The following is a 115,401-nucleotide window of genomic DNA, read 5'->3' as shown; positions in this document are numbered from 1 at the left end:
CTAGAAGTGACTATTTCATTGACTTAGACTTGAACTTATGACACTTCCAGTCAGAAGATCTCTGAGGGAGACAAACACAAATGGGTGTGGTGTAGATTAGGTACTACATGAGCCAAAGTAGTCTGTTTATTGTTCTTGCAACTTTCACACTGTCAGAAGAACATGCTGGAAAGGGTTTCTTTCCCTGCAGGGGTTTGTGTTCATTCTGATCAGGGCTCGACAGAGGTGGTTCAAATAAAATACATGCGTTTTCAGAAAATTCTCATTTTGGCTATACAAGTTGGTCCAATTTTCAGTTTCTTGGCTCTAAATACAAATGAGACTTCATTGCTACTCATTAGAACAGTTGAGGCCTGGTGTGATCCTCTCCAGAGGTCACAAGGCTACATAAATACTAGACCAAAGATCAATAGCTCTAAAAATATAATCTTCAAGAGCAAAATGTAGGTTTAGTCTCAAATGTCTGATCTTCTTTCTCAGCCTCCCAAGGGCTGATACAGAGGCACCAGCAAACAAGCCTGGCTCAAAGCACTTTTTCTCAATCCCAATTTAGACTAGAAATGGCCAGGGCAGTGTTAGTAAACAAACTTTTGTGAATCACTTCCATACTATCCTCAGGGCATAAGCTTTCTCCGTCGTACAAAGTCCAGCCAATAGAAACATCAACATTTTGCATGAAATCGATCTATTATTTTCCTCTCTTGCCCCTCCCCCAAAATTAAGACCCAAATGGAGGTTATCAATATTTTGCAACACTAGCGTGAAAGGAATTAAGCAGGCAAGATCATAATTAGCAACCCTCAAGATCTCCACAGCAGGCACCTGACTCCTTTAGTAGTGTTTTTGCTTTTCTTCCTCCTCTTCCCCCTCCTCCTCATCCTCTCCTCTAACTCCTCCTCCTCCTCTAACTTCTCCTCTTCCTCCTCCTCCTCCTCCTTCTCTTCCTTCTCTTCCTTCTCTTCCTCCTCTTCCTTCTCTTCCTCCTCATTTATAAAGTTGTCTAGGCTGGCTTTGAACTCTCTCTTTTTGTTTTTTGCTTTAAAAGTTACACTTTTCTTCTCTCTTTATCTTTTGTTTTGTTTTTTGAAAAGAACAGTCCCACTTTGTAGCTCTGACTGTCCTAGAACTCACTATGTAGGCCAGGCTGGGATCTGCTACCTCTGCCTCCCAAGAGCTGGGGTTAAAGTTGTATGCCATGGTGATGCCTAGCTTTTAATTCACCCTTTTTCTTGCGTAGGCTTTGAACTTCTGCCTTCTGCCTCGACTTTCAAATAGCTGGGATCTCAGGCCTGTGCTACCAAGCTCTATACTTTAAGGCTATGATAGCTGAAGCCTGTTGCATGTAGCTTTGTGCTACTGCCTTTGCTCTGGGAAGTGGCCACCCTACCAGCTCCTACTTGGCTTCCCTTGAATTCTCGGATAAAAGACACAGTAGTTTCTTTTCAATTTGCCTTCTTGGCACAATTTCAGGGTGCTACTATCTCCCACCTCGTTAAGTATGCCCTTATCAATACTCTTAGCTGTGTGCCTCCCACTTGCCCTGAACTTCAGTGGCTAGTCCCATCTAGCCCCTGCCAAACATCCCTGACCACCGCCTATATTAGTGGCCACAAGCCCAGCTCCTTCCGAGACCTCATATGACTGCTGGATTCTTCTCCCTCCAAAGCATGACAAAAACACCTCTCCTTCCTTGTGTCTCTCTTCTCCAGGGACCCAGAAGTCCCTCCTGTACCTTCCACCTAGCAATAGACCCATGGCTTTCTTTACTGACATCAAGAACCAATAGGGAACAGGACCTTAGCATCAAGAGCCACCCCTACAAAAGTCATTCCTCTTGCTTCTCATAAGAAGACCCTTAAATGTTCAGATGGGAAATAACTCACAAAGTACCAGATACAAACCCAATCTTGCACTCAAGGGCAAGGTACAACTGTATCCTCAAAGCACACAGGTTCATTTTCTCTCCTCATACTGTATGAGGAAACACACACCAAAAGCCCTGGAAGGAAATCATCCTCGAGGATTTTCTTCACCAGCACGGGCTGGTATAGCATGGGCATGCAGCAAGAGTAGGCTGACTTGTTGGGTGACCACCGTTTACAGACATCGTTGGTACAGAAAGTCTCACATCAGACATCAGAAGCCTCTTTCCGACGCTTGAGGAATCTGCCCAGTTTGCATATCGTGGGAGATGCTGTTGTAGTAAGATATAAAAAATTTAGAAAGTATGGTTGTCTTTTATCCCCACTAGGTCCAGCACTGCGGTGTCCCAAGATATCTGCTGGATATCTTAATTCTCAGTCAGCAAAGCCTCTCACCCGCTCTGCTCCATCCCATATCACACTGCCAAAGGCCTCTCTCTGAGCTGTCAGCAATCTCTCTACCCATCTAGTTCTGGCAGGTTTCCATGCCAGAAACACACATCCCAACTCCACAGCAGCCCAGACCAGCCTCCCACACCCCATTACACCTTAAATCTACATGAAAGAACACACAACACAACAACCTTTGATCCAATTGATAAGATATAATAATCGCCCACCTAAACATATAAAGCCCTGTACACATCCATCCCTTAAGAACATTCATAACAACCTGTAAAGGTACAGCGTGGAATCTTAACGTCACCCGCCATATTCTCCTGCCATGGCTTCTCTCCCTCTCCCTCCTATCTCTTCCTCCTTTCCGTTCCAGTCTCCTCCTTTCCTTCAAACTCCTCTCCCGCCCATCCTTCCTTCTCCTCCAATGACAGGCCTCCTTCTATCCTGTACCTGCCCCTCACCTGTATTTTACAAATTCAATGCAGAGAAGGTTCTGATGAAGTCACCTGAGTCCTGAGTACTGACTAGGCAGCTGTCCTTGGGGCAGTAGAATTAGTATCAAAATACAGTAACTTCAGGGCAAACCACAAGATGTCATTTTTTCCAACATCTCTTGCTACTCATATGTGAAATTTTACATGTATAAAGAATGTAAGTCACTAAATTATACATGCGTAAATACATACATGTGTGATCACTGCTCACATGAACACATACTACCCACCCTCTTTCTGTAGCCCAAGCTGATACTTAAAACCGCAAAGAATGCTGAAACACATAGTTGTGGTACTATGTTTTTCTACATGTGTCTGTGATAAAGATTATTTTATAAATTAGACACAATGAGAAATAATAAAACAGAGCACTCAGAGTGTCTACAGTAAAACATATATAGCACATTCATCTAATAACACATGCATATAGTAATACACTGTAATAAAATTGTGTAAATGTTACCTCTTTATTTATCTGCCTCGTGGCAAGCACCATGCAGAGGTTGGACAAACAGATAATTCATTTCCCACATAGTGGGACAACACAAGATGTCATAATGCTAAAACCCATACTGTAGTTTAAAATTTTAAATTTGTTTATTTGAGGATTTTTATTCAATATTGTTAAAGGGTGCTGACTTCAAACAATTGAGAGCTGGGAAAGTAAAATTATAGTGAGAAGATATTGCTGTGTACAAATATCTCCAATACATAAATTTCTTCTTTGCAAAGACATCACAGTTACTATTGCTGCCAATATGTTGTCTTTAGCATTTGACTGCTTGTTTTCAATGTCAGGTCTATAAAATCCACTGACCTTTTGTTACATACCAATAGTTCATCTTTGAGTTAATGAATAAATCTCCTTTGTCTACTTACAATGGAATTCATAAAATGTACAGATGGGAATTTAGTTGTTTCCCATTTGGGAACTATTATAAGTAGATTTGCTTTTCGGTGTGCCTGCTATAGATTTCTGCTTGCTATATAGCAGGGAATAGGTCGTAGGGTTTGAGTCGGTTAGTTTAAGTGAATACCAGCAAATAGTCTTCTAAAGTCATTGTTTCAATTTCAGTTTGCACCAGCAATATCAGAATTTGATTATTCTTCATCTTTGTAGGTATTTAGCATTGTTAACTTTTTTTAAATTTTGGTATTCCTGATAGGAATTCTATATTCTATGCACATGTGTGTATTTGATATATATATATATATATATATATATATATATATATATATATATATATATGTATATATATATATATATTGAAGAGACAGTCAGAAGAAACATGGAATTTGTTCAAAGGGTTATAGAAAAGATATAATAATTATAGCCATTGAGAGAAAGGACATCAATTAAAGTTCAGACTTGATTAAAGTCATCAGGCCAATAAAACCACAACCTATAGGGATATCCTTTCTGAAGGAACGAATGAAAGCATCTGCAGAAAAAAAATCATTTTCCTTGCTTGTTCTAGGAGAAGTTCTGAATGTCATTGAATTTTCTCAGATTTGACATCTATATAGGTGTCATTGACTGAATGTTTAAGACAGACAGGGTCCTTACCTAGTACAAGGTGACCCACAGTCCTGCAGCTGTGTCAGGAGAAAGCTGCATATATAGTGGTTGAAAGAAAAGTGGCTTAATCCAAGTTAGAGCAAACTTGCTTCGCTTCGTGTTAGTACCAAAGCCCTTAGCTCCCTTCCTGGATCAGTTGGCCTAAGGATCCGGTCATAAAGCTCTACATATGACTCTGTGAAGAAAACAAGCCAGGAATACCCAGTGGTGATCACAGCACTTATGACTTATAATGGGTGCCGTTGGGATACACTAAAGCAGACAGATTACAAACAGTAAGATTCTTCATCAAATAAGCAGCCGGAGAGTGCAAGTGAGAGTGATTCACACAACAGGCCAAACCTGTGGCCAATGGTGGCATTTCAAGTGCTTCGTGGTGCAGGATATAGACTGGTGGTTTCCACCCAGGAACCAGGAAAGCCAGTTGGCCCAAGGTGAGCTTCATTTTCCTTTATGTTTAGTCATGGTGCTAAAACCCTAAGCAAGTATTAGCCAATGATTATCAATGATTATCAGCAGCACCCAGGAGATGTAGAAAATAAAACGCTGGAAATGTAAATCCCAGGAATAAAGAGAAATCTTCCACCTTTACTATAATCCTTTGGTCTAACAGCTTTAATTAATTTTGTGAACTGTTTAATGTTTGTCTTACGGGGTTCGTAGCATTCACGAGTTACGATTTTATATCAATTACATTTGAGAGGCTTTTTATTAGATTTTAATAAATGTTAAATGTTTGAAAACATAGATGGATTAAGTTTATAAAAAATTGTTATTACCTGTACCAATATGCAATTATTTAGGGAAATGCTGCCTTTTAAAGAATACCATTTGTTGACCAAACTAAAAATGATTATTAATTGAACAGTAAATCAGTAGTTACCATTAAGAGCATATTTTCTTCATGTACTCAAGCTCCTTAAACATTTTTTTTTAAATCTGTGAACTCGCTGCCCTGGGCTTCATGGCCTTAGCAACACTAAGTTCATTTCCAGTACTGGTGTCCTAATTATGAATCATTAAAGGTATACGGAACACGTCTTGCCCAGTACGTTCAGTTGTTGACACATAGAAACCATACTTGGAACATCTATTCTCTTGGCCAATACCATTCAGCTCTTGGGAAACATTTCTTTCCTATATTATACTACGCGTGGAAATAAAACAGAGTAAAGATGGGAGTGGTGGTTCTGCCAGTAAAGCTTCTGCCACATAATATGGGGACCTCAGTTCAGATCCCCAGCACATAGAGAAGGCCAGCTACAGGAGCAAGTTCAAAGGGAAGCCCTGTCTCAAAAAATAGGATGAAGTGAAAAGCACCGAACAAGGACTCATGGCTTCCACATGTGTATGCAAGTATGCACACACATAGACATAGACATGTGCACACATGCACGTGCACACACACACACACACACACACACACACACACACCACTTACATACATTGTACATCTGTATAGAATTATCATCATAGATTCTGCTACTGAGTTTGCCAGACCCAATAGCTTCATGCTTCCAGGGGGACAGTAAATGTCTTACTCGCTGGTCTATTGCTGCAGAGACACCGTGACCAAGACAACTTATAAAAGAAAACATTTAATTAGGGGCTTGCCTAAGGGTAAGTATTGGAGGGTGAGTCTGTGGCCACCACTGTGGGAGCATGGAAGCAGGCAGACATGATAATGGAGCAGTAGCTGGGAGGTCACCTTTTATCTGCATGTTGGGGGCAGAGGGAGAGCTAATGGGAAAACTTTGAGCTTTGGAAACCTCAAATCCCACTTATGCTATTTTGTTAACTTGGATCTTCTCTCTATGCCTTTTGGTTATCTGGATAAGAGTTTGTCAGACTTTCCTCAAAGAACCAACTCTTTGTCTCTTTCTTTGTATTGTTTCATTTGTTTGTATTTTTACTGACTTCAACCCTGAGTTTGGTTCTTTCTTTGATAGCTTAATTCTTTCTTAGGTGGAATTTCTTCATTTTGCTCTAGAGCTTTCAGACGTACATTGTCACTCACATGAGATTGCTAGAATGTTTTTATGAAGGCACTTAGCGCTATGAACTTGCGTCTTCGAACAGCCTTCGCTGTGTCTCCGTACATTTGGGAGAGGTGCATACTCAATTTCATTCAATTCCAGAAAGTTTTCAGATTCTTAATTTCTGTCTTAATCCTTTTTTTTTTTTTCACTTAGTAGAGAGTTGTTCACTTTCCGTGATTTTGTAAGCTTTCTGTCGTGTCTGCTGGTATTGGTATCCAGCTTTAATCAGTGGTAGTCAGATAGGATGCGGGGTATTATTTCAATTTTCCTTTATCTGTCGAGACTCTATTTGTGTCTGAGTATGTGGTCAGTTTTGGAGGAAGTTCTGTGAGGTTCTGAGAAGAAGGTGTATTCTTTTGTGTTCGGGTGAAATGTTCTGTAAATGCTGTTAGGTCTATTTGGTTTATAATGGTGTCTGTTGGATATTGAAGTCTCTCACTATCAGTGTGTGAGGGTCAATATGTGATTTAAGCTGTGTCCTTTATGAACTTGGGTGACCTTGTTTGGTGGATACATGTCAAGAACAGCAACGTTCCTCTTGTTGGGTTTTTCCTTTGATCAGCATATGGTGTCCTTCCCTATCTCTTATGATTAGTCTTGAGTTTGGTCTATTTTGTCAGATGTTAAAATGGCTACGTTGGCTTGCTCCTTAGGTCCATTTGCTTGAAATATCTTTCCATCCCTTTACCCTTGATGTTAAGGTAGGTTTCATGGATACAGTAGAAAAATGGATCCTGTTTTCACATCCTGTTATTTTCAGCTTTTGTAACAGTTTCACATACTGTTATTATGTGCCTTTTATTGGGTAATTGAGACCACTGTTGCTAGGAGAGATCAATGAGTAGTGCTTGTTGATTCCAGGACTGGGATTATTTATTCCTTACATTTTCAGTGTTGTCTTATAGCACTGGCTGTAAGGCTAGATATGTAGATAAATGCTGCTTAAATTTATTTTTTTCATAGAGTGCCTTATTTTCTCCACATATTGTGATTGAATGTTTTGCTGGGTATAGAAGCCTGCACTAGCATCTGTGGGCTCCTAGAGTCTCTATAAGATCTTTCCATGCCCTTCTGGCTTTTACAGTCTCCATGAGAAGATGAGTGTTCTTTCAGTAGGTCTGCCTTTATATGTTACTTGGTCTTTTTCCATTGCAACTTTTAACATTCTTTCTTGGTTCTGTGTGTTTACTGTTTCAATTATTATTTACCAAGGGGAATTTATCTGGCCCTGTCTCTTATTTTGTATTTGCATGCCACTTTTTCTTCTTCCTCCTCCTCCTCCATCACCACCACCTCTTCTTCCTCTCCCTCTTCTTCCTCTTCTTTCTCTTCTTTCTCTTCATCTTCTTCTTCATCCTTTGGTTTTCCAAGACAGGGATTGTTTCTCTGTGTTGCCTTGGCTGTCCTGGAACTTGCTCTGAAGACCAGGCTGGCCTTTAACTCACAGAGATCTGCCTGCTTCTAAATGCTGGGATTAGAGGTGTGTGCCACCACCACTTGGTTGTATGCTTCTATCTTTTTATTTCCTATTTTTGTATTCTTTGGCAATTGTATGCATGTATACAACGTATGTTGGCCATACCCACAACCCACCTCTCTCCTTCCATCTGTCCCAGCTATCTCCCAACATGTCACCCTCCCACCTTCACATTCCACTGCACCTCATCCCAACCCCCTGCTGACACACTTTTCTTCTGTAACCCCCTAATTCAACCAGTGCTGCCTGCTAAAACTATGACTGGTCTATTTGCATTGAACTTGTGCAGATTTTATGAAAGTAATCACAAGCGTAGTGAGTTCACGAGAAGGAACCTACATTTTAAGGTACATTTGTGAAGCAAATGGGCAACCATAACATCTCCCATCACTTTGTATTCTGGTTAAGTTTCCAGTTAACCACCCACCCCATTCTATAAAAGCCTGTTACAAACACCCTGTTGTTTTGTTTTTGGCTTTTTTTTTTTTACATCCCTAAGGATAATGTCTGCTCTGCTTGCGGCCCTGCTAAGATCCTGCTTCAATGTGAGGAGGATCTTGAGAAAGGCAGGAATGGGAATGGGGCTAAATCAATAATGACTCAGTAGCAGATGTAAGCTGCTCCCTAATGATTCTCACTATTCTTTATTCTTCAACTTCAGTTTAATTGCTTGATAGCGTGATTCTTCCGCTTTCTTCCATTTTTATTGGTTATTTTATTTATGTACGTTTCAAATGTTATTCCCCTTCCCAGTTTCTCCTCCACAAGCCCCCATCCCTTCCTCTCTCCCCTTCTGCCTCTATGAGGGTGCTTCATTCTTTAGCTTAATTCCTTCTTCCTTCTCACCCTTTGGCCTTTTCCCCTCTCATGCCGTTGCCTTCCCCCACCAGAAAGCCTGAACCCACTTTGGTATTTGCTAAAGCTACACCATGAAGGCTTCGATCATTGTTAATAATTATCAAGAATTCTTAGATTTACATAAACTCTGAGTCCCGGATCAACACTCTCGGCACCCGTTTCCTTAGGAACGAACCAAGCACAAAGCAAAAGCGCCTTTCCTCATAGGTTCACACAGTCTGCTCTTTATGGGCAGCTGGCCACACCCCTTCCAGTTTTCTGTACAGCAGACAGCAGTCTTGAGTAACTGCTTCCATGGAAGAATAGGAAAATGACAGACCACTAAAGTTAAAATGATCCCTTATAAAGTTGTGAATTTATGTAAGTTAAACAGTAAAACAGCTCTCTCTAATGTCTTCCCAGGGATTGTTCTCTTCAATTCTTCAATCGGCTAGAAAAACAGAGAACTAACTTTTATATGCTTCCACATCATCTTCTAACTCTCTACTCTTCATTCCTTATCTTAGCAATTCCATAGCCTCATGTGCTCCCCTTCTAATGACCCTAAAGGCCAAGTGGAAGGCCCACTCCTTGTCTTCCTCATTCCTCATTCCTGAAAACCACATCTGTATCATGTGTTATATCATGATTAGCTCTGAGTAGCAGAGAAAGTGTATTCTAAGAAAGGAAGACTGGAAGTAGAGTAGTAAAGACAGCAGATCAACTGGGGGGGCAACAACAACCATCAGCACGCATGGGGGTCATGGGATCAAGGCCTGGTGATACTCTGTTAGGTTGAGGGCCTGTGTCTGTTCTGCCACTTGGAGAGGCAGAATGCCAGGTGGGTAATGGGCCAACACACCACTCCAAAGGTAGGAAAGCGCAGTCTGAGGTGTGGGAAAGCCAGATCTGGTTTGGGGGTCCTGGGGCCAGGGCCATTGGGTTCTCAGGCTCTTGGACATCCAGGCACTGTTGGGAGTCACAGAAGCTCAGAGAATGGAGATAGAAGCCCTTAAGCTGAGAGCAGCATATAGCCCTGGGTTGGGGGAAGAGGGAGTGAACTATGGCTAGTCCCAGCAGAGATGATTGTCCTTAGCTTGATGACCGTTGTCTTGGTGTTGGTTGTGGCTAAGAGCACAGAGAGGCCTTCTACGAGAGATTAAACTATGGTTCTATAGACAAAGGTCCTCATAGCTCCCCAAGGAGGATCTTGGTGAAAGACACAGTCTGTAGTTCCAAACAGTTTGCGGTCATGGCAGAAAATGGATGCATAAAAGTGGGATACATACCCCACTTCACAAGGTGGGTCTGAGATTAAATACATTTCCCAGGGAGGAATGTCTGCGAAGGGAAATTTATTGACTAAGCCCTCCAGGCCTCTAGGTAACTCATTAGCATGGTGAACTCTGCCTCGAGCTTATGTGACCACAGGTCATGTCTCTTTTATGTGAGAAGCATGGCACATGTTCCGAGTCAGGAGTTGCTTCAGGTGTATGGCCACTGAGTCTCCAAGTGTCTGGGTCTCGACCTGCTCTACCTTAACAACCTTCCTGGTGTGGCTTTATATCCCCCAATACTCAGAGCCAGGAACTGTGTCACACCACTGCTCACCCAGCCATGCAAAGCCCAGCATGGCCTACCCAGAATACAGCATGCATTTACGGCTCAAGACGAAGAAGCTCTCCAATCACAGAGCTTCATTTGTGGAGCAGGTAAGTAGACAACTCATTCGTCTCAGCAGAAAGCATTCTTCCCAACATACTGATCTAGCTACTCTTCCTTCTCATCTTCTTCCTCTTCTTCCTCTTCCTCCTCTTATTTCTATCCTGTCCTTTTTCATTGCTAGAAACAAGTGTATTTTTTTAAGCTAAGTTAAATGCCCTCGCTCTTGTGCCTTTCTTGGACTTTTAATCCCTCCACATATGCCCCCAATTCTCTTTTTAATGTGAATTTTGGATGGGGAACCGTGTGGTGTAGGTATAGTAGAAACACTGCCTGACACAGGGTGTGCACACTCAGAAACCTGCTCAGCAGAATGCTTTCTGCTTCTTTCGTTTTGATAGGTATCTCCCTCTATGTGCTAGAGAAGTTTTCTTCTATGGTTTTGATGCAAATATTTTCTGTGCCTTTGACCCAGGCACAGAGAGGAGAAGGCCCCTCCTTCTCCTATTCCTGTTATTCTTATATTTGATCTTTTCCCGGTGTCCCAGATTTCTTTTATATTTGTACCAGGATACCTTTTAAGATTTAACATTTTCTTTGACGGGGGTAGCCATTTCTTTCTATTTGGTACTCAATGCCTAAGATTCTCTCTTCCATCTCTTGTGTGCTATTGATGAAGCTTGCCTCTGAAGCTTCTGCTCAAGATCCTAAATTTTTCATTCTCAAATTTTCCTCCATTTGGGTTTTCTTTATTGACTCTATTTTCACTTTCAGGCCTTGAACTGTTTTATTTATTTCCTTCCATGGTTTGTTTTTATAGATTTCTTTAAGGGATTTATTCATTTCCTCTGGAAGGACCTCTATCATAATTGTAACAGCTATTTTACGGTCTTTTTGTTATGTATCAGTTATTTTGCAATACTCAGGGTCTACTGCAGTAGGGTTGCTGGGCTTAGTGGAGACATATTGGCTGTTATTGATAGTGTTTTTATGCTGGTTTTGAGGCATCTGGAATTTGGAAAATTGTAATTCTAGGCACCAGTACCTTGTCTTGTTTTTGCTAGGTGGCTATTTTGTTCCTTGGTTTTGTTCCTTGGTCCCCTCTTTTGTTCTTAGGAGAGTGTGGACCTGTGGTTTGCTTGGTAGGATATTCTTAGATCCTGATAGGTGTGGCCAGTGGGAATTCCAGGTAAAATGTGTTCTAGGTATTGAGAGTTGACACTTAGGAATAGGGATATTCTAGGGAAGAGTGAAAGGATCCATGGGAGGGAGGGAAGCAGGCTGTTTCTCATAGATCTACTTAGTGTTCTGGGAATTGTGGGCAGTGAGTAAGAAGAAGCCTTAGTAGGTAGTCTATTCCAGAGCCAAGGATGAGACTAGGTTGTTGGTCTTGGAGAATGGAGAGAGAAGTAAAGATCTGCACTTGGCCTGCTTGCCTCTCTGGCTGGAGCAACCTTGGGTTCCCAGGAAGTACTTGCTGGAGTCGGGGGCCAGGGTAAAGCAGTGAGACGGGTGAGTGCAGCAGGTGTCCTGTTGTAGAGCTAGAGGTGAGACAGGGGGTTGGATGCAGAGGGCTTCTCTGGCAAATGATAACCTGCCAACTTTCAAGTCACATAAAAAAAGCGTGGTTTATATTGTTTTAAATTTTGGTCATGAGAATGCATTCGCCAGGGTTGCAGAATAAGACATCTGACTTAATAACGTGTCTGGTTTTCGGCACTCATCCATATGAAGCACGAACCTCGTAAGCCTGTTCCACTTGTATCACTTCTCGTTGACAAGTCAGCTCTTCAGACAAAGAACCACCTCAAGAGATTCTCCATGTCAATGCTCACTCCCCTCCACCCCAACACATGCCCTAGAGGAAGTGAAATGAGACTCCTCTCATCCTCCTACATTGCTCAAGTGCCTTTATAGCATTAAAAAAAAATGAAGCCAGGTTCTGCCAGACATCTCTCTCTACACCTGGCAGCAGGAGAGAGCCAGGCAGGCCTTTGATCCTAACACCTACTCATTCCATTTCTATGAAGGTAAGGAGCTTTTACTGAAAAAATTCACAGGCACTATGGCCCTCCCTCCACCAAGCTAACTGGGGGGAATTCCAATGTGCATGTGGCATAGCAGGACACAGGTGTCCCACTTCCTGCTGGGGTTGGTCCAGCTGCTGGAAGTCATCTGCTTAACACACCCCCACAGAGAAACAGCTGACGAGAGAGCTCTTGGGGGAGCCTAGAATTCTAGATCCATGGAAGAAATTGGCAGCGCTGTCCCTGGATTTGTGAACACGTGTACTCACTCATGTAGACAACTAGCTTCTTTTGAAAAATTAATGAAAACTGAGACTCATCCAAGTGGCCCATCATGGAAGCAAGAAGGGCGTGGAAAAAACTAGGAAACTCCATTTTTCTAAGATTTGGCATGGCAAAGGGAGTGGTGTTCTCATGAGGCCAGTGGTATGATTGGGTTCCAGTTGTCTTGAAGGAAAATAGCATCAGGGCTGATGGAACTAGAGAACTCCAGAGACTGGCACAAGCTTGTGCAAGGTCTCCTGGCCCTCAGTATTGCTTATGTTTGCTTTTGTCTCACCCTGTCCTCCTTCTCAAAACCTCATTGTCCAGGACCCTTATTTCTACAGACTTAGGTCAGCTAGGGATATAACTCAGTTTACCTAACTAGCTTACCTAACATTCATGACTTTCACCTTGTTTCGATTCTTAGCATCCCATGAATCTGCCCGTGTGTATAATTTCGGTGCTTGGAATGTGGAAGCAGTGATCATGAGTTCAAACTCATCTTTGGCCACAGTTTGAAAACAACTTGGGCTACATGAGACCCGTCTCAAGAAAAGGTACCACCATAATAAAGTTTTGCTAATACCTAAGGAATTTCCTGAGCCTGCATAACCAGACACATTTTCTTGGAAAGCCCCTATACATTTCTCCCAAGGCTTTGGTTTTTGGGGTGTCTGGATGTGGAGGGGAAGGGGGAAGAAATGCAGAAGAGGTGAAAAGGACCTGCGTGAGAAACTACATCCTTTTGCATTGGGCTACTATGTTATGTTTCTCAGAATTTAACAAACTTGAAGAAAAAAAAAAAACAGAGGTGCTTTCTCAAGGCAGTGTTAAAAGAAGAAGTAAAAATATTTATAAGGAAAGGTGAAGTTTTTGAACATAGAAAAATTCAAATAAAAACAAGATAGTTTTGTTTTGTTTTGAAAAACTCAGCAAAACCTGAAAGCTTTGCTAATCAGATGTGTTTCCATGTGTGACACTGTAGGAAATCAGGCACACATACCACTGCATAGAATGAGAAATTCGACTGTAGGATATCCCCCCAAAGTCAAGCTAGGTGTAGTCAACAACAAAATCATAGGATATAAAGACTGGAGAGATGGCTCAGTGGTTACCTATGTACTGTTCTTACAGAGAACCTGAGTTTGGTTCCCAGCATCCATGTCAGGTGTCTCCCAACTGGACACCACTGGCCTTTGTAGACGTGTGCACTCATGACTATACTACACACACACACACACACACACACACACACACACACACACACACTCATAAATAAATTACAAGATACACATGTTTGCTAATTATGTGTAAGCTCTATAACATAACATGCAATGCATTATATGTAATGTATATATAATACACATATAAAGGAGGACTTAAAACAGCCATGAATTGGAAGCTACCAAAAAATGTAATAATATAAAGACCTGAGAACCACAGTACAGTGGCTGCCACGTACTGCACAGGAATTAGAATATACTGATGTGAGGTATTATTGATTATTCTCCCCATATGTCAGCTCATCCTTTTCAGGGATGAGGTAGACTGCCTGAGGTACTTTTTAGCCTTCTTTGCAGCTAGGCAAACTTACACACTTCAACTCTCACCGAACAGGAGTGAGTGGAATCGGCCCATCTACCTGCCAGTTCGTCCTCTGAACGAGTTGCTTTTGAATCACTACTGATTTTTTTATTTTCTGTTTCTAAAGCCATGGGGCTGTCTGGTCAAGATGTCTTCACTCATGGGTCCTGAATGATTTCAGGGAATAGGATCCACTGACTAGTTCTGTGCTGGTAAGAAATAAATATCTGTCAAACTTAAGCTAGAGTCCTTCTGTCCCCTCGACAGCTCAGTACTTGCCCTAAGTGAAACAAAAGGGGAGTGTGGCACCAGTGTAACCAAAGCCTCGAGCAATGTCTCCCAGCCTTCCTAATGCTGCGACCCTTTGATACAGTGCCTCACGCTGTGGTGACCCCCAACCATAAAACCATCTTTGTTGCTACTTCATAACCTGTGATTTTGCTACTGTTATAAGTCATAATGTAAATATCTGTGTTTTCCAGTAGTTTTAGGAAAGCCCTGTGGAAGGGTCATGTGACCCCCAAGGGGTCACACCCCACAGGTTGTGAACTGCTGCTCTAGAGTGTGACCTTGGTACAGTGAGGACGATAGAAACAGAATCTTTTTTTTTTCCCATCTTTATTAACTTGGGTATTTCTTACTTACATTTCAATTGTTACTCCCTTTCCCGGTTTCCAGGCCAACATCCCCCTAACCTCTCCCCCTCCCTTTCTGTATGGGTGTTCCCCTCCCCATCCTCCCCGCATTACCGCCCTCCCCCCAAGAATCACGTTCACTGGGGGTTCAGTATTGGCAGAACCAAGGGCTTCCCCTTCCACTGGTGCCCTAACTACGCTATTCATTGCTACCTATGCAGTTGGAGCCAGGGTCAGTCCATGTATAGTCTTTGGGTAGTGGCTTAGTCCCTGGAAGCTCTGGTTGCTTGGCATTGTTGTACATATGGGGTCTCGAGCCCCTTCAAGCTCTTTTAGTCCTTTCTCTGAATCCTTCAACGGGGGTCCCATTCTCAGTTCCGTGGTTTGCTCCTGGCATTCGCCTATGTATTTGCTGTATTCTGGCTGTGTCTCTCAGGAGAGATCTACATCCGGTCCCTGTCGGCCTGCACTTCTTTGCTTCATCCATCTTATCTAATGGGGTGGCTGTATATGTATGGGCCACATGTGGGGCAGGCTCTGAATGGGTGTTCCTTCTGCCTCTGTTCTAAACTTTGCCTCCCTATTCCCTGCCAAGGGTATTCTTGTTCCCCTTTTAAAGAAGGAGTGAAGCATTCGCATTTTGATCATCCATCTTGAGTTTCATGTGTTCTGTGCATCTAAGGTAATTCGAGCATTTGGGCTAATATCCACTTATCAATGAGTGCATACCATGTGTGTTTTTCTGTGATTGGGCTACTTCACTCAGGATGATATTTTCCAGTTCCATCCATTTGGAAGAGAATCTTAATGAAAGACTGTTTCAATCAGGTTGGCCTGTGGACTTTGGAAGAGACAGGGTTCCTTGGTTATGTTCATTGATGTTGAAGGACCTAGGCTAAAATCATGCTGCCATCCCCTGGCTTTAGGTCCTGGGAAGCTTAAAAAGAAGTGAATTGAGTGCAAGCGTGTGAGCATTCATTCTCTCTCCACCCTTGACTGGGTGGACCAGTTGCTTCCAGTTCCTGCTGTCTTGACTCCCTCAAAATGGTGGACAACCTGGACTTGTGTCTGAAATAAGCCTTAACTTTCCTTGTCCCTTAATTTGCTTGTTTTATCACAGTAGTGGGGAATGAAAGAAGGACGATGGGAAATCAATGATGGTGGAGACCCAGGCATTTCACACTAAAGATCCGATGCCCTGCTGTCACATTTGGTCAAAGCATCATCTGCAGTCAGTGAGAACACGTAGGCCCCCTTCCGTTCCTCAGTGGAAGCCATTGGAAGTCAGGAGAAAGTTGAAATGCAACAGCCGTCTTGCTATTTTGTAGAAATGTTTCCTTTAAAGAAGGAAGGCAAGACATGGCAAGCCTGCAAGTGGGGCCGAACAAAACTAGAAACCCAGAAGGATGGGGCAGGCACGGCTTGACAGAATAGCTGATAACACCACCCAAGTGGAGGGAGAGAAAACTGTTGCACACGGGCTCTTCAGGGACCTGTCAAGACTCCTCCACTGTCGTGAGCAACCCTGGGGCAAGGAGACCTGTTTTCCTACGCAATCTTCTATTTTTTCAGGTGATCTTAAGGCAACTGCTGCTCAAAGAAGAAAAGAAATCTGTCGAAAGACAAGCATGCCATGTCCGACTAAAGGTCTGGGTACAGAAAAGAGCTGTGAGGGTCTTCATTGGCACAGAGAGCTGACAGGCAGTATAGCCACACTGACAGGAAACAGGGTTGCTACAAAATGCCTCATCTTCCAAACACTGTTGCTTTCCCAAGATTCAATTAAAACTGTTTAGACTTACCAAAACAGCTCATAAGATGACCTGGGTGGGAGGTAGCTGGGGAGGAGGAGAGGAGAGGATTTTTTTTTTCTTACTTCCTGGGTTTTAGGAATCTGTCTCCATAAACTGCCTGCTATTACACAGGGATTGCTCCTACATACAGAAGTTTAAGGGTGAGACACCAGGCTAACGGTAGACTATAATATGGCGGCAGAATATCTTCTTTCCTTCTCAGAGACAAGGCTGACCACCTGACCAGAGGGTTTCCAATTACACCCGGAAGTGATTTGCTCCCATTTTCCCTTCCCCATAAAGTCTGATAGCAGACATGGCATGTGGAGTAGATCTCTAGGATGCCGACAGGCTGCTTTCTCAGTGGGTCTGAATTAAGTAAAGCTGAAAGATTCAAATCCAGGAAGTCTGCCCATTAGCTTTTGTAGTGACAGGCAGCAAAACTCTGGTGTTCTAGTTACGGGAGCAAGTGGACTTGATTTCAGTAAAGTTTGAGTTCTTTTGTAAGAAACAGTGTTACATGTTGAAACACAAAGGGAGGCAAAGGAAACATTTAAGAAGCCCACAGTCCTGGCCACACAGAAGTATGATAGGCTATGAGAGCCAAACGAAATAGAGATGTGTTCATGCCCCTGGGGGCAAAGCATTGCCTTCCAAAGCATGCCAACATGCCATGTGTTTACTCGTCGCTATGACGGTTGGCTGATGGAATACTAAGACCGCTCAGCCTCCAGGAGAGGAAGTCCAGGTTCCCGAGTCAATGCTGCTGCGATCCTTTCCTCACTTCAGTCCCAGAATGGCTGACGAACAGAACTTCAAGAGGACATGTTGGCTTTCACAACGTGAAGAAGCAGCCCTTCATGGTGGGGCAGTTATAGACGCAGGAGTGGAGACACTGACAATCAGGAGGCAGACAGAGAGATGAATGTGTGTGTCCGGCTTGCTCTCTCCCTTCTAGTCCGTGTCAGGACCTCACCCTCCGTAATGGCATTCTCTCACCTCAGTTAATCCCGTCTGGAAACTCCCTCATGACTTGCCCAGAGCTTCGTCTCTGGGTAACTGAAGATTCTAACAAGCTGACAATATTAACCCTCAGAGCTGCAGGGGACTCAATCCCTACCATAGAGGTACTTGTTCATGAGCACACTGAGGGGAAGGGGATGTGTCTGGGAAAGAGACTGAATGGGGTCACATTTTCAGGATGAATCCCCCTTGCTTATGGATCCCAAATATCGTGCGGTCCATTTGTTCCACAGAATTATCTACTGGGAAAGTACTGGGAAACACTACAAAAGAACTCCTTTGAAAATAGGAATGGCACTTTTGGCACAGAGCCAAGTGCAGGCCCAGGGCATGTTCTGACAAAGGAGAGGGGAGGGGATTCTTGAAGAATCAAGAAGATAGGGAGTGGAAGCCTGAGTCAACGGCCTCATACCTTGGGGTTGGACGGTAGGGGCTGCAGACAGGAAGGCTTCAGGGCGAGGCTGCTCTACGGCACCTGGTAGCACACAGTCTTACAACCACCCAGGTCTGGAAGGATGGAGAATTGCTCAGGCATGCACACTTACCTAGTTTACCTTTTAAAAGGGTGTGTGAGTGTCAAGATGGGGTCCGTTTGGCTTTTCCTGAGGTCCAAAGGACATGGTTGCATGACGTACAATCATGAGATGTTCCTCCTGCTTTATGGCTTGAAAGAACAAACCACATCTACTCATGATGGAGCCCTCACATCCATCGTGTGAGCATACGGAGTCTCACAGGCAGGCTTTCAGCCTCCCGCTGTCTAAGCCAGTTGCGTTTTCCAGACTAGGCTAATTATTTGCTGGCGAGGGTAGGAAAGGGTCTTGGCTACTATCAAAGCATGCCATGGGCTTCCTGTTGGGTGCCAGGCCTGCTGTTGCCTCCTTCCTTCTAGTTTTCATAGACGTCCAGAGTAACCTTTCTAAAACTCAAATTAGAACAGGCTAAAGTCTAATCCTCAATCCATTCGATCAGGATCCTTTAGCCAATAAACACCAAATGTGCCCAGTTTTAAACCACGAAGCACAAGACGGAGAGCAAAGCAGAAAACCATTGTTTATCCCTTGAGTCCCCAGAACAGGTGTGTCCCTGGCAAAGTAACTTAAGGGGCTCTGATTCTTACTGATACTTAAAAACTTGTTATAGGACCGTCACTCTTTGGATGACGTTGTGCAGTTTTCTACCAAACTTGTCTTCACAAAACAGGAGGAGAGTTTTCTTCTAGGATAGATTTCAGCCCCTAGGATAGATTTTCTTCTAGGATAGATTGGATAGGTTGTCCAATACTGTCGATACTCTCTCTATATATATATATATAAATTATTGTGGGCTCCTTGACCCAAAGAAGGTGAAGATATTATATATTTTAAAATTAGATTTGTAAGGAATATGACTTCAAACTTGAGTTTTTGAGTTCAGCTAATGTGGTTTTTTTTTTGTTTTTTTTTTTTTTTTTTTTTCCTTTTCTGACTCTGTTTATGAATCTGGCAGCTTTTAACAGTCACTCCTAAGAAAGCTTCCATAATTTTCTTACTTTAAATATGTGTGTGTGTGTGTGTGTGTGTGTGTGTGTGTGTGTGTGTGTGTGTGTGTGTGAAGGTTTCAGCCTTGTTTTCAGTGTTTCCCCAAAGGACAGAAGAGTTGTCAGGAACTGTAGAAGATGCGATCTTTAATCTACTTAGAAGTGACCAAGCTTGTCAGCACTTAGTAAATGCTGACAGGAGACAGCAGACAGCATCCTGAGTCAGACAAAGGTCTTTTGACAGCATCGGAGAACACCATCATGGAACGGTTCAATGTCTAGTGCATCTAGGTCGGGACCCAACCATCACGTGCTAATTACCTTTACCATGTTATCCTGAGTGACAGCCAGGAGCAAAAGCACAAAGCACCAGGTAGAAATAAGGCCATATTGATCTGAAAAGGAGAAGCTTTGGGTGATGATAACGTATTGATTTTAGGTCATCGTCTACACGGAGCGTACCCTACTAACACCTGATGCTAAAACGCAGGGAACTACGTGTGTGGAACATGTGAGCTCTTGGTTCAACCTTCGCACCGGTCGTTGCCAGTCTTAAACTTTTCCGAGGTTGTTTCTTTGTTTTGAGGAGAGCGCGTTAAATATTTTAAGTGAATGGCGGAGCATATTTTACTTGAGAAAATTGGAGCCAACCAGCCGAAGGTTGGGAAGGCTGAAAAGCAAGAATGGCTGGACTGTCTGCTGACTCCTGCTTTTTTTCCCCACCGGTGGGACAGAAAGATGCGTGATTAAACAGATCTGCCCACCTGTGGCGATTTCAGCCACTTCTTCCGTGGAGATCCTTAGAAGAGTCTTACCCCAAAGGCTTTGAAAATGAACAGCGCCTAACCACCGGAACCAAGCTGACACTGCTTGGGAAGTGAAACATCTCTGCTGTCTGAAGGGAACCAGGTCTTCTGGGTGTCTGGATTCCCCGGGGATTTCTCACCGAGGTGTCATTAATAGCTTGGTTTACCACAGGGCAAGGCTCTCCAGGAGCCTTTTGTTCTGCTAGCAGCCCACCTTGGCAAACATGAACACTTCCCTACAGACAAGAACCTTTAATTTGAGAGGCGTGAGAGGGAGCAGCCACCTTAGTCCTTGACCACCTGACTTCCCACACTGTGCACAGCCAGAGGAGAAGGATCTGGGGGAGAAGTGGTTACAGCACAGGAAGCAGGCCTGCCCGCCAGAGTCCCATTCACTCTGCAATGTATTTCTCACAAGTCCAGAGGCGATGGCGGAGACCCCAGTTGAGCCCGGATTTAAGACCTACTGGCTCAAATGACCACAAGAGCAGCTTTCTGCTTTCATATTTGTTAAATCCACTCGTCTTAAATCCATGCGATGATAAGAATCAGCTAGAAATTTGGCCAACGCCACAGCTCAGCCATCCCCACTTGAGACTCTCAGCCTATGAGCCTTTCGTGAATATCTGTGGTGATTCTTGTCACTTTATGACACTGACGCTCAAGGGAACACGGGTGAGGGTGGACACTGAGAAGTCACCAAGGAGTAATAGTGGGTATTCAAAGACAAGGGTATGAGGATGAGAAGGAACCAACGGGGCCCTGGCTCAGTGCGTGCAAACCATCCAACCGTTTGCCAAAGGCTTTGTTAACCACTACTAACCCCATGGGTGGGGAGCAAAAGAGTCAAGGAAATGCACTCAATCAATGTACTTCCAGATCAAGGGACAATACTGGAAGATCACTGATGGAATTTAAGGCCACTGAGCATATCGGACATTAGTGCCCTCAAACATTCAACATATACATGAAGAAAGCCTTTGCTTCCTGTCTCAGTTGTTTTGTTTCCTCTTGGATATACGGTGATGTTCAAACACAAAGCTGGCATGGTGGGTACCTAGAACACGTTTTTAGCAACTTAATATCAAGAGGAAGCTCTTGGAAGGATAGTAATATTTGTGTGGGATTAGAGCGGGAATACATGGGCCGTAGTCAGCTATGAAAACTGCACAGGTTTGGGTAACGGGAAGCTGTCGAAGGCACTGCGAGGAGTATGTAAGGTATAGTGAGGCAACCAGTCTTGGTACCAGTGTGAACTGGATAGTCTTTTGGCCAATGGCATTGCAGAAGCTCTGTGTGTGTGTGTGTGTGTGTGTGTGTGTGTGTGTGTGTGTGTGTATGTGTCTATGTCTGTGTGTCTATGTCTCTGTCTATCTGTTTTTGTGTATCTATCTCTCTGTGTCTATGTCTCTCTGTGTGCCTGTCTCTCTCTGTGTATATGTCTGTGTGTGTGTTTCTGTCTCTCTTTCAGTGTCTGTCTCTCTGTGTGTCTCTTTCTTTGTGTATATGTCTCTGTGTGTGTATGTTTCTGTGTATCTGTCTCTCTCTGTGTGTATATGTCTGTGTGTGTGTGTATGTGTGTGTGTCTGACTGTCTCTGTGTGTCTGTGTGCCTGCCCCTCTCTCTCAGTGAGTGAATGAGTGTGTGTGTGTGTGTGTGTGTGTGTGCGCGTGTGTGCTGTCTCTGTGTGTCTATGTCTGTGTCTCTGTCTGTCTGTCTCTGTGTATCTGTCTCTCTGTGTGTCTGTCTGTCTCTCTGTGTGTATATGTCTCTGTGTGTATGTCTGTCTGTGTGTGTCTGTCTCTCTTTGTGTGTGTGACTCTGTGCATGTATGTTTCTCTCTGTCTCTCTCTGTGTGTATGTCTGTCTGACTGTCTCTGTCTATCTGTCTGTGTGCCTACCCCCTCTCTCTCAATGAGTGAGTGTGTGTGTGTGTGTGTGTGTGTGTGTCAGATTGTGTTTCTGACTGTGATCTGTAAGTTACTACATTAATGACAGCTCCTGCTTTGTGACTTCCCTGCTTTGCTTATTACTTGTTCTCCATTGTGACAGCTTTTACAGCTTCTAGCTCCTCTGATAGACAGGAATACCAAAGATACAGGTTTTCCCTGAGTAGTTTGCTATTATCCCAGCGGTCTCTACAGCCTTCACTTTCTTCTCTTTCAAAAATATCCTACTGAGAATGCTAATTAAGTCATCTTATTCTAAACCTAATATTCCACATGTTCATAGATATCAAACTGTAGTCACTAATATTTGTCCAATGTCTTGTGTCTTAAGAGGTATTTTTATATGAGTTGGAGATCTTGATCCCACTGTGAAGTTCTAGAAACACAGATTCAGAGAAGCGAAGTAGGATTGTCAACCTCACAAGTTTATTCTGCTGGCAGAATAAATCCTAATGCCTCTTCTATTCTCTAGAACAATGGGCTTCTTCTAAAATGGTGTTACCGGAAGGTAAGATAGTATTTCTCTTTCCATTATTTTACCTACTTTGCCTAGAAGATGCAATTCTACAATTAAGATTTTTAGTCACTTGAATCTTAGAGGTCTGTTGTTTAAATATTCCAAGCCTCTACCAATCACTAGGAGTCAAAAATGAGAGTCAATAGAAGCAAAGTCTATTGCTACCTAACCACATCTCCCTGGTGAGCAGCAGAAAAAAAACATGGGAAAAGAAACAAAGGGCGGTGAGCGAAGACAGGCCTGTCAGAGGGTTGTGTATGCAGTTCTACGCTAATAAGGTTTCTTGTTTACTCTTCTTGTGACAGCGTTACTGGGGGCGGGGGGAAGGAAGTTAGTGAATAGGTTTATTTGGACACAAATCCAAGTGTTCAAATCATCGTCACACAGAAGGCATGAGGTGCTGTCACACGCATCTGAACTCAGGATGGAGAGCTGTAGACGCCGAGCTTCAGCTTGCTTTCTCTTTGTCCATCTGTCTTGGACTCCAGCCCATAGGATAATGGTGGCCGTATTCAGAGCAGGTCTTCCCTCGTCACTTTAATCTTTGTGGCGATGTCCGCACAGGTATAGCTTCCATTAGCGACTCTAACTCCAGCTAGACTGACAGAGATGACTAGCCAACCCAGAAAGCATCGCTGTGCTGAGTCCCCTTCGCCTGTGTAGTCCTCAGTGAGGACCCACTGATCTGAATTCAACAGAAACTGATACTGACTCTCGCTGGAAGCAATCAGAGGTTAGTTTGGCCCGAATCTTCTTTTTATGAATTAAGGAACAAAACGACCCTATCCAGCGATGGCAGCCCAAGATTCTTCATGGGGAAATGTAATTTCAAAATGCCATTATCAAATCAAATCCAAACAAAACAAAACAAAACAAAATGCTGTGTCAAGATAGGACCAAGTATCCAGGATCCCCTGAAGGGGGTCCTCCCTTCTTCCCTGCAGTATCATGGGGCTGCTCCACTCGCTAGAGGCTCAGGAGGAAGGCTGTGAGGGAATTGGAAAGAGAGGCAGCTAGAGAGCAGATGCTCCTGCCTTATAAATTAGAGGAAGATTATGCATGGCCAGCTGTACCATATAAATGCCCAGTTTTTATACCGCACCATGATTCTCTGTGTTTATCATATGGTCCAGCAGCTGGTCAATTCTGCCCCCGGCTCCCATATATCTACTCCAATCAAGCATTGGCTGGGGGCTTATTTGTGTGTGCTTCTCCATCTCAGTCAGGATCCCCTGCCTGCAGGGTTAGCTTGCAACGTGGTAGGGAATTAAGCCAGCAAGCCTTTTGTCTCACAGATAGGATACGGTCACTCACCTGGGTATAATGGTGGCTCTGAGAGAGAGAGAGAGAGAGAGAGAGAGAGAGAGAGAGAGAGAGAGAGAGACAGAGAGACAGAGAGACAGAGAGAGACAGAGAGAGAGACAGAGACAGAGAGAGAGACAGAGAGAGAGACAGAGAGACAGAGACAGAGACAGAGAAAACCAGAGACAGAGAGAGACAGAGACAGAGAGAGCGAAAGAGCGAGAGAGCAAGAGAGAGGAGAGGGGAGGGAGAAGGAGAGGAAGAGAAGAGTTCAACGTTTTTATTATTAACAGAAACACTGACATAAGGTGGAAGCGACGTGTGGTAGTTTGCCTTGTATAACTAAGAAAAAGGACAAGAGACTTCACTGTGTTTAAAAAATGTCGAGTTAAATCTAAGACTGCACATTGCCTGCATGTATCTTCTTTGTACAGTTCATCCGTTGTTCATTTGCTTGGGGGCCTGGGTACATGAACCCATCTCTGTGATTCAGTCAAAGACAATGATATCCCTCTTCTTAAACCATCAAAGAAACTCAAGACTGACCCACCAATCAATGTGAAAAATACTAATGACTTAAACTTAGGAGGAAGTACTTATTTTTCTATTTCTCTGGAATGTAGAGGGATTTTGGAGCATGCATAAAACAAGGGAAGGGATCATGCTAACGAAAATCCAACATTTCATAGCATACATAAGACTTATGGTTCTTAAAATTATCATAAAGTGAATTCAAGGGAGAACAATGAGATGGGGACTCTGTAGCAGGGATCATAAACAAAGAGTTAATATTCTTAATATTTAAAGGCCTACAAATCAATAAAATTACCCGCGCGAAGACACAGACAGTTCTCGGAAAACTGCCACCCATTTTTGTCTTTCAATTCATTAATAATTTTTGAATCTTAATCAAAATGTCACTGTATGTACGAACTAGAAAAATATTAAATTATAATATTCAGTTTGGCAAAGATGGAATGATATCAATAAACTAGGGAAAACAATTTGGAAACCAATTGGCTTTAAAACATTCATATCTTTTGACTGAGTAGTAGTGTTTCTGGGCGTAGTTGTACCAAAGGCAAAAATATTTTTGGTTTGCCCAGATAGAAAAGAAATAAAATATTGCTATCAAACATCAAAACATCAAAATGTTTTTCAATTATAGCAATTTTGGAAAGCATGTCAGTGTGTTCATTAGGTTATTGTATTCTCATTAAAATATTTTTCTTGGAGCTGGAGAGATAGCTCAGAAGGTAAGAGGACTGACTACTTTCTCAAGGGTCCAGTTTCCATCCCCAGCACCCATTGTCTATAACTCTAGTCCCAGAGAATCTACTTCTCTGGCCTCTGCACTATACACATGTGGTACGCAGATATATATGTAGCATAACAACCAAACATAAAACAAAAACCAAGTGAGGACTACAAGAACTTGTAGTGACAGGAGCGAATGAATGCACCTTGTTTAGTCTGATTCGTGGGACAGCTTTTCCACAGACACTCATCGGTGGGGGTGTTATCTCATCGATGCCTGGAATGTGAGGATTCCTTTAGGATCTAAGCTATTACTTTCATTCTGTTGATCCTTGAAATAACTCCCTGAACTTGGCTTACAATTCTGGGCTTCACCAGAGAGTAAGCCCAAACTCCCCGAGTTCAGTTTCCAGAGCACTGATCTGGGCTCTAGTTTAAATGCAGATCACCAAGCTTCACATCCACGCTCTGGCCAATGCACCACACTGTCAAAGGAGGCAAGAGTGGTCGCCACACTTGGCCAACGCCTGTTTAAGGAGCTGTTGCCTAGAGCAAAGACTGAAGGAATGGCCAACCGATAGCTGGCCCAACCTGAAACCCATCCCATGGCCAAGAACCAATCCCTGACATTATTAATGATATTCTGTGAATGCTTGCAAACAGGAGCCTAGCATAAATGTCCTCTGAGAGTCTCTACCCAGCAACTGACTGAAACAGACACAGCAGTTCCCCACAGCCAAACATCGGAAGGAGGGCAGAGACTTTTATGGAACAGTTGTGAAAAGGATTGATGTCCTTGAAGGAGACGGGAACCCTATAAGAAGACCAACAGAGTCAACTAATCTAGACCCCTGGGAGCTCTAAGAGACTGAGCCACCAACCAAAGAACGTACACAGGCTGAAACAAGGACCCAGCATGTATAGAGCAGACGTTAAGCTCTGTCTCCATGGGAGCCCCACAGCAACTGGACAGAGGCTCTCCCTAAAGCTGTAGTCTGACTGTGGTATCGGTTCACCAACAGGGCCCTTGTCTGGCCTCAGTGGGAGAGGATGTGCCTAATTTGGCGGAGACTTGATGCACCAGGGTTGGGGGAGATAGGGGGGAAGGAGCACCCTCTCTGGGGAGAAGGGAAGGGAAATGGGGGAGGGTCTTTGTGAGGGGGAACCAGAAGGGGGCAGCGTTTGGGATGTAAATACAGAGAGAGAGAGAGAGAGAGAGAGAGAGAGAGAGAGAGAGAGAGAGAGAGAGAGAAAACAAAATAAAGAAAGGAAGGAAGGGAGGTAGGGAGGGAGGGAGGGAGGAAGGAAGGAGGGAGGGAAGGAAGGAAGAAGCTGTTGCCATATATTCTAAGCTTTCCCTTTAGTACTTTTATGGGGCTTCTGACCGTGTGAACGAGTGGGGAAAATTCTTATGTTGCAATTCTAACTTTCAAGGTGACAATACTAGGAAGTGGAACTACGTGTTGCTATGGTAATCCTACCTGACAGAGACAGAAGAGGAAAGGCTAATTTGGGTCATGGTTTCAGAAGTTCATAACTTCTAGCCCCCAGGCACTTGAGCAGAAAATTATGCAACGAGATTGGTGAAACGCAACCACCCATATCATGGCTGACCAGGCAGCAGGGAAAAAGTGTGATCGGAACGAGAGATTGGTTATCATCTTCGAAAGGCCCACCTCCAGTGAGTTACTTCTGCCACTCGGGGTCTGCACCCTAAAGGAGTTTTCCATTCTATCAAAATAGAACCACTAGCTGGGAGATAATCAAATCAGAGGACAGTGGCAGGACACTAAAATTCAGACTTAGCCAGGATGTGACAGATACCTTTGGAGATGAGAGAAGGGGCTTCCATAAGTGGAATTAATACTCTTACTAAAGAGGCACAAAAGGGAACCTTTCATCTTTCTACCCTCTGAGAACCACACAGTGAGAAAGTGCTAACCAGGAATCAGGACTCTGGCAGATTCAAAACCTGCCCAGTCCCATGGGGGGAGGGGAGTGTAGTTTAGAAGCCACTAAGCTTGTGGTATCTTATTATGAAGTCTAAGCTAACACAAGTGTTTTTACTAGGACAAACCAGTATCGTCCTGAATATTTCTCTCTCTGTTTCGTAAGGAATTGCAAGCCATTTGCATCTCTCAGATACACTCTAAAAAGTGGTATTCGGAGAGTTTTCACATTAAGGCTTGCATGTCCAATCTAGATAGACCATCACTTCTGTTAGGGGCCACACCATTTATGTAACAGTGTCTTCTTCTAAGAACACTATGTATTCTGACGTGGCGCTTCTCTAAAGCTACTGGAGCACGCGCGGGGAAAATGGCGGTGAACTCTTCCTGGGATATCTGTAGCACGCCTTGCTAAAAGGAAGCCAAACATTTTTTTTTGTGCAGTCTTCAATATACAAAATATTTTAGTTGTTTTCCTTCTCCCTGTTTTCTCCGGCTGAACTCTAGTTCCTTCCAATTTAAATGTGTCTTTGTATCTATCTTCAAGGTAAGGCAAGGTGGAGAGGCAATACTTTTGTATCCAGATGATTAAAGCATTGTATCCTTGGTCAAGGTGTCTTGAGCAACTATTCGTTTCCTAGAGTCTCAGCCACACTTACAAATAAATGTTTTGTGGCGGGTCCAGCTCCTTGGAGCCTCATGGGTTTTGGGGGTTTTTGTTTGGTTGGTTGGTTGGTTTTCCTTTTCTTTTTTTCTTTTTTCTTTTATTGGATATTTTTTATTTACAATTCAAATGTTATTCCCTTTCCTGGTTTCCCGGACATATGCTTCCTATCCCCTCCCCCTCTCCTTCTTCTATAAGGGTGTTCCCCTTCCCATCCCCCCCCAACATTCCCCTACACTGGGGGGTCCAGCCTTGTGGTTTTTAACTTAAGCTGTAGAACAAGGCCGCTCACTATGACTTTGTCAGGAGATGGATATGTTAACATTTTAGTGTTGGTTCTCATTTCTTAAAAGAAAGAACCATCATGCTGACAGCGTCTACTTGCCCGGATGTGTGTGTGTGTGTGTGTGTGTGTGTGTGTGTGTGTGTGTGTGTGTGTGTGTGTGTGTGTGTGTGTGATTTTTCCATATATATGGAAAAATCAGAATCAGGATTTCTTTGCTCTGCTTTTGCTTTTGTTTTTTTCTGCTAAGAAACTTTCTGATATCTGGAGGTAAGTATGCCTATAAACTACAAATCTGGACCCTGAATTTTTACTGAGCCAATGCTGTAAATGCACCCAGCTGTTAACTGTGCAGGGTACAAAGAGAGGGATCTCAAATGGCTCAAGCGACCTATAAATATTAGTCATGCAAGAAGGAGTGACTTTTCTATGACATCATGACGCTAAACCTACTCTCTTTATTAGATTCTAATACCTCACTTCTCTTTATTTAGTTTTTAGCCAGTCACACATCAGGATGGAGGTGTGCATGTTAGTGTTGGTAGATGAAGGCTCACTAATAATAATATTAGGATTTATATAAGACTATAAAGTGAGTTTGAAAATATTTAACTAAAAAACTACTATTACACATCATTTTTACAAGGAAATTGTTTAACTTGTTTAACTGCAAACATCTATAAACAACAACTTGAAATCTTGCTGAATGGAAAACTAGAAACACAACCACAGCTATCCCTACACATTAAGACATAGGTGCCCCCAAATGGCCATCCAAGTGGCTTTAAATAGTGATAACCTGAGGAAAATCACCTTGGTTTAATATAGTTGTGCACATTCGTGATTCTTAAGGCTTTAGATGTTGCTGCTAGTGCAAACTGTCACCAATCTCTTCAGCTCAGACCCGCTTCTCCAACAAAAGCGATTATAAGGATAGTCACATGATTTACAAGGTGTGTTGTCAGACGATGTGAACATCTATTCATAATACAGCGTGGCACTCCCATGTCTAGCCACACTAGGAGACAGTCTCTGCCCAGACCGTCTTGTCTGGGGGAGCAGGCATGCTTGGGAAATGGGTGCTCTCTCCAAGAACACTGCTGGGCTAGTGTTATATCAAGAAGTAAGTCCCTTTGGAGACCCTAGTGGCCGCCAGTTGGAAGCTGGTTGTCGGTTTGCGACAGTAGTTCGTTTTTAGTTGCAGGTTTTCAGCCACAGTGGGCTGTCTGAAAAAAAAATGGATGGCATTTAACTTTAGAAACTGAGCAAATGGTCCTTCTAACATCACCTAATGTCTGCCATCAGAAGCAGTGTCGCCATCATGGAGAAGTGTTTGGCGATTTATGCTCTGAGATCTATGCGTTAGTAAAGAAGTGTCTGTGTATACTCGTGAGTACGCAGTGCGCCCATTGGTCTCATCCCAAGCGATTTCGGAGGTGTTTACATTTTCTGCTGTTTGAGTTTAAGGGATGAAGTCTTTGGTCCATGAGGAAACATCTGCCTTCAAAGGATCAACAACAGCCTTCAAAGCTGGCAGGAAAGGAAGCCAAGCCCTAGTGAATGTTCTATGCAGCTCATAGCCCTGAGCTTCTCAGTTATTCTCAGACACTCTTCTGCTCAACCCCCAGGGCACGATGGTCGAATCCCTGTCCTCCCGGTCTAGGAAATACCAATACCATTGTAGTCATTTTTTTTTTTAATATCCAGTTTCTCTTTTACAGTCATTGTGGTGTTGTGGAATAAAATCCAAGAATCCCTTTTTTTTTGGTTCTTTTTTTTCGGAGCTGGGGACCGAACCCAGGGCCTTGCTCTCCCTAGGCAAGGGCTATACCACTGAGCTAAATCCCCAACCCCCGCTCGAATCCCTTTTAACCAGAAAGTTTCACACTTATATCAAGCTTGAAACACAAGCCTGCAGGAAACAGATCGTTTCCTGGCCATTATTAATAAAATTTAGTTTATGAGAAAGATACGAAATGGTTCTAAGAAGTTTGGGGCAACCCAAGCAGAAACCAAGATAAGCAAAATCCCACAACATCCTGCTGGACTCTGTTGATCCTGGGTCTTGCTGGGAGTCTAACACCTGCAGCAAACGGAAATCTAAATGGCCCCAGGCCTTTGGCATGCACAGTCCGAATGGGACCATCTGTCGGTCGTACACATTGGCTATATGCATTTGCTCTAACAGCCAGGAAAAAAAAAAATAGAAAAAGACATATGTCCCTGACAAACCCTCAGGGAAAAGAGTGCTGTCTTCCCCCACCTTTGGGTTCTACACAAATAAGAAGGATATTGAGTAACCAGAACCACAAATGTTAGGGCTCAATGACGGACACTTGACTACTGTGGTGGTCTGATCAATGGTGGCCCACACAAGCTCATATATTTGAATGCCTGGTCCTTAGAAAACGGTATTCCTTAACAGAGATTAGGAAGCATGGCATCATTGGGGTTGGTGTGGCCATTTTGGAGGAAGTGTGTCAGTAGGGGTGGGGCTTCAGGGCTTCAAATGCTCAAGCCAGGCCCAGTGTCTCTCTCCTTCTTGCTGCCTGTGGATCCAGATGTAGAGCTCGGAGCTACCTGTCCAGCACCGTGTCTGCCTGTGTGCTGCCATGCTGCCTGCCATGCTGGTACTGGATTAAACCTCTGAAACTGTAAGCCAGCCCCAATTGCATACTTTTCTTTATAAGAGTTGCTATGGTGATGGTGTCTCCTCACAGCCACAGAACACTAAGACACCCACATTGCTTGACTTACATGTGACAATAGCTCCCTTAGTTCTCACTTACTCACGACAAGGCTAAAGGCAAGTCAAAGCCACAAGAAAATGAGCAATTACATTCAAGATGGTACAGAGGTCCCATGCTAAACCTCAAATGATCCTCTTACATGCTTTAGTAGATTTCTAGTATTAGCTGGGTCTGGGCATGTTTTCTTTTAAAACTAATGATCTAAAATTGAGGTAGGTACAGGCAGTCTTACCCACAGTCTAGGTTTAATGAAAATGCCCATTTCCTCAAACACACAGCACAGCCTATGAATCTTTATGAAGGTATTACTGGGTGTTCCAGTTTGTAGACCCTCTTCAAACTAAAACACCATTTGTCTAAAGGTTTTAAAGGAATAGTGTACTCTTAGCTCAGAATAGGAAAGTTGTGGCATAATAATGTATTGAAGGGTTCCAGTTTACTTCTTTGTAGAGCACGGCACATGAGTGACCCCCTGTGGCCGTATTTTCTTCTTTTTATTTTACTTTTTATTAATTATTTTATTTGTTGACATTTCAAGTATCTCCCTTCCCAGTCTCCCTTCCAAAAACACCTCAGCCTATCCCCCTCCCCTAAGCTTCTAAGAGGGCGCTCTCCCACCCATCCACCCACTCCAGTCTCACCCCTCTAGCATCCCCCTTCTCTGGGGCATCAAACCTCCACAGGACCAAGCACATCCCCTCCCATTGATGCCAGATGAGGCCATCTCTGCTATATATGTAGCAGGAGCCATGGAATGGCCCATGTATACTCTTTGGTTGGTGGTTTAGTACCTGGGAGCTCTGAGGGATCAGGTTAGTCGATAACAGTTGCTCTTCCTATGGAGTTGCAAACCCCCTCAGCTCCTCCAGTCCTTCCCCTAATTCTTCCATTGGGGTCCCTGGGCTCAGCTGTGAGTATCTGCATCTGTCTTAGGTGCAGGCAGAGCCTCTTAGAGGAAGCCACACCAGGCTCCTGTCTACAAGCACAACATGGCGTCGGCAAAAGTGTCCTGGTTTGGTGCCTGGGGATAGAAGAGATCGCACGGTGGGGCAGTCTCTGGATGGCCTTTCCTTCAGCCTCTGCTCCATTTTTGTCCCTCAATTCCTGTTAGACATGGACAATTCTGGGTTAAAATTTTTGAGATTGGTGGGTGGCCCTATACCTCAGCTGGGGCCATGTCTGCCTACTGGAGGAGGTCTCTTCAGGTTCTGTTTCCCTACTGTTGGGCATTTTGGCTAATGTCATCCCCACTGCTGTGAGCCTCTCGTATCCCTTGTGCTTGGGACTTTCAAGTGTCCCACACACGCACAGTTTACTGTCCCAGTTTACTGTCCCCCCACTGCTATATAATACTATCCATTCTCCTGACTCTCTGGAATCTCTGTCTCTTCCTATACCTGATCCTGCCCCCCTTCCCTCCCCCTCCTCTCTCCCACTCAGGCCCCTCCCTCCCTCTATCTCCCGTGATCATTTTGTCCCCCCTTCTAAGTGGGATTGAAGTATCCACGCTTTACCTCCCATCTTGTTAAGCTTCATATGGTCTGTGAGTTGTATCGTGGGTATTCTGAGCTCTTGGGCTAATATCTTCTTATCAGTGAGTGCATACCATGTGTGTCCTCTTGGATATGGGTTACCTCAGTCAGGATGATATTTTCTAGTTCAATCCACTTGCCTGCAAAATTCATTAAGTCCTCATTTTTAATAGCTGAGTAGTACTCCATTGTGTAGATGTACCACATTTTCTGTATCCATTCCTCTGTTGAAGGGCATCTGGGTTCTTTCCAGCTTCTGGCTATTATAAATAAGGCTGCGATGAACATAGTGGAGCACGTGTCTTTGTTATATGTTGGGGCATCTTGTGGGTATATGCCCAGGAGTGGTATAGCTGGGTCCTCAGGCAGTTCAATGTCCAATTTTCTGAGGAACCTCTAGACTGATTTCTAGAGTGGTTGTACCAGCTTACAATCCCATAGACAATGGAGGAGTGTTTCTATTTCTTCATCTTTGCCAGCATCTGCTGTCAACTGAGTTTTTGATCTTAGCCATTCTGATTGTTGTAAGGTGGAATCTCAGGGTTGTTTTGATTTGCATTTCCCTGATGACTAAGAATATTGAACATTCCTTCCTTCCTTCCTTCCTTCCTTCCTTTCTTTGAACATTTCTTTAGGTACTTCTCAGCCATTCAATATTCCTCAGTTGAAAATTCTTTGTTTAGCTCTGTATACCATTTTTAATAGGGTCATTTTCTTCTCTAGAGTCTATTTTCTTAAGTTCTTTGTATATTTTGGATGTTGGCCCTCTGTTGGTGGGCTAACATTTTTGTCCTATATTTTTGTTTTTTGTGATGAGGTGTGTTTTATTTTCATCGATCATACAAATAAATTTCTATAATATCCCAGGGAAAACCAGTGAAATTTGGCAGTCTGATTAGTCGGGGGATGGGGCTGGGGGCTTCAGAGACCCACGGGCCTGTGGCATCGGCGAGGGGTACCTGGGTTCACAGTGCAGCTTGTGGCTCACATCCATCCTGCAGATGGCTCTTCCTCCACATCACGAGGGGGTCTTGGAGATGATAGGGTGGGGTGGGGAATCTTCCTGGGCTTTTAGGAGATTTCACTCCGCTTTTCCTATTCAATGGTCTCTTTGGTCAGCAGGGTGTTGTTCTCCTGCGTCTCGGTTTCTTCACCTTGGCCCTATCGAAGCTGGAGATTTACTCTGCCATTTTCTTACAACTCGTTGGTTCTCATGCTGAGCTGGCACTCCAGGTGCTCCCACATGCATTGCTGCAGCTCCGTTTTGTCTATTGACATAAGCATTTCGGTTTCATGAGGCCCCGTTCGTCAATTGTTGATCTTAAAGCCTGAGCCATTGGCGTTCTCTTCAGGAAATTTTCTCCTGTGTTCGAGACTCTTCCCCACTTTCTCTTGTATTAGTTTCAGTGTGTCTGGTTGTTTGTTTGTTTGTTTGTTTGTTTGTTTGTTTTGTGGAGGTCCTTGATCCTCTTGGATTGAGCTTTATACAAGGAGATAAAAATGGATCCATTTGCTTTCTTCTACACGCAGACTGCCAGTTAGACCACCAGCATTTGTTGAAAATGCTTCCTTATTTTCCACTGGCTTCTTTGTCAAAGATCAAGTGGCCATAGGTGTGTAGGTTCATTTCTGGGTCTTCAATTCTATTCCACTGATCTACCTGTCTGTCTCTGTACCAATACCACGTGGTTTTTTCGAGATTGTTCTGGGGATGGTGATTTCCCCAGAAGTTCTTTTACTGTACAGAATTGTTTTCACTATTCTAGGGTTTTTGTTATTTCATATGAAGTTGAGAATTGCTCTTCCTATCTCTGTGAAGAATTGAGTTGGAATTTTGATGGGGATTGCATTGAATCTGTAGATTGCTTGAAGCCAGTCTTGATGATAGGCACACGGCATCTACAGTCAAGGTCCTCTTGAAAGCCAGACCTGGATGTGTCATCGTTGGAAAACTAGACAGTGTGCTTGTACATGGAAACACGGAACTAGTAAGCTCAGTTTTGCCTGGATTTTAAAAGTAACAGGATTGGTCTTAATGACTTGCACAAGCCACTGTAAAGAATGCCTAAACGTGGATGTCTCTATACCTATGTATACATTTTATAATATCCATTACTCATCTGTTGGAGCATTTGACAAATACTTCACTTATAGCTCATTTGGTCACCATAACAACTGCATTGTCTTCCTAACTTGATAGGTGAAAAGTGAAAGTTAAAGAAATTCAGATACACCGAAGGAGATTTTGAAAGAAGAATTAAAATCTCTCCTCTGTTGATCTGGTCATTCCTAACATGCCCCATGAAGGCTTCAAACTCCATGTTTATTTTTAGTTTATGTCTGTGTTTATTTCCTATACGTATGTGCACCACGTGTGTGTCTGGTGCTTACAGAGACCAGAAGACGGCATCAGATCTCCTGGAACGGGAGTTACAGATGGTTGTGAGCTACCATATACATATGCATTATGGGGTCAAACCCAGCTCTTCTTCAAGAGAAGCAAGGGCCCTCACCTGCTGACCCATCTCTTCAGCCCACCAGAGCTCCTTTTAACATGGAGAAAACGACCCCTCAAGACTTTAATACATGTATTTCTTTATGTTATTTTATATATATAAAAATAGTGGTTATTGGTCAGGTGGGAGTAGCATCAACATGCAAATATTAAACAAAAAGTCTTTCTGGGGACAGTGTTTGTAGTCACGGTGGGAGAGATGACTTGCAATGCTAGGAATGTCTCAAAATTCACTGCGTGTTCTAATTGGCTGGATCTCGGCCTCATCTCTGGTTAGATTCTTCTGGGTGGTTTGAATATGCTCGGCCCAAGGAGCGGCACTATTAGGAAGCATGGCCTTGTTGGAGGAAGTGTATCATTGCGGGGGTGGACTTTGAGACCCCCCTTCCTAGCTGCCTGGAAGACAGTCTTCTCCTAGCTGCCCTCTGATCAAGATAGAGAACTCAGCTCCTTCTCCTGAACCAAGTCTGCCTGGATGCTGCCATGCTTCCTGCCATGATGATAATGGACTGAACCTCTGCACCTGTAAGCCAGCCCCCAATTAAATGTTTGCTTTTATAAGACTTGCTTTGGTCCTGGTGTCTCTTCACAGCAATGGAAAGCTTAATTAAGTAACTTCCATAGAAGAGAAAACTGAAACACTAAGAAGTTAGATAAATTGCTTCTGTAGATTGAATTATATCTTACCGAAATTTTACAGTGAAGTTCTAAGTCCCCATACAGAGGACATATCTTTTATTTTTCTCTGCTGATTAAAAAGCTACTGGGAATATTATTAAAGAGGAGAATCACACTGGAAATGGATGGGTCTCTAGTCCAACATGGCTGTTGTCCTTGTAAAAGGAATGGTTGGGAGGAGGCAGCTACTCAGGTGAGGAAAATACATTCAAATCTGGGAGTCCTGCTGCCATGTGCCAAGGAATATCGAAGACTGTCAGCAGTTGTCACCAGAAGCTAGGCATGGGACGTAGAGCGGTGTCACTGGCGACTCCGGAAGATCTTATCCATTCCGACACCATGTTCAGACTCCTAGGCTCTAGAACTGGGAGACAGTATGTTTGCTCTGATCTGAGCCACTCTGTTTATGGTACTTTGTCAGAACAGCCCTAGAAAGAAGAAACATGGGAGATGTGGGAGGAAAGAGCAGGGACGGAGGCAGAGGTTCCAGGGACCCAGTGGCAGCCAGCATCTCGAATCAGAAGGAAAAAGACTTCATGTAGGGTCCACACGGTAGATATAGTAACTGTCCCAACCTCTCGCTTTTATTTCCTTTCACGAGAATCTGCAATTCAATACCATAAAAATATAAAAACTTCACTTAACAAGCTACATGAAAAAAAAGCTCTACACATTTTTTGGTGTACAATTTGATGTTATATGCGCATATACCATGGAACTGTTCCCCAACCCCTGCCTTTTCCACATAGATTTGACTTCTGCTTTTTTGCCTTGAAACAACACATCCATCCAGTGTCTAAGGAAACTGAGGAGAAGGAGGACAGATGGTGCAGGTAGTCAGACTACGAGGGACATTCGAAGTCCTTTACTCTCTGCACATTTTCCTGTGACCATCCCTGCCTGCTCTGACATTGTGGAAGCGACGCAGTCCTAAGTGTTGGAGTTCACGGCATATTCTTCTCTTTAAGCTGTCGTAACAAACCATTATAAACTTGGCGGCTTCTAACCAACAGAATTTTATTTCTCACAGCTCTGAAGCTGAGAAACCCAAGGTCAAGGTCTCCACAAAGTCAGTGCCTGACGAGAGCCGGTTTCCTCAGAGTCGATCTTTCTGATGTGTTGTCTCGAGACAGACAGGGAGAGGTGTATCTCTGAGGCATCCTTCACAGGAGCACCAGTCCCATTTGTGAGGGGTCCACTCTCCTATGTCATCACTTCCCACAGGTCCCACCTCCAAACATGATTACTTTAGTCAGTCTGCCGGCCATGTTCAGTCTCCTGATTCCTCTCTCTGCTCTGGACTCTTCCAGAGGCCTCTGATTGTACTCTCCCTCATTCTCCTCAGCCATACCCTGTGGTAAGCCAGCCTACCTCCATCTTGGGCTTGAAAGCCATCTTACGATAAAGTCAAACCAGGTTCATTCCCGTTCATGATTAAACCTCTGTTCCTCAGGAGTTGAGCTATATCTTCCACCTGTATCCTTAACTACAAATGGTTCTTGTGCTGATCAGATTCCATGGACTGTTAGCAAATGTTACCTAAAAACAAAACACAACCCCGAACCCATAATCAAATGAATTTCTCTATTACCAGACCATTCAGAAAATTTAAAATTCAGCCCAGTGTGAATCACCAAGACAAGAGCCACGAAGCAGTTTACTTAATTTTATTTAAGGATGAATCTCCTTTTTAAACGGAATTGCACAGGACTAGTATTCCTTGGAAAGAGGTTTTGGGAAACGCAGACTTCTTGCTAATCATTCATTCTCTTGTATAACAACGGAGGGCGGTAAAACGCTCCTTAACATGGAGCTCGGCAGAGACAATTGACATCCGGGATTAAGGTGCTACCATAGGTCACAAATGGGTAAACTGACAAAGTCATTGAGGGTCATCGATTACTACGATCACTACGGTTTTACAACAGCATGTGAGGATGACCCCCTATGAATGTCTCTAGCCCAGGCTGGCTTCAAAATCACTATGTAGGCAAGAATGGCCTTAGACCCCCCACCTCTCTAGCACTAGGATTGCAGGCACAGCCACCATGGCCAGATCAGACGGAGGGCTTGCTGCATGCTAAGTAAACACACAACTAACCATCCCCAGTGCCCTGGTGAGATGTGGCAACAGAAATTCATTAGCGGGGTTTTTGTTTTTTTGTTTGTTTGTTTGTTTGTTTGTTTGGATCGATTATGTGAGGAAAGAACTGTGTGAATTTCATTTTTTTCAATGCTCCAAAGTTGCTGTGAAACGTTCTCTTGTTTCTCGTTTGCTTTGACTCTCACAAGTGTGTAGACCTCCCCGTCTTCCTTTGCAGGGATGGGCATCCTGGGGAAGATGTGGCTTCTCTAGAGACGAATCAAAGGAGGCTGCGACAGAATGCCGTGTGACTTCACAGCTCTGTAAAAACACGTGGAGTGGACTGGATTGACCCACAGAGATTCCTTTCCGTCCATTTTAAGGCCACTTTCCTAATGGCCTGGCTGCTTTGCCCAGTGGATTTTATAAGGTCTTGGCAGGGGCTAGCACACTCGAATTCCTTGCCTACTTCTTCACCGTATTTGTGATAGATGTTACAGGCATAGGCAGCTGCACTGCTCTTTCTTACAATGCTATCTGACGGGTTTTATTTACTACTTCCTTTTCTGGAACTAGGTTCGTAAATCCGCTTTCATTATCATCCTTGTTGGCTGAACAGTAATCAGCAGCAACAAAACAATTTTAGGAGATGGATTTCAAATTGATAGATTTTAAGTTAAGGGGGGTAGGGACCAAATTCATGTCCTAGAGGGAAGAGGAATGACTTCTGAGACTTTAGAGTTAAGAGGAATAGGTTTTAACTGGAACGTTAGAGTTAAAATTAAAACAAAAATCATTTTTAAACGTTTTTTACTATTTTTTATGTTGTCTGTCTGCCTTTGTATCACTTGTCTGCCTCTGTCTCTCTGTCTGACTCTGCCTGTCTCTGTCTGTCTATCTGTGTGTGTGTGTGTGTGTGCTCGTGTGCACGTGCGTGAGTGCACATGCTTGTGCAATATCTATGTGTCTGTGTCCTAGAGGTCAGAAGGTATTAGGTCCTTTGTAGCTGGACTTACACGCAATTGTGGTCTACTCTATTGGGTGCTGAGAATCAAACTTGGGTCCTCTGGAAGAGCAGCACATACATTTGACCACGGAGCAATCTCTCCTGCCCCATAAAACCGTCTTCAAATGCTCTCAAATTGAAAAGTTACAGTTATCATATTGTTTATCAGAAACATAAATCCATTTGTTTCTAAGTTCATTTCTTTTTTGGGTGACCTCTCCTGATGCCTCCCCCACAACAGGTAAACTGGGAGAATCGTTCGCACCACAGGGTTTAATGAATCATTTATTGGGCCTCTACCTTTTGTAATTAATCTTTGTGAGTGCTCTCAAACCCTTGGCCATAAAGCACACAGATTAATAAATGATTACATGGCATTTGTAAATAGCTAAGCCCTGTCTAAACATCAAATAATAATGAGAGGGAAGTGGGTGTAGCCATCCCAGATGGTCTTTAATCCCTTTCATTCTCAGGTTGATCAGTTCTGAAGGGGGAATCTCTTCCTTTTCCTTTTTTATAAAAAATATATTTATTGAAACAGGAGAGTTGGCTCAGCAGCTAAGAGCACTTACTGCTCTTGCAGAGGACGTGGCTTCTGTCCCCAACTCCCCCATGGGGTTCCCAACTAGTCACCTAAGACTGTACCTCAGGTTCCAGGATCTCCAACACATTCTTCTGGCCGCTGAGGGCACCAGGCACACATGTGTCACACATACATAGACACAGCAAACACTCACATACATAAGATGTAAAATACATTCTGAAAACTTTTTAAAAAACAAGTATTTATCAATAGGATATAGTTCTGATTATAATTTGTTGAAATTTGACGTGTAAAGGAAGCCATCTATCCGTTCAACTGCATAGATTGATGGATGCTGCATACAGGAAGTGTCCTTTCATTTGTAACCAGTCCACTGAGCCACAAAGACAGCTTTCTGCATGCGTAGGATACAGGCTGGACATGGTGGCACATATGCCTTTAATACTGCTTAGGAATTCGAAGCAGGAGAATCTCACTGAGTTCAAGGTCAGCCTGGTCTGTGTAGTGAGTTCCAGGGAAGCCAGGTGTATGTAGAACGATCCTGTCTCAAACAGCAGCAACAGCACATCTGGAATCAGGTGGTTGAATGGTTGAAAGGACTTCATGTTTCGCAGAAGGCAAGGGCTCAGATAATTAGATATAATGACTCATTTGGTTAGTATAGATCGTACTTACTCTGTGCCAGGGGATACACCTTCAGAGTCAGAGACTGGAACTAATAGAGCTGAATTTGAGATATTCACCAATACTAGAACGCCCAGAAGTTCCCTCAGTAGCAGCTTAGAATAGTTAAGGGATCATGGTGGTTTGAATGAGAATGGTCCCCCTCTGTTCATGTATTAGAATACTTGGTCCCCAGATGGTAGAATATTTGAAAAGGATTAGGTGTGGGCTTGTTGGAGGAAGTGTGTCACTGGAGGCAGACTCTTTTCCTGCATGATTCCCAGAGTGTGTGTGTGTGTGTGTGTGTGTGTGTGTACATGTGTGTGTTGTGTGTGCATGTGTGTTGTGTGTGTGCATGTGTGTTGTATGTGTGCATGTGTATGTATGTGTATGTTGTGTGTATATGTTGTGTGCTGTGTGTGTGTGTGTTGTGTGTTGTGTGTGTGTTGTGTGTGGTGTGCGTGTTGTGTGTGTGCATGTGTGTGCATTGTGTGTCGTGTGTGTGTGTGCACTGTGTGTTGTATGTGCATGTGTGTGCATGTGTGTGCATGTGTGTTGTGTGTATGTGCATGTGTGTGCATGTGTGTGTATATGTGTGTATGTGCATGTGTTTTGTTTATGTGTGTGTGCATGTGTTTTATGTGTGTGTGCATGTGTTTTGTTTGTGTGTGTGCATGTGGTATGTGTGTGTGTGTGTGTGTGTGTGTGTGTATGCACGCACAGGCATGTGGTGGTTGTGGAACAAGATGTGAGCTCCCAGATGTTCCGTCACTCTGCCATTATGAGTGCTGACTCTGAAATCATAAGCTACATTAAACATTTTCTGTTATAAGCAGCCTTGGTCATGAGGTTTTTATCACAGTAATAGAAAAAGAATGAAAACATGGAACTTATAGTCATAACTGAGCCTACTCTGGTCCTCTTCTGCTATGGGACACCTGCATATTTAAAGATACGGTATTTTTGGGTTTGGGAAGAAGTTTTATTGAAAGTGATTGGAGTTGCAATAGTTCATGGGCAACTCTGAATAATGCTAAGAAAGGAGATTCATTGATTACTGCAACAGAGTTTACAAGTGGCTTTCATAGGGGTCACTGTAGCCCCACATCATTGAAAAAAGAACTAGAAAACCACGACCAGCCCATAGCAATCATAAACAAGTGCAGTGCCTTAATCTCCTTCAATATAACCCTGGCATCTTACAAGTAAGCATATTAAGACACGGGATGTTCTAAAGAGAGAGGAAATGGTCCTTCTAAGGGAAGAGAAAATATTCTCTCTTGTAGGTCAGCTCTTTCATGCCCAGGAAGTAAACAATTTAGTTGCTTCAGGAAGTTCCAGAAACTGATCAGATTTACCAGGCTCCTCCTGGCCCAAGCATATTTAAGCAGTAAGTACTGCTGAGAGCAACTCTCAGCCAAGACAAGCTGCTGCAGGGGATACTCCCTACCTGCAGTTGCGGAGTGAGCTCCAGATTTCTTGCTTTCTTGGGTAGTCGCCTACGCTGAGGTGGACTTGGTGATCAAGTTGTCTTTGAGTCACTTCTGCTTTTTAAAAGTAGCTCCTCACCCATACTTTTGTAAGTGGCCCCAATAAATTCATTGCTGTGTCAAGCTGGATTTTGGTGGCATCCTTACTCTGGGCAGTTTTCTGTTTGTCACCCAGGGTTAATAGATGTTCGTTCAAGTCTTTCCAGAAATAGTGTCGCACAAATAAGATTAGCAGTACTTGGCCGCACGGCTGCTCTCACTTCTCTCCCTGATGTGTCTTCTCAAGGATTAGAACGAGGGTAAACAGGTGACAATCTGTGGCTAAATCAAGTTGTTTTTGGAACATCGTATGGCCTGAGAATACATTTTAAAAGATTCATATATTTATTTGTAATTCATGTACGTAATTTCTGTGCCATATTCCTGCAGGTGCTCGTGGTAGCCAGAAGATGGCAGTGTGGCTTCTCTTACTGGCAGTTGCGAGCTACCTGATGTAGGTGCTGGGAACCAAACCTAGGTCCTTTGCAAGAACAATAAGCATTCGTAACTGCTGGGCCATCTCTCCAGCTCCCTAAGAACAATATTTATATATTTTTAAAAAATTACAAAACCAAAGAATAATATTGGTCCAAGAAGCCCCCAAACACTTTCACGTGTGGACATTACAAGAGGCCTAGAAGTTTGTGCCTTCCCATACTCTGGGAGCCATTAGTGTAACTTACTCAGAAAAACACTTGGAAAGATTCACAGTCACTAAAAATCTTTGCAAAACTGCTGTAAAATGTTGTTTGAAAGCAGCAGTTTGGCTCTCCTGATGAACATGAAGAATACCAACTAGACAGGTCGGACATGTTCTGGGCCAGGATACAGATGCTGCCCAGCTCCCAGCTTGGTGATATCAAGATGAGAGCATGGCATAGTGATGGGAACATTTGCAGCATAGAAACTGACAAAAATCTCCAGAGAGGACCTTTCTCCTTCTACCGCTGGGCCTGAGACAACAGTGCACCACTAAATGCCTGACATTGGATGCCTGAGAAGCTGTCATCAGAGCTAAAGTGCTTATGTCCTGGTAAGGAAGAGATTTGGATCTCCTAATTTCACGGAAAACAATTGTCTGAGGGTTTTACTGCTGTGAACAGACACCATGACCAAGGCAAGTCTCATAAGGACATTTAATTGGGGCTGGCTTACAGGTTCAGAGGTTCAGTCCTTTATCATCAAGGTCGGACCAGGCAACATCGAGGCAGGCATGGTGCAGGAGGAGCTAAGAGTTCTACATCTTCATCTGAAGGCTGCTAGCAGAAGACTGGCTTCCAGGCAGCTAGGATGAGGGTCTTAAAGCCCACGCCCACAGTGGCACATCTACTCTCATGCGGCCACACCCATGTGAACAGGGCCACACCTTCTAGTAATGCTGCTCCCTGGGCTGAGCTTAAACAAACCATCACAACTTCTGACATTATACTGATTAATTTTCTTAGAGGATGAAACCCAGGGCACATCTAGACAGATATCATTTAAGAGAGGAGAATAATAAAACATTGCAGGTTGTTGTGAGAATTAAGTGCGTGAGTATGTGCAAATTTCCAGTAAAATTGTATAATTGGAGCAGTTTTATTAGTATCAGGCACATGTTAACTATCCAATTAATATTAATATCTAACATTTATCTAGATGTACAATAGAGCGTATCTAGGCGATCTGAACATCCTGAGGAGATGCTATAAAATGCTTCCTTGAAGTGGCAGGTTGAAAGCAGGACAATAGAGAGGAGGGAAGAAGAGAGGGGGAGGGAGAAAGATTCATCTAATTTATAATGCTATCATTTTTTCTATTTTATTAATCATAATTATTTCTCATCATTTTGTATGCCTAACTTACAACTGTATGTAAGAATAAATAAAATTTATTGTAAAGATGCCTTTAGGGAAAGAGGAACATTTATGCACAGAGTTTAGGACCATTTGTGATCTGAAGATCCATTGAGGGTCTTAGACCGTGTGCCCTCAGCCAAAGGCAAGTCAATCTCGGGATGCCTGACCCTGATCATCAGTAAGGAAAGCTTAATGTCCCTTGCCTTGTCAGCCAGTGGGATGACGAGGCAGGGTAACAAAGGGTAAGGAGCTTCACTGATGGTGGTGGTGCCACGTGGATGGAAGACCTTGTTACCTTCACTCAGTGTCTTGAAGTGTATGCAGGAAGACTTAGGGGGACGCCGTGCTAAATAGGAGAAAAAACGTGTCACATCTTCTCTACCTCTCAACACTTTGTCAGAAGTGAAAACATGGCTGTCCCGTGACTCCCATGAACGCTTGTACCCCAGGTAGAGGTGCTCTGGTGGTCGTGTGTGCTACAGGGAGACAACGGCATGACTGGAGACCATGGTCCTGGACTCTCCTGATGCAGATTGGCCGGATGCTCAAATAGGTCATCACTGCTATAGAAAATATGTGTTTATAAAGGTATTGTTCTTATCCTCTTAAAATGTTAGTGTGCTACATGCTTGAAAAATGGCTGTACATTGACATCATTTTATTGCTATTGCCAACGTGCTTATTATAAGGTATTATCTAAAGTAATTTATAAGACCCAAAATGATTTTAAAAATTAGTAAATTCACTACGAGATGAACGACAAAAACATGAGCTGGAAGACAGAAATACTGCACCTTTCTAGTAATGTTAGCTACTGAGTCTCTTGGTCCTTGTTATTTAAACTTCAACATACATTTGAAAGAGCTCCTCCCCACCTCAACACACACAAGAGGTATCTGGTTAAAACTTGGATTTCACCTCTTTATAGAGGGCCTGGTACTGTGTGTTTCTGTTGGCTTTGGGTAACACAAAGACCCCTCTTTAGCAGATCACAGCCGAAGCAGCAGGAGAACCAGAATTTCCAAGCCTCTGTAAACTCCATCCTGGGGGCCACTTATTGTGGTCCTCAAGAGCTAATGTGCTCTCTGCTTCCACTCTAGCTGGAGTCAGAATGAAGGTAATACTGATGCCAAGGTAACACCCTGGTTACTAGTGCTGTCTAATGTGCAGGACACAGCTTAGCACGAGTTCCAAATGGCCTTGTTCTCTGAGCCATGGCCAGGGCCCATCCTTCTGTAGCAATGCTGGCCTGTGAGACCCCGAGGTGAGAACGTAGAGACTACACTCATTTTCCAGGGCTGGCTCACTTCCAAGATGAAAAGGGCAGAGAGGACTTCCAACACCAGTTCCTTGTCCTAATGTGACAGGGCTAGAGTTAGCATAGGGTTCAGTGCCTCACAGAGGTACACATCTTGAGGAGCCTGAACTGGGTTCCTTTGGACATCCGTGATGGAACGGTCACAGCCTTTACAAAATTAAAGCTTTATGTGATGGTGAGGATAACCTAGGGTTACACACAAGCGCTGGGCAAGAGCTCTGCCTCTTAGCCACACAGCAAGCCTCACCAGCTGTAAGGGAGTGGTTTATGAATTGTTTTCAATCTCTTGCAAATATTGGTTTGTTTTTTTAAATCTCAGAGTACTTTTCGAAAGTTAGAATCGGGCTGGAGAGATAGTTCGGTGGTTCACAGCACTGGCTGCTCTTGCCAAGAACCCGGGTTCGAATCCTAGCACCTACTTCGTGGCTCGCAACCATCTGTAACTAAGGTCCAGCACCCTCCTCTAGTCTCCACGGGCACTGCATGCAAATTATAGACACGCATGCAGAGAATACACTCAACACGCTTAAAATACAAAACGTTAAAATCACGACATAGTTATATGCTTCTATATAGTCCACATGGTGTTGTGTATTGAGAAAGGGTCATAAGTCAGGCTTGGTGTGCGAACTCTGTGGGGCTAAGGAGAGGTTCATAGACGGGATACACACTACCACGTCCCAGGCGGGCAAACTATGTCATACGCTGTGGTCGGTGGCAGCTCCCGTGCCCACACTTTCCGTCCTCAGCCTTGAAGGTGAGACGTTCTAGACCAGTGGTTCTCAACTTTCCCAATGCTGTGCCCTTTTAACACTGCTCCTTGTGTGGTGACCTCCAACCACAGAGTTATCTTGCAGTTACCTCATAACTGTAAATTCGCCTCTGTTGTGAGTCGTAATGTAGATATCTGATGTGCATAACATCTGATACGCCGCCCCTGTGAAAGTGCCGTTAGAGTTCCCTCCCAGAGGGGTGGTTGTAACTCACAGATTGAGAGCCACTGTGTTAGAGGAAGGACTCTTCAGCAAGCCTGGGGGAGGGGCTGGACAGAGAAGAGGCCTACATCCACTTCCAGCAGCATTTACTCGACTGGAGGTTTCTAGTCACTGGATAGAAACTCTTTGAATATTTCCACACCATCCCCAAATACATATGCTCAAACCTCTTGCATATTAAAATATTTAAGGTATATCAAATTACTTTTCAAAAAATTTAAATGGATAGCTGTAATTCAATGACTTACTTCTGTTTACACAATACTCTGTACCAGATCCACTGATCAGTTCACTGCTCCTCCCCAGAACGTTGATGTCTTTCACCTTCCCTATGGCTCAGCTAAAGTTTATCCATCGTGGTGATTGGTTGGTGTTGACTGTCAACCTGACAGGATCCAGCATTACCTAGGAGACATCTCTGTGGGGGATGATAGTTTAGATTATCTGGGTGTGGCTGTGAGGGTTATCTCGATTAGGTTAATGGAGCTGGGGAGACCCGCTGTACTAGTGGACTGTGGTATTCCTTGGGTTGCATAAAACAGGAGAAAGTTAGCCGAGCTTGGGTGTCACCTTCCTCTGCTTCCTGACTACAGATGTGACCAGCTGCCTCGAGTTCTGCCTTTTATCGGGACTCCCTGCCATGGTGGACCAAACCCAGAAGCTGCCAACCAAATGTTCTCCTTTAATCTGCTATTGTCACAGGGGGATGGGGATAAGTGAAACACCCACTAAGACTGGGGTGTTTTAAAAGACTTTTTTTTAAGGTTCTTTAACCCTGGTGAAAACTGGACCTCTAACCTTACAAGTTAGCAAAACTTGAAAAATACACGCACGTAAATAAGACGAAAGTATAAGAGTGGGTCTAAGAAAATAAAATAAAACCACAAAAGATGACTTAAAAAATATTAGCTTGGGGGCTGGAGAGATGGCTCAGCAGTTAAGAGCACTGACTGCTCTTGCAGAGGTCCTGAGTTCAAATCCCAGCAACCACATGGTGGCTCACAACCATCTGTAATGAGACCTGATGCCCTCTTCTGGTGTGTCTAAAGACAGCTACTGTATCTATATACATATATATATATACATATATATACATATTTATATATATATATATGTATATATACATATACATATATATACATATTTATATATGTGTATGTATATATATAAATGAATAAATCTTAAAAAAATATTAGCTTGAGACGTCTATCATGATTTTAGAACTAAATGAAAATATCATAATTATACTGCTATTTCCACATAACATTGTATTTTCTCCTACACCAACAGGCAGTTGTTGAAAATGGCCAGAAGTGGGTAGGAGAGAGAAGAGAAGAGAAGAGAAGAGAAGAGAAGAGGAGGAGAGGAGAGGAGAGGAGAGGAGAGGAGAGGAGAGGAGAAGAGAAGGAGAGGATGGGGAGGGGTAAGGATCAAAGGGAAGAGGTAATGGGGGGGAGAGAAGGGGAAAGAGAAAGTTGATTGCTACAATTTTTTTTTTCTGACAATGGTAAAACTGTGAAAAATATTTCATTTAAGGAATCCTGATGCAAACTGGCTGTCTTCACCCTCTTCCTAATCTCCTGGCACCTGGAAGCCATCAGCTATGGGCTCACCACCGTTGCAATCTCAACTTTCTGAGAGAAAGCCCTGTGTCTGCTCGTTCATCCCTGTGTGTCTGACTGAGACTAGTGCCTGGCCAACACATAACAGATGCCAACAAAATCATGGCAAAGGGAAGAAGGAAGCTTTGGGATCGTGATGCATTCTGCTCTTGCCTTTCAGGGGCTGGTGGCTTACGGTCATAGTCTGAGGCCACAAAACAGGATCAACCCAATAGGCATTAAATTACAATGTTATTTTCACTTTCTCTGTATTCTAATCTCTCTTTGAAATAGGGCTTTCAATTCTTTTTTGAGAGACAGAGACAGACACACACACACACACACACACACACACAGAGAGACAGAGACAGACAGAGAGACTAAAATGTGTGAGTCTTACATTAGATGGAATCCATCTAAACTTCATGCCTGGATAGATCATGAGATCATATGAGACCACCTGGGGAAAAGAATGAGGTGAAAGAATGTTAAGATGTATTCTTTACATCCAACTGAAAGGCTCACATTTGAGCATCAGAGCAGAAGGCCTTGTAATAGAAATTTGATCATTTTGTGTCCCACTGCCTCCTTTTAGACCAATCAAACCATCAGCCAGTACCAGGTGATGTAACAGAGTTGTTACATATACCCCCACCGTGATTTTTCTAAATCTGGCCATGGCAAGCTACAAGGTGGCCAGCACTTGGGCGTTGCTAACCTACTGGCACCCACTTGAGGCCACAGTTACTTTCACAGAGCAAGGGACGAAGGACATCCAATCAGATCTTTTTTTTTTCTTTTTTTTTTTTTTTTTTTTTTTTTTTTTTTTTTCCGAGCTGGGGACCAACCCAGGGCCTTTGATGCTAGGCAAGCGCCTACCACTGAGCTAAACTCCCAACCCCAATCAGATCTTTTTCCAACTCTGGTCAGTAGGAAACCAACAGAGTCACACTGCATTCTTCATTATTATGCTGAGAGAATATAAGAAAGAAAGAAAGAAAGAAAGAAAGAAAGAAAGAAAGAAAGAAAAAAGAAAGAAAGAAAGAAAGAAAAAAGAAAGAAAGAAAGAAAGAAAGAATGAAAGCAAGAAAGAAAGAAAGAAAGAGAAAAAGAAAAGAAGAAAAGGAGGGACGGAGGGGAGGGAGGGAGGGAGGGAGGGAGGGAGGGAGGGAGGGAGGAGGAAGGTAGTACTGCTTCAACAAAATGGAAGGGGATTCGGTACTCTCGTATTTCTTTCCTGAGTCTAGTTTTGAGCAGAGCCAAGTTATGCTTGACTGTAATTCCTCCCCAGAAGCAGATGGGCAGGCAGTGCCCCAGGAATGATAATCATCTACACGGACTGTCCCTAAGACATGAGTTAGTGCCTTCAGACCCATAAAGCTTGGGGTTTTATGAAGATGAACCCTATTATAGGCCCACGTGCAAGCGCATGCTCACCGAATCACCTCGGCCGGATCCACAGCTGAGAGCGTTTGTACGCCTTACCCTTCTGGAGCGGACCCCACTCTCACACCCCTGCTCCTGTCTGAGGGTTCAAACCAGATGTAGAAAACTGTATGCCTAAGCTTCCGGTCCTCGCTGTAAAGCGAGCTAGAGACACAGAACACTGCCCTGCTCTCACCCATCGATTATAAACCGTCATCCTCGCCGCTTGCCTACAGCCTCAGTGACGCTGCCTGGGTGATTCTCAAAGAGAAAGGAAGACCAGACGGACAAATTCACCACAGGAAACTTCTGATCCGCCACAATTAACTGAGAGTCGACTTGGGTACAACGGAAAGCAGGTGGGCCTTAGTATGGCAAGAGCTGGCTGTGAATCGTGGCTCGGGCACTTCCTCCTCATATTGACCATGCAATCGTAACACTCTGTAAATAACAGACGCGGCTGCTTGCGAGCCAAACGGAGATCGAGCGCAGCATCGAGCAGGCCCGCAGTTGCAACATGCATTACAGAAGCAGCCCTTGGAGCTAACGTTCACATCTCAAACCAAGGCACTTACAGGACTGAGAAGCCCTCATTCCACAGTCCCACTTCAAGCCTCCAGGGACCTAAAGGGCTCCCAAGATTCCTAGCAACACCCAGTGAGGCCTTTACAAAGGGCTGCGCCTGCAACACTCATGCAAACTCCAGCAACAGGGAATGGTATCAAGGAGTTCCAACCTTCCAGCCTCCGTCCGAATCCTTACCCTCAAAGAGCAGCCTTCTGCAGCCTAGCTCGGCTGCAGCACCACCCATCAGAAGCATCTGGCGCCACAGAGCCGACAAACACCCTTTAGTCTGCTTGCTTAATACTAATACTTTTGAGGGGAACGTCTTCCTACTTTCAAAGCTCGTTAACATGGAGTTTCTTAAGGGATCTGAGGACAACACGTGAGATGAACATGAGGAAACTTTCACTCCTTAGAAAAGTGAGCTTTTTGCTCTAGACCTGATGATCTCTTCTCTCTGTGGTCCTGTGCCGATTCCTGGAGTCTGTACAGTGGGGCAGCTGGAATCACAGGAGGAGCTAGGTCAAAACAGTGACTAAGTCAAAACATAAGACTCCGAGATCTCAGGGTGGCACCAAGACAGGGATGCCGGATGTTATAGTTACCTAGGTGACCTCATCCTGTGTGTACTGCAGAGCTGAGACCACAGGAAACTATGAGTAAATACCTCACTAAGAGTTACAGGGTACATGGTACAAGGACTAATGGGTTTAGGATAGCCATTACTCAAGTTAAAGAGCATTCTTTTGTACATAATGTATTTTATTTTAAATTTACATGTGTGTGCATATATGTGCATGGGATCCCAAGTGCCCTCAGAGGCCAAGAGAGGGGATAGAATTCTATGGTTGTGACCTGTCGAACGTGGGTGTGGATACCAAACTCAGGCCCTGTGGAAGAGCAGCTAGCACTCCTGACTGTTGATCCACGGGTCAAACCCCTCAAAAACTCATTCTTGTAATTCTCTATAATTTTGCTTGCCTGTCCTTCTGAACTACGTAAATATTTCTAAAATTAAAAAAAAGCGATTCTCATTAGCAAATGTTGTGGGCAGAAACCTGCTGTTGGCAGGTAAACAGGTAGGATTTTTATTTACAGTTCTTTGAAAAGTTATCGTTAAGCCAGGAAATCTACCAGTTAGAAATGTGTCTATCAGTTAGAAATGCTACTTGAAGCTTATAGCAAAGTAATTCACAGTGTGGTTAAGCATCGCTAGGAAAACTTTTATTTTCTTTTTAATCTAGTTATTATTTCCCTCCAAAGGGCATATTTATTCTATTACTTTTGGGAGTCTTTGTTTAAAAAGAAACCATTTTTTTAAAAAATAATATTTATTTTCGATAAATAGGATATCTAATATATATAATACAAATAGAAACATTTACTTAGGAATAAAGAGGTGGGGCAAAGAGATAAATTATGGATTTCAAGACACTTCAGAAGAAATCCAGAATTAAGGACAGTATTTGAGAAGACCTCACGTTCTTGTTTCCCATGGCCAGTTGACTGTTTCTGGGCACGTCCTTCTCAACTTTGCCTTTACCTGAAAGGAACTGCTGTTACCCAAAGCTGAGTCCTCACTGACTGAGGAATGCCAGGTCACTCCCCTCTGTAGCCTCAGGCATCAACTGGGAAAGACCAGTTCTGCCCCCCAGATCCTCCAGCACCTGAATGGGGTTGGCCCCAACTTCTGCAAGGAATCTTTGTGCAGCCTTTCTACTCCGCCATGATGAGTTACTCCCTCATCCCCTTGCTGGCATTGAGCTTCCGAACATTTACCAGTAAATTAAATCACTGCCCATAAGTCTCTGCTTCAGAATTGTTTCAGGAGACCCCAGTTAAAGACACTTGGCTTCAAAAATAATCCTGACAAGTACTTAGTGGCATCTTATAGATAATTTGCTGGCTGGTTGGCAATGAAGACGGCCTCCCTGAGTGAGAACTGGTAGCAGTATGTTGTAGGGGTCAAGGGTCAAACTCCCTTAGCCGTGGAATTGCTACAGAAAGGAACGTGCCCCCTGGAGCATCTGAGAAGTCCCACGGGCACGAGTGTCATAAGGACTGTAGAATGGGGGACAGCTGACTAATGCAAGACTCTGGCTTCACTGGAGAAGTCACCAGAGTTCAAACCGACACTTAAGTGGGCATGTGGCAGAGAGGAAGTGAGAGAACGGTTACAAAAGAACATTTCTGTCAGAGGAAGCATTGATTACCAAAGTCCCGGTGCAGAAGCTGCCTGGCAGTTAGAGGAAGTTCAAACTGGTAATAAAAATATAAGAGGCAGGGAAAAGTGTTACTTAATAGTGCTGTAGAAGCAGGCATCGTCCAAGTCACAACTGTGATAGGATTGGGGGGGGGGGCTGGGGGTGTTACATCGTAAGAGCAAGGGCACACTACTGAAGCCGCGAAGTCAAGAAACTCCAAAGTGAGATTTATCTTTAAAACAAAACTCTCTCTGGCTGTTTTCGAACAACTCTCACATGGTTTCTTCAAGGCTGTTGCCCGGACTTGAGTCAGAGGCAGAAAGATCTCATGAAGCTTCCTCTATAGACAGGGTAGCTGAGTCAGCCCCTCTCCCTATGGGAAAGTCAAGTCCCTCTCCACACACTGACGGTGTCTACAGAGCAATCTGTGCCCTTTGCTTTAAGACCTCAACGCGCAAATACTTCAGTTCTTCAGTACCGGGTCCTGCATGTACTGTGTCCCTCCTCAACCTTACCCCTACCGTTGTCTGGAACGCAGAAAACAGCACCCGATAAATGCACGTTGTCATGTAGAATAACAGAGTAATAACACTCTCGAGGGGGTTCCACACAGGGACTGTAGCAAATCGCTCCAGGCTTGTTAAAACCTTCATGTAAATGGTAAGTTGGTACACTGGCTCAAAGACGATGGGGCAGGTAGTAGATAAAGAGGCCAAAGCAGCTTGTGTCATCATGGTAGGTAGGAAGGGGGAACTCTCCAGCCATGCACATAGGTAGAAACCCTCAAGGAACTGGTGCTAGCGTCGCTCATGGTTCAAGCTGCAACCTTTGCAGTTAAAAAGTAATCCCCCAGGGAAAAAGCTGTCCCAGTTTCACAGTGGCCACTAAGCCCCATTTTGCACTTCCTGTTCTGTTTTGGAATGGAAGAATTTCGGTGTTTTCTTTACATGCGAGCCGTGCCAGCTGTGAAACTAAAATGAGTTGCTCTCCTTGGATCGAGCTGTGACCCTGTAGGTGAGCCTGCCACCTCTTGCCTGACAGATCTGAGCAGCTGTGTGGGAGCGCCACCTAAGTGCCTGAATGCGAAAGCCCAGATCAAGCCCACCCATCTCTTCTCAGTCTATGCAGCCGAGAATCAAAACTCCGTTTCCCTTTGGAACTGCGGGTGATCCCATGCTGAGGGAGCCTGCACAAGTGAGCCCCTGCCCTCTGGCGCGCCTTCCTATGAGGACATTGCATATTCGCGTGTAGAAGCCTGGAAGGACAGCCCGACTTAGGAGCCTGAGCAAAGAGTGACATCCAGTGGCCAGTGGGTCACATTTCTGCCGTGCGAGGCACTCGGTTTCTGAGAATGAAGCTCATTGCCCCAGAAACCGACTTCTGCCGCTGTCCTCGAAAGCCGGTAAAGAGGAGGTCCAGGAAGACCTGATTTCTGATCAGACTCAACAGACGCTCCCTTCCCATATTCCCCAACAGCTTACACTTACGGTATAAGCACTCTGTTCTCTCTAGAGTTATCATGTTTTAAAATGCATCGCAAGTGTAACAAACGGAGGCTAGAAAGATGGTTCGGTGATTAAGAGAGCTTGCTGCTCTCGCAGAGGAGCTAAGCACCCTCATAAAGGCCCACGACCTTTCATTCATAACTGCAGTTCCGGGGGATTCAAAACCCTTTTATGATACCTTCAGGCACAAGGCACACACATGGTACACAGAAGTACATACAACAATCGTGCACATAATTTTTATGGAGCTACGGAGGTGGCTCAGCGGTTAAGAGCACTTTCTGATCTTCCAGAAAGTGGTGCGAGCCTCACTTCACAACTCTAGTTCGAGGAGATCTGGCGCCCTCTTCTGGCCTCTTTGGATACTGTGGACACATGGTAAACGGACATAAATGCAGGGCAAAATAAATACCCATACGCATAAAATAAAAATAAATGACCATTCTGAAATAAATAAAAACTAAATTTCTAAAACTATAGAACCCAAACTTATGTTTCCCTATAGTTTTCCAACTAAGTTCTATCATTCAACAAATGTTTACTGAGCACTTACCAAAAAAAAAAAAAAAAAAAAAAAAAAAGTAGGACTACTTACTGAATTATAGGTTACATTCTTATTAGGAAAGGCAGGGTACAATGTAATCAGACAGCTGCACATACATGCAGGCACGCATGCGCTAACAACCTTCAGCAAGAGCTAAGAAGAAAAGCAGCGTAAGGAAAGGTCACCAAGTCCGCCCAGAGGGCTGGTGCTGTTGAGTGTGTGACGGGGCGAAGAATCAGGTGAAGGTCGGGTGAGGGAAGAACTTCCATTCAGACAATAAAGCGTGGTACAGCATGAGGTTCCCAGAGAAAACTGATTACACCTAATAATAACTGCAATTCTGCCTTCAGTAAAAGAAAAAGTACCGCGGGGGCATGACCAATAAGGATGGTCATCTTTGGATTAGGAGTTCAACTCAAGAGTAACACTGTGTGCTCCAGTAACATAGCAACTTGCTACAATGACCGAAGAGACTATAATCAAACATCAAACGTGCAGACTGAGGCTCCCCTCAGCACCCCACCCCAAGCACATTTCACAGGAGCGAGACAGGCACGGGATTCTGCTTTGTCAGGCAAGGGCACATGCATGTGCACACACATATGTGCACCCCCATGCACATGCACACCCACAAGCACATGCAGGCATGCACACATGCACAGTCCACATCTGTCATACAGTTGTATTTAATTATAGAAGAGGGTAAAATCTTCCTGTTTTCTTTTTTTCGTATTGATGCACATCTTACATATATTAAATTTCACAATTCCACATAACTTAAGGGTCCAGTATGTTCAACCTTTTCAATTGATCAACTATCACCCCTGACCAAGATATAGAACATCTTCTCTTCTCAGAAGTCTCATTCAGGCTGCCTCCTCTCCCTTTTCAGTCATGTATATTACATAGCCTGTACTCTGAACATTATCTCATATCATATATATATACATATATATAATGTATGTCGTGATATATGACTTTTTTTCTTAATATTCCATCTGTGAAATGTACTAACATTGCTATGTGTTGTAATAATTTACTTTTCTCTGCTATTTAATATTCCACAACATTAATATGCCACAATGTGCTTATTTCACAGGCATTGGGGTTATTTCTTATTTGCGATTATGAAAATACGTGAGAAATAAACACCCAATTTTATTGAGTGTACGTTTATGGTTAAAATTACTGATTCATAAACTGAATCAGACACATAATCGTAAGTCCCAATGTAAACTGAAAATCCAAGGGTACTTGTTCAAAAGTAAGGAAAAAGGAATACTAATACTATAAGTAATTCTATATAAGATATAATTAGTAATTATTTCTCCACTGACCAGGAACTCCCTTCCTGTCAGCGCCCATGCTGACACGGTAGAGAGCTGGGTGTAGGCCTGTGAGGTTTAAGAAAAACACACAGACTCAGGTCATTCATGTTAAGAAAAGAGAATGCCAAGTCTTTTACTTGACCGAGAGCCGGGCATAGGCCAGAGAGGTTTAAGAAAAACACACAGTAGCAAGCTCAAGGCCCTGGGTTTGGTCCCCAGCTCCAAAAAAAAAAAAGAAAAGAAAAGAAAAAAGAAAAAAAAAAGAAAGAAAGAAACACACAGACTCAGGTCATTTATGTTAAGAAAAGAGAATGCCAAGTCTTTTACTTGATTCACCGAATATATACCCCAAGTTCGATGTGTGGAAAATTCCAGGAAGCACAGTGGAAAAAACAGCTTATGCCCCCAGGAACAAAGAAAGGAACAAAAGACAGGAACTGATTATCGACCAGGGGATTCCAACAAAGGAACAAAAGGCTTCCACTTGCATTAGCAAGGCTTCAGCAGGGGTCAAATACTGACGGGGCCGGAGGATCCAACACCTTCCAACACAGTATATAGTACATAGTACATAGTAAATACCTGTTATTTAGTGTCACTCTAAGAAAAATTGCAGTCGTTAAATATTAGATTAAATTTTACCATCTATGTTTATTTTGTGCAGGGGCAATTTTAGAAGCAGATATAAGAATATTTTGTCTGGGGGTTGGGGATTTAGCTCAGTGGTAGAGCACTTGAGTTTGGTCCTCAGCTCCGGAAAAAAAAAATATTTAGTCTGTTTGTGGAATCCTTAAATTATGTAATTCATATTCTATACCTTATACATGTAAATAGAGTCTGTTCCCAAATATACCCTACAGATGGTAAAGAATTGTTTAAATCCCAGTTCTTGAAGTATTTCCAGTGGGCTTACACATTCTACTTTTAATCTATTGGTATTAAAAAGGACTAAGTGTGTGTGTGTGTGTGTGTGTGTGTGTGTGTGTGTGTGTGTCCTGAGATGGCAAACTTCTTTCTGCATTCACAGTAGGTTCTTGGACAAAGGAAAGCGAGGTATTTGGTGGTGTTCAGAGCCCCTCCCCATCCCAGCTCAGCTCTGCTTACCCCATAGCCCTCTGAATCTCACGGAACGCACGGGCACTTGGTTCCACCAGGACTCGGTGCCCGTGTGGCTTGGGAACAAGGACAGGAGCCAACCATGACGGCTGCCTCAGCTCTTCACGCCTCGTCTACTGGGCTCCTTCCTCCATGACCCGCTGTCTTGCAAGCTTTTTACTTCTGAAGATCAAGTGTGAAGATAAGAACTTCAGGATGTTGACAGCAAAATAGGGGCGAGCCATTCTCAGGGCTCTTCTGAGTTTGGGGCGACAGTTCAGGTCGACTGTCCATGAAGCTGGAGTTAACTTTATACATCAGTGCTGCCAACGGCCTGCTTCCACCAGCGATGTCTGAGAGTTCCACGAGTCCCCATACCCCACAACATTTTGCAGTGTTCACCATCAACATGAGAACGTACTCATCTCTTTGTGCTCTGATTTGCATTCCCACAATAACTTATGTCAGAGACTAATTTTCCAATTGGATGTCTTCTTTTGAAAGGCATCTGTCCAATATTCTAACCACTTTTATGCTAGTGGAGTGTTCTGGATGAGAGTGGCCCCCGAAGACTCCTATGTTTAAATGCTTGGTCCCCATTTGGGGAAACTCTTTGGCAAAGGATTAGGAAGTGTGGCCTTTTTTGAGGAGATGTGTCACTGAGGGTAATTTAGCTCTCTCTCTCTCTCTCTCTCTCTCTCTCTCTCTCTCTCTCTCTCTCTCTCTCTGTGTTTGTCTCTCTATGTCTCTCTGTCTCTATCTGTCTCTCTGTGTCTCTGTCTCTCTGTGTGTATATCTTTGTATTACTATCTCTGTCTTTCTCTGTATATCTGTCTTTGTTTCTGTCTCTCTGTGTGTCTTTGTTTCTGTATGTCTCTCTGTGTGTGACTGTCTGTCTTCCTGTCTCTGTGTCTCTGTGTGTCTCTCTCTGTCTCTGTCTCTCTGTCTCTCTCTGTGTGCGTGTGTTTGTCTCTCTATGTCTCTGTCTCTCTATCTGTCTCTATCTGTCTCTCTGTGTCTCTGTCTCTCTGTGTGTATATCTTTGTATCACTCTGTCTTTCTCTGTATATCTCTCTGTCTTTGTTTCTGTCTCTCTGTGTGTCTTTGTTTCTGTGTGTCTCTGTGTGTGTGACTGTCTGTCTGTCTGTCTGTCTCTCTCTGTCTGTCTCTGTCTCTCCCCCCCCTCTCCCCTTCTCTCTCTGCCTCATACGTGGGCCAAGATGTAGGCTCTCAGCTAACGCTGCAGTGCAGTGCCTGCCTGCCTGCTGCCATCCTCCTCATCACAATGATCATGGACACCAACCCTCTGAAACCGAAGCCCCAAATTAAGCACATTCTTTTCCTAGTCGTCTTTGTCACACTGTTCTGTCACAGCCAGAGAAAAGTTAAGTCAGGTGATTCTGTTTTTCTAGGTTATTTGTATGAGAAGCACATTCTCATGAGTATTGTCAATATCTTCTTCTGGGCCTTGTTTTTTGTTTTTTTGGGGGGGGTTTTTTTGTTGTTGTTGTTATTTTTTTTTCTTGACTTCCCTATGAATCTTTTTCTAGAATTGTGACAGGTTTTAATTTTAATGAAATCCGTTTTGCCAACCCGTAGCTGTGTAGTAAGCCACGATAACCCTGGTGTGCGTTGCCCAATTTTATTCACCTTCAATGTTATTTTGGTGATTATAGTCTCCTTTTGAAATCAAATCTCCAAAATGATTTATGTGCCAACCAACCATTTTCAAAACTCTTCAGATAGCGAGTCCTTAAATTTCTTAGATGAGAGAATGGTGGGGCCTCTGTATGAAAACCCAGCTATGCCTGGATTTGGACCAAAGCAGATAATTAATGTTTTGTTCTGTTTTGCCAAACCAGAATAGAAGGATCTTTAGGGTTTTGTTTCTCCCACAAACACTGGCTCAAAAAAAATGCCTGACAAATACTGCAACGGCTGAATTTCTACCAACAGTTAAGAGTCTCTCTCTCTCTCCCTCTCTCCCTCCCTCCCTCTCTCCCTCCCTCCATATCTCTCTCTCTCACCCTCTCTCTCTCTCTCTGCCTCTCTCTCTTTCCCTCCCTTCCTTTTTTCCCTCCTTTCCTTCCATTCTTTCTTCCTTCTCTGTGATTTGTGGTGGCTGAAGTGGCACCCAATACCATTCAGGAACCCTTCCAGAGCTGCCTTTGATGTTAGAAAAGCTATTTCCCTTATACAGAACAGTTTTCAACCTCAGCAAGGAAAAGAAATGACCAAAACCCTTCGTTGAAAATATCTTTGTAGTCAATTGAACAGCATGTCCTGGTATCTAGGATATGTGTGTATCCAGAACATGTATATAGCATGCTTTTAACATAATACAAGATAAAACGATATGCACATATTCTTTCAATAGGTGGTTTATCTCTTAAACTCTTGAAGTGTCTTTTCATGAACAGAATTACTTAGTTTTAACACTGTCAAAACATTGCTTGCCCAAAAGATTGCTTGCCCATCTTTTATTTCTCTTGAGTCTTTATGTTTTAAACACAGTGTCTGACCCCAGGTTAGAGACGTTCTGCTGTACACTCTCTCAAATCGTCCTGGATTCACCTTTACACTTGGCCCTTGCTGTGTTTCGTTAGGACTTCTATAATGGCAACTGCAAACCTGTGACTTGACAGACAGACACAGTCCTGGAGGCTGGCCGGAAGTCAGAATGCCCACAGAATGCCCTGAGGCCTGCAGAAGCTGTCCCTTGTCCCTCTCCTCCTTTCTAAAGATTGAGCAGCAGTCTTTAACGGTCCTTAGCTTAAAGACAGGGTCAGCCATAACTCAATGTCTCTGTCCCAGTGTCTCCTCTATAAGGTCACAGGTTAGGGCCCCAATACCAGTCCAGCATGATCTCATCCTAACATAACTATGTCTGCAACCCACCACTTCCAAACACCATCCCGTTCTTGAGGACAGGAGATTAGAGCTTCAACATAAGAATTTGGAGGACAAAATCCAACCCATAGTGACTTGTCAATCTTTATGAAATAATTTCTATTTGCAGAGTAAAATGAAGTAATTACCCAATTTTTCCAGAGCCATTCACTGCAGATCCTTTCCCCACTAACTAAAATGGCCTCTTGTGAGCGATCAAAAGCTGTTAAGGTGAGACTGTCCTGTTTGACTGGTCTTATTCACCATGCCCTTGTGGTAATTTATAGGCCTTTATATGTGTGTGGGTCGGGGGGGAGAATTTCAAAACCCTCACAGAAGTGTCTTATTTACATTCCAAGTTTAGAATCACTGATAGATTTTGCCAAAACATTTGTCCCATTTTGAAAAATTGTATTGAGTGTATGACTAAACTGTGGGAGATCCGGAACCCTCAGTCCATAGCCACAGATCATTCTATGGAATTTTCCCAGGAAATATGGTACTGCCAGCCTTAGGCGTCTTTCATGCTGTTTGAAAGGGCACATTACAGTTTCTAGCTACCTATTAGTGGAGGATGTGTGTGCAAAAGCTCACTGAACATCACATCTAGAAACTTTGCAGACGCTCACACTGGTATCTGAAATATGCAGACACACTGACATATTTTTTTCACTGTACACAACAGACATTGCACCTACAAGTGAGGACATGTTTCTAATTCTTGGGAGGGGGCAGGTGTTAGCAAGCACGCAAAACAACGGGCTACACTGTGATATTTTCATGCATCTGTGCCATATATCACAATCTATATTATGTTTTGTTCTTTCTTTGCCCTGGTTATCTACCCCCCCACTCCATTACATTTGCCCTATCATCTCTAATCCTTTTACCTTTCTTTCTTTTTCTTGTCTTACCACAAAGGCCAGAGTGTCTAGCATTCTCCTGAATTCAGAATGAATGACGGGTAACACTTCTGCTCTGTTCCTGGCTTTCCTGAAATGTTTCAGTATCTAGCATTGATTATACACCTACTATTGCATTTTTGTTTTTAAGAACCTCAATATCAGCCCATATACATACAGCCACCAAACCCAGTCACTACTGCTGATGCCAAGAAGAGCTTGCTGACAGGAGCCTGATATAGCTGTCTCCTGAGAGGCTCTGCCAGAGCATGACAAATACAGAGGCAGACGCTCGCAGCCAACCATTGAACTGAGACCGGGGGTCTCCATTGAAGGAGTTAGAGTAAAGATTGAAGGAGCTGAAGGGGTTTGCAACCCCATAAGAACAGCAATGCCAACCAGCCAGAGCTCCCAGGGACTAAACCACTACCCAAAGAGTACACATGAACAGACCCATGACTCCAGCTGCATATGTAGCAGAAGATGGCCTTGTTGGGCACCAAAGGGAGGAGAGCCCTTGGTCCTACCAAGGCTGGACACCCCCCCCCCAGTGTAGGGGAATGTCAGGGTGGGGAGACGGGAAGCCGTGGGTGGATGGGTGGGGGAGTACCCTCATAGAAGAAGGGGGAGGGGAGGGGATAAGGGGATTATGGACAGGAAACTGGGAAAGGGAATAACATTTGAAATATACATTTTAAGAAATCCAATTTGTAAAAAAAAAAAAAAAGAACCTAAATATCAGGTCAGAGAAGTCTCCATCCATTCCAGATTCATAACACCTCTGCCCTTCTCATCTATTATGGTAATTATCTGCATTTTCTCCTTTGCGTTTGTACTGAATTACAAAAAAAAAAAAAAAAAAACTGTTTTTTTCCTAATGTCAAGAAATTTTTATTTTAGAGGGAAAACCTTGATTGTTTGTAATGGATGATAAACTGTTTTTTCTCAGCATAATGTTTTCAGAGGTCATTTTATATCATTCGCAGGCTATGCACGACTGAGTGGTTTTCAGCCTCCTTGAGCAACCACCACAGTCAATCCAGGAACATTTTCCTCACACCAGAAGGAAACTCTGTAACTCTGTGCCCGTTAGCCATGCCTGATTCTCAGCCTCCCTCCGCTGACTCAGGATCCTACAAGCTGTTTTCCGATCATATAAATGGTCCTATTGTGGGCAATTTATGTGAATGGAGCCATGCAGTGTGTACCCTTTGTGATTGCTTCTTTCACTTAGCAGATCTTTAAGGCTCACCCACTCCCAAGTGATGTTCTGTCGCACAGGTATGCAACATTCTCTTTGTCCAATTTGTCACTTGGTAGTAATGTGGGTTATCCCCAAACTTGGGCTATTTATGTCTAATCCCCCTACAAATATCTTGGTACAAGTACTTCCATAGACATTTGCTTTTGTTTCACTTTATCATATTCCTAGCATTGGAATTTCTGGATCATAGCATTTTTAACTCTGTTTAAACATTTGAAGAACGAACAACTCTTTTCCAAAGAGTTCACACCATTTTATGTATTCCACAGTAACACGTAGGAAATGTGATTTCTCTAAATCCTTACAACAATGTATTAATATGTGTCTTTTTCACTATCTGTTGAAGTGATATCTCATATTTGAATGCCATCCTCCTGAGGACTAAAGATATTAAGAGTCTTCTCATATGCCTTTCCCCCATCTTCCTTGTTTGTAAACTGTCCTCGGACCCTGTGACACTTTTATTGATTTCTCTTTTGATTACTGAGCTACAAGAGTTAGCTAAATTTTTGATACAAATTCCTTGCTAGAAACAGTTTCCAAATATTTTCTCCCATTCACTTGGTGTCTCCTCACCACTCTGATGTTGTGCTCTGAAGAAAAAAAGATGCTTTTAATTTGATAATGTATAGTTTGTTCATCCTTTCCTCTGTTGTTTGTACTCTGAAACCATTGTCAAATGCAAAACTGTAAGACTGACCATGTTCCTTATCCAAGTTTTATCTCAGTGTTCACATTCAGCCTCAGACCCATTGTGGTTGAGTGTTTATATGTGTACTAAGGCAGAGTAAGCTTCATCCCTTGACGGCTGGGTTCCCAGTGGTCCCACACCATTTGTTGAAAGGACTCTGGTTTTAATGATGGGGATATTGAATCCCCATCATTATTGAAAGCGGAGGACATTTAATAGCTATTAGTAGACCCTCATGTGCACGTCATGCAATCCAGCACTGTCTTGACTACCTTCACTTTTTAGTAAGTTTTGAAATTAGGAAATATACGTTTCTTTGATTTTCATTTTTAAGATGGTCTGGCTATTCTGAGTTACTTAAATTTTTATATAAAAGGACAAGATTAACTTGTCAACTTCTGCAAGGATACCAGTTGGTATATTGTTATGTTTATAATGAGTCTGCAGTTGGAATAGTGGTTTCCTTAGGACGGAAGGAGAAAGGACCCAGAGGAGTATCCTGGAAAGCTAGAAGGTTCTGTATCTGGCTGTGAAACTAAGCCCGCTGTGCCTTTAGGAGATGGAGACTTTCCTGCACATAAGATGAAAGAAAAGAGAAAGAAAACAGGCGCCTCTCAGCCCTTCCCATTACTAAAGACCAATTCCCTGGGCTGACGAAATGGCTCAGAAGTTAAGAGCGCTTCTCCTCTTCCACACAACCTAGGCTCAGTTCACAACAGCTACACAATTGCTCACAACTGTCTGTAGCGCCAGTTGTCGGGAATCTGATGCCATTTTCTGATCTCCGAGGCCAGTGCATATGCATGATATACACACACATACATGCAGGTAAAGCACTCATATTCATAAAATTAAAAAAGTAAAATACTTAAGTAAAAACAGTACACAATGAATGTAAAGAGTGAGTGTGTGTGTGGGGAGGGGGGTGTGATATGTAAAATGCCCTTACCTATCGAAGAGAGAAGGATCAGATGTCTGCCTTGTTCTGTTAAATGTACTCAGGGAGAGTTGCTGGGTTTTGCTCTGCACCTCTGATTCCCATTTGCTCATCATAGTAAATTGCTATCAACAATGGCTGAAGGCCGTCCATCTACTCCGGATTACTTTGAGTCTGAATTCCTACTACAGAGACTGGCCACCATTTACCTTCCTGTCTCCTCACACAGCTTTTATTTTTTTCTTTAACTAAAACTAGAATTAACATTGTAAGTCAAGCAAGAAACATTGTATGGCCCTCCCACCTTTTCTATATACAAGATGCAAACGACAAGGACAAAAGGCGGCCACTGTGTCGCTCAGTATTAGAGTCCCTAGGTTTGATCCCCAGTGCTACGGACAAGGAAGAGGATTCTTTAAAACAAAAGGGGTGCAATAGTACACACATAGACCAGTAATACAAATCCAGAACTTTCCGTTTTCATGTACATGTATTCATCCCATGTATACATGTTAGTAGACATGTATCACATGTATTAGTTTTCCTGGATCATCAGCCTACCATGTATCGTCGTCGGTAGAAGCCCTACATGATAAGCAAACATGGAGAGAATCTTAGAAGCTACACACTGCCTAGTTAGCTATCACTTCCTCCTTCTGAGAGAGGGAAAGAAACCTTCTTTAACGGGAACAAGTTCTTTAGAAATTCAATTAATCCTCCCAGGAATAATGTGTTCCCATTAAAGAAGGTTTCTTCAAGACATCTTAATTAATGAATGGGTTTGTTTATGGGCAGTGTTCTGCATTATTAATCTACTTTTCTATTATTATATTAATATACAACGCTTCATCTTTTTGCCAACAGAACAATCCCCTTTACATTAAGTACTTAAAGATATAAGTACTTTAGTTATTTTTTTACTCTTTATGGTTTCCTGTTAATCTGATCGATTATCAGTTCCTACAAATAAACCAGCTGGAGCAAATTTTTTTTGTAGGGGCAGTTACCCTAATTGTTGATTGGCTAATAAAGACAGCAGAAGCTAATTGCACGGTGAAGATAGGGAGGCGGGATTTCCAGGCAGGGCACAACAGGAAGAGAAGGACAGGGAGATTGAGCGGTGGACCAGGCAGTTGCAGACTTGAGGTTTCTCGGGGCACTGATAGTTTGTGGCTCCCGCAGTCCGTGGAAGCCAAGGAAGACAGGGCAGGATATTCTTCGCCTAGCCGTTGCGTTGCTATCTGGCTGGTTTTAACGAGTAAGAACTGGCAGGTGTTTTCCGCAGGGACTCAGGTGGGCAGGAGAGAAAGAACACAGCCAGGGCAGAGTTTGGCGAGGCTTTGGAATGGGAGGATAGGGCAAAACACGGACCTCCAGGGGAGAGATAAATGGGAGGATAGGGCAAAATACGGACCTCCAGGGGAGAGATAACCACAGTAGAGTTTGAGCTGGAGGATGAACTCTGAAGTTTGAGCTCTGAAGAGGCAAAGCGAGCATTTGTGGGAGGCGTTGGCTAACAGGCAGGCGGCTGCTGGTCCCAGAGCCTAGCCGAACCAGGTGTGAGTTGCTTTTTTTTAAATTACTCGCAACAGTTTTTTCTTAATTTTAAATTAATATGTAAGATAGATAATATACACAAAGGACATTGATTTCATCTTATTTTGATACACACACAAACGTGATACCAACCTTAAATAAAATACAGGCTGTTTCCAGAACCTCAGAAGTCTCTTCATGCTCTCAACAGCCCTACCTCACCGGAACTCACTACTTTCCCTTGTTTTATCATTTAATGTGCTCGGCTGTTTTTTACTTTCCTGTTAGCAGAAAGGACCCTACGGCGGTCTGTGTTCTTTTGTGTCTGCCTTCTCCATTCAGGAGACTATCTACACTTGAACACACATGCATCAGCACAAACATACACTCCCCACCCCCACATCCACACATACAATAAATAAACAGAAATATAGCAAGACAATCGATCTGGAAAAAAAAATCAAGAAAATCCCTCATGAAAAAGTAGTTCCATGTGATCATCACTTTCTCACATCCTTGTGGCAAAATACCCAACAGAAGTAACGTGTAGACGGAGAGGTCTGTTTTAGCTACACTTGTTTGAGGGCACCACTCCATCATGGTGAGGAGCTTGAGGCAGCTCACACTTTTTTGAGTTCACACTTTTCTCACTCAGTTGGGACCCTACCTCATCGGACGATGCCTCCCCTGTTAGGGTCATTCGTCCTTCTTCAGTTAAGCATCCCTGAAAATTCTCTCACTGATACAGAGTTTTGTGTCCTGGGGATCTGTTGGAGATGGCCCTCAGCACTTGACTTCACGATTTAAATGGCTAATGCGCTTACTCAGACATCAGAGAGCCCCCGTTAATGTCCCGTTAGAACTAGATAGTGAGACCCTATTGCAGATGACACACTCACTTTGGATGAATGTGTTTCTCTGTGAAACCAAGAAGGAACTGTGCTGGAGGCTTCCTCCCCTTTGGCGGTGTTTGGAGTGCCAGGAGGTTCTATGTAGGTTGTTGATGGGGATAAGAAAACATCGATCGCTCAGCTGTGGTCCCTGTGTGCTCCAATACTATTCTGCCATTGAAGGTACACTCATTGTTGCAACAGGGGACATTATGGTTCCGGGGGTAACCAGCCAATTCTAAACTGAACTTGAGCTCTGTTCTGTTGTTCTAAAAATATAGAAAATTAAACAAAGTATTTGTCTTTTATCCCCCACTAGATCCCGCACCGCAGTGCCCTAAAGATATCTGCTGGATATCGTGCCAGAAGCACACATTCCAATTCTGTGGCGGCCCAGACTACCTGCCCCACACTCCATTACACTTAAATCTACACATGAAAGAATACACAATACAATAACCTTAGATTCAATTGATAAGATATAATTGCCCACCGAAACATACAAAGCCCAGTACCATCCATCCCTTAAGAACATTAATAACAACCTGTAAATACACAGAGCAGAATCTTAACGTCACCTGCCATACTGGCCTGCCATGGCTTCTTTCTCTCCCTCCTGTCTATTCCTCTTCCTTCACACTTTTCTCCCGCCCATCCTTCCTTCTCATCCAATGACAGGCCTCCTTCTATCTTGTACCTGCCTCACCTGTGACATCATCCCACATTTCACCCTTTTTGTCTAATTAAAAAAAAAAAACTTTTCTCTCAAATATAAGCTGAGCACAACTATTAACATTTTGTAATTAAAAGCATAAAATATACCTAACACCCAGTCCAACACTCTATCAGTTAAACAGAACATTTAGTTATCCATTCCAGCTTAAGAAAGGCTTAAAATCTATATTATATCTTGGCTAGCTGGTATACTATCTGATAACTATCCAATAAAATATGTATTTTCAGAGTTAAACAGCCTGATAGGCTATGAGACTAAAATCAATCAGTCTTCAATGCCATCAGAAATCTGAGAATGACCAAATATCTATACACATAGGAAGCCCAACATGGCTTCCAGAACGGAGAAGTTGTAGAGACAAATCTCCACTAGCACAGTCCCCTGTTAGCAACATGTCAGCGCAAGCAACATGTAAGTCTTCAGCCTTCTGGCCCAAAATCAACTGACAGACTCTTGAAATGCAGATTTTGAAGGGCTGATCACCCTGTCTTGACAGAACTTATCAGTCAACTATTCTGCATAATTTGCCCTTTTCTAGACAGTATTAGTCTGCAGATGAAACAGGCAGTTTTGCCCAGTGGCTGCCTAGCCACAAAATATTGCCTCACCTGGAGGTAGTGATGTTCAAATTCTTCATTAAATCTGCCAAAGGGGAACTATTAGGAGCAGATATGTCTCAACAAGAGGTAAATAACTTTAAATCTCAAATTTTGTGGATTTCTGACGTTTTTGAAAACCATCTATATAAGACAATCTGGACTGTTGTCTTTATATCTTAAGAATATCTTGAAAGTATTCTCACAAAGTCAGAGCCATGAATTTGCTATTTGGCCCTTAACTCACATGTGTAATCAACTCAGAAGTTTGTAATGACATCAATAGAAGGACTGGCTCTACACTTTGTACTTTTTAACATTTTTTGTCAAATAAATTGTATACGACAGCAAAGGTATGATTTTATCTTTGTTACCAAATGAGATTGTGACTCTATAACTCAATCTATTAACTTCCTCCCTGTTAAATTCCACCCATTTCTGAATTCCTCGTAAAACAACTCTAGAATAACCACTTTCAGCCCCCCAAAATCCAGGGAATTGGGGCGACGACTCCTCCATAACTTCTTCAAGCTGTACATGGGCGTTGAGAAATCCTTAGGGATAGGGGGTAGGAAGAATGAAGCAAATGCTGTAGCCAGATGTGTCCTGACTGGACCCAGCTGAAAGTCCTTGAGACCAGGAATCCAAGTAGGCACACTCTGCAAAATATAACTCTCAAAACAAAAGTTTAGAATCAAGATATCTTTTTGTTTGATTCTTCTGAATCAATTTTTTCAGGCAGTCTACCTCCATCAAATCTGATCAGTATGACTCTGTGAGGTTTCCAGAACCTAATCACACTTTTTTAAAACACAAAGACAAAATCTTTCACCCAAAATACTGTGTTCCTTAGTCTATAACCAGAAAAGCTTGTATTTTGCACTCTGTCCCAGAGTAATAATATAACCATAAAACTCAAAGTCACACCCATTATGAAGATTAAACAATTTTTAAAAAAGGAAGTAAGCTAAACAATGAGCCTGATAGGCTTTTGTACTCTGTGATATCAGGAAATGAACCCAAAATTCCCATGGAGTCCACGTTAAGAGAATCTGAGCTTCCTGTTGTGATAAATATCAAAAATAACCACAAACCCTCGCTAGTCGGCATTAACAAGCCATATGGCCTTTAACGGGGTAATTCATAAAACAAACCAAATACCTTCTATCAATTCCAATATCAATAAGCAACACATCAAACCAGGACTTTAGCCCAAAATATATCAATCTGTTAAGCTCTCTACCCGGAGCCATAGATTTTTATTTAAGCTTAACAACTTTTATAATATATGTCTGCATTCACTCTCTCTGGTGTTACAGACATTCATCACAACTCTCTACTCGGAGTCAGTGACTAATTTTTCCGTATCTAAGTTTTGAACCGTGGATGAAAGGAGGGTGAGCATACTCATACATGTGCACAGGGAATATGCAAGAAAGCTCAGAAGGATACATTGTCTCAAAGACCCAAACTAGAAACAGTATCAGCAAAAACAGAACGGGTGTGAAAACTGAGGAATGGTCATAAAATGGATCCTTCTAAGGCTATAAGCGCAACATGGACAACTTTTAAAAATAGGTTTTTACAGACTTACTTACTTTCATTGTATGCATGTGAATGCACACCTGCTGTTTGTATCGTGCCAGATGCTTGCCTGGTGCCCATGAAGACCAGAGGGTGCCAGAATCCCTAGGATCAGAGGTAACAGTGAGCTGCCATGCTGGTTCCATGCTGGTGCCGGGGACCAAACCGGAGAGAAGCAGCAGCAGCAGCAAGTGTTCTTAACTAGAGAGACATCTTTCCAGACCCAACACGAATACCATTTTGTCTTCATTGGGATATTATTATTGTAAAGAGACACCATAACTGCAGCAACTCTTATAAAGGAAAAGGTTTCATTGGGGCTGGCTTACCGTTCAGAAGCTTAGTCCATTATCCTCGTGGTCGGGAGCATGGTGGAATTCAGGTAGACTTGGTGCTGGAGAAGAAGCTGATCGCCTCAAAGCCCACCTCCAATGACACCCTTCCTCCAATAAGGCCACACCCACTCCAACAAGGCCACGCCTCCCAATAGTACCACTCCCTATGGACCTATGGGGCCATTTTTATTCAAACCACCACACATTTGTAAGTGTAAAGTTAAGTGAAAGAAGCCAGAGGTAGAGAATCCACTGAATTATTCTAAGATGAGAATCGTTAACTGGGTATCTGGTGTGGAAACATTACTTGTCTTTGGAAACCCAGTTTGGCACCAATGATTTAAGGTAAAATTGCGTCTAACCTCATGGCCATAAAATGGGACCCTTAATTCTATAGAGGACGAACATACACATGCAAATACAAAGTGCACATGGAATATGCGAGAACGCTCAGAAGGATACAATGTCTCAAAGACCCAAACTAGAAACAGTATCAGCAAAAACAGAAGGGTTCCTTGGCCTTGCCTGGCGCTTACCAGCACACTCACTTTGTGAGGATTCGGAGAGCTAAGTCTACTTTGCTCATTTTTCTCTTTGTGTAATATGCTTCAAGTTACCAATCTCTTTCAGGGCTGGGAATGAGCACAAGGCCTTGTAAAAGCTAATCAAGTACTTGGCCTCTGAGCATTTCCAAGAATCATACTTTTTTTTTAAAAAAAAAAAAAAGCCTTGCCTATTTCCCAAAAGAAATGTGATGAAGTAAAATGGCTTTGTGGAAGAGTTGGAGGGACAGGATTTTATAGGATTTTAGATGGTAGATAATAAAGTTTGTAGGGGCTGGGGATTTAGCTCAGTGGTAGAGCGCCCCCTAGGAAGCTATTAAGGCCCTGGGTTCCGTCCCCCAGCTCAAAAAAAGAACCAAAAAAAAAAAAAAAAAATAAAGTTTGTATTTAAGCTGATGGTATAAGGCAAAAGCATTGTTAGGACTCTCTAAATTCCACACAGAATAAATGACAGGACATGGAAAAGACCTTGGGAACTACATATGGCCTGGATGCTTAGTGACCACTTCCCTGACTCTCCTTTCTGCATTTGTATGCCACTCCCAACCTGTTACAAATAAGTCTGTCTCACCAAGTTTCTCCTGTAACTGCTACCCACTCAGGCTGGGTCACATTCATACAGACCTGCCTCTGAGTATCCTTGATTTTCAGGAATGAGAATTTTTCTCCCATTTACTATGCAGTGTACAGTCTAGAACTGTAACTTAACAACTACGTGCATTTCGTTTGACTTGTTCATCTATAGAGTTCAAACTTCAAGGTTATTCGCTTCATTTTCTTAAATGTGAGAGGCACAGAAGAAAAATGATAAGGACACTGACTTGGAAATTAGAGTGAGCAGATCTCCAGTTCCACTCCTATTGGTCTTAAAGAAGAAACCGGTTCAAACCTGTCTGCTCTCTTCGAAACTTGCGTTTCAAAGGCTTTAGGATGCTTGGCTTTAAAGGTGTCAGCACATGTCAAATCCTTAGTGTAGTATCTGGCTCAAATGAAGCGATCACTAACTTCACAGTATCAACATTATATACCATACCTGGGACTCCAGTTTCACTTTGGTTGCTGTGACAAAACACCCCGGTAAAAAGCAGCTTCGGGGTGAGAATTATTTCAGCTTATAATTCAAAGATAAGGTCCATCACCATAGGAAAGTCAAGGTAGAAACATTTATTAGCAAGTTACACCACATCTACAATAGAAAGAGGACAGAAAAGAATGTGTATTTGTTCGCTTGCTTGCTTGTATCAGCTCAACTTCTCTACTCTTACACAGGGCTGAACCTCCTGCCTAGAGAATGGGGTTGCCCATAGTGGGTTAGGTCTTCTACATTGATTAACTTAAGACACATACAGATATGCCCACATGTAGACAATTCCCAATTGAGACTCTCTTCCCAATTTGTGTCAAGCCAACAAAGCTAAGCATAGCTAGACACTATTTAGGACTTAAAATGGAATAGGAAAATGTATATTTTGTGGGGTATCTGTATGTCTCTGTGTGTGTGTGTGTGTGTGTGTGTGTGTGTGTGTGTGTGTGTGTGTGTCAGTGCTTGGAACTAACTTGTGTGATGCTAACAAGTTCATGCAGGTCTTTCTATGTGTTTTGTTTTGTTTTGTTTTGTTTTGTTTTACAGAAAACAAAACAAAACTCTTAGACCATTAGTCTCATACACTAAGATTTCACTGTGATAAATGGCGACAAAGCTGTTGTAATGTGAACAAGTTGAAGAAAATACCTATTTGACTGTGTTAGGTCTCAGAACTTTGGAGGACACACTGGCGTTCAGTTAGCCTGGGAAGGATGACTTCCCAGGGATTAACAGACATGCTTGGAAGTTAGAATGTAAAGGTACAAAGGGCAAACACCACAAAAATACTAAGAGATGCTGAAGAAGCACTCTGAGGTGAGCTCTAACTGACAGGCGTAAAACAAGATATGAAACTCTCCTCTCCAATGCATGGGAAACTCACCGAGTTCAAACCTAGTAAGTCTGAGGGCTACACTCAGCCTTCCTGAGGACATAAGAAGTCTGTTGCTGTGGGGAGATCAGTCCTTTACAAGTGAACCTTGGATTGGCCACCCAGGAAGAACACCAGAGAATGCAGGGTCTGTCCGTCTCCCAATCTCTACCCTAAGAGAACAGGCTTCAGCCCAAGAAACATCAGTGTTTACCTTGAGAGGACAAGGTTTATGTCTGCCTGATCTAGCCCCTTTAAGGCTGTGGATGAGTCATATTTAAACAGAAATGCATATTTAAACAAGTCCTAACATTGATACAAAAAGGATATATTGTTAGCATACAGTCTTACAGTTTTCAGGAATTGCATATGAATCAGTATGAGGCCAGTTTGTGCAGGAAAGGCAAGAAACAAAAGTTATCTTAACAGGCAGATGTCAGAGAACTGACCGCTGAAAAAGAAGTCGAAGGTTGAAACTAGTAGCTACGGATTGCAATTTTCACTCTTAGGGCTGAAGAAACAAAGGAAGACATGGCTACATAGAAGGTAAAGGAATTTCACCAAATGGAGATTCCGACCCATGAGAATTGGGTCCGGCCAATGAAGCAAATCCTTCGAGTACACGAAGAATTTGGAAACTAGGACCAACGGCTGCTAGAACTAAGATGTGTCTGCCCAGGAAAAGACCTGAAGAGAATTACTAAGAGAACAGCAAGTAAGCTGCAAACGGGTCCTGTCCCTCCTCATCTAGTGCCTCCTTCCTGTGCAAACCAGAGGCGCAACTGACAATCAGTACCCACTTTAACTCTCCTGAGGCCTTCATACCCAACTCCTACGACTCTTCGAGACAAAAGAAAACAGGAATGTAAGACGGTCTGAAAATCGCTGCCTCTCTCGCTGCCTCCACCACAAAAGGGGTTTGCTTGTTTCTCTGTTTTGCTTTGTTTTAGTTATCGAGACTCCTTTCTTCCTAATGTCTGTTGATCCAATTTTATGGTCATTTCTCTTTGTGCATGTGCAACAGGAGTCTATGGAGGAAAGAGAGAACATGCCTGAAGTAAATGGTTAATGTGTTTATTTCCGCCTTGTGCTTAATATTTACAACTACCTAGAAAGGAGGAACTCTGAGATCGGCTTGCAGTATTCCCAAGCTTGTCCCTTCCTTTCTCTCTTAGTTGGGGGGCAGCCTGGGGAGACTTCGGGCCCTCTGTTGTGTTTTGAGGTTGTCTCTGCTCTTCCGGAGAACGCAGACACCTGGCATCGGGGTGTGGGGAGGAAATGCCGACCAAAGTAAGGCAGTATGCCCAACAGTACACTGAGAAATATGCACCTATTTCACCCTTCCAGCTTCTTCCGGGATGACATTTCAAGTGACTGATAAGACTTGGCTGTGCTGGGGTGAGCCCTTACCCGCGCTGACCTGCCTCACCCTTTGAAGGCTGTGGACTTGGAACTGAAACCCAGACAGCCGCCCTCCTGCGGACACCCTGCGGGGGAAACTGGGCGTGCGCAGCGGTCTCTGGGCTCCATTGCCCCGGGTACGGCGGTTGGAGAGGAGCCCTGGGGAGGCTACGGGGCGTTCCCCCGAGATGTGACCCAGCTGACAGCCCATGCACACTCCTGAGACCCCGGCGCCCGGCCGCCTGGCCCCGCGGCCGCCGCTGCTGCCCACGCTGCTTCTGCTGCTGGCGGCTTCGGGACGCGCAGGTAGGAGAGGACCCGCGCCGATCTCCAGCTTGCTGGATCTGAGCTGGGGTACAGGGTAGTAGCCCTCCTGAGTGGCTCAAAGCTTGTGCCTTGAAACCAATGATGTTGATGGTGAGGGGCGGCTCGCACTAAAAATATTGACAGGTGTAAGAATCCTACTAGCGTGTGGGAGCTTGGATCAAAGTTTGGAAAAGCCAAATCAGCCCCAAAGGGATAAGCAACATCTCGTTCTTCTGGTAATCCTGATATGTATGTGCTCTGATTTTCTGAGATGGTAACCGCTGGAATTCAGAAAGCCAAACTGATTCACACACACACACACACACACACACACACACACACACACAAAAAAAAAAGTTTTTTTCTTTCATATAAAACATACTCTTTTAAAAAAGCAAGGTATCTCAGCGAGGTATCTCAAGGTTTTAATTAAAGACAACAGCCACAAGGCTTCCCAAAATATCGATTGTGATTTTATAAAATTGATTCAGGCACCTGGAAAGCTCAGTGAGTGGGGAAGGAAAGTTGCCGTGAGACTGCAATCTGAGAAAACAAGACGCTCATTACGCTCTCAGAGGCGGGAAGCATGTATGCTGGTTTTGGAGTGGTTTCTGAGCAGTATAGCCTATACTAAAAGTGTATTTTCTAATTCTAATTTTCTCATTCTAATTCCAAATGTATGCAAATGTAGGGTTGTATTTTAATAATCTCAGATAAGCCAAAATGTAAAGAGAATTATTCAAATATCCGGATGTGAATTTGGGTTTTTGTTTGTTTATTTGTTTTTAAGACACAGTTAAGGTTTATTATAGAACTTGGACAGAAATTTAAGTGCAGGCATCAAGGGGCACGAGAGACATATATGTACACACACACACACACACACACACACACACACACACACACAACCCCACAGTGCTTTTGATCTATGAGAGCCAGCACTTAGCATGGGACTGACCTCCACAGATATTCTCATGAATATTAGGAAAATCAGCTAGAAGTTACATTAGGTGCCATTCCTACACTTGATCACTGAACCCAAGCGTAGATGATCTTCACGTCTGCACAAATGTGGACTTTCAAGAATTGTATGACATTGCCGCCCATGAGTAGATAATACTTTAACACAGAATCCAGAGTTATACAAGACAGTGTTGATAGGATCAGGCTGTATTAACCCAGCACACCCAAAGAGAAATAACATCACGTGAAGTGTCAGCATTTTACACACATTTTGATGTTTCCCTTAAGGTAAACCACTACAGGGATTTTGAATGTCCCTACTGTTCCCTAAGGTTAGTGTATCACCATTAAGGGCTCTCCTACCTCCCTGGGCAGAGGTTTTACCAGAGTCATCCTACAGCTCATTCCTGTTTCTCATGTCTGTGTGTCATTTCTGTATCTCCGTGAGGATGAGGAGCCAGGATCAACGGACGTTGTGTGAACAGACATTTAAGCCTGTGAGAGTGGGAAACCAGGAATTCCTCGGACAATATGCCCTCTTCAACCCCACAAAGGCTTCCATTGCTTTTGGAATTTTTTAAATCCTGCACTGTTCTATGTTTGCTCTCTCTCTCTCTCTCTCTCTCTCTCTCTCTCTCTCTCTCTCTCTCCTCCCTCCCTCCCTCCTCCTCCTCCTCCCCTCCCTCCCCTCCCTCCTCCTCCCCCTCCCTCCCCCTCCCTCCTCCTCCTCCCTCCCAGCTCTTCCCAGCCTTTTTTAATTACTCTCCTTCTGGCCATTTCCCTGTTCCCAGTGTAAGCCAAATGTCCAGGATCCACGTTTGCAGTTCCCTCTGATAGAATGGCTCTCCCTCATCTACCCTGCTTAACTCCTGCTGATTCAATGTTTCACCTCAACGTGTCTTCCTTAATCTCCAAAGCGGAAAGTCAGACTTCATAGGACCTAACTGGTCATCCTATCCAACTGCTTCTTCTGTGAGCTACCCCTGCAACATCAGGGTGTAACGAATTACCTGTCCCCTCTTAGAACAAGTCTCACTTACAAGAAACTCACTGCCCAGATAGGCAAGATGCCCTGCCCACTCCTAAAAATGTCCTTCCATAAACTAGCATGACACTTAGTCCTCGTCGCTTTCATCCGTTCTTTCTATTTATTTTGAGTGGAAAGGTTGGTCCCACAGGATGAGAAGCAAGTGTTCCGATCCAGGAAGCAGCTACCACACTTCAGCCCCTCGTTTACTCTCCGTGCACGGCGTTAGGCCACGCCCCCTTTCTCTGTGTTATTTTCACGGTGTCTCCCAATGCGTCTGTGGCTTCTTGGGCCGATTCCCTACACAGCTTGATGTTTTACTAAACATAAAACTTAGGCAGACTGTCCTTACCTCACCCATCATTTCTACAGCCTACAAGGACCTCTTCCCATCTCTTTTGTCTTCTCTGAGACAGACTCTGGCCAGATTCAGAATTTCATACTAGTACAATTTCGCCCGTCTAGTGCGGGTGGCTTCCTGCTTGCCTCTGAGCTACAGAGAAAGGCAAGTATGGCTTGCTGTTCTCTCTAGAATTCCTGATGTCTGTGATGGTGGCGTGTTAGTACAACCAAGGCGCTCTTCGAGAAGGAACAATTTGATTGATTTTAAATGTTATCTGTGCAGACTTCTTCCTGATTTTTGAGGGCGGTTATCACATTGCATCTTGAGCCACCAAGATGGTGGCTTTCACCACTGTACCCACTGCCTGATCAGATGCCAGTTCGCTTGTAGCACAGAGGATGGGAATAAATACTTCCCAGACTTGCCCCAGTCACGCCCTGTTTCCCCCGGGTATGTCCTCCAGCTTCCTCTGTAGATGGAGAGTCCGTCTCCGTCCATACAATTAAAGAATGAAAATGTTTCGTCGGCAATGGGTATTTTCCCCACCTTTGTTCACGTTTCCTCCAGTTAAATTTCCCCCTTCCCTACTTGGCAACCGCTCTCCCTCCACATCCCTCCTCCCTCCAGCTTCCGATTAACCTGGCAGTTCTTACAGAATTCTCATAAATAAATAAACAAGGGATTCTTTCTGAGAAAATAGATAACCACATTAATTTTTTTTAAAGCTGTCAGAACCAAGTCCCACAAGCTATGTGGTTTAAAAACGCATAGCTTCATTGCTCACGGTTGTGGACACTGAAAGGCCAGGCGCTAGGTGCTGGCAGGCTCACGCTTCCCAAGTACTGGGGGAAGGGGTTCTATTACACGGTCACCTTCTTGCTTCCAATTGATGACAGTGTCAAGAGTCCCTAGACTTGTAAGCACACTGCCCCAATCACTGCCTTGTCTCATCTCCTCTGCAAATTGCCACCTCTCTGTGTCCCTTCACGTGGTCTTCTTGAACATTCTGTGTGTCCGACTGCCTTTGTGTTCAAGTTTTTCCTTTTTGTAAGAATTTCAACCCAGTCTATTGACTGGAAAGGTCCTGTCTCCAATTAAGGTCAGGTTGTGAGGCACTGGCTAGGGATCAGGGGTGTCAGAATTTCAGTTATTTCTCTTGGCAAGTACAACTCAACTCTCAACATCTACCATGCACCCCGAGATCTACCATGCACAGAAGGCAAGATGGCTTCCAGAGTGAGAAAAGGGGGATAGCTTCCCAGCTGCCTACATAGACGCTTTTCCTCTTTAACATCTTCAGTGGTCTATACACACTACTGAAAGAAAGGCCTGCAGGAGCGTCAGGCTGGGAACAATGTGGCACTGAGAAGGTTGAGAGCAGATATGAGGGCTTCTGTTTTACTCTCCACAGCAAAAAGGCACAGGAGAGCCACAGTGCGCTCTCAGCTCAGATGACGGTGTACAGTGCATCTGAGATGCTCGACCCTAAGATTACTGCACTCACTGACAGGAGCCTGGTAGAGCTGTCCCCGGAGAGGCTCTGCCAGTGTCTGACCAATACAGATGCAGATGCTCTCAGCCAACCCTCTGACTGAGCATGGGGTCCCCAAGGGAAGATTTAGGGGAAGGACTGAAGGAGCTGAAGGGGTTTGCAACCCCATAGGAAGAACAACATTATCAACCAACCAGACCTCAGAAGAGCTCCCAGGGACTAAACCACCAACCAAAGAGTACACATGGAGGGACCCCATGGCTCCAGCCACAGATGTAGCAGAGGATGGCCTTATCTGGCATCAGTGGGAGGGGAGGCCATTGGTCCTGTGAAGGCTCACTGTCCCAGCATAGAGAGATGCCAGAGTGCGGAGGTGGATATGGGGGGTTTAGAGTTAGGGAGAGAGGGAAGGGATAGGGGACTTGCAGAGGGGAAACCAGGAAGGGGGACATTTGAAACGTAAATAAATAAAATATCCAATAGTGTGTGTGTGTGTGTGTGTAACAAAAAAAATTGCTGCCTCTCTGCACCTAATAGTTCATAGACTTTAAGTGCAAAATAGAATCCCACATACAGAGGAATGAGGAATTTGAAATGAACTCAGTGTTCTATACATCCACTTTGTGTTCTCAAAAAATTTAAATATACACTCATTCAGTGTGAGTTTTAAATAATTTTTCTTTGGTGCCTTTTCATTCATTCATTCATTCATTCATTCATTCATTCTTCAGTGTCATTCAGTCACACACACAGGAACTATCCTAGGCTCCTAACTGATAAGCACGTGGTCTCCAGAGAAAGACAGAAATGTTAGGGTGCAAACACCGAGGGGAAAGACCTATAGAAATGTAGAACAGAACGTCTGATCTAGTCAGAGTGCAAGGGTGGGCCTTCTCCTGTGGGGAAGGTCTGGATCTAATGTATGTGTGTGGCAGTTTGAATCTGAAATGTCCCACAGAGGCTCACGTCTTGAATGTTCCTCCCCAGTCCGTAGGCCTGTTCTAAAGGCTGTACTCTCAGGGAGGGGGCTTGGCTAGCAGAAGTAGATCGCTGGGGTGGCCTTTACTGTCCCTGCTACTCTTTCTGCTTCCTGCCCTATGCCAGGTGCACTGTTGCTACCTTGTGCTTCTGCCTCTCCAGGCAGAGCTGCTCCCACCTCCAACCTCCCTTGTTACCATCAACAGAAACCCCTTCGTAATCTTGATCCAAAATAACACCTTCCTGTCCTAAACTCCTCCACTAGGTTCCATGTCACCTTGGGACAAAGGTGACAATGCGTGTATCACATTCTCCCTATGTTAGAAGGAAAGACACGACAGAAGACAAACACCTCTTAATAGAAAAAAGAAACATTAGATGCCTTTAGGAAAATGCATATAGATTCAGCAAATAAAAGTATCCTATCTTATTTGTATGTATTACACCAAATATTTGTATTTATAATATTATCAATATATTATATAATATAGATTTATATACATGCAAATATATAAATAATATATTTGTATACAATAAATAGGAGTTCTGTGCGGTACAGACCTTCCTCCAGGACATTGGCAGAGCTGTGGTCTGCAGCCAGAGGGCTGGACACATTGAATGAAACCACAAACAGTTAGGAAAAACCACGTGTGTTAAGCGCTGGTTCTTAATAAAGATGCCGTTTCCCACTCCCTGAGTCAACAGAGTTCTTAAAAGGCCCTGCTGATTTTAAGGAATAAGTGCGAAGCGGGTGACTCATTGATTCTACCCTATTTCTGGAAAAGTTCCAACTCTGCCAGTGTAGCAGTCGGTTGGTTGGTTGATGATAAGGTCTCCAAAAACCTAGGTCACCCACGACCCCAGAATATAATATTTGGAAACGGGATCTTTGTGGATATAACTGAAAGGCCTCATTACCCAGTCATTTGTATTTAGGCCAGACTGGTATACTTACAGGAAGACAAGAGAACTCTGAAAGGCCTCACGGAAGCAGAGATGTACAAAGGTTAAAGTTACAGCCACCACAAGCCTAGAAACCCCGTGAGCCCCAGAAACTAGAAGCAATAAGACAGTAGTCTTTCCAAGAACCTTTAAAGAGAGCATGGCCAGAAGACACCTTGATTTTGAGACGTAGAGCCTCTCTGTATCTTACAGCCACCCTCTTTGTGGTATGTTGCCATGGCAGCCCTAGGAAACTGCCACTGGCTGTGAATTCTTCTCCATGAAGCATTATCTTGCTGCTTGCTTCTAAACGGACTTTTTTTCCTTTTTGAATATTGCAAAATAGTATAAGTACCCCAAGAGGCCAGCTGTCTTCAAGGCATATGCAGCGAGCAGAACCCCCATTCATTTTACTGCATCCAGCTCTACAGATTTCTGGAGGCATAATTCAATTCCAAAAAGGTCTGCCCTCATCCTGCTCGCTCCCGGAAACAGCAAGGTGCCAGTCAGTCCATAGCAGACTCTCTCAACCTGTGGGTCGTGATCACCTTGGAGTCCCCTAAGACCACCAGAAAACGTAGATATTTACATTATAATTCATAACCGTAGCAAAATTACAGTTATGAAGTAGCAACAACATGAGGTACTGTATTATTGAAGGGTCGCAGCGTTAGGAAGGTTGAGAATCACTGGTCTATAGAAAAGCCCATTCTAACAGGGCTTGGAGTGGTTGTTATATACTCTATGTCGACGGTGTTCAATTAGACTGTCTGAAATCTGTCAGCCCCATTTCCTCAAACTCTAAACCAAGAGTGACTCAGAAGTAGACTCTCTTGGTAACTGTCCTGAGACTTAAAACAACATGAAACAAGGGGTGGACTGTGTTTCATTTCAGCAGTCAAAGGTCTTGTGTGCACCTGTCCAGACCACTGTGTGATTTTTTTTTTGTCTTTCTTTATGACTCATATAGTATTTACTTACTCCTATACATTGAACCATCCCCAAATCATCTGAGTTTCAAGAGAATACTCAGTGTGTATGTGTGTGCATCTGTGTGTGTCTGTCTGTCTGTTATGTGTCTGTCTGTGTTTGTGTGTGTGCGTGCACATGCTATATGCATGAGTGTGGCATGTATGTGTGTGTTCATGTGCATATGTACATATGCATGTGTGTGTCTGTGTTTGTGTGTGTGTGTGTGTGTGTGCATGCACCTGCTGTATGTATGAGTGTGGTGTGTGTGTGTGTGTGTGTGTGTGTGTGTGTTGAATTCAGACAGGACATTCTTCACTATAATTCGTTGATACAAAGGGGGTAGGAGAGAGTGCATTTTCTTCCCTCCCCCTCCCTCTACCGCCCTTTGTCCATCGTTTCCATTTTTAAATCACTTCATATTTTATTTCCAACTCTCAATGTATTATGACTTTAAAGCTCCCTCACATTTTTCTTTTGATTTTTTTCCTCACGTTTTTCTCTTGTTGGCTCTCTAAGGATTTTAACAATGGAGATGTCAGTGAAGAATTGTACTGCCTCTAGGATTGAGAAGAGAAAGGACACGTTTCAAAGGGAATTGGAAGTAAAATTGAAGGTGTGAGCTGGTATTAAAAGGCGTCTATTAATTAAACCCGATGCTTCCAATCACCGTTCATTCCAAAACTGTAGTGATCCCAGATGCTTCAGCCTTCGCTATATTCTTTCTGCTGGAGTTTTCTCTCTGAGGCCTACAATCAAGGATTAGAGACACCAGCCTCCATTTAAACCAGCTGTTCCACAAGTACTATAAAAAGCATTATTCCTTTTAACATCCTAAAGTGTGGGAAAATTAGGCATTTGATCTTAGAAAGCTCCTTCTCTAAAGAAGAAGGGAAGGGGACACTAGAAGGGGAGGGGGAAGATGATCCAGGAGATGCTGTGACAGTGGACCAGGATTTGCAACAGACAACAGAGCTGGTATAGTCAAAGTAACCACAGCCTCTTCCAAGAGGCGCCCGGGGCAGGCTGTGCATAGAACCTCTCCATACATAGGGAGTGTCCTAAATTCCTTCAGAGTTGCAGGTAGAGCCTGCACGAGTCCAGAAATCACAGTTAGTAACTAAGTGGAGTCTTTGGGGAGCAAACTGCAGTTTCAAAAGCATTCCTACCACTTTTAAGAACCTTGGGCCATCGGGCTGTAAAATGTTACACTGTGCAAAAACAAAGCATGCTGAGCTCAAAGTAAGACTGGATTTGTTGCTGCTGCTGCTGCTGCTGCTGCTGCTGCTGTTATATCTTTAGCAGCTAGTTATAAAAACAGTGTTACTAACAGGAAGTGTATCCCAGATGCCCAAGGTAGTCCCTACCTTCGGGATAGTCCTAAGCCTCTTAAACTGTTTTGAAGTTACACTGTCTTTGATCGGCAGATTTGAATATATTCATTGGGGGGGAGTGGAGAGGGGAGAAAACAAGTCTGTATTTGAAATTCTACTTGCTTCAAGCACAAACAGCAAAATGCATAAAAACACGTTTAAGCACATAGATTTGCATATTGAGGTGTGACTAAAAAGAATAATGCCAAGGTTTTTTTTGTTTGTTTATTTGTGTGCTTTCTCTGCATGACTTACCCTTCATTCATGCATGTAAATGTACACAATCCAGACAGGAGAAGCATGTGCTGTGTTTTGTGGGGGAAAACATGAACAGTCGTTCCAGATTTGGAACAACTGGTTAACTATAGAAACTGTTCCCTCCATGTCCAATTTGATGAACCAGTGAGTGTCTTAGGTTTACTTACGGGAGAGTAGGTGACAGGAAAACAAGAGAATCCCAGAATAGTCCCATCCCTACACCTGAAGGTGTAGCTGCACCCCTGGTACTTCCGGTCACTTCCCACCTACTCATCTTTCCTGACAGCTCCAAGACCAGGTAAAGCAGGGAGGAAGGAGGGTTTGGTAGGTGGAAGTCTGGGTGAAGATCCTGTCACCCTCCTCTCCCTTTCTACTGAGGATGCTAACAGCTTGTTACCACTGGCGTAGACTTTGCTGTCACTGCACTGTCCCCGTCTCTTTTGTCATTATTTAGCATTCTGTGGGTTACCATAGCAATCTCTGCTAATGGTCAGGGTCTGCAATCTTATACAGTGATGACTCAGAATCTCTGCTCTGTGAGAAGGGAACCGTTTGTATTTCTGTTCCCGTGATACCTTGGTGCCTATCGTAATTTTTATTTTTAGTCCATCATAGCTACCCACTAATGCCTCATTAAGTGAATTCTATGATTGTGTTTTTCCACCACAAAAAGAAGTAGTTTATCCTGTTGACTTTCCTCTGCCCTTAGAAGCTACAATCTTTAACATGCCAAGTAGAACGATCCCACAATTTTTAATTCCACAACGCTATTCTTCGGAGTATTGCTAAAGGCCATGGGTGAGGACATTACTTGGAGCAAGTCATCCAACCTCCTATCTAGCCAGCTATAAACGAGAATCGTTACTGTGGAGGATAATACCAAGCTAACAATTATTTTATTCAGCTCTTTTTTCATGCCACACTCTACCAAGAGCTTTACATTAAGAATATTTTTTTAATTATAGAAGCAAGCCTAAGAGGCGGGTTGATTGTTCCATTGTTGCAAGTGTAGAAATTGAGACAAAAGTTAAGTAACTTACTTAGAGTGTGGTTAATGAGTGGTAAAAACGGGCAGAGGCTCCAGTGCGTATCTAGAACCTCTCTGACCTGCCCATGTGAAAAGAATCATTGGCAGCCAATGGGACATGGTAAGTGGCAGTGCCCTGTAGAATGGACAAGTCAGAGAAACTGAGGCCCACACAAATAAAACAGAGAAGACTCAGAGGCACGACAGCAGGGATGGCTAGAAGAAAATCAAGTTCAAAGGAACTGATATCAACAGGAAAACATGCAGTAATGTAATGTGTCAATTTCTTCCCGGGTAAGCATTGAGCTGTAAAGTATTGTTGGGACTTAGTCTTCATGGATACTTAGTATGTAATTAGAAGGAAGAAGAAGAGGAAGCTGTTAACAGATTTCAAGGTAAATGGTTTACAGTTTGTAACAGAAACCCTCCTTGTTTCCAGCACCCTGAAATCACACCAGTGTTTCAGATAACTCACTGGAAAGCAGGTCAGACATGTTTTGTTTCTTTGGAGATTAAGATGGGGTTATTATGTCTTTTACTTCCTGAAATGGGCGAATCACCCTCTGGTGCTTTTTGTACTCAGTGCCTTTAACTTTGTTTCCTACAGAGAAGCAAACTGGCTCAGGGCTGAGAGGTGAGTTTCATGTTGTGCTGTGTTTACCCTTACAAGCCTATTAAGGTGTTTCCCCATTGAGAAATGAGTTTGTAGTTTGTACCAGTCACTTACCATCTTCCTTCATTAAAAATGATAATAATCAAACAGCTGTCGAGCATCTGCAGGTCATGCTCCTCCCGTGTGCCACGGAAACACACCCAGGCGATTTCAAGCTGTAGATCCAAGTACAAAGATTTGGTGGCCCAAGCTGTTTCACCACTATTGAGATGCTCAAGTGAGTATAGGGTCTGTACCAACGCCATGATTCTGTCAGCATGATAGGCCCCTGCGTAGCTTGGCTCCCAACAAGGCATGCATTTGTCCTGTGGTGACTCAAAGACTTTAAGATCTGGTGTCCCACTCTGTTAAATGACTCAGAGCCCTTTGATTCTTTATGGTACCAGTTTAGAGGAACAAAGTGGGCTTGGGCATCTAGGAACATTTTTTTCCCTTGGCAGGCAGGGCAGGATGTCCTCCATGTTGAGATTTTTCTAGTTAGTCACGGGCATAAGCAGCTTGGTCTCACACAGTCCCCAGAAGTGGCTGCATTTGGCCCCTCAGCCTGTTTCCTACTGCTTGTTGAACATGATATCCTTAATAGGAACGGAAGAATGCTGCAACTTCAAAGGAGAAAAGTATGAGGGATCGCAGAATCTCCTCGCCCCAGCTCTTTGTGCATTCTCTTGGAGAAATTCATCTTGTGAGAGTGCAGCAGGCATGAACCTATACCTTTTTACTTTCTACAGCATAGCAAAATGAAAATAGCATTTATTCTCAGGTAAAAAATTAAAACTGCAATATTTAAAAATATTTATTATGTATTTATTACACACACACGCACACACACATGCACGCATGCACACACATATGCAGTGCTGCAGGTTGCACCCAGATAAGGACATCAGATCTCCTAGAGCTGGAATTGCATGCAGTTCTGAGCTGCCCTGGTATAGGTGATAGGAACTGAACTCGCTCTGGTCCTCCGTAAGAGCCCCAAATGCTCTTATCTGCTGAGCCATCTCTCCAGCCCCTAAACTGAAACATAAGTAATGTTTTTGGTATTAGCTTTGAGACCATGAGGGAAATACCACATAGTCTGCCATACCTAGAAAACCCCATCCCAGACACCTCTTAGAAACAATGTAACAGCTGCATTTTATAAAAACCCACCTGACAAACCCAGGCGCAGCTGTGGATGACTGTAGCCTCGCCTACCCCAATTACCACAGTACCAGTCTGTCAGTCAACTAGTAAGATTGTCTTAGGGTCACAAGTCTCCGTTTTACGTTCTTTTCTGGAAGGACCCAAGTGCAGCCAGGACTCTATTTCAGAGCTGTTTTATGGGTTAAGCTGAGCTCCTTGTCTCCTTCAAAGGACAAGTATCTTCATCTCTCTGTTCAGGGTGCTATAAAAGACGCCACAGACAGGAGACTTTGAAACAGCAGAAGTTAACTTCTCGTAGCCCTTGAGACTGGGGCTAGAAATTCCAAAATTAAGATACCAGCGGATCTGGCGACCGCTCAGTTCCTAATGCAGAGTCCCCCATTTTCTTAGCATCTTCCCACGGTGAGAGGTAAAAGGGATGTCTCTGGGGTCTTTACAAAGAAGGGACACCAACAGAATCCATGCAGCTTAGCCTGTCTAACCTAACCACTTCCCCAAAGCCCCACTTTCAAGTATAACATTGAGCATTCGAGTTTAGCGTGTGAATGGGAGCACATTTGGCACCAAAGTATAAGAGAAGGAAAATAGGCACCGGGAGGTCCATAAATACAAATGACTTAACTCACCAGTATAGGCAAACAGTTTTTAATTTTCAAGTCCATTAAGTTGACAAACACAAATCCCTTACAGCTTTTTTTGAGATGGAGATCTTTTTAATGCTTTCTAAAACCCCAAAGCATCTAGCCTCTACAATAGTCACAATCGTTCCAGCATGTTCCATGGGTCTGAAGAGTTCCTTATTCCTTCTAGAGACCAATTTCCACCCAGGTGCATGTCTGCTGTCATGAACGTTCAGTAGCATGGAGACCACAGTGAGGTATAGAACCCCATACCATAAGAATATTGCTAAAAAATACAACACAAGCTGATACTCAGTAAACGATGCACCAGAATAGTAATGGTAGTGTTTTAATTCCAAAAGACATAGCAGACAGAAAGCAGTAACATCGAAGGGCATAAAAGACCAGACTAATTTCTGCCACGTAAGATGATTAGGTGTGGCCGGTGAACTTGGTGCATTTGGGAAAACAGCAACGAAAGGGATTAGGACTGGCCACAAAGGATCTATGTACCCTCCAGATCTGTAACCCTGCATTCTGATTCAGCAAGTTTAGAATTAAGGGTGTGGCATCTGTGGATCAGAGACTCAGAATTGTGCTTTCAGGCCAGACTCTATGGAAACAGTGCTTGCTGTTTTTTCCTAATAGCACTGTTTGAATTGGCGAGTGGCTCCCGTTAACGATGTAGATGTGACTTATTTTTACTTTAACTTTGATTAGATTATCTTAGCAGTATGCGGTTGCAAAAATAACTCATCGCAATTGGAGCATTTATTCAGGGGGAGCTTTCAAGTTTCCAGGCTTGAAGTTTTCCCTAAAATTTTGTTGTTGTTTTTAATCACAAGAGAATTATTAATTATCAAATTGCTTTTCTTTTGCAAAGATTATGTAGGTGTGTGTGTGTGTGTTGTGTGTATGTGTGTGTGTACAAGTGTGTATACATACACATGGAGACCAAGTGTTATTCCTTGTTTATGAAGCTGTCTACCTTGTTTATGGAGATAGGATTTCTTCCTGAGACTTGGGCTCGCTGGTTAAGTCAGGCTGCCTAGCCACAAGCCCAGATATAAAGAACCCAACACTTGGATTTGACATGCCTTCTGGGGATTGAACCCGGATCCTTGCGCTTGCATGGAGAGCACCTTACTGAATGAGCTATCTCCCTTTTTCCTGTTTTCCTTTTTCAAGTGTTTTTCTTATCTTTTAAAAGAGTGTTACTCCTGTTTTTAATTATTTTTGAATCACTGAAGCAAACAAAGGGACAGCGATCCCTTGATATACCTTTACCTGTTCATCCCGCAGTGCTCTCTGGTCCAGCTCCTCTTGATGTGTCTGTCCATTGCCACCCTCAAGCCTGCATCACAGTGGAAACCCTGCCTGTTCCCTGGGCTGACGCTGGGATAATCTCACTGGCCTCACTTCTATTCTATCCAGCCCCTTCAAACCTGTATTCAAACCTCACTCCAGAGTCAGGTCACCCTCTTGGACATAAATAGACTTATAAATATCTCTTGCTGAAGATTGGGCCACTTTCTCATTGGGCTTCAAGTGCCATCCAGATGCCATTTCCAGGGTATTAGAGATTAGAAGGATTGAACATCTTCCAATACCGTCTTGGACAGGCCCCTTTCGTCATATTTTCAACAACATCTATCTTTTGACCATTACTTTTTGATGGCTTTTCCCACCCCAGAGACTCTACAGAGAATGCTGCTCTTTTAAGCCCAGCTTTCTTCTTAAATCTCTTTGCAAGCATGTTCTGTGAGTCACAGTTACAACACACACCTTTTTCTAGTCTGATTGTTATCGTATAAGAATGTACCCGTTTGTTTAACTAACTAACTAACTAACTAACTAACTTTTTAATGCTATCCTTATCTATCCTTATTTCCACTGGCCAGAGGCTGTATGAGAGCAGACACCCATCTGATAAGCCACCATTAGATAGCCACAGAGTAAGGCCCTGACATTAGCTCCTGGCTTGAAACGAGAGATTTTATTCCTTGGTGGTTTAGAAGCCAGAAGTTAAAATGTTGTTGTCCAGCCTGAACTCCTGCTGGAAGCCTCCAGAATAATTTGTGTCCACCTCCTCTTAACTTCTGGATGTCCTGCGGAATTTTGGACCTGAATGCAGACGCATCATCCTAGTCTTGGTCACCACGTCACATGGTTCCCTTTCTGTGTTGCCCTCTCTTCACATGTCAGTCTTTTATACCGACATCGGGCATGTTGAAGTCCATCTTGCTCCAGCGTGATCTCATCTTAATGGAGTTGCTGCAATACACTTATGTCCAAATGGGATCACACCCAGAGATATTGAGTGTTAAGGGTGTTAATGTACCTAGGGAGGGGAGGGGCACAATTCAAGCTATAGTGCCCAAAATAAGTCTAAGGAATAAATAAAATGCAAGGAGACAATATCCTTTTATTCATGCAGACGGTAGTGATTATAGTGCGTCCTGTATGAAAGGCAATGAGCTCAAGTTCAAAGTGAAGGTGGAATTTATAGAAGTACATAGATTTACCATGGTCTCAAGTGAATAGGTCATCGATTTAAAAGAGATCAGAATAACCTCAAGCGTGATATTCTAGGAGTCCTTACCTTTGCTGTCGCCTCACTGCGGAGTGTGTTTCTCGAGTCCAGCTCCTATGTGCATTCTTCAGGGTCAGATGTGGAAGGAAATTGAAGGAGCTGAAGGGGACTTGCAACCCCATTCGAACAACAGTGCCAACCAACCAGAGCTTCCAGGGACTAAACCACTACCTAAAGACTATACATGGACTGACCCAGGACTCCAACTGTGTATGTAGCAGAGAATAGCCTTGTTGGGCACCAGTGGAAGGGGAAGCCCTTGGTCCTGCCAAGGTTGGACCCCCAGTGCAGGGGAATGTCGGGGGGTGGTAAGGGGGATAGATAGGGGAAACACCCATATGGGGGGAGGGAGAGGGGATTGGGGGCTTATGGACAGGAAACTGGGAAAGGGAATAACATTTGAAATGTAAGTAAAGAAATATATCTAATTAAAAAAAGAAAGTCAGTATTATGACGAGATAATGAAGAGCCTCCTACTACATAAATAGTGCGGTTGGATTTTTTTTATTAATGTGTGACCCAGTCAGTATCAAATCATTGTAACACTAAAATTATTTTATACAGCAATTCCATAGACTATTCATGCTTTCCCATAAGCTCTGACTTCTTTTTGCATAACTGCTTTGCAAGGCTGGTAGCTGAGTGAGTCCATAAATGTAACATGTATTTTCAAGCGCGTTTCTCTTCACATTGGCTGCATGAACTTGTGCAATTAACTTCTCTATGTGCCTTATCTGTATAATTAGGGTGATAATGGTATCTACCACAGGGCTTTTGTGGAGACCGAGTTGGTTGTGTAAAACACATAGAATTATGCAGGCACAGTAAGGATTCTAAATCTTAGCAACTATTTCTAATGCACACTTGCTTGCCATCAACTAGATACCACAAGGTATGAAGGTCTTTACAATTTGCATATTTTGTACAGTTTGGTGTAAGATGAGTTTTGTGTTCGTACAATATCCGCTATTAAAGCCGAGTCTCGTAACATCATTCTCAGTTGTCTGTAAGGAACCCTTATCTACTGAAATGAGACCTGGAGCAAGAGAGCCACCAGCTGTGAGGATACTCATAACCCTTTGCAGCAGGCTCAAACGTCACTGTAGTTAGAGCCATCTGTTGTCACTGACCAAAGACAAATCATTAAAATTCCGTAATTAACAAAAGGTGTGACAGTTACAGACGGCCAAATTACTACCCAATCTGCAACCACTGGTCAGCGTCCACCTCTAGAAATAAACAGCCTGTGAGCAGAGAAACAAAATGTTCTGTGCTTGAGAGAAGATGATTAGCATGGCTTAATGTGCTCTGATCAAAACGGTTTGGAAACCAGCAGGCCGTGTCACAGCAAGGAATAGATTCAGTTTCCTGGAGAGATGGAGAGACAAGATGTGACCTACTTAGCTCATAATGGGGCCACCCCTGGATAATACTTTGATTCATTGACAAGGAGATGATCCAACACTGATATATTTTCTGCCTAAGCAAAGGATAAATAAGTAAATAAAGCCAATAATATCGGTCCCAGTGACAACCCTGCAGGACTGGAGAGTGCAGTGTTCCTTTGAAAAATAGTGAGCTAGACAGTAATGTTTACTTTAAAATGTGTTTCTACTAAAGAGAAACTCTGAAACCTCATCAGAGTATTTACAGTATTAACCAACCGACTATCTTGTTTTTTAAAAAGAATCTTTCTGTGACTCCTATTATTAAAATAATTCGAAGTTTCTGCTCTCTCTCTCTCTCTCTCTCTCTCTCTCTCTCTCTCTCTCTCTCCGTGTGTGTGTGTGTGTGTGTGTGTGTGTGTGTGTGTGTGTGTTGTTTTTTTTGTTTGGTTTGGTTTGGTTTGGTTGCTTTTTGTTTTTTTCTGTTTTTGGTTTTTCAAGATTTCTCTGTGTAGCCCTCACTGTTCTAGAACTCATCTGTAGAACAGGTTGACCTTGAACTCAGAGCCTTTCCTGTTTGCCTTTCCCTCCAAGGGGCTGGGATTAAAGGCCTGCACCATCTAGTTTCATTTGGAACTTAAGTTTCTTCATGAAGATAAGTAGAAGTAATAATAAAAACCTTTCAAGGTTAGTAAAGCTTCACACATATACTCACTTATAACTATTGCTATGTAAAGATTACTTCAAATTGAGAATCTAAAAGAACTGCCCATTATCTCACACAGTGTCTGAGGACCAGGAAGTCGTAGAGGCTTCTCACAGTAGTTGTAGCTAAGAGTGACTTATAAGTATCTCCTCAAGAAACCAGCATGGCTGTCCTCATCAGAAAACTAGCCCTGGGGTTGAGATTTAGCTCAATGGTAGAGCGCTTGCCTAGCAAGTGCAAGGCCCTGGGTTCGGTCCCCAGCTCTGAAAAAAAGAAAAAAAAAAAAGAAAAGGAAAGAAAGAAAGAAAGAAAGAAAGAAAGAAAGAAAGAAAGAAAGAAAGAAAGAAAGAAAACTAGTCCTGGGCTAGAGGATCTGTTCCAGTGCTCACTTAGGTGTTCTGGGCAGGGGATATCATTCAGGTCTTCATCAACAATTAGCCGGTCGAGTTACTGCATTGACCTTGGGTCTGCTAGTAATTTGCTCAGTTTGTCCAAAAGAGATGATCCAAGGAAGGAAGGAAGGAAGGAAGGAAGGAAGGAAGGAAGGAAGGAAGGAAAAAGCAGAGCATCTTATAACCTGATCCTGGAGTTTTAGATTCTGTCATGTGTGTTGGTTACACAGACCATCCCAGGTATGCTGTGGGTAGTAGCTTCTGAGTGAGGAGGAAGTCGATGTGTGAGCATGCCTCAGGGGCTGGCTACCATAATCATGGAGATGCATATGATTTGCTGAAATTTACATGTGCAGGGCGGGCATATGCAAAATGCACGGTATATACAATGTACGTTTTCTTTTCAAACAGTGGAATGCCATGGTAAGGATATTTAGAAACAATGAGGAGGCTTAGTGGGTGAAGCATTGGCCACACAACCTGACAGCTTGAACCCTGACACCTACACAGTGAAAGGAAACCAATTCCTGCAATGATCCTCTGACCTCCACACATACCCCAAGGTACATGCATGTCCATATTCACATGCACACATGACACACACACTATAATGATGATGATGATGATGATGATGATATAACAATAGTGTATACTATGAATTACATTGTGTGAATTTCATACATATATACAATGTAGTTTAAACTTATGTACTACCCACCCCTCCAACTCTTCCCAGACCCTTTCCTTACTATTTTTTTAAAGATTTATTTATTTATTATATATGAGTACACTGTAGCTGTCTTCAGACACACCAGAAGAGGGCATCAGATCTCATTACAGATGGTTGTGAGCCACCATGTGGTTGCTGGGATTCGAACTCAGAACCTCTGGAAGAGCAGTCAGTGCTTTTAACCGCTGAGCCATCTCTCCAGCCCCCTTCCCTTACTCTTAATGTCTTCTTTTTCCTTGTATAACATATTCAGTTCAATTAGTGATGCCCAGATGCACATGGTTGTGGCTATCCACTGGAGCAACATGGCGGTGGGCCACACTCCCAAAGAAAATCGACTGTCCCTCCCCCAGCAGCCATCAGCTGTCAAAAACTCCTCCTTGGCAAGGGATGGGACCTGATGAGCCCTCCATCCACGCTGGCGTTTGGACTGATGGATCTTGGGTGTCCTGTGCTGGTTGCCAGGGCTGCTGTGAGTTCACGAGTACAGACGTTACATTGTATCTGGACGATCACTTGTCTAAGTCATCCTTTTAGCTCTAGTTCTTGTATTCCTTTCATTTCCTCTTCTGCAAAGTTCCCTGAGCTTTGGGGTGGTGCTGGGGTTCAAACTGATATCCTACTTAGGACAGAGTACTCATAGCCACGTAATTCTAGCTCTTGGCCCAGGGATGAGTCTCCCTACACTAACCACTGCCCAGAGCAAAAAAAAAAAAGAAGTTTCTCTGACCAGATTGAAGTCAGCATTGATCTAAAGATATAAGTATTCAGAAGGCGGTGTGACAACATGACCGGTTAGTAAAATAGCAAAACTGGGTCCCTGTCCTATGGTCTTAGCCATGTGCTTCTCATAGGCTTGCAGTACAGGGCTTAAATTCCATCCCATGGAACAGACCTTAAATTCAACCAGCAAGTGGGGTTGTTGTTTTAACCCCCTTAACAGTCATGCCACCAGCACACCCCTGTGAACACATCTGATCTGTCAGGCTGGTATTGTAGCATGCCAGGTCCAGCACCGGGTAAGACCATTGGTGTCTTTTTGTGCACCCCCTACCCATAGCCTATTAGCACCTCCTAACACTGAAAATGCTAGCCGGCAGAGAGGACATTACCCTGTTAGTTCCAGATTCATTTCTTCATGTTGTACAACCAAAGCATGTACTGTCTTCAAAGAACTCTGGAAAAGTTGTCCACTGACCTCTACACACATGCCATGGCACAAGGGAATCGTTTGTTTTAATGTAATTTACCATATTATTCATTCTCTTTGTTTAATCCATCATCACCAGCATTTGATAACCTTTTGATAATTAGCGCAGCATTTGTGAAAGTCCACCTAAATAATGACAAAAGATTAATCTATTAAGAGGCTATGAAGAGGCTGCAGAGATGGATCAGTAGATAAAGTGCTTGCTGCAAAACAGAAATGCTTGCTGGGTGTGGTGGGGCACACCTTTAATCCCAGCACTCGGGAAGCAGAGGCAGGTGGATCTCTGGAAGTCTGAGCCATCCTGGTCTACAAAGAGAGTCCAGGACAGCCAGGGCTACACAGAGAATCTCTGTCTCGGAAAAAAAAAATAAGTAAATAAATCCCCACCACCCATGTAAAAATCCAAGCATGGCATCACACAGCTATAACGGCAAGCATTAAGAAGGCACAGGCAGGGGTTGGGGATTTAGCTCAGTGGTAGCGTGCTTGCCTAGCAAGCGCAAGGCCCTGGGTTCGGTCCCCAGCTCCGAAAAAAAGAAAAAGAAAAAAAAAAAAAAAAGAAAAGAAGGCACAGGCAGAGATGAATGGAGCCTAGGGGCTCACTGGCCACAGTCTAGCCCAAACAATGAGATTCAGGTTCAAAGTAGGGCTTTTTTCTCAATTAGTGATGATGATGGTGATGATGATGATGATGATGGTGGTGGTGGTGGTGGTGGTGATGCTGGTGATGATGATGATGACGATGACGACAATGATGAGAGCAGCAAAGAAAACACCTATGTGAATTTCTGACTGCCATATATTCACACAGGATCAAGTGTACCTGTGGACACACACAGCCTATACCACATGCACATCGGAGCACACACACATTCAGGGGGAGGGAGTGTGTTGATTAGCAAACATAATGATTGATCGTGTATTCCAGAGTATAGTTCATTTCAGAAGAGTAAAACGCTTTGCTTCCTTGTAGCAACCACCAGGTTTACTTTCAATGACTAAGCCAATCTTTCTAGTGCAAAATGTTTCTTATAAAAGACAAGTAGAGACAAGTTGTTACAGAAGACAGTACTCATGTATGTACACGATGAGCTAAAATCTAAGGTGACTTGAGATCTGCATCTGCAAATCACGTTGCTACCCATCAGAATCTCCCCTTATCAGTTACATCTAGAAGCCATGTTTAGTCGATCTCTTTCATCATTGATATCACAGCATACAGGGCATTTTGGTTTTATTTCTCATGAGATACCTCCCACTCTGTGCATGCTCGGATGATTGGAAAATGCGGGACAGCAGCGGCTTAGACCTAAGAGGATCCTACAGGTTTCCTTTTATGAAAACAGTTCCTCTTTCTTGAAGCAGTGGGACGTATTTCCATCAACGGTATTGCCTCTCCACATTCCTTGTCCCCTCTTCAAAGATCAGACTCAATTTTAGGACTTCCTAGTCCATGGGATGATGTTAAACCCCCCACTAACTGCTCGGTGTACCTTATCTATGTTGTGAGGGCAAGCCGATCCTCTTGAGATGCTCCCACTACAGACTAGGCTGTGCACCGAGATCGGTTAGTTCCCACCACAGACATCATCACCACACTAGGCTGTGCGCACAGATCAGTTAAGCTGACAGTGCTTCTCTGTGGGTGTTTAGCTTTCTCCTTAAAACTAACACCGAGGTATTTAACAAGAGCAATGGAGGTGCAAAAACAGGAGGCTTGACAGACACTGCGCATGCGCACACAAAATACCCGCACTCAGCCACCCAGCTGTTAAAGAGCTTATTTTGCCGTGAGTCAGCGTCGTATCGCACAGTTTAATTCTAGAACAAATAACTTTTTCTCCTTTTCTTATTTGCCTTGTGCTAGTGTAATTCATCGCATGATACTAATCTGAACCTGGGATTACCCCAAGCATTAAACTAATCCCTTTTCTTGACGTTCGTCCCAGCGAATTCCCACAGGTATCACAGGACTTTGCTGAGAGTCGACCCCACGTCAGGGACTGAGCTAAACTTTATTTCCTAGCCTTCATTTGCAAACAATCCAAATCTCACATTTCCCAGGTTCCCGGACGAGAACGTGTATACATACGAAAGGATAAGTTCTTCACAAAACATGGCAGAGTGCAGGCAGTATGTTGTGATCTCCCCGGTTTTAAATTAATCCTTTGACTCCTACATGCAAACACTAACCTTTCTCGCTTATTTTAATTCATGGATCGCCCTTGATCTCAATGATATGGGACACGCTTAGCATAGTTAAAGCTCAGGACTCCATCCCCTACCCTACCATGCACTCAAAAAAAGTATCAGCCTATTTCATACATATTACATTTTATTCATCTTAGGGGGTAAGGGTACATACAGGGCACACAAGCCCAGAGGACAAGCTCCAGCAGTCGGGTCTCTCCCTCCACTTATGGAGGAATTGATCTCAGGCTTGACTGTAAGAGCCTCTACCCAGTAAAGGCCATCGTATTCCAGGAAAATGTACCCTTCCGATTTTTTTTGGGTAGCATCTCGACTTTTGATTAGTTCTTTCAGAGGATTTGTGCCTATAGATTCTCTAAGAGAGTTTTGCTTAGAGAACAATTGTGTGAACATTCTAGTGTTTAAAAATAGAATCTTGGGGCTGGGAAGATGGCCAGGTGGTTAAGGGCGCTTGCTGCTCTTGCAAATGACCAGTTTTGGTTCCTGGCACCCACAGGGCGTGGTTCACGTTAGAGGTGCAACCCCAAGGGATTCAGTGCCTTTTCTGACCTCCTTGGTTCTGGGCACTTGCATCCATGTATACACACAACAACAACAAAAACAACAGCAATGATAATAATAATAACAACAACAACAATAATAACAATTACCTTGCACCAGCTGGTTTTTGTCTGTAGCTTTATTATATATTTTAGTGACTCTAATCTAAAGCTCCAACCTCTGAAACTCCAGCCTTTCGATAATATCTCTCAGAAATTTTATTTCTCATCTTTAACACCACAGTTGTGTATTTTTTTTTAAACGATTCGTGCTTAAATAACACTTCAGGTGTACCACCATAAGGAACACTTTTCCAGGCTTCTCCCTTAACTTTAAAATCTGGATAGTGCGAGCAGGAGACTCACAGAATTTTCGTACCTGCTTCGTTTTGGATCTTACAAAGACGCCCGCAGTCTCTACACTGGGGTTATCATCCCACTTCAGAGAAGGCCTGCGGATTGGCAGCGGGGGTAGGACCACACATTGTGCTTTCGCACCCACAAGGGCTTCGGTGCACAGAGCACAAACTGAGGCATTGTGGGAAGTGGAGAGATTGGCTGTGTAAAGAGCCTCCCCTGTCCGCTGTCCACTCATGGGTTTCATATCTAACTCTAGAACACGGGTTGTTAGGATTTCTGCTGGTGCGTAACAAACTGCCCCCAACCCAAACGCTCGTGATGTTAATCTCGGCTCCCGGGGTGGCCTAGGACATGGCTGCCTGGTCTGGCTGGTTTCATTCGAGGTGGTTCATGCAGCTTCAGTCTAGAGAGGGCGATGCTGCCCTGCTCGCGATTATTTCCTTTGGAAGCCTAGACTCAGTTGGGACCTTGAAACGGTAGAGCCTTTCCAGATGACATCTCAGTGCGGTCCCTCCCTCAGTCAGGCTGCCGTTTTACATGACACTCTGAGTTTAAAGGCACAAAACTGGAAACTTCAAGGTCACCTATGCCTTAATTCCAGAGTCGCGTTTGCTACAAGCTACACTCAGGTTCCGTCTGAGAGGAAATACGAAGTCTGAGGCATTAGGGCCATCTTTAGAGATCAGCCAACTTACTTTAAGAATTAAGTTCTTCCTTCCATTAAAACAGCAAATCCTCTCCACTCTTTTTCTAGTTCCTTACGCCTTCTGTGGTCTGCCTAAGCCTACAAATATCACCTTCTTATCTATCAACATGAAGAACGTCCTGCACTGGAGCCCTCCAGAGGGTCTACACGGAGTCGAAGTCACGTACACTGTACAATATTTCATGTAAGTTGCTTCGCTTTTTTTTTTTTTTTTTGGTTCTTTTTTTCGGAGCTGGGGACCGAACCCAGGGCCTTGCGCTTCCTAGGCAAGCGCTCTACCACTGAGCTAAATCCCCAACCCGCTTCACTTTTTTTTTTTTTTTGCAGCTAGTTTATAAACACAGATTCAGACGTCTGTCAATTGTGCAGAGATAAACTTTCTAAGACGCTAAATACCCTTTGAAAAAGAGGTCAGACATTTCCTGTCTCCTTGATAGGATGGTAAATCGCGAAGTGTTTGTTTCGTGCAAGCCAGAGCGTTGAGCATTAGGGCAAACCTGCAAAAGCTGAGAAAATGGGACAGCAATGGAGTTCAGCAGGTTTCAGCACTCGTCAACCAAGCCTAAAGACCCGAGTTCCTTTCCTGGGACCCGCGTGTTGGAAGGAAAGGATCGACTCCAGTAAGCTGTGTTCCTACATCCACGTGTGCACTGTAGTATGTGCATGTGTGCAAACACAAGCGCACAAGCAGACAGGAGCGAGTCACTAATGAGACGAATGGAGAGAAGAAGCTGGTTAAAGCAGCAGCCTCCGGGTACACAGCCAAGGCAATCCATCCGCTGACTGGGAGATCTCTAAGCTTACAGCAAGCGTCGCTCTCCCCTGAAACTGCAGAATTCTGTAGTGGTCTGCTCCCACTAAACATGGCAGCAAATAGACTCTTTTCACGACCTTCATGACCCTCAACAGGCAAGAAAGAACGCAAAACAGATAGTGCCCATCTCCAGAGACCGAAAGAAAAGGACTCGACCCAGGCCACCAACTTCGAAGCATGCAATTCCACAGAGCCAAAGTGAAACCATCACAGACGTCTAATCAAACCAGCAGCTCTTTCCTTTAAGAACTGCCTTGTATTTATTTTAAGATTTCTTTTTCTCTCTGTGTGTGTTTTTGTATGTGCGAGTGTATGCCACATGTGTGCCGGTGTCCGGCAAGGCCAGAAAGGCTGTTAGGTCCTCTAGTGCTGGTGTCATAGGCAATTGTATGCCACCTGATGTGGGAGGTGGCAGAAAAGCAAGAGTGCCTAACCACTGAGCCATCTCATTAGCCCCACATCTGTACTGCCTGAGCTCTAGGTGAAAATAACCCCACTCTAACAAGTGCTAAAGTGCTCAAAGGACTAGTCTAACACTCCGAGGGGGGCTAGTGAGTATCTCCACCAGCAGAAACTGATGAAACTGCCCCCCGCCAAGGCGCTGCAGTTTGGTCACGGGAAGGGAGCTGAAGTGGGTGACATTCATTATGGAGGCCCGGACACAGTGCAGGGAGAGATCTAGCCCGAGAGAAATTCAGGAAGCATGAAGTGTCAGAGGCTAGGTCCAGGAATGCCAGGAACCACATCAGCCCCCCAGGAGCCTACAAACCAACGGCGGGCAAGTGCTCCGGCAGAAAGAATACTAGACTTTATTTTAAAAAGCTATTTGACAGAGCAGAGGTTCAAAATTCCACACAGAAAAGCCTCGTTAGACTCCCACGCCTATACCTTAGGCTTTTAAAATATTATTTTATTCCTTTTCACAGTTCTCGGGGTTTTTTGGGCTCAGGTGGGTGCTCCTCCTGTTGGTTTCACTCGGGAGCTCTCCTGCAGATCTTAGTCGATGGCAGACGAGGTTTGCCTAATATTCAGCCAACAGGCAATTCAAAGCACTGGTGAGAAATTAGGATAGCGCCTCCCCGTCATTATTGACAGTGATAGGGAAGGCGGCTTTCCCATGGAAAGAAGAGGAGACTTCCTAGAGTAATGGTGCACAGTGTTATGAAAGTGGATAAACAACCGTCTTTTCTGTTTGCTTGCTTGCTCTTGTTTTCCAGCGATAGCCCAGGCTAGCCTCTTGACTTTCAGTATAGCTGAGGGTGACTTTGAACTCTTCATTCTTCTATCTACTACCCAAGAGATCAGATTATAGGCATGAACTGATAGATAGGGTTCTATGTAGAATTTCTGTAGCTCGAATAGCGACTGGAAAGCTTCCTTGTTTTCCTGGCAGCCATGAGGAATAGATTCTAGACCCTCCACAGATGCCTGAGACCTTTCTGTAGGATGGCCTGGCCTTTGCCTATACTCTGCATATCCCCTCCTATAATGCTTAACACATCCCTGGGTTATTATAATACTCGCTACCAAGGTAAATACCAACGAAGGGCAGCCATACTGTAGATGTCCAGTAAAGATGTTATTCTTTCTCCAATGTTTTTCATCCACAGTTGGTTGAATCCACAGAGGATACAATGGATACAGAGGGTCGACTGGGCATCATTATTTTAATGACTAACTTTTAGGTGGTTTTCAAAACTATTTTCTTTACTTAAAAGTTCATAAGGAGCTAATGACGTCTCACAGTAATGGACACCTAAACTTTATCCATTCATTTAATTTTACCACGTGACTTCTTAATAGGATTCAAACCGAGTAAGAATTACTACTTTATTAGAAGCATGTTCATCCTGTCCGGGCTGCATCAGGTCACCTGATTTCTGTCCATGTTGCTGCCTGATTATCCTTCTGTCTATGAGTAGGATAAAATGTCCAGCCTCATTTACAGCAAATACTTCAGGTTGATGAACTGAAGGGTAATTTATTTCTCCCTTGCTTATACTTCCTGAAATGTTCGCTAGTTTGAACTTTAAAAACTTGCACCACGTTTGTAAATAGGATGACCATTTTTGCCCTTGAAAAATGAATTCTAGCCGCTGAATACCGGTGACAACTTCAGGGACGACTCCTGGTCGCCATCATCTGGAACCCTGTTCTCATTTCCAAGGATGGTCTCAGGAGCTGGCGTTTAAGGAAAGACTTGAGCTATGCAGAGAGAACGGGCTCCCCCAGCATGTCCTCACCTTTCCTTCCATTAGGTGGGGCAAAGAGCTTTGCTTTGTTCTTTCAGTTTTCAGCGCTTCAGAACAAGCTTTAAAATAACCAGAGTCATCATTGTTGAACAGGAACAAAAAAAGTTATATTGTGCAACTTTTAGATGACTGCTTAGAGAGACACTCGCCCCGTAGGAGTTCTGGCATGCCCGGGTTTGTACACAGTGGACAGGAATAAAAGACAGGGTGCTGCATGAAGTCAGGCAGGCCTGGGATCATGGCCAGGCTGTGAACCTAACTGGGTAACCTTGAGCAGGTTACATGCTTTTATACATTTTTAGCAATATCTGTTTCCAGAACAAAATTTTTAAAGCTTCGATTATACCCACAAGATGATTTCATGTAGAAAATGGCATAATACTCAGAACACCAGCCCTGGCACTGGGGAAAGTGATTCCAATTTCAGATACACCTCCTGCTATTTCTGCGAACCTGGGACCCCTTAATCTTTCTGAGTTTCAGTTTCCTGCTCTGTAAGAAAACGGGACAAAAAGAGACAAAGCCCACTTCCTGGGGGCTGCTCTACAGGTCAGTGAGGTGGGAAGCGTAAGCCTGCAGTGCCAGCCTCGGCTCATCACGGGCACTTCTAGGCATTTGCCATGCTTACTCCAAAGAGCCAGAGACCAGTGAGACCGGCACGGGATTTGTCGAATGGAGATGATCGTTACTGGAACATTTGTCAGCTCTTCTAATCAAATATCAGTAACAGGAATTTTCTCCTTGGTCAGCATTGCATAGTAAGAAGATGCCCTACCCTTGGCAGAGTGAGGCAGTTTAAGACAAGGAGGATAAAGGAAACAGTGACACTACTTTCCCAACTTCAAGTCCAGACCTGTTGACAGATCAAGAAACCAACCATGACTCCAAAGCAGGAGGATCAGGAGTTCAAAATCATTGTCACCTACATAGTGAGTTCAAGGCTATCTGGACCATGTAAGATGCCCCCACACACACACACACACACACACACACACACACACACACACACACACACACACACACACACACACCACACACACACACCAACCACACACACACACACACACACACACACACACACACACACACACACACACACACACACACACACACACACACACACACACACACACACACACACACACACACACACACACACACACACACACACACAAACACACATACACACACACACACACACACACACACACACACACAAAACCAACCTACCTCAAAAGACCAAAAATAGAACAATAAAATAAAGTTGAAAAGTAAATTATTTTTGAGTAACATAAATACTGTCTTTTACGGAAAGAAACAGAATGGCATGGACTGGTAAATAACCAAATGCACAACACACAGAGTAATTTAGGTGTTATCTGGTAAAGCCTGTTTCTCCATGCTAGATAGTATGTTCCCTGAACTGAATCAAAAATTTAGCTATAGATGTAAACACAGATTCATTCTTCTTTTGATCATTGATCAGAAAGTCCCCAGGCAGTGTTGATAATCTGCAAGAAGTTGACTAAGATCTGACTGTACTTGTAGGGTATTTGACAGATGAGGCACTTATGAAATGAAAGAGATTTGCTTCGGACCTCTGTTACCACATACTTCAACAACTTTGGTTGTAGAGGGCTGCGAGGTCCCGGGCCCTGGGGAGGGCGCCGAATTCCGCCTTCCCCTCATTAAGAAAAACAAGTCCGGTTCCTGCCATCTGCTCATTGAGAAAAACAAGTCCTTGAGAAAAACAAGTCCTTATTTGGCTGTTCCTGCTTGGCCTGGTCGTTTCCACAAAGTACAACCTATCCCACATGGCTTGCTGGGATTGGCTAGTGCTAGCTATTTAAGTGTGGTGCAGGGATTTCCTGGGGTCAGAAGATTGTATTAAGGTTCCTGAGTAAAACTGCTTGAAGAAGATCTTGCTGGTCGTGTCTTCCTTGCCGGTCGAGGTTGGGCGCGACAAGTGGTGGCCCGTACGGGGATCGAACCCGCGACCTTGGCGTTATCAGCACCACATAGAATGATAAAAGTCAGAACAAGATATAACATGGGTTTCACAGAGGAAGTCCAATTGAGAACAGTTTGTTGGTTGAGATGAAGAATAACCGACTGAATCTGAATATTAATGCTATTCTGCACAGCCAATGACGTGGCGACTTCTCCAGACTGTATCCATAGTCCCACAGTCCCAACGACAACTGTCAACTGAGATATAGCCACACCGGCCACTGTAGCAGTAGTGGCTGAAATGGCGATGGCAGCAATGACTGCCGCAGTAATGCCAAAGTCTCTTTATGCCTGTAGAGTATCACTGGGAATCAGCCTTTATCCAGAGGTATGGGGATCACACCAGGAACCCGAACAATCCATGTTGAATCTTCTTGTTCCCAACAACTGGTCAGTAGGATAGGACCTGGAAGAACAATTGAGAATCTCCTCCTTGACACTGTCCTAGCCCCATTCAGAACCAAAGGAAAAGGGGTGCCAACCCACATGGCACAGATTTTAGAACATTTTTTCTTTCTTCTTAGTTGACCAACGCCTCAAATACTGAAAAGAAATACTGAATCTTTTCTGGAGCAGCAGCATCCCAAAAATTTAAAGCACATTGTAAGCTTGTAGTAAAAATTAAAATGTCTATATAATGAATAATGCACTGAAAAATTCAAAGTCTTCTTGTATTGAAGCAGTGACAAAGAAAATTTTTACATAATGTAGGGCCAAAAGTGATTCAAGGCAAAACTTTCCAGTGGTATCACTTTCATGGGCTTTCCAAAATTACAAGCAAGCTCACTAAATGAAAATCTTTTACAATCACCAGGATGTAAAGAAACAGCATAAAAACAATCTCTTAAATCCATAATAATTTTACATATATTTCTCGAAATAGCAGTTTGAGTAAACAAATAGTGTCTATAGCCTCATCAACCTTTTGTAAACCCTGTTAAGGTCCTTAATAGTGGCAAGGCTGTTGGGGATGAATGCTTATCTTGATTGCTCGCTCTTAGCAGCTGCCCTTGGGCTGTTTTAAGGTACCAACAGATCCAGTATTTGTTTAAAAAAAAAAAAAAAAAAAAATTTTAATTTAAACAGGTGAAGATTGTTACAAGATTTACAAATGAATAATGATGGCCTTTCTGCCGCTGCCCGACATCAATGTCGGGCGGGCATGTTGAAAGGTTATGTGAAATGGAAAGATGTGATCACTGGCTTATGGCATGGGCCAGATCCCGTTCTGTCGTGGGCGAGAGGGTCTGTTTGTGTGTTTCCTCAGGACCGGCAAGATCCGTTGTGGGTCCCTGAAAGATTGACCAGGAGGTGCAACAAGAATGAAGATCCTGCTGTTGCTGACACTTCTCTTGGTGTGACCCAAGTGCTAGTCCAAACGGAGCCCTGGTGGGGGATACTATCGGTGTTCCCGAGACCCATGCTGATACGTCATGACCGTTAAGCCCACTCCTTTAATTTGTCTAAGCAGTTGTTAAGTTATCTTTTGGGTAATTGGACTGGAGAATTCGATTTTTTAAAGCATCAGCTACGTGTAGCCATCGTGACCGTGAATTCCACGCGTACGGATGCTGGACTGGCTTCGGGATTGTCATCTTGGATTGCTGCTGCTGTGAATCATCTAGGGAGGGGCGGGTATGGGAGCCCCTAGCTGGACTCTTGCTGCTGGTCTCCCTAGTGAGCCTGTGGTGTTTGTGCAGGATGAGGTTCGTACAGAGGCGTGCATGCGCCATGGTCGTGGCAGGCATTTGCAGTCATTGAGGCAGGACAGTCCCCCAGGCGTTGCTAACAGTCATATAAGATATATAGCCACCCTTACTCTACTGGGCCCCTGTTTCCCCTGGCATATTCCATCGCCCCTGAGCATATCGAGTGACCCCACTCAGTGACGGGCAACTTCCCTTCTCACCTAAGACATGGAGCCTTGAGGACGACAAGGTAATCCCATGACGGGTACACAAAGGGACGATCCTAAGACAGGGGGGTCACCGACTCAGTATATGCCAGTGTCGCTGGGTGCCAATAAAACAAAAAGGGGAACTGTAGAGGGCTGAGGTCCCGGGCCCTGGGAGGGCGCCAATTCCCGCCTTCCCTCATTAAGAAAAAACAAGTCCGGTTCCTGCCATCTGCTCATTGAGAAAAACAAGTCCTTGAGAAAAACAAGTCCTTATTTGGCTGTTCCTGCTTGGCCTGGTCGTTTCCACAAAGTACAACCTATCCCACATGGCTTGCTGGGATTGGCTAGTGCTAGCTATTTAAGTGTGGTGCAGGGATTTCCTGGGGTCAGAAGATTGTATTAAGGTTCCTGAGTAAAACTGCTTGAAGAAGATCTTGCTGGTCGTGTCTTCCTTGCCGGTCGAGGTTGGGCGCGACATTTGGTGATACTCAATAATGTTGCCACATCCTCCTTGTCAAGACTTAGTCTTCCCATGGCTTTTGTGACAGATGCTTCTCCACTTGCCCTTTTGCTGTTACTCTCAAATCCATTTTGTGCTCACCTTGATGTGCCTGAAGTTTAAACCAGGCTTTGCTCTGAGTATTCTTGACTAAACCTTCTATGAGCAATTTGTGTATTGGCTCCAAAATCTACCTCTCACTCCTACCTCTCTCTTGAACGTCAAGCTCCTGCATTTGGAGAACTCTTACATATCTCAAAGTCAGCCCAGCACTGCTGAATGTATTAGTTTTACCTCCTCCTATCCTTCTCAATCCCAGTCTCCCAAGCCCACTCTTCTTTGGGGATCTTTATCTTGGTAAATATTATCACATTCTATGCCCTTGCCCTAAGTAGAAAGAGCTATTTGGTTATCTCTACCTGTGTGATCTCTTCCGTGCACTCAGTCACCTGGTTCTTGTTTCTACTGTGTCCTCATTCATTTCACTACCATCATCCTTGTACATAGCACTCTTCCACCTGGACCACAGCAGTGCACACTAAACTGCTCTCTAGATTGCTATCAACACACTACTTTCTCTGCAGACAACTGGTCAACCTTCTCAACCACGCCGTTCATCTTGTTCCCCAATAGACCTGCTTCAGTGTCTTCAGTAGCCTCCAGGACAACCCTATCTCCCCCACTGACTTATCATTTGCCTGAAGGTTGTATGCCAAGATATCTTTTACCTGAGAAATGCTGAAAATGTTTTCCCCTCCCCATTTTCTTTGGGATGTTGTATTTTAACAACAACAACTAAAAATCAATGTGAACAATGTAGCAGTCCAGTAGCAACATGATTATGGCATACCCTTACTCTCTACATCCTAGTAAATTTTCCTCCCAGACTCTTAATACTTGACAAAGTTTTACATTTTATGAGATCAAAGTAATTTTTCTTCCAATAAAAAAATGATTAACTTTCCTTTAATGCATCCATCAAATTAGCCTCATATATGTATATAGTAGACCGAAAGCTTAATTACTAGAGACTGATCACACAGTGTGTAAACATTTTACTGTAGATGAAGTATGAAACTGTAACATGCTTTCAGGATGCACTATCCATATTGTAATCCACATAAAAGCAAGGTGTTTATAGAAACCCTGACTCACGCCAACAGCAAAAGTGGATTCGATTATATCAGAGTGACAGGCGTCTGTGTTTTGCTGGAGAGAAAGTCTTCCATTCAATTTTATATAATGACTTTTTTTTAATTGTGAAGCATGTAAAGGGCTTCATTACTAATTCATAGTTTCTTTCTCAACAGATATGGGCAGAGGAAATGGCTGAGTGCCTCTAAATGCACAAATATCAGCAGGACCTACTGTGATCTTTCTGTTGAGACCTCGGACTATGCGCGTCAGTTCTATGCCAAGGTGAAGGCCATTTGGGAGACCAGGTGCTCTGAATGGGCCGAGACGGAACGCTTCTATCCTTTCTTGGAAAGTGAGTAATGCCACTGTCCAGCATTACTGAGCTGGATTACGGATGTGATAGTCTGGCCTCACGGGCAACTCTGCCCAAAGGAAGGACTCTTGTCCGGTTCAGTAACTAGACCTGCTACTTCATGTAGCCGAAACCCACAGGAACCTTTAAGATCTCTCTCAGAATTACAGACAGATGCCAACAATAACAGATTTTTATTGTTTCATCATTCGATGGAGACCTTGTATTTAAAGAACACTGTAGACTAGTGAATTGGTGATATGTGTCCAGAAGGTATGCTGTCCTGATTATACAACCAAGTCTCTTTTTCATTAAACTTGGCATTCTGCTGTTGTTTCTAGGTGTAACTCAGAATTAAGACAAGAATCTTCCTGTTATTTGCTTTTATAATTTTCCGTACCCTGATATGTGGCCAACCCAACCATGAAGGATGCCAGCAGGGCCACCATAATGAAATATCTAAGGGCTGCAGAGGCCCCAGGAGGTGGTGCCTTTTTCAGTGTTCTGCCAGGTCAGAGGCTGGTGACCTATGCCCTTGGGTCAGATTCAGCCCCTTTATCTACAGGCCATGAGCTGAGAATGGTATTTATATTTTTAAAATAGTTTTTTTTAATCCAAACAATATGTTTTGACATGTGAAAATGGTATGGACTTAAATTTCAATGTCAAGGGCTGGAGAGATGGCTCGGCAGTTAAGAGAGTATGTTGTTCTTGCACAGGACTTGAATTTGGTTGCCAGCACCCACGTGGCTTACAACCACATTGAAATCCAGTTTCACAGGATCCAATACCCTCTTTGGACCTCCACTTACAATGCATGCAATCTCTTGCACAGACATACAGGCCGGCAAACCACCCATGCACATATAAAAATACATTTTAAAAGATAAACTGCACTACATACAGATTATTTAGAAAATGTTTTGTAAGTTTCAGTGTCTGTATATAAAGTTTTCCAGAACCCCAACCCTGTTCACTTACTTACACTGCTGCCAATGGTTGCTTTCACACCACAAGCTGAGTCCCTGCAAGAGAGATCATGTGGCCTGCCAAGCCGCCAGGCTTTTTATGGTGAAAGGATCTCCCATAAAAGGGCGGTTTTTAGGTCTCTGATCCCACTAGGATTGTACCATAGCTTTACCTCAGGGGAGGAGGGGCTCCCACCTGAAGATGTTAACACCCTCTTGTCCTCTAAGCACAAGTCAGCCCACCAGAGGTTGCCCTGACGACTGGCGAGAAGTCCATCTCTATTGCCCTGACAGCACCAGAGAAGTGGAAAAGGAATCCACAAGACAGCCCTGTTTCTATGCAACAAGTGTACCCCAGCCTGAAGTACAACGTGTCTGTGTATGACACTAAGTCAGGAAGAACGGTGAGCCTGGCCTGGGAGGGGGTCTGTCCTCTGAGCTTCCTTTCTGTAGTTCCAGGGGCACGGGTGGTCCTGGTGCTGTGGTTCTCCTTGTGAGAATGTGGCAACTACACTCTTCAATCGAGATACCGGGAAAGCGTTCTGTCGACAGTTCATAATGTTACTATTGGACATCCACTGGATGAAGTTTCTTTGCTTGTACATCATTCTTCAGTCACTTTCCAGGAATTTAAAATTATATATGTGATATATATATGTACTAAATACATATATATTTGTAATAATGTATATGTGTAAATATATGTATGTGTATGTGTGTATATGTGTACACGTGTATATGTATATATGATGTTATGTATATATATATGTGTATGTGTGTATATGTGTATATGTATATATGATGTATATTATATGTGTATGTATATGTATGTGTATGTGTGTATATGTGTATATGTATACATGATATATATGTATATGTATATTATGTGTATGTGTGTATATGTATATATAATGTATATGTATATGTGTATGTATATGTATGTGTATGTGTATGCAAATGTGTGTATATGTTTATATGTATATATGATGTATATGTATATGTATGTGTATGTGTTTGTATATGTGTATATGTATATATGATGTATATGTATATATGTGTATGTGTATATGTGTATGTGTATATATGATATATATGTATATGTTTGTATGTGTATGTGTTTGTATGTGTATATGTATATATGATGTATATGTATATGTATGTGTATGTGTTTGTATATGTGTATATGTATATATGATGTATATGTATATATGTGTATGTGTATGTGTATATATGATATATGTATATGTATATATGTACGTGTGTGTATATGTGTATATGTATATGATATATATTTATATGTTTATGTATGTGTATGTATGTGTAGGTGTGTATATGTGTATATATGTATATGTATATATGATGTATATGTATATATATGTGTATATGTGTATATATGATATATGTATATGTATGTGTATGTGTGTATATGTATATATGATATATATGTATATGCATATGTATGTGTATGTGTATATATTTGAGCAAGAGGAACACAGGAGAAAGCTAAGTAAGAACTTTACCCTGAGTTATGATTTAGAACTGTTCCTGAACTTGGTCCATTTCTTACTGTGTTCTGCTCAGCTAGAAAAATATTTTGAAACTGTGCTGAAAAGAATAAAGGCTTATGGTGACATGAAGGATGGAGCAATATCTCAGCCTCTCGCTTTTCTGTGGAGCTGTCCTGGGGACATCCTCTGACTCTAACCTCTGTGCTTCTCTGTCCAGTGGTCCCAGTGTATCACCAACAGCACACTGGTGCTCAGCTGGCTGGAACCCAGCACTCTGTACTGTGTCCATGTGGAATCCCTTGTCCCAGGGCCCACTCGCCTCCCTCTGCCTTGGAAGCAATGCATCAGCACTTTGGAAGGTAAGCTGCAAGAAGTTTCAGCAATCTGAAGAAAGAAAGCTGATAAGACAGAAAAAGAAGTAAGTTCAGATCAAGCCTTAACAAAGCTCTGTCAATCAAAATCAGATTCAAGCTATGACAAAACCATCTACTTGTCCCAGTGCATTGGACTATCTGGTACTCTGCCTTTGAGCTTAGTACTGACAAGGGGTGTCACGCCATCTGGAAACTGTCAGCAAGGTCCAGGGGTTCATGGCCACCATCCTCGATAGTTAACATAGCTTTCTACCTTGGGAACTACAACGAAGAACTTTCATACACATCCTCTTTCTTCTTTCCAGCCATAGTCACTGTAACCACAGCAGAATACCCAAGAGCTCTGAGGCAGGAAGTGAAGCACTGTCCCGGGAACACTTTCAAGGCTGCTGCTTTGATACAAACCACAGCACCTCAAGTAGCCTTCAGACATCCCTTGCTAGCCACGGGCCGGTCTGCGAGCATCCCAGTCTCTCTCTTACCATTGCTCCTCTCTGTCTCCCTGTGTTTTCTAAACAGCACTACCTCAGAACTGTAGTTTCAGATGCTTCTTTTAAGAGACCTGGAGTCATGAGCATTGTGTTTGTTTAATATTTCTGCTCTACAGTAAGAACTTCAACTTAAACCCTGAAAGTGGAAGATAGGTCGACCCTCAAGTCCAATGCATTATCAAAATGGTCTTCATCTGTTATTATTTTCGATTCTCCCTTCTAACAAATGCTCACATCCTTTGCTTCGGGTTCTGGTTCTTTCCTCATCTCCAGCTAAGAACCCACAGCCCCTGCCTCAATCCCACCCCAGCCCTACCCCAGCTCCACCCCCCTGCCCCTGCACCAGCCCCACCCCCACCCATGCTGCTGTCTTTTTCTTTCAAGTTGAAACGGTCCTAGGAAAAGGAAAGGCGTGTTGGAAACAATTGAACAGTAAAAAGCTTTACTTCTGAGTCACTTTATCATGTCATCTCTTTGAAAAGAAGCCATTCCCTACCGTTAATACAAGTAAAACTCAAATGCCAAGCAAGCAGGAAAGGGACATAAGCAGACTGGATTGATCAGCTTTGGGTCTCAAATCGGTGCTGTGTTTCCTAATAGCTTGATCAGCGCCAAATGGTAGGAGTGACTTTGCTATGTAGCTCAGTCAACAGTCTTCCCAGAAAGAAGATTAAGTGCATTTCCTCGACAGAGCAGTGAAGGGACAGATAAAAGTACACCATTTCCGGTGTTGACATTTCCCACAATGCCCTACCTGCTCACTCGTCCAAGAAACCTTCTAGGACACTACTTGAAAAATATCTCTACTCCTTGCAGTTTCTCAATCCTCACTGTGAAAATGAAACGTATTGGTTTACTGTAGCAAAGGTGCTACCACACACCACACTAAACACCAGCCTTTGTTGTCACCAACATCTTACTCAGGAGAAGTCCTGTCTACTGGCAAGAGCGGGGGCTACCCTGGAGCCCGAGCTAAGGCGCCATCCCAGCATGTGCGTCACAGCCCAGGCTGTGGCACATTACTGTGTAGGCAGACAAGCACTCTCTCTGGGAGCTAGTGATAGGGTAGAAGGGTCTTCAGGGAATGCCCACATTCACAACCACTATCGTAACACATCTGTTTCCCATCCACAGCCGGTAGTTAGTGGGATAGATGCTACACGATTTTATCTCTGTCAGACAGCGAGAGCATCCAACATCCACGTGGATTAGAACGTTCCGCTGTCACGCTGGCTGACTTTATTGGTGTATAAGGAATGTTGGGAAGGGATTGCAGTTTGTATTAAGTTTGTATTTTTCTTTCTTTCTTTCTTTCTTCCTTCCTTCCTTTCTTTTTCTTTCTTCCTTTCTTCCTTCCTTTCTTTCTTTTTTCCTTTCTTTCTTTTTTCTTTCCTTCTTTCTTTCTTCCTTCCTTCCTTCCTTCCTTCCTTTCTTTCTTCCTTTCTTTTTCTTTCTCGCTCTTCTTTTTTCTTCAGCCCTTACAACTCTCCTGAAAACCAGATCCAAAGATTTTAAAGTCAGCTCTGATCACTGTGTAAACCAGATGAGCAAACTTTTAAGCGTAGGCGCCAGGCTGGGAACCCTAGAGACAGCTAGCAAGTCATTCATCTGCAAAGACCATATGGCAACAGAGCCCCCTCTTCCTCAGGCTTATCGGCCTCTTTTTCTTAAGACTGTCAGTGAGTAGACGAAACTCATCCACACTATAGAGCAATTTCCTTTGCTCAGAATCTACTCATTAAAATGTTAATCCGCCTAAAAACTGTATCTCTAAAGAAACATTTAGAATAGTGTTTAGTCAAATGCCTCTGGCCCACACAAGCTGACGTATAAAGTTAACCAGCCCAACCTCCAGGTAGCTCACACAAGCTTCACGAGTATGTCAGACGGCGGAGCAAGCCTGTATCCGTTCTGTGGTCTGGTCAGTGATGGGCCAGGATGTTCTTCTTAAAACTCTTTACTAAGCCTTTTCATTATTAGGCAGACTTTTCACTCACCATAAGCCCACAAGCAGAACTCCTCAAATTAATGACATTATCTTTTTAAATTATTCTCTCTGTCTGTCTCTGTGTCTCTATGTCTGTCTGTCTGTCTGTCTGTCTGTCTGTCTCTCTCTCTCTCTCTCTCTCTCTCTCTCTCTCTCTCTCTCTCTCTCTCTTTCGTGTGCCTGGAGAAGCTACCTGGAGAAGACTGAATAGCCCTCTCTCAGGAGTCATTACTCGCAATTTTTATGGATGGGGACTTGTGACATTTCCCCACCCACATTGGATGGACGTTTCCTCACCCGCGTTGCCATGTCAACTGGTCTTGTTCAGGCGACCACAGCTTTGAGATTCCGTGGGTGTAGCTTCCCTGTCATATATAGAAGACACTATTTCACAGGAGGCAGACTGGTCCTCTGGTTCTTAAAATTGCCTTACCCCACTTCCAACATGTTCCCCGAGTCTTAGATATAATGATCAGGTAGTTATATGGATCTGCTGGGTTGGGCACTCGACACTCAGTTATGCATTGTTTCTAGTCGTGGATTTCCATAATGGTTTCTGCTGCAAAAACAAGCTTATTTGATCAGTGAGGGGTGGGAGCTACACTTGTCTTTGGGGATAAGAATACAGGTATGCATTTGTAGTATAATAAGAAAGTCTATTGGCTCAGGAAAGTGGTGATAGTAGGTTCTTCTCAAGGGTCCGTGACCTCACCAGCTATAGTTGGCTAGTTTTACAATACCAGGCGTGAATACCCCTACTGAGCCAATGCTGGGTCCAATTAGATGGTTGTTGGTTACCCCAGAAGGAGTGTGCCACTAATGCTTCCTTGAGTATATCTTGTCCCATGCTGATCTTTGTTGTGGTGTGCAGGCTGTGTAGTAGGGTAGGACCATTGGTTGATTTTCTCTCTGGGTGGTATTTGTATTGTACCTTAAGTACTGAGAACTCAGGAGAGAGGCTTCCAGGTCAACAGCAGCTTGATTTCTCTGACGTCTATGTTCAGAGTATGTGGGACCTTCAGCTTTTGGATCTTACCTTCAAGCTATGGGAAGCATCAAAAGGCTATGGCAGTAGCCTCTAACATTTGAGGACCGCTCTGACTGATAACTCAAAGGGAAGTTTCCAATGCCTGGAACTAGGGATCTTGTTAAAGAGAGTGTTGCTGTTTGGTTTGCTGTTTGTGAATTGCCAAGGTGATAGACCCATTTGTTTGCACATACATCAGCCAGAATGAGTTTCAAAGCCTGACATAAGGTTTTGGAATACCAACGACTGATATTATTAATGTATCCTAACTGTAAAGATGGGGGAGTGGATTTAGACAGTGCCTTAAGAACCTCATCGTCAGAGAGATGACAGGTTCTCAAGTTTCTCAGTATATGAATGAGAAAATTAAGTCTATGAATGCAGGTGGCCTGCCTCTTTGCATTGCCCAGGTTTCATACCATATTAAATCATAACTTTACAATCATAACCGATGATTTTTCTTTAACAGTTCAAACATCAACATGGAAGGTTAAAGTCATCTTCTGGTATATCTTGCCCACGTCTGTCATTGTGTTTCTTTTCTCTGCAATTGGTTACTCAGCCTACCGTTACATCCATGTTGGCAAAGAAAAACACCCAGCAAATTTGGTGAGTACTTGTCATGGTCAAAGACTGTCAGGACAAGAAGAGAGAAGAAGAGGGGTATAGTTTCCTATAAGAACAGAGTGGCCTTAAGCTGTTGATGAATTCTGGGGTTGGGGATTTAGCTCAGTGGTAGAGCACTTGCCTAGCAAGCGCAAGGCCCTGGGTTCGGTCCCCAGCTCCAAAAAAAGAAAAAAGAAAAAAAAAAAAGCTGTTGATGAATTCTAAAACACATTCTGAGCTGAGAGTAGTTAAGTAGGAGCGTACTTCCATAGCATGTGTACAGTCCTGTGTGACCTCCTGTAACCCCAAACCAGACAAAAAGCAGGCTCTGTACTGAATCACTCATGAACATACCCAACATACCTAGAAGTTCCCTAGGTTTGAAACCATTTTATAAGAAGATAAAGGTGTGGAGCAAACAGGCTAAGTCATGATCACACTGCCTTTCTCAAAGTTCAAGCCTACGTAGAGATAATATGTGAAGGCTGAAAATAAAAACAAGTTTTGAGGACTCATGGGGTACAAGGAATCTCTGAAACCCTTTGTGGGAATCAGTTCTCATGTTCAAGCTCGGGTTCGAAAGTAAGAGATGGGACACTTACTACAAGCAGAAAAAGGAGCAGAGGGAGGTGGGGCAGTAGAGTGGCCAGAAAGCTTGTCATAAGGCCAGTCTGTCATGTTCTCTATGAGGGGCTACATTGCTGTGAAGCACCAGGCTGTGTCGTGGGAAAACATGGTGATGTCATCCGAGCTCGGGTTTAGTCTAGAGAAATTTCAGTAAGGTTTAGATCCAACTGGACACTTGTTCTAGAAAAATAGAGGCAGCCAAGAAGGCATCTAGGGGAGGAAAGATGACAGTCAGGTGTATGCTTGATATCGAAATACTCTCCTTGGGAATTACTAAAAGATGCATTAGCGTGTAAATGCATGTAATGTATATGTCTGTTCCGGTTGATTCCCTTCACACAGTTCTCTGCTATTCTGCTCCACTCAGGTACTGCGGTGAGCTTCTTTGTAGCACAGGGAGATCTTTTCTGGGAGGAAAATTCACAGAAATTTGGCTACATGTGACTTTTTTTTTCTATTCTTTTTTTGAGCTGGGGATTGAACCTGGGCCTTGTGCTTGCTTGGCAAGCCAACCACCACTGAGCCAAATCCAACCCTACATGTGACTTTTTTTAAAAGCCTATAATTCTGTCAAACAATGGGGTGAAAGGCCCTGTTGTGTGTTGTTAAATGAAATCGTGCCATTGGATGACAGGAAGACTGTACCTCATCACTGATGCCTCTCTGTAGCAAGCACCTTCGGCGTACCCCAAAGAGAACAAAAATGATGTCTGGGTTTTCAGGATGGAGCCTAGGGCCTCATACATGGACTGCATTCCACTCCTTGGCTCTTTTCCCAAACAATTCTTTAATCTTTGCTTTTGAGACAAATTGCCTCAGCTGACCTTTCCTCTCTAGGCCAGATTAGCTGGCACTATGGGGGTCTTACTGATTTTCTTTATTCTTGGACATCCCTGACATGATTTAGACTTTTTAAAATACCTTATAAACTAACAGATGAATTGCCGCCGCCTCCTCTTCCTCCCCTTCCTCCTCTTCCTCCTCCTCCTCTTCCTCATCCCCTTCCTCCTCTTCCTCTTCCTCTTCCTCTTCTTCCTCCTCTTCCTCCTTCTACTCCTCCCCCTCCTCCTCTCTCCTCTCCCTCCTCTTCCTCCTCCTCTTCCTCCTCCTCCTTCCTCCTCCTCTTCCTCCTTCTCTTCTTCTTCTTCTTCTTCTTCTTCTTCTTCTTCTTCTTCTTCTTTTCTTCTCCTTCTTCTTTTTTCCTCTTCTTCTTCTTCTTTTATTTTGTGCTCTTTTCTAGCACAATTTGAAGACTACAACCTTGTGTCCATTTCCTTTTCCGGCATTGTGATAGGGTAACTTAAATTTATGGGACAAAGGGACTTGTTTCCTGTTTCCACTCACAGTTCCAGATTACAGCCCACCATAGTAGGAGTTGGGGTAGAGGTAAGGGTGGTAGGAGACTGAAGCAAAGTGTCACAGAGAACAGTGAATTAATGCCTCCGAGGCCCACCCTGGAAAGCCACTGCCCGTGTTAAGAGTGTGTCCCACACTCCCTTGGTTTAAATTAAGAAAATCTCTCACAGGCATGCCCACAGATCAACTTCATCGAGACATAAACAGGCCCTCATTGAATTTCTCCTCTGCTCACTCTATTTGTGTCAAGGTGACAATAGAAAATACCATATTCCCTTTCTCAAATACATTGTTATGCCTGTGTATGTTTCATGTCCACAGTATATCCAGGAAAGAGCTAGTAGTCCAGGCAACCCCAGCCTAGTAACAACTGGAAACAAAATAGACTTCCTCTAGTCTTACACTCTAGGGCTTTTCATTCGATAGAGTTCTGTGGGAAAACTGCTAACTAAAGTGAAAGTCTATCATTGACCCCGTAGCCTTCTGAGCTCAGCATAGACTGGAGGATTCCCTTCATTGACAGGGCTTCCCCTTCTCTGACTTTGTCTGGGGAATTCAAATCCCTCTCCTACCCCACCTCTCTACCTGTGGAAGGTTTCATAGCCTCAGTTAGATTACAGGTTCAACTTCCTTTCTCCATTCAGCTAGCACCTGAGATTCCTAAAATGCTTCCTCATGCTAATGAGGCGTTTAGGTACCTCAAGCCTTCAGCCAATGACCTTTAGCCATCCTGCATGTTTCTAATTTCTCTCCCCCCCATCCTCCAAAACTAAATAAGCCTTTAATCACCCAAGTGAAGTTGATCCACCTTCCTGCAGCTGGTCTGGGTACGTCTTCACCATTTGTACTCCCAGGCCTTCAGAACCCCTGTCAGTTGTCTCTGCCCCTTTGTCAACGCAGGGAGGGTCGCAGCCTAAGTAATGCTCCTTCCTTTGCTGGAAGAAATAGAGTTCCCAATCTTAAAGAACTGAGAAGATTCCAGAATTTAATTGACTCAAGTCCCTTCAGTCACACCCCTGAACCACACACGGATGCTCTCCAGTGACACAGTTCACCTCTGGTTGCACTTAAAGGGTCTTGGGCCCCTTGCCTTTTGGAGTGAAGTTTTCTCTATATGACAAACATGGATTGGTCAGAAAATGCCGCACATTATCTTGGACACTAGAAGTTGGCAGCCATCAGTAATGTTTCTCTAGATGAAAAGTTGAAGCTCATTCTCTTCTCTTTGCAGGTACTGATTTATAGAAATGAAATTGGCAAAAGAGTCTTCGACCCTACTGAGACACTTCATTCTATCACCCTCAGTACGTTGGATGATTCTAAAATTTCTCAAACGGATATGAATTTACTGGCCGAAAGCAGTGATGAGGTCAGCGTAATCAACCCTGAGTTCAGTGGGAGCTGGGAGCCAAACTGGGAGGACGCGGAGGGGCAACATTTAGGATACTCTTCACATTTGGTGGACATTGTCTGTGGTGTCGAGCCAAGCGACAGAGACACCTCCCTAACCCGGCACGCCTGGTTCAACAGCCTCATGCCCACAGGAGAAGCAGACCTTGAGCCTCAATACAAAGTCCTAACTGACTTCTACAAGGAGGGTGGAGACCAGCAGTTCTGTGGTCCGGAAGAGGCAGCCAGAACAGAGAAATTAGCTGAGCCACAGACGTCTTTAGCAAACTTGGACCCACAGCTCGAAGACCTACAACACCTGGGGCAGGAGCATCCTGGCTCAGAAGATAGACCAGAGGAAGAGGCATCTACAACGCTAGTGGACTGGGACCCTCGGACTGGCAGGCTGTGTATCCCTTCCTTACCTATCTTTGGCCATGATCTGGAGAACTATGGGCGTTACGAGAGAGACCAGCTCTCAGAGGATGGCCTTTTGTCTAGACTCTATGAGAACCAGGCACCTGACAAGTCAGAGGAAGAAAATGAAAACTATCTCATGCAATTTATGGAGGAATGGGGGCTACACGTACAAATGGAAAGCTAATGCCAGGTTTTCTGTGGACTATCAACAAATGAAGCAGCCATTCCAGGGAGTGAGCAACGTTCAGATTTTCCAGTGTCCCTGATAACACTGCTCTCTCTGTTCATGCACTTGGCCAGCCCTGCCTTCTCCAGGTGGTCAGCACAGAGTCCTGAAGTGTAAGAACTTTCTGGAATACAGAGCTCTGAGCTTTGTCGTAGACAGAGTAAGCATTTTCAGGTTGGGTGGGGGCTTTACAGAAGAACTCACCATGGTCCCTGTTTATTGTTTCCTAACAAGTATGCCTGTACAGTTATTTTCTGTTGTTTTTTTTTTACTGTATGTGTGTGACACTATCAAACTATTTCATAAAAGCCATTTATTTTATAAACCCTTTCTCTAGAATGTGTTGACTGTTGGCGTAAAATTTTTGCAACCTACTTTTAATAAGAGTTCAATCGCTCCTCTAGCCCACCATCCAGCAGAGGTAGTAGAAGAGAAAAGTTATCAGGATATGAGGAAGGCGGACCTGTTCAGCAATAGTTCTTTGGGGGAGACCTTGATCTTCTTTGTCTCAACAGTTAAGCCCCATAGCAAACAC

At 43.5% G+C, this 115,401-nt stretch overlaps 1 protein-coding gene across 1 annotated transcript; it reads left to right on the top strand.

The window, feature by feature from the left end:
• The first annotated feature begins 72,038 nt into the window (after window positions 1–72,038).
• Window positions 72,039–115,117, top strand: Il20ra (interleukin 20 receptor subunit alpha). The gene is made up of 7 exons (XM_032894938.1): window positions 72,039–72,283; window positions 94,975–95,110; window positions 103,709–103,887; window positions 105,084–105,259; window positions 106,581–106,722; window positions 110,712–110,851; window positions 114,063–115,117. The coding sequence occupies exons 1-7, from the start codon at window positions 72,187–72,189 to the stop codon at window positions 114,822–114,824; spliced, it is 1,632 nt and encodes a 543-aa protein (XP_032750829.1). The 5' UTR covers window positions 72,039–72,186; the 3' UTR covers window positions 114,825–115,117.
• The last annotated feature ends 284 nt before the right edge of the window (window positions 115,118–115,401 follow it).

This window comes from Rattus rattus, chromosome 2, assembly GCF_011064425.1.
Source record: "Rattus rattus isolate New Zealand chromosome 2, Rrattus_CSIRO_v1, whole genome shotgun sequence".
Taxonomy (NCBI): Eukaryota; Metazoa; Chordata; class Mammalia; order Rodentia; family Muridae; genus Rattus; species Rattus rattus.
Note: the sequence above shows the minus strand (reverse complement) of the source record. Positions and strands in the feature narration are given on the sequence as shown.

What these genes read in the sequence shown, in the direction of transcription:
- Il20ra (XM_032894938.1), top strand. Translation starts at nt 72,187, where the DNA reads ATGCACACTCCTGAGACCCCGGCGCCCGGCCGCCTGGCCCCGCGGCCG. An exon ending in CTTCTATCCTTTCTTGGAAA is followed by an intron (nt 103,888 to 105,083) that starts GTGAGTAATGCC and finishes TTGTCCTCTAAG; the next exon opens with CACAAGTCAGCCCACCAGAG. An exon ending in ACACTAAGTCAGGAAGAACG is followed by an intron (nt 105,260 to 106,580) that starts GTGAGCCTGGCC and finishes TTCTCTGTCCAG; the next exon opens with TGGTCCCAGTGTATCACCAA.